This window comes from Pinus tabuliformis, chromosome 3_2 (assembly GCF_031772625.1).
Source record: "Pinus tabuliformis cultivar Carrire ecotype Pingquan chromosome 3_2, CPIR1, whole genome shotgun sequence".
Taxonomy (NCBI): Eukaryota; Viridiplantae; Streptophyta; class Pinopsida; order Pinales; family Pinaceae; genus Pinus; species Pinus tabuliformis.
The window spans coordinates 194,859,881-195,004,059 of NC_142302.1; positions in this window are offsets into that span (position 1 = coordinate 194,859,881).

A 144,179-nucleotide genomic window follows, 5' to 3' on the forward strand; every position below is an offset into this window, starting at 1 on the left:
AAAACGCAGTTCGAAAGCTACCTGGCTCGACTTCAGGCTCCGTCTGTAAGTTTATAAAATAAACAACAAGGAAGATAAACAGACAACCTAGTCGCTCCCCAGCGGAGTCGCCATTTTGTTACAGGGAAAAGTGTCTACACAGAACTGCTTATCCCACTAAGGTGTGGTAACTACCTTAGAAACAAACAAAGTAAAGCTATTTTCGTTTTTCCTTTATGAAATATAGATGAGAAAAGAACAAAGGAGACCAACCTCTGTCTTGCGCTTATCTCCTAGTTCGATTCCTCTCTCTCCTGATAGTCCTTCGCTACTTGCTTCCTTGTACGCCCAGCTTCACAGAGTACTTGTAGGATCAAAGTAGCATAACACTATACAAGAACATGGATCTATAATCATAAACAATTTAGGAACAGATGTAAATTGACCATACAAATGCATAAAACATAAATGACACAAGAGTATGGAGGAAAACTTGAATAGCTTTTATTGATAATCAAGAAAGAGCCAAGGGAGTTACAACCAGTTGTTCTGACCCAGCATCATCCTCTCAACAAGTAAGCCCTTCTTCACCTCATACAAAGCTTAGATCACCCAACACTATGATGTTGTCTCAAGAAACCAATAGCAATTCCTTACAAGATGCAAAATTCCAGCCTCTGGATCTCTGGGATGAGGGATCCATATATAGATATATGTAAGGAGATGAGTCAGCTTGTGATTTGATTAGTGTCTTCCCTCTGATAGTTCTTTCTTCCACTTGGAGATTGATGATATCTTACTCATCTTTGGTCGAATTCAGAGAGGCAAGTGTCACAGGAGAAGTTTCTGTAAGATTCCATGCCTCTCCACCTCGCGGAATGACACTGCCATTTGTCACTTCTCGCCCATCGCACCCCATAGAAGGGCTTTTTGAAATGCAACATACCCACAGAGTGTACTTAGGTGATATGCAATGCACTTTGCCTATGGAGCAGCTGAAATGATCCTGTTTTGACCAGTTCTGAGCAGTTTTTCATGGAGAACTTCTAGGAGAAGCTGTAATCAGTTGACCTTGTTCCTTTAGGGGTTAGAACAACACTTTTAGGGACTTAGGAGCCCTTGGTTTATGGACATTTTATGCTTGGGGTTGCAGTGCCCAAAAATGTCTATAACATACACCCTTTATGGGATAGGTGGAATTGTCTCCAAGAATAATCTCCAAGTTTGTCTCCTTCTCTATCAAATTAGAGAGAGCTTCCTTGTAACCAGTGAAGTGCCTTGAGGCACCACTATCAATAAGTCAATTTCCTAACTAGTTCTGAGGAGAGGTAGTGGAGAGGGTTAATATCATATAATACTCATCTTTCTTATTATTAACAACATTTGATTCATACTCATCTTCCTTTCCTTCTACCCTTCGATTTGGGATTTCCTTTGAAATGACCTTTAGACCCAGAATTATTTCTCCTTTTGGCATGATAGGAGAAAGCAGTGGGGTTGCCCTTGCTTGAAGGCATTTCTTTCTCCACCATCCTTGTCTCTTCTTGAATGCATCTCGACACCAATTCTTCAAATCCCAGAATTCGATCATTGTTGAGAAGAGTGGTTCTAAATATATACCATTTGGATGGGAGCCCTCTAAGGGAAGTGATAGTGAGTTCCCTGTCAGGAATGACTTCTCCAATCAATAGAAGATCATTCCTGATCTCAGTGATCCTTAAGAAGTAGGATTGAATATCCTCTTCCTTGCCCTTCTTAATATCCTTCAATTTATTTTTGAGGAACAAAACTTGATTTGCATCACTAAATTTAAACGAACTTAAAAATTTGTTGTAGATCTCCTTGGAGGTGTTCATCTCGGAAATGTAGGCCACCAAATGCTTGTCAATAAAGTTTCAAATAATCTTCTTCACTTTGAATTCAGCCTTAGTGTACTTGTTCTTTGTAGCAGCCAGTGCATTTGATGGAGGCTCTGGAATTTTACCCCTCATGTAGTCCAACACTTCTTGCTCTTTCAATTTCAGATGAAGAGACATCTTCCATCTGTGACAGTCAGACCTCTCATGGAGCTTGCCTTCAGCCAGGAAGTGGGACGAGGAACCCATGAAGCATTTTTATCTTTCCAACTGTCTTCAATGATTACTCTTTCACTCTTGCTTGGGCTTTGTCTTCACCTCAACTCCGATGCCATGTTAAATTATGGTATGTTCTATGCTTAAGAGCAATTTACTTCAAATTTTCTTATTAGCCCAATATCAATTTCCAGAATAGAAATCACATCAACATGATAGTAAAATGCAAATAGAACATAAATGTAAATAGTAGAAGACAAGCCAAGACAAGAGACACAAGATGTGGCACCAAACAGGGAAAAACCCTAATGCAGGGAAACCCTTGATCAATTCTTCTTATATTCTTCAATAATTCAGCAGAGAGAGATAGTATAATTACACAATTCTGTAATTTTATGACAGCAGCAACTAAACCCTAACCAACAAAGTCAAATCTAGTCAAACATGTCAGAATTGACCTCAAGTCAACCTCAGTCAACTCAGCCTCCAACAACAATGATAGATAGCCCAAAATAGTCTAAAAATGGTGGTCAAACTATAGTCAACGAAAGTGCAAGTCTGTGGTCAACTTTTGACAGTCAACCTTGGTCAATGGGTGGTCAAATAGAGGTCAATGTTTACTGTCCAGAACTATGGCTTTCTTAAAAGAGGCTCCCCACACTAATTCGTAGTCAAATATACCCTCACGCTGGTCAATGCTATTGAAACAATCCTCCTGCACCTCGATCAACCCAAGTCAACACTGCCAAATAATAACTGTGTCCTCCTTCTTCCCACTTGTGAGAGACTTTCTCCTCCTACGCATACCTAATTAGACTAGGAGAGAAAAGAATGAGATGATGAGATGAGGGGAATAATGCCACAAGGTCTCCTCCTTTTATATGCCATGTTGAGGATAAAATGGGTGTGTAAAACACTATTTTTCTTGCTGGACGACCTTGACAAATTGTCAAGAATACAAATAAATTCATATCTCCATGAATACATGTCAGAATCGGATGATCATTAGATAAATCCTACACCTCTCGATGAGAGGAATCCAAGAAAAATATCAGATGCCATAAATAAGGTGACCCACATGGAGTTTGGCCCTAGTTTCCAATTTTAACAAGCCTCAAGTGCATACTCGAGTCTCAGTCCATAGAAATTGATCCTGCTAGCTCTGAAGAATTGATCCTGCAAATTTGATCCATCTGCAATACAACTTCGAATTATCTTCTCTACTGTGATTCCTATTTTAATACCATGTAGAATTTTAAAGTGTATATTCAAAACTGCTCATGAAAGTTACTAGATCACAAGACTTGAAGTTACTCTACTCATTTGTGAAAAGAAAATCACGATTGAGAACATAAATAATTAACTTGCATCAATATTCAACAAACATACACAAAGATTATCTAGGGGAAAGCAACTTATCAAAACCCCTTGCTATTTGTATGGCATTAATTAAATAATAGAGAAGAAATGCAATGCTTTCTCATTCCTAAGCAACCCCTGCACTAATATAATATATCACACTGCGTCACAGACTGACTCAAGCCAATACTTAGCCAAATCTCAGCCTACCAAGATCCTATTTCCTTGCATTTTTTTATTAGGAATTAGCCCCTATTAATTATGGAAATTACACATTGAGAATTTCTCAATTCCTTTAGGTCCTTATTTGACTACATGCACCACCTGTACACCTTGGAAGATTTTTCAACTTATAGTACACTTCCCTTGAAATCCAATGTCAACTATGTAACTTGAATTATCTGCATGCATGATTTAATTTACATTGATTGATCAATTTAACTTAATGATCAATCGGTGTGAAAAAAATTACACACCCTTGAATAAACCTCTGCTAGTTCTACTAAAAGTGAGAACTAGTTACACTGACAATAACTCAAATTAACTAAAATATATTGCTACAAATTACCAATCAATCATGTAGAAATTAACTCAAGTGTCTCCAACTCTAATTTACTGAGTTACTTGAGTGACAAGACCCACATCACCTCGGTTAACTACCTCCAAGTATTTTACTGAAATTGAAATTCGAATTTCACCTAATTTAATCAAGGAAAAATTAAATTAGGATTTTATTGCTACATTTTCAACAAGTTATTTCATGAGTGTGTGTCATTTGTGGTTTTGATATTTTGAAATTGGGAATGGAATCTTGTGAATTCTCTCCTGTGATTCTTTATGATCTTTGAATGTATGAAATCATTTTAGAATTCTCTAAATATCTGGACCATTTCTCTACTTTCTGTCCATTGATTTGCTTCAAATGTGTTTTCCTTGTAATGTATGAATGGATGTGTATCATCAAATGAATTATCAAATTATATTTATTTATGATATTGTTATTTTATTTTCCTTTCGAAACATCTATCCCACTGATAGGTAAATGTATTGAATGATCATATTTATATGTTTTGAGTTATTATAAATGTCTTATTGAATGAAAAGAGGAGTATCACCCTTTTAAAAACATAGAGGGAACTAGAATAAGGCCCTAATAAAAAATGCTAGTGCATGTGTATTGTTAGCACTCAGAATGAACCTCAAGGGTGAGAAGAGGCAATTCTGAGGTAACCACAGACCAAAATTTTGATCTGGCATCTAACCCTACCAGACCAGAGAGGGCTCTCTCTTTGCCAACTGAGGGTGGCTGAAATAAATGAATCTTAGACTAGCTATGAAGAATGAGGATTTGGTTGAAAATTGTGGGTTGAAAACAACAAGAGAAGGGAACATTGGGCTATGGATTTTGGGGCTAGTTTCTTCCGGCAAACTTGGGGCAAAGTAAGTGCAATGTTTAGCCAGATAAAAGATGTAAATGAGAGAAGGAAAGAGGAGAAAGCCCGCTGCCCTACAGGCATCAATTAGGGCATGGACCTACAGTGGCAACTTTATAAGAAAGAGAAGCACAAGGTTACTCAATAGAGCATCTAATAGAGGATGAATTCTGAGAAGATAACCACTACATTAAACAACATAATAATTATGAAAGGAGAATCGTGGCATTGATGGATTCCTAACACTTCCCTCAGAGAATGTCGTAACACAATTAGCAGAAAAACAAAGCATGGAAATGAATTTAAAAGAAAAACATGTTTCACATTAAACACCATGATGGATCCCAAATCTAAAAGGAAAAATCTGTTGCATTAGAATAATATTCAAGAAAAATGTTACATAGTCCAAAGCAATCTCCTATGCTACAAAAATCGAACCATTACATCTTCAAAAATCACCCTATATATACCTTATTACATATTAATTATGATTTCCTAAACATAGGAATCAAAATAATTAAAACTAAAAAGAAAACCAAATATATGTTGTGGTCAAATTACATAAATTAAATTATAGCTAAATAACCTAATTAAATCTCATAAAAAAAAGAACAATTGATTTGCTGCCACAAGTCGAATTTCCTGCCAAATTTTGTTTTGGAACCATTGTTGGAAATATGGGATAATTTGGGATGTTTATCAAATCATCCTCCACCTGTGCCCTGTAGATGACTTGGATGCCCAAAATATTTGCCATCTTTTTGTTGAATGATTTGAATACTGCCACATGTTGAAGTTTTCTGCCGGGGATTATCCCTAAAAATTAGTGATCGATCCTTACTGTTGATATTATGCATTAGAAACTGAGTTTCCCCTTAGTTGTTGCCTCAAAACTTGGAGATGTGTTTTGATTATTGATTTTGTTTCTTCAGGCATTCTCTGTCGAAAAACCTCAACATCAAGTTTCATACTATGCCCTTTCATCTAATTAGCAATTATGTCTACCTGATCCTCTTTTGTCACTTCATCGATTTTTTATAAAGGACTAAGCTCCTATGATTAAACAAAACCGTTTATTTCCATGATCCCCAAATGGCAAAAGTTTAGCATAAAAACATAGTCAATATCATGATCACTGTACAAATCCACTTTGAATTGGAAGTTGGAAGTTCTCACAATTGATCACATTTGACATTCTGATGGCGTTCCCAGGTATTTTTCACCATTTAGAGTACCAATTTCGGCCTCTACGATGTGTAATTTTCAATTACATTATACACGGTTTCCTAAAATTGTTCATTTTGGTCATCCATATGCGATATGAGATTGTTGAGATGCTACACTTAGGAAGTTTAAAATCGTTGGTAATATCTCAAGACGAACAACATCACTGTTGTCATCTAACCACTTTTATTTTCCTGGAGGCAGCACTTGAAGGAGTCATGAAATGAACAACCTTGGTTACAAAGCCAAATTTTAATGTCTTTCGTTGATCCTGCACTGCAAGCGATGTTGCAGTTCTTAGCATGCTAGAGGCTGAGACAGAACGAGAATCCTCTTATTACTGTTGTGACACTTTGGCATCCACAATCTGAACAATTTTAACCATTTCCCTTTCCATTCGTTGACATTTTTCCCGAGAACTCATTCAATTTTGACTATTAGACCACCAGTTCTCCTTTTTGGACAAATTGACTTCGCTACATGACTTTTCTCATCAAGATCTCCATATTTTCTTTTGGTTATCCTTCACATGCAGCTATTAAAAGATCAATCTAAACATAAAGGAAGCATTTCTCTTGTTGACTAGGTGTAAGCACTGCACATAGGGCCATACTCCAGAAGCGCAATGCCACAGTTCAGAAGCATAGCGCCACAACTGGAAGCACAACACCACAGCCAGAAGCATAGCGCCACCTCCTTAGATTGGCTTGGCTGTAATGTTTGACTTGTGTTTCTGGATGCAGGGGCGCATGGGATTTGGAGCTGAACTTGGCCTTCAATGATACTTCCATGGGACCAATACTCTCATAGTGTTGTTGCAAGTTGTAGCAATACCACTGCCTACATTATGGTAAATGTGTGCTTCTCATCTCTCCACAGGAGTATCTCAGCAATTCTTCTAGCTCCGGGAAATTTGTAAACCTTGGATGTTTCATCACTGTCTTCACACATTACACCAAAACCTTGAACACTTGCTCTGCCTGCTTTTCATCGTGTGCTTCCATTTTGGTTTAAGGATGGAAGTTACTACACAATTCTTTGGCAACGCCAAGATATGACAAATATCCTAAATTTGGGAAAATTGTGAATGAATTATAAAAAATATATCTCAGTTTGAAATTTGAACACATGCCTCCATGACATTTATGGGGACAGAATCTGTCCATTTCATATCTTTTAGATGCTCAAACAGTGGTTGTAAAAAAAAATAAAAAATAAAGGGTCAAGAAAAGTCAAAATGTTTTGACAAGGCATGGCCAACATGCTCTTATGAAAATTATGGGGCCACGAGTCCTTCAATTGTATAAGAAAGAAATTTGGCCCAATCAGATCTATTTAGAATATTATGCAAGGTGTTCATGACATTAAAATCAGGGTACAAACTGCGTTGCCAGCCCTCAAGAACTAATGTTGTCACCATTACAGTGTAGACATTCCCATCAATTTTCACTTTGTGGTGCCTCACATGTTCAAGCAACTCTTGCATACACTTTGATGGATGTACTACATCACCTTTGGCTGAACCCCAAAATTTGAATGAAGACTCAACTTCATGTATGAATGCATTTGGATCTAGACAGCTCTGGAATCTTGAAAATTTCAGAGTACACTCTGCAGCTGTCCGGCCATCCCTCTGTGTAACAACTTGAAAGAAAATGTCACATTCCATCATGGCATGAAGGTATGGTTTCCAGAGTCCATATCCCATGTAATCACAACCCATAACAATTGCCTCGCCCAAGATTGTTGGGCAAAACCGTGTATTTTGCATCTTCGGTAGCATAGTGCTGATTTAATAGTTTTTTAATATGATCATGCATAGTTGCATCAGTAATCTTGTTGGAACAAACTGTTGTCGAGTCATAAACATTGGAATAGTTGAACCTCCACAAGATTCATATCTATAAATCTCCAAGTAATTCTTCTCTAGAACCATGAGACTAGAAACTGTATACCTTTCACCAGAAGCATCACTGTCAGCAATGTACAGTGCCCTCTGCACAGATTCATGGATATTTTTTCAATCAAAGCAAAGAAATGAGCTCGCCATATGTTGAGATGAGGATTAGCAGCACGACAATAGACCTTAAATGCTATGTTCTCTTCTTCTCTATCACAATCTAGCCACAAAACCAGCCATTGGCATCTCCTAGCTTCCTCTGGATCATTAAATCCATGAATTGCTGCAAAGGGAGATCTTTGAGTCAACCATTCATTCGATCATATCTTCTAATCCGGGAGCCAGTTTTAGGAGTGTGATATACCATTGGAAATATTTTTCCGAGCTGCTCCTGATGAACATGCTTATGACATGTTTTGCATTGAAGATCATGTGCAAAACATCTATGAAAACTAGACATAGTAAGAGCCCACTTTGATCTCTAGTGAAAGGTTGCGAAGACTAGAACTAACATTGGCCTTATTGGGGATGGTAGCTCCTTGGATGTGTCAAGAACACCGTAGACCAAGTGCCTCATCCTTTAGGAAATACGGTCACAAAAAGCTGCAAACCTGAACAACCGATACCAACCCAAAAACATACACATACTGCAACTTGTACATAAACAAATACTGAAAACTGAAATGCTACCTTAGGCAGCTTATTTATACACAAATCTAACCTACTTTGCTGAAAAATTGATAGATAAAGTGATGTTGTAATTCCAAATTAACCAATCAAGCAACTGTAGCAATGATGATGCTTGACAATGCTTGAAACAGAACATAAATGTAAATGCTGACAGCCATACATGCACAAAATGAGTGTGGCCATGTAAAAGGAAATTTGGCTTGTTATTCAAACTTATTTCTTTTTCCATATATGTTGCAGCAGGATCAAAGAAACCAGACTTTGTTTGTTGTCCCAACTCCTTAATACATGCTTCTAGCTGCAAATTATTAATGCAAACATCCAAGGGCAGCCTTTCCTTTCCTTCCTTCTACTGGAAAAGGTCCCCAAAGAATGGGACTTAACAGTCCAGATCCTGGGACTGTATGTGGGTCTCCAATTTAGTTAGGTCTTCTTCAATTTAATGGCAAACTCTTGCAAAAAATTGAGCTTAACTGCATGGCCACATTGACAAGCTTTCAGATAATACGAAATATATGAAGCAAAGTTCTCATCTACCTCATCATTTGTGCACATATCTTCCCATTCTCTAAAGCCTTGAATAGAGGGCACCTCTATTTTGAATTATTCCTCTTTCTCCATTCATGTTTCAAGAAAGATACACCAAAAATCTACAAATGACTTAATAGATCTAATAGGAAAACCTTTAATCAGTCTTCTACATTTGCCTTGAAACGAATCAAAGAACAATTTGATGAAGACATATTCCTTTTTTACTCTAAGAATTTTCACAAATGTTTTAAAATTTTCTATATTTTCAAAAGCCAAGGTCAGATCTTCCCCACCGAATTTAAGGCCATTGCTTAAAATATATGCATCCTTCGGTAATTGATTAGAAAAACCAGGAAGATTAGAAAAATCAATACATGACTACCTTGAACAAATAGAAACAACATCTGAGTCCTTCATTTAGCCAGTGGAGCCACCATCAATACTTTGAAACTCAGGATTTTGAGTAGTGGAGTCGCCAGGCAGATGCTTCAGCCTTCATATGTGTTTGATCGCTAACCACCATCAACAACTAGATCTAAAACTTGAATGATCTTTCCCGGAGAGATCTGTCACCTTGTTTCCCAGTAGTGGCGCCAATATGTTAGCACTCAGAATGAACCTCAAGGCTGAGAAGAGGCAATTCTAAGGTAACCACAGACCAAACTTTTGATCTGGCATTTAGCCCTGCCAGACCAGAGAGGGCTCTCTCTTTGCCAACTGAGGGTGGCTGAAATAAATGACTCTTAGGCTACCTATGAAGAATGAGGATTTGGTTGAAAATTGTGGGTTGAAAACAACAAGAGAAGGGACCATTGGGCTATGGATTTTGGGGCTAGTTTTTGTCAGCAAACTTGGGGCAAAGTAAGTGCACTGTTAAGCTAGATAAAAGATGTAAATGAGAGAAGGAAAGAGGAGAAACCTCGCTACCCTTATAGGCATCAATCAAGGGATGGATCTACAGTGGCAACTTTAGAAGAAAGAGAAGTAGAGGGTTACTCAATAGAGCATCTAACAGAGGATGAATTCTGAGAAGATAACCACTACATTAAACAACATAATCATTATGAAAGGAGCATCGTGGCATTGCTGGATTCCTAACACTTCCCTCAGAGAATGCTGTAATGAAATTAGTAGAAAAACAAAGCACGGAAATGAATTTAAAAGAAAAACAAATTGCACATTAAACACCATGATGGATCCCAAATCTAAAAAGTAGAAGCTGCTACATTAAAATAATATTCAAGAAAAATGTTACACAGTCCAAAGCAGCCTCCTCTGCTACAAAAATTGAACCCTTACATCTTCAAAAATCACCCTATATATACCCTATTACATATTAATTATGATTTCCTAAACATAGGAATCAAAATAATTAAAACTAAAAAAAACCAAATATGCGTTGTGGTCAAATTACATAAATTAAATTATAACTAAATAACCTAATTAAATGTCACAAAAAAAAGAACAATTGATTTGTTGCCACAAGTAGAATTTCCTGCCAAAGTTTGTTTTGGAACCATCGCTGGAAATCTGGGATAATCTAGGATGCTGATCAAATCATCCTCCACCTGCGCCCTGTAGATGCCTTGGATGCCCAAAATCTTTGCCATATTTTTGTTGAATGATTTGAATACTACCACATGTTGAAGTTTTCTGTTGGGGATTATCCTTCAAAATCAGTGATCGATCCTTACTACTGATATTATGCATTAGAAACTGAGTTTCCCCTTAGTTGTTGCCTCAAAATTCGGAGATGTGTTTTGACTATTGATTTTTTTTGTTCAGGCATTCTTTGTCAAAAAACCTCAACATCAAGTTTCATACTATGACCTTTCATCTGATTAGAAATTATGTCTACTTGATCCTCTTTTGTCCCTTCATCAATTTTTTATTAAGGACTAAGCACCTATGATTAAACAAAACTGTTTATTTCCATAAAAACATAGTAAATATCATGATCACTGTACGAATCCGCTTTGAATTGGAAGTTACAATTGATCACATCTGACATTCTGATGGTGTTCTCAGGATTTCTTCACCATTTCGAGTAACAATTTCGGCCTCTACGATGTGTAATTTTCAATTACATTATACACAGTCTCCTGAATTTGTGCATTTCGGTCATCCATATGCGATATGAGATTGTTGAGATCCTACACTTAGGAAGTTTAAAATCGCTGGTAATATCTCAAGATGAACAACATCACTGTTGTCATCTAACCACTTTTTTTTTCCTGGAGGAAGCACCTGAAGGAGTCGCAAAAGGAACAACCTTGGTTACAAAGCCAAATTTTAATGTCTTTCATCGATCCTGCACTGCAAGCAATGTTACAGTTCTTAGCGTGCCAAAGGCTGGGACAGAATGAGAATCCTCTTATTACTGTTGTGACATTTGGGCATCCACAATCTGAACAATTTTAACCATTTCCCTTTCCATTCACTGACATTTTTCCCAAGCACTCATTCCATTTTGACTATTAGACCACCGGTTCTCCTTTTTGACAAATCGACTTTGCTACACGACTTTTCTCATCAATATCTCCATATTTTCTTTTGGTTATCCTTCACATGCAGCTGTTAAATAATCAATATGACCATAAAGGAAGCATTTGTCTTATTGCCCAAGTGTAAGCGCTGCGTGTAGGGCCATACTCCAGAAGCGCAATGCCACAATTCAGAAGTGTAGCGCCACAGCTGGAAGCACATCACCACAACCAGAAGCGCAGCACCACCTCCTTAGATTGGCTTGGCTTTGATGTTTGACTTGTGTTTCTAGATGTAGGGGCGCATGGGATTTGGAGCTGAACTTGGCCTTCAATGATACTTCCATGGGACCAATACTCTCATAGTGTTGTTGCAAGTTGTAGCAATACCATTGCCTACATTATGGTAAATGTGTGCTTCTCATTTCTCTACAGGAGTATCTCAGCAATTTTTCCAGCTCCGAGAAATTTGTAAACCTTGGATGTTTCATCACTATCTTCACACATTACACCAAAACCTTGAACACTTGCTCTGCCTACTTTCCATTGTGTGCTTCCATTTTGGTTTAAGGACAAAAGTTACTACACAATTCTTTTGCAATGCCAAGATATGAAAAATATCCTAAATTTGGGAAAATTGTGAATGAATTATAAAAAATATATCCCGGTTTGAAATTTGAACACACTCCTCCATGAAATTTATGGTGACAGAATCTGTCCATTTCATATATTTTATATGCTCAAACAGTAGTTGTAAAAAAAAATAAAAAATAAAGGGTCAAGAAAAGTCAAAATGTTTTGACAGGGCATGGCCAACATGCTCTTATGAAAATTATGGGGCCGTGAGTCCTTCAATTGTATAAGAAAGAGATTTGGCCCAATCAAATCTATTTAGAATAGTATGCAAGGTGTTCATGACATTAAAATCAGGGTCCAACTTGCGCTGCCAGCCCTCAAGAACCAATGTTGTCACCATTACAGTGCAGACATTCCCATCAATGTTCACTTTGTGGCGTCTCACATGTTCAAGCAACTCTTGCATACACTCTGATGGATTTACTACATCACCTTCGACTGAACCCCAAAATTTGAATGAAGACTCAACTTCCTGTATGAATGCATTTGGATCTGGACAACTTTCGTATCTTGAAAATTTCATAGTACACTCTTCAGCTGTCTGGCCATCCCTCCGTGCAACAACTTTAAAGAACATGTCACATTCCATCATGGCATGAAGGCATGGTTTCTAGAGTCCATATCCCATGGAATCACAACCCATAACAATTGCCTCGCCCAAGTTTGTTAGGCAAAACCGTGTATTTTTCATCTTTGGTAGCATAGTGCCGATTTAATAGCTTTTTAATATGATCATGCATAGTTGCATCAGTAATCTTGTTGGAACAAACTGTTGTCGAGTCATAAATGTTGGAATAGTTGAACCCCCCCAAGATTCATACCTATAAATTTCCAAGTAATTCTTCTCTAGAACCATGGGACCAGAAAATGTATACCTTTCACTGGCAATATCATTGTCAGCAATGTATAGTGCCCTCTGCACAGATTCATGGATATTTTTTCAATCAAAGCAGAGAAACGAACTTGCCATATGTTGAGATGAGGATTAGTAGCATGACAATAGACCTCAAAAGCTATGTTCTCTTCTTCTCTATCACAATCTAGCCACAAAACCATCAACTGGAATCTCCTATCTTCCTCTGGATCACTAAATACATGAATTGCTGCACAGGGAGATCTTTGAGTCAATCATTAATTCGGTCATATCTTCTGATCTGGGAGCCAGTTTTAGGAGTGTGATATACCGTTGGAAATATTTTTCTGAGCTACTCCTAATGAACATGCTTATGACATGTTTTTCACTAAATATCATGTGCAAAACATCTCTAAAAACCAGACATAGTAAGAGCCCACTTTGATCCCTAGTGACAGGCCACTTTGATCCCTAGTGACAGGCTGTGAAGACTGGAACTAACATGTACATCTCCAAATGCTACCTCCTCCACCATGACATCATCCAAGAGAGGACCTACGTCACCCTTTGAATGCATGTGGGAGTGATGTAGTACCTTTTAGGGAAAGAATTGGCATCAAAAAGGGATGTGATAACCCTCATCTCAATGCAGTCGTCCTCATTTGGGCTCTAAAACAATGTACCATCCATCAAATAGGGTTAAGAATAGCCTAGGGTCATCCTGGGTCCATTTGGAAACATCACCAAATAGTCCAATGTTCAAGCATTCAAGTTCAACATTTCAACATCAGGAGGCTCATCAAGAGTTTTTGTGTCATGTATAACTTTCTCAAAGCCCAATTCTCATATTTGGAGGGGAAACATTGGGGCCACAATGTCAACAATGTTCTCAAAATGGAGCAAAGTACCCCATGGAAGGTGCCCAAGAATAGTCAAATTGTTCCTCTAGGGATCTCTACTACAATTTGAGACCAACTAAACAAAAACCTCTCAATATCAAGTGATATCAACTTCAATAGGGACACTAAACTATTAAAACATCATAGTGAACCATATCTAATGTTAAGGGAACCAAAATAGCTCACAGATAACCCACCTTCAAATGTCTAACTAGATCAGAATTTGTAAAAATATTACCTCATTCATGTTAGGGATGATTAATTAAAAAACCCTATTAGGTGATTCCATCCCCCAAGGAGAGTGACATGTCCTAGGTTATCCCATCAATTCATTAGTGTGTTTGATAATGGTGGTATTGGAGCGGGAGAGACTTCAAGGAAGGCACCACAAACATGAGACTAGCTAATGGGGGTCTAATTTATTGAGTGTAATGATGTAAGGAGGTAACAACCATGTGTCATGATTTACCCCTTTCCTTGGCCTAATTTTTCCACCCCTCTTGTATGCCTTTCACTTTAATGATTTACCTATATTTGTTACATAGCTCATATCCCCAATCTTGCTTTGTTCTTTACCAATGCTCCTTTAATATGTAGTTGTTTCTTGGTAATTAGGGTTGGGACATTAAAGGCTTCCTTTATTTGATATGAATAACTAAATGTTTGAATAATTGAGTGATGACTAATGAGGGGGGTACAACTCATGCTAGGATTTTTACCATGTGTTAATTATTATCTCAACCGTGTTTTGCATTTTACATTTAATTTCACGGTGGCTTTATATGCTTTTAAATTTATTTCAGCTACTGTGTCAACCTTTGAAGAATTTTTTCTAAGCCTTGACTCAAGGATGTGGATATATGGTGCCAACACAATTACCCATGATTACCAATTGAAAGAATGGATATGGATAAATAGGAGAGATGTAAAGTGGTAAGTATGAGTTACCTTGGACAAACAATATAAATCAAAGTGGATTCCCTGAGATATACTATATCAATTAGAGCCTCCCTATAAGTGTCTTAAATAAACCTGAAGGCCTTAGAGGAGGTCCCATGTCACCCACTGAGTTCCCTCAATGAGTGACAAAGGTTATGAGGTAGCCAAAATTTTCTTTTTGTTTTTACTAGCTTAACAATATGCTCGGATACCACTATGTCACACACCCAACCCCCTATTCCTTCATTAGGGTTGTGAGGCATCATATTTTTCTCCCTTAAATCCTAATTAAGGATATTGGGATACCACTCTGTCACATGCCTTGCTAAAATATACTGCTCATTCATGCAATTTTTTATTAATTTCCTTGAGGTATTTTATCAAACACTTTGCATACAATCAATTATGAAACCTTTTAGGGATTTATTTAAATAGTTTTCATGAAAATTCAATAGCATTCAGGAGACCCAACTTCTTTAGGGAATATCTCCTAAATTATAATAACCAAATATCTAAAACTTGTGCCACGAGTTCCCTTACGATATATTCTCTATCTCCTCCAAGTTTCATGGTTTGGAACACTTCATAACGAAAGTTATAGAAATAATTCGAAGATGACCAAAACCAAGGTATAAAAATTAAACCATGTGTTCAACAAGATTTCCCCTCAATATGTTCCAAGTTTTAGCCTATGAAACCTTCCATAAAAAAGTTATAGTGAAAATTCCAAGATGACCTTTTTAAAGTATCATTTAGGAAGCCTAACTCATATCATAAATCCAAACATATAGTGAACTGAGATTTGAAAATTAAACCATATGTTCAAAGAGATTTCCCTTCAACATGGTCCAATTTTCACCTCTAGAACCTCCCAGAAAAAAGGTTATGGTGAAAATTACAAGATAACCTTAATACCCGATAAATCACATTTTGAATTCTACCTTTAAACTCCAAGAATGAGCCCAAAACTCTTCCTCGGCTTATTTAAATCAAAGGAAATTTTTGGAACTTATATCATGTAGAGAAAATTAAAGAAAATGCAACATGGAATTAACAATTAAGGCATGCAATTACCAAAATTATCATGTATTTCCCATGCATCCCAATTCATTTAAACTCCATAGCCAAGTGAATTCAAACCCACTGAACTTATCTAATTTGAAACTTTATTGTCATAACCAATACCAGGATAAATAAATTAAATGATATAACAACAACAAATAATCATACATGTCACTAAACCATCTATGCCAAAAATATCATTAACATGGAAATAAATATTTATCTATTGCGGCTAGAAAATTATTGGAAACTAGAAGTGAGCCACGTTGAAACATGTGTCAAATGCTAAAAGGTTGAAGATTTTCCTTACCACACTCAAGAATGTTATACGAAATTGGTTCATAGGCCTTGGAAAGGACAAATTCCACACTTTGAATCAGATGAAATTGAAATTATTCGAGAAATACCAAGATTATTATAAGGACAAATAAATAAATAAATCTTCAAAATGACACAAAATGAAGATGAGAGTATTGATGATTATGTTGAAAGATTAAAATATATTATACGTAGAGCAAGGAAGGAAAATTTATCTCCTAAGACAATACGTATGTTGTTATTTATAGGAAAATGAGATGATTCCATTGAACTACTCAACCTGATGGGTGGAGGAGATGCCTCTCAATAATCCTGTGTTTTCATCATTAAGTTGTGTCGAAGATATTCCAAGGTTACTTCGAAAATCGGAAGAGGATCCAGAGATGTATTGATAAGAGATGAAAAGACTACTAGAAATGGGGTTACAAGAGAAAAAAATTACGAAAATGTTATAAGATTTTAAAATTGATATATTTAGTTCACTAAGCTCCCAATTAGGTACATTTCACATGAAGAAAAAGAAAGGGGAAGTGAAGTTAGAATTGGATTTTTTTTTTTCAAAGTGAATAAGGGAGAACCCATTGAAGGAATGTATGTTGGACCAAATTGAGATATGCACAATATGTAGTGAGGACCATGCTCCCAACAAATGTCCATCCCTTCCAAGATTGAAAGTTGTCTTCCAATAAGATGAGGAATTGGAGTTATGCTTTGTCTCTCATAAATGATCATGGAAGCCCAAACCTCAAGGTATGGTTCAATACCAATAAAAATATTTTAATACATATTGTAATAACCCTTCAATGTAATCTTCTTCTCCAACATGGTTCTTTCTTGCTCAACCATGGATGGATCCTCCTCCATTGAATAACATTTGGAAATTGTTGTGGAAGAATCACACTTTCGAATGCCCTCAACATACCATAAATCAATTGCCCATGCAACATTTTCCATATCCACAAATGAAATTACCATCCACATCGACAAAACCGATTCCTAACCCTAATAATCGTAAGGTATCTCAACCATCCAAAATTTGTTGGGCTTACTACTTACCTAACTCACTCCATCTCTTCCTTGGATTACTATGATATCCACTTAAGCTCATGGAAGAGCTTAACAAAAGAACACCCTCCTATGCATATTGAAGAATTCATTGTTCCCAGATCAACTCGAATTTGTGAAAATGGAGCATGGGAATGACTTCAAAAATCAATTCTCCCGGGGTTACTCTATAAGCGTAGCGCATGTTCCAGAACAGTGGCAGAACGTGTGTTTTCACCCCTTTTTTGGATTTTCCTCTTCACCAGTTTGCTGACCTGCTTCCAAAAGTATATTTATGACATAATTAGGGAAAAATATATCCAGGCATATATATTTTTCATCATTTGGAGCTTTGAGATTAAAGCGTAGCGCCACGACACTGCACTTATAGAATTTTTTGTGTTTTTTAAACAGTGAAAAATGACGAAAATTTTGAAAATGACAAAATTTTCCCCAAATTTCCTCAAAATTGCTGAGTAGGGGTAAAATAGGATATGTTTTTCCATGAGTGAGGCCTCAGTAAGTAAATCAAGCCTCTCCTTATCCATTTGACCAATTAGGTTTTCCTTGAGTTTTTCTATGAAAATAGGGTTCAAAGATGAAGCTATATCTCTCTAACCATAAGGCATTTTGGAAAACTAAGAGAGGATTTTGAAGATAAGATTATTTTGAAGACAAAACAATCTCATCTTCTAGAAATTCATTTTCATTTTCTTGAAATTGACTTGATTATTTTTTATTTTCTGACATAAGTATCCAAGAAAGTTTGATATCTCCCAATCCATGATACTTGTGTAAAAACGGAAGGAGGTTTTTCTTCTTTTGTGCATTATTAACAAAACCCTCCTTGATTTTTGTGAAATTAATATCCATTTGCTCAGAACCATCCTTTGAAGAAAAAATGGCCCTATGTGTGGCAAATGATTTGTCCCTTGGAGTGACTTCTTGAAACATTATGGAGAGATGATATTTATGAGCTGAAATGGCCTCATACTTGCTGATATGAACTCCATTATACCTCATATACTTATATTTCTATGATTCCATAGCAAACCCTAGCTCAATGGGAGAGAAAATTAGGGTTTAGACTGTGGGAAATAGGGGATTTTCAATAGCTGTGAGGGATTTTTGGGAAAATGAGGGGGATAGGGATATGAGAAAATTCCAAGAAAATTTTGGGTGATACTGGGGGAGTTTAGGAAACTAGGTAAATTAGAATCACTAAATTTGGGTGAGTGGAAGGTTTCCAAAACAAGAAAACACAATCCTATAGTAAAAAAGGGTGCAGTTTGTCAAGGGTTTGGGTAGAATTGATGGATTTTGGGAGTGGGTTTTATAGGAGGTGTTTGGGTGAGTTTATTTAGGATATATGGTGGTGTGGAAGCATATAGGTATGAGTTTTAGCAGCACTTTTGACAAGAGAAAGGTGAAAACTTTGCTAATTGCTTTCAAAATCCTAGGAAGTAGAGATGAGGTAAATGAGCATAGATAATGGAAATAAAAGGAGTTTGAAAGCTAGGATGAAACACCAACCTATTTCAACTGTAGAATAATGTCACCATGATGGAGCAAACATTTGTAGATGGCTCACACTCTCGGAGAAATGATGGAGCTTCAACCTGGTTATGCGTAGTAGAGGCAGGGTCATTTGCGTAGCACAGTTTCTAGAAATCAGTTTTGGATGCAAAAAACTTCTTGGAATGATAGAAACACCTTGGTGGGATGAAATGGCGTGTTGGAAAGTGCAATGGGAAAATGATAAATGAATGGGAGTGAATGATGAGCTTTTATAGGTGGAGAAAATCGATTTTCCCTTTGTACAATAATAGTGGACTTGACACCTTAGCTTCATGATGTTATGATGGTATTTCATTTAAGAGAATGAAATAAAAAACATGAAATTTAAACCTTAGTTACCAAACTGATCTCTAATATTCCTCATAACATGAAATTTAATTGTAAAAAGACCAATTTCCAGGAAATAAACCTAGTAACCTAGTGGTGACCTAATGATGACTTATTTGGTGGATTATGAACAAAAATGAGTATGGGACTCTACTATTGATGATATGTCTTGACCAAGATAGTGACTTTGACAATGAGTAGAGACTGACCTTCCTAACTTGTGATCAAGTTTTTATTAAAAACTTTTTGAAACTAAAAATTTGACTAGAAACCCTAAAAATAGCTATGTAAAAGCACATTTGATCGCCGGTGACAGGATGCAAAGACTAACACTAACACCCATCATTCTTATCACATCAATGGACATCTTCACCAAGTTGAAGATTGTGTACCAGCACAGATTTCTTGTCACATCAAACATCTTCACCAAGTTGAAGGTTATGTACCTACACAACTTGCTTGTCACGTCGAGCATCTTCACCAAGTTGAAGATTGTGTACTTGCATAGCTTATATAGCAAGTACAACCAAAACTATAGAAGCATGATGTTATCCATATAAGAATTGTTAGTGTCAGTCTTTGCAGCCTTCCACCAGTGATCAAATATGCTCTTATAAAGTGGTCTTGTGGTGTCAAAGTCAATTTTTTGTCATTTTAGTGAGTCTTCAAGTAAAATTTGGTCACTAGGTATTACGTCTAGGATTGTTTTCACTCCTTCCAAATTTTTCCAAGTATTGGTCCATGTCACCATTCGGCTGAGTGTACCATCATTCAAAGAGTTTTCATCATTATTCCAGGTTCCAAATGTGTCATTTTACACCTTGTGTGTGCTTCAGTTGTGCTTAGGTAAGGCTCATTTCCCTCTCCTAAGGTTTTGAAGGTAATTTTTCTTGGATGGTCAAATCATCAACAAAACTTGTATCCTGATGCTCATACACCTTCCCCTATCCTTAATATACGTTCTTAAACACTTCCCATTACTTATATCCCTCAAATTCATTATTTTCCCACAAACCCTAGCATATTGCTACAATTTGACACCTTTCTAGGCTAGGCCTTTTTTTTTCCCTTTTGGACCCCTTCTCCTCACTCAATCCTTCACATTCCACTTTCCTCTGCTTCCTAACATCCCTCCCTACTTCCAAAAATTTTCTCAAGAATTAAGAAGCCCCTCATCCCCTTCATTTCCCTTCATTTCTACAAATCCCCTGTTCCACATATCGGGATAGTTTTTATTCAAATGATGTTTCTGACCAATAAAATATGAATTTGACAAACATGAGAGAGGTTGTTGTCTATCATAGACCAAATAAGAAAAACCTCCTTCCATTTCTACACAAGTCTCATGGTTTGGGAGAAATGTCCAAAACATCATTTGCCTCAGGAGAGTTGATGCACTTTTGAAATGACCTTGGGAAAAGCAATTTTTCTCCTAGATGGAATGTCCAAAAGACTTTCTTGATGAGTCAAATGATACCTAGACATAGAGAGATTTCCAATGAGCTATCATGAGCTCAATTTGGAGTTGAGGAAGACCTCCAAAAGTTGACTAAAACAACACTCTGCATTTTGGCAGCCTCATTCTGCACATTTTGACTAGTCGTGGGCGATTGAACTTGTGATAGTTCAAATGAGCTCCAAATTGAAAAATTCTAGATGTTCTAGAAAGTAGACAGGAAGAGTGTAGCAACGAGCTATCATGGGCTCAATTTGGACATTGGGAAGATAGTCAAAAGTCAGCCTCAAGAGGCGCTGTGCATAGAGGCCGGAGCGTTGCGTGTAGGGATAGAGCATTGCACGTAGGCCAGTTTTCCCAGTCCAAAAAAACAACAGCGCTGCGCGTAGAGAAAGGCATTGCGTGCCTATAGGAGGCACTGCATGTAGGGCCAGCAAGGGCCAAAACGACCTCCTTCCACCTAAAAAACACCAAATTTGTCTTCTTTCCCCTCAAACAAGTAAGTGTTGTCCCTGAACTTCATCATTGGCTTTCAATTAATGCATTTGAAGATAATTTGCTAGGATAAATGTGAAACCCTAGAATCTCCTCTATTTATGCCTTAAAACCCTAACCCTTACTATTCCTCCCATCACTTATCACTAAAACCCTAACCCCTCTCCCTCATTTTCATGGTTCATACCCTCCCACTCATTTTCATGTTTACCTAGTCCACCAATTACCCCACAAGATCACTTCCCCTTCCCTTATTCCTAATCACCCTTACTCACCCCCTCCATCCCTTTTCTAGGAGTACACAGCCTTAAAGCTTGGCAAACATGGATAGAGAAGACAAATATTATGAGGAGGAGAGAGATTTTGAATTGATGGAGCATGATGAGCCAGAACAACATCATATTCATCATGGCATAGAGACAATTGACTTGGAGACTCAGGATGAAGCAACAAAAGAAAACATCATCATACAGGAGAAAGAGGCTCGAACCCAAGCGTTGATGGACAAGTTGGAGAGAGCCAAGTATGTCATCACATATCTGGAACAATAGAACAAGTAGCTGAGTGATAAGTAGGTCCTCATGGAGCTGGAACTTTTCAAGAGAAAAAGACAAAGTGACAAGGGTAAATCAGCAATTCAAGAGGAAGAAGCACTGGTCACTTTGACTTCAATTGAGAAGGAAATTGAGAGTGATAGAGAAATTTTTCTTGAAAGAGTCAATTTTCACTTAGAAAATCTACTGCAAATGGCCAATAGGGACAACCAGATCATCAAGCACATGGCCTACCACTACAAGACTTGGAACAAAATTTGCAATATAAGGGTCAAGCAGATGAAAGCAAGGCTAAGACGAGCTCTCAAAGGCAAAAAGGAGGAGGATAGGCTTAGGTTGATTGTTGAAGCTTCTGTGTCTAATCAAGATGCTTGATGATGGCTTTTCTCACCAATTTTAATCAAATTTGGAGGAATTTTTGCCTTCGGCAAATTTTGGAAATTTTAACATAGGAAACTCGGCTCTATGCGCAATGCCACTGGTGCTGCGCTTTTCCTAGGGACACCCAATGGATGAAGGCTTGAAATTTTGGATTCGGAGCAATGAGTACATGCACCCTATGCATTTTCTAAGATTTTGGAGCAGAATTGGTCTACCAAAAGGTCAAAAAACACCCCAAAAATGACCTTTCTGCCACTTTTTGGACACACAAAAGAAGTCTTTGGAGAATCAACTTTTGAGGGGTCAAATGAGCTTCAAAGGAAGAAATTCCATATGTTTTGGAAAGTATACTTGAAGAGCCTTCCAATGAGCTATCATGAGCTCAATGTGGAAGCTGGAAGGCCTCCAAAAGGGACCTGAAAGTGGCGTTGCGCGTAGGGCTAGTGGCACTATGCCTAGGAAAATTTTTACACATAATTGCCATTTCACTGTGTTTTGACTGTGATCTTGGATTTTCTCTCATAGAGGATGTTTTACTAATGTAAATGATGACGTGGATTGTAAATATGATGGATAATTAGTAGCAGAGGGTAAATTCATTAGATTAAAAGTCATTTTGAGCACAAATGAATCAGTTTCCTCACTTTTAGAGGCAAGTTGTTAGGATGCCTAGATCCTAGTTTCTTGTTTAGTGTTGGTTAGATTAGCTCCTCATCTTAGGGATTAGACCCCTGAGGATGGAAGGAGGTTGAAACAATGTCTATATCTTCTTCTTCTTTCTCATTGTAAAGGGCTGGACTTAGCTGGATGCTTAGGTTTTGAAAAGACATCATTTTGTATCAGTTTAGCAGGAGATTAATCAGAAATCACAACTATTTCTTTGGGATCCATGTGGTATGGTGTTTGGTTCAGTTTCCTCTCTTCTGATCATATGTTTAAATGTTTTGTGTACTTCATTATTCATTTCATTGCTTCTAAGTGGATGTTTTCAAGTTGATAGGCAGAATCCATAACATTAATGCTCTGCTTTGGGAAAATATTCACAGTTTATGTTTTCTACAGTTTAGGAAGGATCCATGATGATCACATGCTCCTCCTAGCTTCTCACCCATCTTGAATCACCTCACCCATCAAACCCTAGAGTACTAAGCTTCATACCTACCTTGCCCCATTGAACACCCTGCAATTCTGACCTAGTTTCCTTTGCCCAAACTGTCCATCTCCTCCTGATCTAGCAGAACCATTCAAATCAAACCTTGTGCTACTATACCTAGCCTAATATCATTTTCCTGATCTAGTCATCTTGGTTGAGATCCTCATGGAGAGATCCCTTTCCTAGCCTAGTAGGGCTAGCTACTTGGCTAAGCGTGGTTTGTGGTTACCCTGGCATTACCTTCCTTCAGCCTGAGGTTCAATCCAAGTGATAACATAGTGGCCACCATACTGGGGAACGTAGTTTTATGTTCATCAGCAAAATGTATCAAGTTTAGATCTGATTGTTGATGGTGGACAATGATCAGACATTGGAAGGCCGAAATCATTCACCAAGCGACTCTAAATAAATTTTGAGATTAGATCCAAGGACTCTATTAGAGGATGAACTCGACCAGTAGAAACATGAAAGGACAATATGGAAAGATCAGGTATTCAAGTTGGAATTTCATCCAAGACATTATGTTCTTTCTTATAAATTATTTCTTCTCTTTTCCCGAGAATGTCAAGAAGAATTTACAAAGTATATTTTATTTGAGAAAAGATCCTATACCTGCATTTGATTCTTTCCCTTTGAAGATTGTGAATAAAAAATATTCACATGCCTTTGATCTTGATCAAGACCCTTCTTTTGAATCTTATGATGACCATCTCCAAACTGATGAGACTCAAGAGATCAAGAATAATTATATAGCTTTTGTACATATTCCTATACCTTGTAAAATTCTAGATAGATACAAGCCTCTGATTTTACCTCCTATATCGCATATTTTTCCTAAAAATCATTACCTATATCTACCAAGATTTGACGGTGAATGTGACAACATCACTGTTGCTAGAAATGTACTGAATTTTGAGTCTTTTCTTGACCTTTTTGAAGTTGATGAAGAGGATGTTAGTATTAGGATTTATTCTCTTTCTTTGCAAGGAAAAGTCAAGAGTTGGTTCAAAACCCTGCCTGATGCGAGCATCTCAGATTTCCAGTAGTTTCTCAAAGTTTTTCTTGACAAGTGGGTGGTCAGACATAACCCTTTCTTGATTCTAGAAGAGTATAACCAGCTGAAAAGACTGCCAGGGGAGACAGTACAACATTTTTCTTCCAGGTTTAACCAACTCTATTTTTTGATGCCTGCAAATATAAGGCCTCCTCCTGGATCCACTCTCTTACACTACCCGGAAGCCTTTGATATGGAAATGGAGCTTCAGCTGAAAGAAATGAACCTTACAACATTTGAAGAGATGAAAAACAGTGCAGTAGATGTAGAGGCTAATTTGCTGACGAGAAGGGCAAAGTTGAAGGAAGAAGAGATGAAGAACATAGATCGAGAGGAATCAACATCTTTAGAGGTAAATCTCGACATTTTGGTAAGTGCAATGGAAGAGATGATGCAAACTATCACCACAAGGAATGAGTATGATGTTCAAGACTATGGTTTGTTGATTGCAGAAAAACAAGTGGTTGATCCAAAACATTTTCTTTCTTATCCAGTTGTCATAGATATGATAATGATTGTTTAATAGATCATCTTGGAGAAGAGAGATCTGTTGATCTGACATGTATGCTTGATGATGTGTTTTATACTGATGATTTGCCTAAGTTTGATTAGTATGATGATGATTATGTTCTCCAAACAGAAGCTAGTCTTGCAAAAAAATCAGCAGCTGGTTTGTGGAAGGAGGAAGTTCACTTTCAGCAGCTCGAACACAGTGATCATCTGATACATATCAGCTATGGAAGTGAGGAGGAAAGTGAAGAAAATTTTGAAGTAGGTGAATGATCTTTTCCTTTTTGTTTTACTTTTTTTCGGTTCATCAAAGACAACTTTCGTGCAATCAGAAATCAATCGTCGATAAGTTTTGATCTTGACCATCTAAAGGGCAATGAAATCCTTGTTCAATACTTCTCATATTTAGATTTTTAACCCCTGAATGCCATTAAATTTCAGGTTGTAGATGAAGACTTGGAAGCTAGAACATATGATCACATGATGCAAGATGATTCCGTACCATTATGTTTTGAATCATTTCAGTTTTTGAAGGGAAATTTGCATAATATATCTTCAATAAAGGATGAGCAGCCTATAGAAAACCATGTAATCTCATTGGAACCAATAGAAAATGGGTTGCAACAGTCTTTTCAAGTTTTTCATGATCCAATAACTGATGTGTTGGATGATATCTATAGTCAAAGTCCTTCTCCATTAGCTAACTATGAGCTTGAAAAAAATATTGATACAAACGTGATCCGACAGTCGGTTTCTTTGTCATTTTCAGTAGGAGTCTTGTCACAAAGCTCAGATGAAAGTTTGCCTTCATGGTATGAGGAGAAGCAAAGTAATCCATTGGAAGAGCTAAGTCCCAGTGGTCATGAATTTCAAAATCCTTATGCAGTATTTTTCGAGTCAGATAGAGAATTCATATTATTCAATTTGGGAAAATTTGGATCTCTTTTCAAGTTTTCATGGGAGTTTCCTTTCAGTAGTTCTCTCTTGTTGTTCATAAGCAAGCACCTGTGGAGAATTCAACTAGCAGACAAAATGCTTACATGGTTGCATTGGTTGTTTCATTTCACTTGATTAGGTGAGGAATGGATCACTTAGAGTAGGGTGTGATTAACAAGATCACAGAAGTGAGCATGGCTCAATCAATTTTAGAGTCAGCTTATGTCGTCAAGTCGTCAACTGCGAGTCATGCATTTCAGTTTGAGTTTTTGAACCTATTGGCCCACATGGTTAGGCACTTGGTCTACGGTGCTTTTGAAAGCTCCAAGGAGATGCCATCCCCAATAAGGCCAATGTTAGTCTCAGTCTTTGCAGCCTTCCATCAGTGATCAAATATGCTCTTATAAAGTGGTCTTGGGGTGTCAAAGTCAAATTTTTGTCAATTCGGTGAGTCTTCAAGTAAAATTTGGTCACTAGGTATTAGGTCTAGGATTGTTTTCACTCCTTCCAAAGTTTTCCAAGTATTGGTCCATGTCACCATTCAGCTGAGTGTACCATCATTTAAAGAGCTTTCATCATTATTTCAATTTCCAAATTGGTCATTTAACACCTTGTTTTTGCTTCAATTGTGCTTAGGTAAGGCTCATTTTCCTCTCCTAGGGTTTTGAAGGTAATTTTTCTTGGATGGTCAACTAATCAACAAAACGTGTATCTTGATGCTCATACACCTTCCCCTATCCTTAATATACCTTCTTAAACACTTCCCATCACTTATATCCCTCAAATTCATCACTTTCCCACAAACCCTAACATATTGCTACAATTTGAGACCTTTCTAGGCTAGGCGAGTGTTTTGCCCTTTTGGACCCCTTCCCCTCACTCAATCCTTGAAATTCCACTTTCCCATTCTTCCTAACATCCATCCCTACTTCCCAAAATTTTCTCAAGAATTTAGAAGCCCCTCATCCCCTTCATTTCCCTTCATTTCTACAAAACCCATGTTCCACATATCGGGATAGGTTTTATTCAAATGATATTTCTGACCAAGACAATATGAATTTGACAAAAGTGAGAGAGGTTGTTGTCTATCATAGACCACAAAAGAAAACCCTCCTTCAGTTTTTACACAGGTCTTATGGTTTGGGAGAAATGTCTAAAACATCATTTGCCTCAGGAGAGTTGATGCACTTCTTAAATGACCTTCAGAAAAGCAATTTTTCTCCTAGATGGAATGTCCAAAAGACTTTCTTGATGATTCAAATAATAACTAGACATAGATATATTTCCAATGAGCTATCATGAGCTCAATTTGGAGTTGAGGAAGACCTCCAAACGTTGACTGCAACAACACTCTGCATTTTGGCAGCCTCATTCTACACATTTTGACCAGTCTTGGGAGAATGAGCTTTTGACAAGGAAAAAGAGCTCAAAATTGAAAAATTCAAGATGTTATGGAAACTAGACAGGAAGGGATTGCCAATGAGTTATCATGGGATCAATTTGGACATTGGGAAGGAAGTCAAAAGTTGGCTTGAAGAGGCGTTGTGCGTAGAGGCCGGAGTGCTGCGCGTAGGGACAGAGCGCTGTGTGTAGGCCAGTTTTCCCAGTGCAAAAAAACAATGGCACTGCGCGTAGAGAAAGGCACTGCATGTAGGGCCATCAAGGGCCAAAATGACCTCCTGCCACCCAAAAAACACCAAATTTGTCTTATTTTCCCTCAAACAAGTAAGTGTTTCCCCTAAACTTCATCATTAGCTTTCAATTAATGCATTTGAAGATAATTTGCTAGTCTAAATGTGAAACCCTAGAATATCCTCTATTTATGCCTTAAAATCCTAACCCTTACCATTCCTCCCATTAGTTATCACTAAAACCCTAGCCCCTCTCCCTCATTTTCAAGGTTCATACTCTCCCACTCATTTTCATGTTTACCTAGTCCACCAAATACCCCACAAGATCACTTCCCCTTCCCTTATCCCTAATCACCCTTACTCACCCCCTCCATCCCTTTTCTAGGAGTACACAACTTCAAAGCTTGGCAAACATGGATAGAGAAGACATAGATTATGAGGAGGAGAGATATTTTGATTTGATGGAGCATGATGAACTAGAGCAACATCATATTCATCATGGCATATAGACAATTGACTTGGAGGCTCAGGATGAAGCAACAAAAGAAAACATCATCATACAAGAGAAAGAGGCTCAAATCCAAGCACTGATGGACAACTTGGAGAAAGCCAAGTATGTCATCACATATTTGAAACAAGAGAATAAGTAGTTGAGTGATAAGCAGGTCCTCATGGAGCTAGAACTTCTCAAGACAAAAGGACAAAGTGACAAGGGTAAATCAGCAATACAAGAGGAAGAAGCACCGGTCACTTTGACTTCAATTGAGAAGGAAATTGAGAGTGATAGAAAAATTTGGCTTGAAAGAGTTAATTTTCACATAGAAAATCTATTGCAAAGGGCCAATAGGGACAACCAGATCATCAAGCACATGGCCTACCACTACAACACCTGGAACAAAATTTGCAATATAAGGGTCAAGCAGATCAAAGCAAGGCTGAGACAGGATCTCAAAGGCAAAAAGGAGGCGGATAGGCTTAGGTTTCTTGCTGAATCTTCCTTGGAACATCAAGATTCTTGATGATGGTTTTGTTCACCAATTTTGATCAAATTTGGAGGAATTTTCGCCTTCCGCAAATTTTGGAAATTTTAACACAAGAAACTTGGCTCTACACGCAGTGCCACTGGCGCTGCGCTTTTCCTAGGGATAGCTAATGGACAAATGGCTTGAATTTTTGGATTCATAGCGATGAGTACATGCACCCTATGCATTTTCTAAGCTTTTGGAGTAGAACTGGTCTACCAAAAGGTCAAAAAACACCCAAAAATGTCCTTTTTGCCTCTTTTTGGACACACAGAAGTAGTCTTGGGAGAATCAACTTTTGAGGGGTCAAATGAGCTTCAAATGAATAAATTTCTGATGTTTTGGAAGGTAGACTTGAAGAGCTTTCCAATTATCTATCATGAGTTTAGTTTGGATGCCGGGTAGGCCTCCAAAAGGGACCTGAAATGGGCATTGCGCGTAGGACAAATTTTACACAAGATTGCCATTTCACTGTGTTTTGACAGTGATCTTGGATTTTCTCTCATGGAGGATGTTTTACTGATGTAAATGATGACTTGAATTGTAAATATGATGGATAATTAGTATTAGAGGGTAGATTCATTAGATTAAAACTGATTTTGAGCACAAATGAATCAGTTTCCTCACTTTTAGAGGCAAGTTGTTAGGATGCCTAGATTCCAGTTTCTTGTTCAGTGTTGGTTATATTAGCTCCTAATCTTAGGGACTCGACCCCTGAGGATGGGAGGAGGTTGAAATAATGTCTATATATTCTTCTTCATTCTCATTGTAAAGGTTTTGACTCAGATGGATGCTTAGGTTTTAAAAAGACATCCTTTTGTATTAGTTTAGCAGGAGATTAATCAGAAATTGTAGCTATTTCTTTGGGATCCATGTGGTATGGTGTTTAGTTCAGTTTCCTCTCTTGTGATCATATTTTTAAATTTTTTGTGTACTCCATTAATCATTTCATTGCTTCTAAGTGGATTTTTTCAAGTTGATAGGCAGAATCCATAACATTAATGCTCTGCTTTGGGAAAATATTCACAGTTTATGTTTTCTACTGTTTAGGAAGGATCCATGATGATCACATGCTCTTCCTAGCTTCTCACCAGTCTTGAATCACCTCACCTATCAAACCCTAGAGTGCTAAGATTCATACCTACCTTGCCCCATCGAACACCCTACAATTCTGACCTAGTTTCCTTGCCTAAACTGTCTGGCTCCTCCTGATCCAGCAGAACCCCTTTAAATCAAACCTTGTGCTACTATACCTAGCCTAATATCATTTTCCTGATCCAGTCATCTTGGCTGAGATCCTCATGGAGAGAGCCCTCTCTTGGCCTAGTAAGGCTATCTATTTGGCTAAGCATGGTTTGTGGTTACCCTAGCATTGCCTTCCTTCAGCTTGAGGTTCAATCCAGGTGATAACAAGAATCACAGAAGCATTTCATATATATATATCAGATACGCAGACTTAAAAACAAGAGACATATACTCTTCAACATCCTGCTAGGGACTTTGTCATACACCCTAGACTACTTCATAACAACACTCATTCCATCTAAGGTTTCAATATGTCTTCTAAAGGTATGACATACCTTACTACAACATATAGAAAACCCTAGAAACCATTCACACGAATATGGATCTACAAATCATCTAACAACCTTCCAAAATATATGTGTTAGACTTCTCACAAGGGATTCATATAAATCCTAGATTTCATACAAAAAAATCAATCAAAGTCAATCACGGCTTCGTCATCAACCTAACCAACTTCCACTAGGGTTAGTTCCAACCCCCTAGAATTTCAATAAACCATCAATCAGTCATTAACATGACCAACTACTACTAAGGTTACTTGCAAACCCTAGATTTCCATTTTCACAAATTCAACAATCTCTTTCACAAATCTCAAATATTCATCAGAGATTTCTAATTCGACTAAGGTTCAATTCCAAAACCTTAGATTTCCAATCTCAACAATCATTTCATGCATAAATCTCATATTGTTATATACTAAACAACTTTTAACTTCACTAGGGTTTAGCTATAACACCCTAGATTTCCAAACATCAGTATCCTAGAATCTCAGACAAGGATTTCATTAAATACTAAGACTCATGACCATCAATGACTAGGTCATCACACATATCTAGGAATTCATAACCATGCATAAGCATATAATCTTTCCAATAACATGAATACAACTAACCCAGACCAAGCTAGGGATTCAACCAAAAAGGACATATCTATATATGCCTATATATTTCATATCATGTGTTAGTCAAACCCAACTTATTATCAATATCAAATAAGAGTTAGACACACAATAATGTAGGGTTTGATAAAAGAACACACACATACCAGGTAAATCAATTCTAAGACAATACAAGAGTCTTGATCACACATTCCAGCAAACCCTAATGAGCTAGGGTTCCAATGTAGAACACACGTTCCACCAAACCGCAATGAGCTAGGGTTCCAATGTAGAACACAGATTCCACCAAACTCTAATGAGCTAGGGTTCCAATGTTGAAACATAAGAAACCCTATATTACCAAAACTTCAAAGGTTTTGGGATTTTAGATCTTATCATTCCATCCTAACAAGTTAGGATTTCCTGATCATACTAGAATCCCAAGATAATACTGATCAGCGTTAGTCATCCAAGAAAAACCCTACACTACTGGCCCTTTCGGCATCAGTCCGCAGAGCGCAGGTTGAAGTCTCACCTCAAGCAGTATGGGGGGATGCAAGAACCACGTTTTCTGCACCTTGAGATGGTCATGATGTCAAGTTTATACCTTAAACCCTTCCTTTGCACATATCGATAAGCCTTTAGGGCTTATCGATGTACTTTCTCTTTCATCTCTTAGAACCTTCGCGAAGTATACAATCATCCTTCGCGCAACCCTACACGCTAATTTAGGCACTTACACGCCTCTATAAGTATGTTATTATATAGGTTCCTGAATTATCTTAAGTTTTTTCCAAATTTACCATGTAGTTAAGATTATCTTCGCGTAAACATATATCATTAATTGCATTCATATAACAGATAGAAACATATACATTTGCGCATCAATTTGGCATTATAACATAAACCCAAAACTTAACATAACATAATCACATGCGACCCACAGAGGAAAATACACAGTAATTTTAGAATACTCTCTTTATTAATGATTCAAATTTTAAATACAGACTCGATCTTCCCTACGCACACAGTTGTAGGGGCCCGCTCATTCAGCTGTGGAATTCTACCCTAGGCCTCTGCGCACTCAGTTGCAGAGCCACTTCCTACGCTAAGACTTTCACTCTTAGCTCTTTACAGACTCATCAAAAACTTCTACTTCCTTCCTTCTTTTCTAGAATCCTCTAAATCCTCCTTTTTTATACAATCCCATGGTCCGCAGACCAAGGGCGGATCTCTAAAACCGACATGACCTATCTATACTAAGGGTGGAAAACCCTTTTTTACTTTAGATATATTTGTGCTCCGTGATGACAAAATGTGGAGACTATATATTTCTTTATAGAAACTTCAAGCCTTCTGCCCCAAAACTTGGGTTTTTAACCCCAAAATTGACCCCCAGGGGACTCGTTCCTAACAGGCCCCCAACACAAACATGGTGACTCACCCTCGAGTCACTTGTCTAGTACAGGGATCCTATTGTGGAGACCCCCCAGCTCGACTTGGACAACTACTACCTCAACGATGCACTGTGTTGCTACCTGCTTCATCTCCTCGACCAACTGTTTTGTTGCTGGCCCTACACTATCTGACTTAATCTTTTGCTATGTCTCTTGTAGACTATCCATCTTGCCTTCAATAGTGGCCATGATTAAGCAGGCCTCATCCAACCAAGGCTTCAAGAGAGCCTTCAGTATAAATTCTTTGTGTTGAGTTTCATCTACCTGCTCTTTCAATGCCTTGACCTCCTGCAGCTTAGATAACCTCTGCGTGATGGTGATAGTGCACGTTGTCGCTTTGACTTCATAGTAGAGCTGCTGCAGCTCCTGTGCTTCTGTTTCCAGTTGTTGTATAGTAGGATCTTCTTACAGGCAGGTGACTACCTCGAGCGACTACTCAAAGAGCATGGTACAGTCCTTCGCTATGCTCTCTACTGCTGTGACTGTTGCAACCGCGCCTTTCACAGTGGTCTCACACTGCTCTATGATCTCTGGCAGAGTCGAAGGATGGGCCTTCAACTGCAATTCTACAAATTTGAGGTTCATATCTAGCTGAACCTTTGCCAATTCAGTTCATGCGTCACACACTCCAACAGTGATCTTCCAAACTCTCACATCTATCGGCTCAGCCTCGGGAATGCCCAGTTCTGGGATAGTCCTGCACACCTCGGCCACGATTATGGAAATGCACTGGTTCTTGCCTGTAACATCTTTGAAAAGGTTAAGGATAGAGTCTCTCTGCATGGTTAGCTGGGTGTTGTTGACCTTATTTTCCCTGATTACCTGTAACGCACACTGTTCATGGGCCTGAAGTTCCACGATCACGCCGTCCTATAAAAGGTGAAGCGCCTCATTGGGAAGCATGGCCAGGTTGAGTCCAACTCTTTTGAGGGTGCTGATAGTGGGTCTATTAGCTTCAGTCTTTGTTGTTAGTGCTCCATCCGACAACACTATTGCTCGGGGATCCCTTCCACATAGCATCCTTGCGACTTCTAAGGTGCCAAGCACCAAGCTGGTTAATGCCGCATTCGTCTGTATCTGTGATGCGTGGATCTACATCTCATGCAGACCCGTCTGTATAGCAGCCAATGCCTTTTGTTGTTGCTGCTCAAACTGCTGCAACATTTCCGTGGTGGAATCCCACACCGTATCACCTATGTCATTTAAGTCCCCCTCTATTAGGGTGATCGGGTCCAAGGACATCTTGCTAGCCTTGGAATTCTTCCACGGCCCTAGTTTCTCTAGATCTCTAGTGCGCTTGGTGCAAAATGGAGTCATCTCCAGATCCGCTCCTCCCTGCTTCGTCTGATCATCTTCTTCCTTAGTCTCTGGGGAAGGCGACTTCTGACTCTGGTTAGAGTCGTGCTCCTCTTCGCCTGCCTGTCCACATGACTGCTGCATGGCAGTGCACTCTGCTTTGGCCTTATTTTCAGCCTCCCTTCTCCTCTTCGCGGCCAATTGTTCCATCTTCAACATGGCTTCTTCCTTTTTCTGTTGCGCGACGGTCTTGCTAGATCCCGCTGTCGAGTTCATGGCATTGCGCCAATATTCCAGCTAGCAATCGAGGACTCCTGCAATTGCATCATATGTGGCCAAGTATGGTAGGTCATGCTGTTTCTGCTGAGGATCCTTCCACACCCGTATGGAGACATGGTGGAAGTCAGGCTTGAATTCCACGTATTCCTGCAACTTCTCAAAATTTTTAGGTGTCAGTCATGGCTTGCGGTTGATGGCCATATGGATGCTCATTTCCATCAAGATTCAGAAGATCTTGTTGTCCTTTATCCATTGAGGATCCTTCATCACCCACAGTGAAGTGAACTTCGCTGCCTCTGGTAGGTCAGGCGCGACTGGAGGAAACTAGCTATATTCAGGTAGCTCCCAGGCAACTAGCACTATGGACAGTAATAGCCATGCATAGTGGAAAGTCTTACTGTGATATTGTGCCTCATGGCAGTTCATGAGGAACTCACCACAGAGGTAGCGCACCCAATTAAATTGAACTCCCTCTGTGCATTGGGCCGCCAAAGCTATTACTAGTGCCAACACTTCATCTGCGCAACACTTCCACATGACCTTCCCTGCCAAGATTTGTGTCGCCACTTTGACTGCGAGGTCACAGATACTAGAAATGGCATAGCCGCGTGACTTCTTTACGAGCTTGAATTTTTCCTTCATCGCCTTGGTAAGCACATGCATGCCGGCCTTTCCGCCAAATGCCATGGTCGGATTTTCTCCTGTGTATGGCAGTTGTGTGATCCTATGGATCAGCATGTCCGTGATGGGTATCAGCTCCTCCAGCCACAGACACCCATCATGCACCAAGAAAATCAGCTACTTGATCACTACCATCGTGATAGGTGCATGGTTGTAATGTGGCACCCATAGCAGGTTTAGTAGGCCTACCATGTCCATGCCTTTCAGCCACTTCCTTAGCTACAACGCGGTCACTCCAGTATTTTTATGGAAGACAAATTGCATAAGTTGGTATGTCGCTAAATGAGAGAAGCACTCCATGTCATCTAAGTCCCAATCCTCCAACTTCAAAAGGGGGACACGCCCCAAGAACAGTCCCTTAAAGACAATTTGGTCTGGTAAGAGGGGTGTGTGCAGGGTGACCTTACTCTCATCAATATCTTTGGGCACATTTGTCTTGCCGCTACGAAGAGGGATGTATTCAGGCAACTTAGAAATGGGGTGCGACACTTCAATTTCAACGTCCTTTGCTTCCACTGCAATATCCTCATCATCCAGGGGATTTCTTCAGCCTCTTCTTCTGGCTCTAGGTCAATCATTTTGGCCTTTTCTTGTGCGGTGGGTTTTCCCGACTGTGGGTGCCTCCTAGGTGATGCACGCACTGGCGGATGCATTTTCTACTTGTCCTTCTTTTGTTTTGGACCCTCCTTAGTTAGTATAGGCTTTGGTCAGGGTTCCCTAGGGCATTTATGCACTTTTGCCGGTACTTCCGTAGGCACAACTTCTGAGGCAGCTCCCTCTGCTGCCATAGCTACCTCTGGAACAACTCCCTCGGCTACCACTACTTCAACGCTCATAGCTTCTGCGGGCATTGACATGATGCTATGCAACAACTCCTGTGTATCCTTCGGCAACATCTCAAATACTGAACTTGCTAGAAAAACATCAAAGTTTTCACGGTTCGTGTGCTCTTGAGAGCTCAACAACTTAATTCTCAAAATGCCAAGTGTTTTTCGCTGGGCAGCCACCTGTAATTTATAGGCCCTTTCAAGTTCAAATCCGACTGTTCCCCCCAAAATTGGTTCACTAATGCTAGATTGGCAATAGATTTTGAAAGACCTGGTCCATAAATTCCGACTTAAATGCTGCACCCCCGCTCCCTTTGGCCATTTTTTCATCTTCAAATCATGAACAATGACTTTAACGGTCACTTTCCAGCTATCTTGTGTGTTTTCCCTTTGGTAGCACAGCTCCCTGCATGCTTCTACGGGCTCTGTGACATTTCTTCATTCCCCACAGTTCCCCAATCGCGCAACCCTATGACCCGGGCAGTGTAGTTTATAGTCCCACGCTTCCTTTTAGCTACATGGAGTGCTAAGACTGGGCTTCCCTCATTTAGTCACCTAGCTAGATCACCAGTGTATAGCTTCAATCGGCTGCCATTCACCTTCCCTGCGAAGGGTTCTCCATTCAATTTGACCAGCTGAACTGCTCCACCATCAGTAATCTCCTTGATGACATATGGTCCTAGCCAGTGCATCCTAAATTTCCCTAGAAATTTATCAATTTTACTGTCATATAACAAGACCAGATCATTTACCTTGAAGGTGTGCAGTTTGATGTGTCGATCGTGCCATGCCTTTTTGTACTACTTTTGAACTTGTTGATGAAATCCAGCTAGAGACTGGTCCTCCTCAAGCTCTGCTAGCTGTTTGAGCCTCTCTTCCAGGGCTTCGCAATCCTCCATTCTGTGAGTTTTTCTATGCGCAGACTAGGTACAATGTATTCCATTAGCATCAGAGCTTCTACGCCATACATGAGTCTGAAAGGAGTTTGCCCAGTCAAATTCTTGCAAGTCGTTTTGTAGGACCATAGCACTGCAAGTACGCTCACATCCCAGTCATTTATCTAAGCATTGTAGACCTTCGTCAGCACGCTCTCTAGTATCTTATTGAATGATTCTACCGTCCCATTATCCAGCAGATGATAAGGTGTACTTTTCTGATGATACACGTGAAATTCTTCTGTCAACGTGCTGATTGTTTCATTAAGAAAGTGCATACCACAATCTCTCATCAAGAAATTTGGAAAACCAAATCCTGTCAACACATATTCAAAAATAAACTTTGTTGTTGTCGCACCTGTACATTCCTTCATTGGCTACACCTCTGCCCACCTGGTTAGGTACTCAGTCACGGTGATGATGTACTGTGCACCCTTCTTCTTTCCTTGGGGCTGAATTGGACCCACAAAATCATTCGCCCATTTATCGAATGGTTGTAATGTCACCTATGACATCAGAGGTAGTTCATCCCTCCACGATGGCCTGTCAGTCCTTTAACATGCGTCACATGCCCTACAATATGTTTTTGAATCCTTATGCATGGTTGGCCACCACAACCCAATGCGTAGAATATTTTGTGTTGTTTCCTTCCCTGCATAATGTCCTCTTGTAGTTCCTCCATGAGCCTCAGTGAGGATGCTTCTTCATTCAAATTCAGGCACATAACATCGCAATATTTCTTCTAACCCCATTTTGTACAAGTGCCCTACAATGAGAGAAAAGTCTGTCATGCGCACTACTAGTTCTTTCTTCTGTTGGCTTGTCTAACCTTCCGGAGCCGATCCTGTCGTCAAGAAGTGGATAATGTCTTCAAAGTGACTGTCTACGACATGCACCGCAAAGAGCTATTCATCAAGTAGTCCTTCCTCCAAATTAGTAGGTTCCTCTCTAGTCTCAATGCGTGACAGATGATCAAGTCCCGTGTTCAGTCGTCCTGGCTTCACAATAACTTTAAAGTCATACTCCTGCAACAACAGCAACCACCTACATATTTTTCCCCCTAACATAGGCTTGTTGACCAAGTACTTCTTCCCAACAAATAGTGCCTAAACTTTTGGAGCACGTACACATCTTAAAGTGTCTTCCCAACAAATAGTGCCTAAACTTTTGGAGCACGTACACCATAGCTAATCCTTCGCACTCTGTCGTGGAATAATTTTTCTCTGCTTTAGACAACTTCCTACCTATGAATGCTATAGGATGATCCAATTCTCCCTCACTGGCCTATGTCAGTACGACCCCTAGCACAATACATGATGCATCCATGTGCACATGAAATTCCTTCTTCCAATCCAGGAAGACTAGGATCGACGCAGTGACCATTTTCTCTTTCAGCACATCCAAGCTCTTTTGACATTCATCATTCCAACAGAATGTAGCATCCTTTTTCAACAATTTCTCCATAGGCACGGTGATTTGGGCATAGCTCTTGATGAACTTCCTATAGTATTCGGTAATCCCTAGAGTTGTGGGTAGTTGTTTCACATTCCTCGGCACATCCAAGTTGATTATCCCCACGATCTTTGCGGGGTCTACCATTAATCCTTGTCTGCATACCACATGACCCAGCAGATCCAAAAAGGGACACAAAATAGACACTTCTTCAGATTGAGTGCAATATGGTATCTCCTACATGTATCTAGCATCAAGCGCAGGCTCACCACATGGCGCTTGACTAATCCAAACATTGTCCAATTGTCAAAGTATACCTCCAGAAATTTATGAATGAATTCTTTGAATGCCGCAATGACAACACGTGAAAAGATAGTTGGCACATTCTTTAGCCCAAAAGGCATTACAATGTACTAAAAACATCCCCATTTAGTCACAAAGGTCATGTTGCTTCTATCCTCAAGTGTGATTTTGATATGATGGTACCCAGAGAACCCATCAGTGAAAGAGTATGCTTCTTGGCTGCCTACATTATCCAAGACCTCATTAGTGAATGGGGTCGGGAAACGATCATGCACACAAGTGTCATTGAATTTCTAGAGATCTACACATATCCTTGTTTCTTCCTTCTGTTTCTTTTTCCTGAACCACTATTGGTATTACCCAATCAGATTCTTCCATTGGTTCAATAATACTTGCTGCGAGAATCTTATCTAACTCAGCGCGAACCCTTTCCTTATACTTCAGATTAAGGTGGTAAGTTCTTTCTTTTACAAGCTTTGTGTATGGTTTCAGGGTGATCTTCATGACACCCGGGTCTCCTATTATTCCCTTCAGATCAGAAAACTTTGTGGGGAACAAATCCTAATATTCACGGAGGAGCTCATCAACCTTATCTACTGTCGTGTCATCCCAATAGTCCCCAATCTTCACAAATTTTGGCTCCGCCTCTGTGCCAATGTTGACCCGTCTAGTTTTGAGTGGCACAATTGTGTTTGGATCCTCTATCTGCAGTCCTTCAACCTCACTGTGACCTTCAGTTTCCGAAATATTAATCTTTCTTGGATCCTTGTCTTCTTCTTCAGCAGTCACGTTACAGCATTCTAGTGCATGGCTCAGCTGGGTAGTCCAATCAAGTTGAATTAGGTCCAAAGGATCTTGCGGTATCCTAAATATCGTTGTTTTAACCTCTTGTAGCATTGCGTCAATATAGTCAAATCCATCCTCAAAGCTCAACGTCATTATAAACCCATGGCGCAAGATGTCCCATTCTTCAGTTCCATGGCGGAGCTCTGTTTCCAAGTACCAATTCATTGGTATGACATCCAAGGTATGACAAAACAGATGCACCCATTTAGGCTGGGGCTCCACTCCATAAGCCTTAGTCCATTTGGCTAGGTGGTTGCGCAGATCATCCCTTCCATCATACTTGTCTGCCATCCATACTTTTGGCTTTCCAAAATGTATTCTCATCATCCTCCTATATTCGTGCCAATCACCAAAATTATCATTGTGTGTACCCCACCATCTTGCGGGCATAGCGCGCAATGCCTAATCCAAGGACTAGAAGTGATGCTTCTCTCATACTTCTCTTTCAAATGCATCAAAAAAGTGATCAACATCAGTTAGCCCATCATAATGAGGCAGATTCCTTACCTCTGATGATAAACAGTGCAATGACTTGGTCATCATATGACAATGCAACGTAGATACTTCATATGAATCTGATGTGCAGGAGCTCTCGTGGTCCCATGTAATACGTCCATCTGCTATTGGATTTACTCAATCCTAGTCTCATGCCATTACCTTGTAAATCTGGTCCAAATCATCATCACTTTCATAATCATGGACCAGTTCTGTATAGCACGGTCCTTCTGTAGGATCCAATGGCACCACTACATGGAGTGATTTCTTTTCAAATATCATATTTTTCTTCTTCAGTTTGATTACCCCATTCATGCCAGTGGCCCAATTGATCCCAAGGAGTGCAAGGTAGGGATTGTTATCATCCACAATCTCTATTACTTCAAAATCCGCTAGTGCGCTCGCACCTTTGATGTCAACTGTTACCCCCTCCAACCTCCCCATTGGGACAATTTTCTATTGATTCACCATCCTGAACTAGATTGGAGACCACTGGAGCATAGGTCTCCCCATTATTTCCCATGTTTGTTTTGGAAAAACATTCGTGTCGGACCCCAGATCTAAGGTAACTTGGTCCATTTTGTATTCCCCTATCTTGCACCGTGAATTCATGGATATTTCTATCCAAACAGTCTTCGATCTCTTTCTTAGTTGGTTTCCAATGATGCGACATCACACATCTCGTTATGCAGATCCCGGTCCCGGCAACAGAACCATTTGTTGGCTTGATGGGCCCTAACCCAGGTTCAGTGTTAGTTAGCCAAGAAAATCCCTACACTATTGGCCCTTTCGGCCTCAGTCCATGGAGCACGGGCCAAAGTCTCACCTAAAGCAGAATGAGGGGATGCAGGAACCAAGTTTTTGCACCCTGAGATGGTCGTGATGTTGACATTATACCTTAAACCCTTCCTTCACGCAGATCGATAAGCCTTTAGGGATTCTCAATGTACTTTCTCTTTCATCTCTTAGAACCTCCGCGAAGGTATACGATCATCCTTCACGCAACCCTACATGATGATTCAGGAACTTACACACCTCTGTAAGTATGTTATTGTATAGGTTCCCGAATTATCTTAAGTGTTCACCAAATTTACCATGCAGTTAAGATTATCTTCGCGTAAACATATATCATTAATAACTTTCATATAACAGATAGAAACATATACATTCACGCATCAATCTAGCATTATAACATAAACCCATAACTTAACATAACATAATAACATGCAACCCACAGAGGAAAAATACACAGTAATTTCAGAATACTTTCTTTATTGATGATTCAGATTTTCAATACAGACTCAATCTGCCCTGCGCACACAGTTGCAAGGGCACGTGCACTCAGCTGTGGAATTCTTCCCTAGGCCTCTGTGCACTCAACTACAGAGCCTCTTCCCATGCTAAGACTCTCGCTCTTATCTCTTTACAGACTCATCAAAAACTTCTACTTCCTTCCTTATTTTCTAGACTCCTTTAAGACCTCCTCTTTTATACAATCCCTTGGTCCATGGACCAAGGGCGGATCTCTAAAACCAACACAACCTATCTAGACTAAGGGCAGAAAACCCTTTTTGAATTTAGATATATTTGCGCTCCGTGACAACAAAATGCGGAGTCTTTATATTTCTTTATACAAACTTCATGCCTTCTGCCCCAAAACTTGGGTTTTTAACCCCAAAATTGACCCCCAGGGGACCCGTTCCCAACAATCCATAATCAGCTTAGGGTTTCAAACATCTAGGGTTCTATCAAATTAGATAAGAGTGGGGTGGGTAGATTTATCAAGAGAAGAATCACCCAAACAAGAATCACTAAGATTCAATACTACTAGTCATAACAAGGTTAGTAATATATAACCAAATGAATAATCAATTAATGAATTCAAATCATACCTTTTTTTCTTGACTAAACTTGTCTTGAGAGATCCTCCTTCTTATGGATGTTTTCCCTAATTAATACAATAGAGGGATAATGGTGATAAGTATTTGATATAATCAAAACTGAATGAGTACTTGGACCAAAAATGGAAAAGACATGAGATACTTATCTTTTAGAGTTGGTTGGTTCTCCCTCCAAAACTTGAGGGAAACATATAAAGAATACAAAAATGTCTTTCCCAAAAATATGTCAAAAACCTAAAAATTCTAAGAATATAAAAAATAAGTTATGTAAAGAAAATGACTTAATAGTGTATGTCCCTAATGTTGGATTCTTCAAGCTTGACTTTCTTTGAGTCCCCTTCTACAATAAGGTTGCCTTGATCTCTTCTTCTCTTCTTATTCTTTAGATTCTCAGGACAATCACTTTTGTAGTGACCCTTATTATGACATCGATAGCACTCTATCTTAGACATGTCAACTTTTTTCCTTGGTCCTTTCGATCTCTTTCCTCAGCTCATTCTTCAAACTTACTACTTGACCAATGTTCTAAATAGTGAACAAATTCAACAAGGCTTCATACATCTCCTGAGCATGATTGATGTTAGCTATGAATGGGACAATATTGTATTTTATCCCTTCTACCATCAGAGTCATAACCACCAATTCTAGATCCTTGAATTCCGCTTTGTCGACATCACTGGCTTCTTCTGTAGGCTTGTTCTTCTCGAGGATTATGTCAATCCTATTCTTCTAGGATCTGAAATTAGATGCTCCTTCAAGTTTGTTCTCACCCTTTATTTAGTTAGACATTCTCCTTGAATATAATAGACTCCTTCCCCTAAGATAGTGCCTATGAATGGATCTGCCTTTTTCTTCTTTCTTCACCAATGCTTTGATACCATGTTTGAAAATCATAAAGACAATAAAGATTTTCTCAATCTTGATAATTACTTGTGATGTTACTTGTTATTACAATTCTTAATATCTTCTTTCTTTAGTTCATCAAGAAATTACACAAAGAAATCGTACATAAAACAATGAACATAAGGTGTAGGCACATGTGAGTGCAAAACCCCCCTCGAGGGGAAAACCCAGTCAAAGTAATTCTTCCTTTGAATAGTATTCTTTGAGACTCTTCACCCTAGACCTTGACCATACCTTTCCTCCACACCAAGTCAACCTCCAGAAGATTGATCTCTTTCCAGCAACATCAACTATACAACAAGTTGCAGTAGCTCACAACTTCTGGCAGTAGTCCAACCTGGGAGACTTCGTTCTCCCAATCTAGAGCATGAAACATAGGGAGACCACCACCACAATTTCAATTTTCCTTGACTCCTTAGACTCCCCCAAACTCATATTCACTTCGGCTTCCTAACAATAGACTTTCCCAACTTCCAACTTCGCACTTCCGCCTAGAAAACGGAGGTTCACACTTCTGCCCATAAGAGAGAGAATGAGAAGTGATTCTACAAATGAATTTATATTCCTTCCTTTTATAGGCTTCTTGTGGGGTCGAATGGGTCCTTAGGTTGACTTGATCTTCTCTTAGGCCGACATGGTTTGGAGGTGTTGTGCCCTACAACAACCCCCATTTTCATATCATTTATATTTACAAAATTATTATATGAGATGGGTCCCTTTAGAAGTTAATTGGTATCAATATTGCATTATTTGAAAAAGGTCCCCAAACTAAATGAAGACATTATACAAAACCTTTTGAAGAACCCATTTTTTATCAAATAAAATAATCTTTTATCATTGCGATAAAGCGATCGCAAGATCGCATATCGCAATGACATAGAAAACACAAATAAGTGACATATGGGTTCCCGCCGATGCGATATCGCTATCGGCTATCCGCAATACTCTATGCAAGTCTTAAAGCACCCCAAGCCTTTACCCCCGATGCGATGCGATACCGCAATCGGCAATCGGCAATATCCTATGCACAATAATAAGGCGCCCAGGTCATACCCCCGATGCGATGCGATATCGCAATCGGCAATCGGTGATACACTATCTATGCACATTGTTATGCCCATTCACCCCGTTGCGATGCGATTTTGCTATCGGCGGTCGGTGGTATGCTATCCATATGGTTATATAACACCAATTCTCCCGATGCGATGCGATATCGCTATCGGCGATCGGGGTTTCAAAATTGTCAACATAAGGATTTAGGTGTTCCCGACGCCTGATTATGATATAGCGCGGATTTCAAAAAAGCTGTTAAATGGAGGGATATTATGATCCATGCATATTTAAAGCTTGATCTCTTAAGTAATCAGTCACCTGCACTCAACCGCCAAAATATCCATAGCACGCTTAAGTAGGCCATTCAGCCGAATAATGGTATAATGAGCATTTAAGGGGTGGCAGGTCTTAAACGGCCATTTAATGTAATTGTAAGATCTTCCCATGGATTGTATCCGCAGCCATTTTTAAGAGTTAATCTCTCAGCACGCTTTGATCAGTATATCTTTCCCATATTGGATTTTCATTAGCATATCTTTGTGTTACGTTTATTTTCGCCGCTGTGCAGAATTCATCCATAGGAGAAAGCTCAAGCAAGATGGGGAAGAAATCCAAGAAGACCACAGGCACTTCCGCTACACCAGCTACAGGGCAAGCTGTCGTGGACAAAAAGAAGGGCTTGATATCTGATACTACATGTATGGGTCTCGTCAGAGTTACTTGGCAAGGCACCTACAACCTGATTGAAGCCGAAGAACCAGCAAGGACAATAGTAGAAGCTACTGTGGATTTAACTCGGAAGTCTGAGAGTACTCTCAAGGATTTAGCCGACTCTTTCCTTCACTGGATAGCGGCCAGGGAGCAAATTCTCCCATACACAGACGTAGTGCGGTGGGCGATTGAAGAAATCCCAATCTTGGATAGAACCTTCAGCACCAAAGACGGGAGAATTTTCGGGTCATTCAGGGCGGATGATCTAAGGCAAATGTACCATTTGCCTAAGCCAGAGAAGATATATAATAAGGCGTTCCTGGAGAAATTCGCAAATGAAAATGAAGTTGAATCCGAACCCATCCGGGATTGGAGACAAAATCCGGTCAAGCACAAACACAAATCTTCCGGTAAGTACTCGGTTGATTCTCTGGCTTCTCCTTATTGCTATGCTGGAATAATGATGTGTAGATTAGCTAATTTTACCATAGAAATGGTCCCTCTAATGGAAGCAGCATGCAACAGTATAATTATGGATTGGGCCACTATCCTTTCTGACAAATAAGCAACAACTGTCCTTGAGTTTAGAAGCAAGACCCATATTTCTGAAAGGGTAATTCCCCCATTCTACTACAGTGCCTATATTCTAGATACCCTGTGTTTTAACTTTGAATTCCCCGTACTCGGCTGGAGGTGGACTGCACAAGACCCCACGCCTATTCATATATATCATCAAAAATTGTGGAAATCTTCTTATAAACATCATCTATACCAAGTCTGTAATGGCTTTATGTTGCCTATTTATTATTCCATTTTCGATAAACCTGCTCCCAAGATTTCCTATCAAGCCAGAATTGATTTAACCGGAATAGGTAGATGGTTCGGAGAGGAGAGATTTACCTACATAAGAGTTTTCGGTAGCCAAGCCCGACCTCATGTCCTCCCTTTGTACATACCGGATAAACTGCTGGCAAGAGAAATCTCTTACCAGATTATTGCTGAGAGTGTTACACAAACTCTCAAAAAGAATAAAAAGCAGGGCTGGCCCTCTTTTCCCTTGAGATGTGGTGTCTATACTCTGCATGATCTCAAACATGCAGAAAAGGAAGCTACAAAGATCCAATCATTAACTCTGGCGACTCTCCCAAATAGGCACTTTGATCCAAACAAAGTTGCCTATAATGCACTAGAACAGGCCAAATTGACAAGATTTGACCATAAAGAAGATATGTTTGACGACCTTTTCTCTTCGGCTGAATCAATAAATCAGGTTAGAGCATTCACCAAAGCGAAATATAATGATGAGGGGTTGACAGAATTTAATAAACTTAGAGAACAGAGGTTGCAAACTCTGCCTCTAGATTTACTAGCAACAACCCCAGCGACATCATCAAGTGAGCCTGATCGGCAATAGTCAAAGGAACCTCCGGTTATAACAAGGGATCATAATAAGGAACAGGAGGAAAAGCAGAGGAGAGAACAAGAAGAAAGTCAGAGAAAAGAAAAAGAAGAAAAACAGAGAAGAGAAAAAGAGGAAAAGCAAAAGAAAGAGCATGAGGAAAGGCAAAAGAAAGAACAAGAGGAACAGCAGAAGAGAGAGCAGGAAAAAGTGCGGAAAGAGTCCCAAGCTGAAAAGGAAAAACAAACCACCATTGATGTCAATATAGATACTCATATTGACCCTAAATTGCTTCAGGAATGGAAACAGTTTGATTCCATTATCAGTGGTTTGGAATGTTCAAAAGATACGGACACTTCCAAGACAACGGACACACCGGAAATCACTTCATCACAGGTTTTGAGTGGAACCAGCGGCCCACCCATTTCTAAAGACGTTGAGATAATACCAAAGGACCCCTCCGACCAAATCATTCTCCAGGTAGAAGATATTCCTCCCCTGGATGTCTTCTACAGCCCAAGGCATAAAGCAGTGGTTAAACGACAAAGGAAAAGAAGAAGGACTGATCAACCTTCCCTTTTCCCAGAGCAAACCGTTACGGGAAATGTGGTTTGGAAGGAGGAATTTGACCCCTCCGATGACCTGACAAAACTATCACAGTATGCGGGAGCCTATTCGGCAGCGACAATTGATAAGGCATCGGAGGTAAGTCTTCTACTGAAAACCAAGGATCAAGAGATTTTCTCATTACAGGCAGAGTTGGCTGAGACGAAGCAGAAGGCAGAGCAGGCAGAGCAGCAATTGTTGATACAACAACAAGTGAACAGTCAACTAACTCAACAATTGCAGGCAGAAAAGCAAAGGATCGACCAAAGCGCGATCCAGAAACAGAAGGAATTATCAGAGGCATTGGCACAATTGAAGGTAGCGAATGAGCAAATGGTGAAGACAAAAGATGAGCAAATCGCTCAATTATCATCACAGCTCGAGAAAACAAAGGGCGTTCCACAAGTGGCTGAATTTAGAACAGAAGCATTACAAATAAATATTGCATTAATATCTCAAATTAAGCTTCTGTGTCAACAAATCACCCAGGCAGAGCCACTGTGTGAATTAACGGCATCCATAAATCAGCAAGTAGAGAAGGCCAGAAATGAATTGGATCAAGCCGAAGAAATCATAGCTGCATTTCTTGGCTGGCAAGATTCTGATCAAGGAAAAGCGGCGAATTTGCCCAGGATCCTAGAAACGCATAAAGATATACTCTTCACAGAATGGCAATCCCAGTTGATGAAAGCAGAGAGGGCGGCTTCAAGATGTAAATTAACTGCCAGCAATCTAGTTGAACTGGTTAATAACACCCTCTACTTATCAAACATGATCTCTCAATGCACACCAGGACAGTTGACAACAACGAACACATTGGAGCAATCATGTTATCCTGATTTAGAGGAAAAAGGGAGATTAATCGCTGGGATTAACAGTTTGACCTGGGACACATATTGGTTCTTCCTGGTAAAGCCGCATACACAAAGAGCCGCCCTTAAGTGCCTAACAGATGCGATCGGGTATATAATTCGCGATATTCAGGATGCCACCTATGCTGCCCAGCTCAGTTCGCGCCTCAACAAACCTCCTGAAGTAGAGCCAATGCTTGCGATAAGTCAGCTCAGATTTAAAGGCAAGCAACCTACTTGATGAATCATGCCGCCGATTGCCAGATCGCTGAGGAAAATAGGATCAAGATTTATTGATACCGATTTAGTAGGATTTCAGTTTAATAGATATTTAGATTAATTTAGTATTTATAGACCCTTTCATTGTTTTGGAAAGGGTCGTAAAGTTTTGTACCAGACTTAAAGACTGAAGTTTGCACTATTGTGCTTCAGTCAATATTCTTTTATGAAACTGGACCAGTTGTTCTTAATTCAACAAGGAGGCTTTTTATGCAATTGTGCACTATTGTCTTTGTTGAAAATTTTTCTGCGTTGAAGGAAGAATTACAAGTAGCGATTGATATTGGGAGTGTCAAGCAGCTCATATGGTATTTCTATCTATGTCTGAATTCATTCCTTTCATATGAATTGTTATGTGATTATTCTTGCTATTATTGATTATATGCATGCGCTGTAACAGCAGATCTATATTCATTCCACTATTGGATGTTTTCTGATGTGCCTTTCTTTTTAATCATGTATATGTCAATGATATAAATGATAAGTGTGGTAATATCGCTTAAATCGCTTTGCTTAACTATTTAAGCATAGTAATAATGAATGAAATAATGTCCCTGTCTGTTAAATAGAGTCATCTATATGCCTGTTTATAGACACGGATCATCAAGCGCTGCACTTTAAAGCTCAATAAGTTCCCGGGATAAATCATAGTTTATGTATTCTTGTTAGTAGTTTTAGTTATTCGCTCACCATTATCTTAGTTTATAAATCATCCATTCATCCCGTTTATCCACTTTTGGGAAACTGGTCCCATTATCCCCAGTCGGAGCCACTATTTCAAACGGAAAAGGAGCTGTACTAAGGTCCGGACCGGGTGGTTATCCCTGATGTTGTTTCAGAGATTTTCGAGGCATCAACATTTTTGGCGCTAGAAGGAGGGCCTGACTGTGAATGGCAAACAAACCCAAATCTGCAAGCCATTCTGGGAGTAAATCTCCCTCCGAATCCCCTCGAACTTCTCATTCGCATGCTGGCTCTCCAGTATCCAAACAAGAAGAAGAGGAAACGACTACCACTGCTCAAACCCATCATACTCCAGAACAATTAAGTCTTGAATCACCTGAAGTACAGTCTCTTATCCACAAACTTCAGAGCTTCTCGATTTCACCACAGAAATCTGAGGTATCACAAAGCAGTGCGACTTCGCAGTTCAATTTATCTCATCCTCTCACCAGACTTCAGAGTGAAAAGCTCGGTATTGAACCCACTGAGTTCCCTTTACCCAAAAGGAAAAAGGCAAAGAAATATACTGAAGAATCTGACAGTGGAGAGCTTTCATCCTCATCCTCCATTTCAACTTCTCATCTACAAAGTCAACCATCCACTCCCCCATTACATATTGTTGTTCACCAGGGATTAGAAGCTTCAACATCCCAGCCTGCTCACTCCTCAACATTATTTCCTTCCCAGACATCTGGAATTCCAGCGGTAGTATCAACCACTACTGCTATTGTAATGGCAGATCCATGGACCAGACCTGGTGCAGTCAATATGCCTGCACCATTGCATCCATTACCAGATTATCCTGAAAAATGGCTACCCAAGTTTAATCCAGATGATGGGACCTAGGCTGAGGAACACATTAATAATTTCATGTTAGCAGTCAACTTAAAAGGAGTAACAGAGCAAGATGTTGTTGTTAGACTTTTTCCTTACACCTTGCAGGGATCAGCAGGATCCTGGTATTTTTCTCTACCCTCTGGTTCCATTACCAGTTGGAACACTTGCCAAGAGCAGTTTCTTACCAAATATGGAGATGATAGGTCTTTGGCTACCCTAATAAATGATCTCTCCAATCTGAGAATAGAGCATAGGGAACCAATTAAGGAATTTAATGCCCGCTTCAATAAACTCCTGAATAAAATCCCTACAGCCTCCAAACCAAGTGAACAAATTCGAAGCGAATGGTATATCACCGCCCTACCTGCCAATATAGACATTTTTGTAGACAGGGCTGGGAAACCTACCTTAGCTGAAAACATGAGAGAAGCACTTGCTGTTGAAAAACGCATCAATGCTCTAGAGAAGAAAGCTGCTCTGGAAGACAGAATTCCAAGAAAGTCTCTTTTAAAGATGACTCAAGGAAGAAGACCCCAAAAGACCCATACGACATGGAGGGTTTACAAAAGTTCCTAAAAACTTTATCAAATGAAATGGTTGAAATAAAGAAACAGGTAGCCGAAACCTCAACCAAAAGACCCTTTAGGACTTACAAGAGAAATGAATCAAAGCCACCAAATGTCATATCTAATGCAGATTCAGAGCAAGAAGAAGAAGAGGAAGAGGAAACGATCTTACCAGCTGATGATGAGGAAGAAGTAGTGGAATGTCATGGAATATGGGATTTTATACTCCCCAACTCTGATACCGATAATGAAGAAGACGCATTCCCAGTCACTACTAGGAGCAAAAGTACTTCTGAAGCTGTTCAGGTAACATCAAAGAAAAGGAATGCTGGTGCTGCTACAACCAAGGAAAAGACACCTGCAAAGAAATCACCTGTAGCAGCTCCCCAAAACCAGCCTTCAACTTCTAGTACTCCTTCAACATCCAAAACATTAGTGGTATCCGATTCAATGGAGTACAACATTGTTGATGACATGAAGAAAACTAAAGCAAACATTACCATGTTTGAACTTAGTAAATTAAAGCATCAGCAGAAATTACTTCTTAAAGAATTGAATGTTGTTCCCTCTACACCTCTTCCCAGTGCTAAAGCTGCTAATGATTCAGGCCAACCTCCTCCAGGTATGGTTGAAGCTACCGATTCAGTTCTGATTGGGGATAGATCAAATTCTCATACTCCACCCTTCCTTCTAACCTATGAGATCTATAACAGAAACCTGCACAACTGTTTAATTGACTCAGGGCATCGTCTAACATAATGCCAACTCCAGTTTGTTCTAAACTAAACATTGAACCCCAGAAGTCTGTTATCCATATTGTACAGTTGGACAGGACCAAAGTGCAGGTTGTGGGAGAAATTAATTCCGTAACTATCAGGTTGTCTGCTGATCCCAGAGTAGTACAAAGGATTGACATCCTAATAGCCGATATACCTGAATTTTACGGTTTAATTTTGAGTAGGGATTGGTCCGAAAAATTGCATGGGTATATTTCCACTGATTGGTCACATATGTGGCTTCCCTATAAGGGTAAGCCAAATCAAATAAAGATCGATCGAGAGAAACATATGACCCACACAGTTACTGAATTTGAGCAAGAAAACCAACCCGTAGCGTTCAACAACAACATTTTGGGGAATTATTCATCAGAGTCATTCTTTGGCAACTTTGTTGCCCAACCATCCCCTTTCTCAGTCAATCATTTTACATCTCAGATTGAGAATTTTTCACAAACAGATAGGTCTAGATGTTTCAATGATGCTGAGAAAACTGTAAATACATTTGTTAATACTTCTTTATTTTGGTCATTATATTTCGATGGGTCCAAGTCTAGCGAGGGCTCAGGAGCAGGATGTATTTTGGTTAGCCCACAAGGAGAAAAGACAATGCTGTCCTGTAGGCTAGAATTTCAATGTACTAACAATACAGCCGAATATGAAGCCTTAGTCCAGGAATTATATAAAGCAATCGGCCTTAAAGTGCAATATCTAAAAGTATTTGGTGATTCTGAAATTATTGTTAAACAGGTGAGGAATGCAATTCATTGTCTTTCAAATCACCTCAAGCATTATCAATCGCTAGTACAAGAACTTACCTCGCACTTTACCGCATTCAACATTTCCTCCATTCCCAGGTCTCAAAACTCGGCAGCCGATCTCCTAGCTAATGTAGCTTCCAAGCTCTTACCTTCTGAAGACTACAACCCAGATAGATTTTCTGTAGAATTGCTTTTTAGGCCTTCAATTCCTGACAATGTCACTAATTGGAGAGTATTCAACCATGATGAGGATATTTTACAATTCTTAACTTCTGAAAAGTCCTATGATAATCAAATCATTGAGGAAGATGAGCATGACTCCCAAATGAGAGAAACACCTCAGGAAAATGCAATTCCTAAGCCTGTGGTAAAGTTGGAGGATCTTTATGATATTCAAGACAGGTTTAAACCTGTGACTAATGCAAAACTCCAAAGTTCTACCCTTAGGTTTCAATTGATAAATCTTGGCACTGAGCAAACTCCTCAAAACATTAACTTAGGACTAGGACTTTCCTTGGAAGAGAAGGAGGCATTCATTAGACTGTTAAGGAAAAACAAACAGGTCTTTGCTTGGAAATATGATGATTTGAAGACTTATGATACATCCATTATCCAGCATACCATTCCGATACTCCCCGATCAGAAACTGATTCAGCAGAAGTTAAGAAAAATACATCCAAATTTAGAGAGCCAAATAAAATCGGAACTTAACAAACTCTTGAAAGCCAAGATTATTTTTCCTGTCCGACATTCAAACTGGGTCTCTAATATGGTGCCAGTCAGAAAGAAAAATGGCGACATTCGGATTTGTATTGATTTCAGAAATTTGAACAAAGCAAGCTTGAAAGACAATTTCCCATTACCTACTATGGAGCAAATACTTCAATCAGTAGCAGGCTCTGAATTGATGTCCTTTCTAGATGGTTTCTCAGGATATAACCAAGTCTTGGTTCATCCTGATGACCAGCTTAAGACTACATTCAGAACAAAATGGGGAACATATGCATATCAGAAAATGCCTTTCGGACTTATAAATGCAGGGGCAACATTCCAAAGAGCGATGGATACATATTTTAGAGGGTTGATTAATAGAACAGTAGTCGTCTATCTAGACGATATTACTGTATTCTCTGAAGAGAGGTCTAATCATTTGCATGACCTAAGTCAAATCTTTCAACGCTGCAAAAGATATGGTATTTCTCTTAACCCTAAAAAGTCTTTCTTTGCTCTTGATCAAGGAAAGCTCTTGGGATTTATTGTGTCCAAAGATGGCATTTATATTGATCCTGATCGGATCAAAGAAATCTCTGAAATCCCTTTCCCACACAATAAAAAATCGATGCAGTCATTTTTAGGCCAGATCAATTTTGTTAAAAGATTTGTTCCAGATTTTTCTCAAATTATTTTGCCACTTCAAACAATGATTAAGAAAAATTCAGTCTTTAAGTGGGGATCAGCAGAAAAAGAAGCTTTTGATCTAATCAAGCAATCAATAATCAATGCCCCAGCCTTAAATACTCCAAATTTTTCTAATCATTTTACATTGTATACCATCGCATCCAACTTGTCTTATGCTGCAGTACTCACGCAACTAAATGATCACAATTTGGAGGCACCCATTTCATTTTTTAGCTCAAAGCTTCAGGGTGCTGAATTGAATTACTCCAATGTAGAAAAACAAGCCTTTGTTGTATTTAAAGCAGTCAAGCATTATAGACCCTTCCTTTTGAAAACCCACACCAAAGTTATAGTTCCTTTCCCTGCAGTTAGGCAACTTTTAATCCAAAAAGAACTGGGTGAAAAAAGGGCAAATTGGGTCACAGCGCTTCAAGAATATGACTTAGAAATTAAACCAGCAAAGATTGTTAGGGGTCAAGGTTTTTGCAGGATATTGGCAGGAGCATCCAACATTCCAGAATCAGGCGATACAAATCAAACTGAAGAAATCAACCAGATAAGTGTCACTGATTCTGAATCTCAATATGCAGATTTAATCTTTTATTTAAAGAATGGTTATGCCCCTCCAAACCTGTCTTATAAAAACAAAAGGGCCATTAGGTTAAAAGCAAAGAATTTCACAATTATTGATGATGTGCTTTTTAAGCAGAATTATGATTCTATTTTATTAAGATGCCTTGAGAAACCTGAAGCCCAAAAGGTTTTGCAGGAGTTACATGATGGACCAGCAGGAGGACATTTTGGAGCTGACACAACAGCTCACAAAATTATTCATGCTGGATACTATTGGCCTACTCTGTTTAGAGATGCCCACGAATATGTAAGGAAATGCCTCAATTGCCAAACTTCTAGTGGAAGACAACGTAAATCAGCTTTCCCTCTGCAACCAGTCAACATTGAACAACCATTTGAGCAATGGGGATTGGACATCATTGGGGAAATTACTCCACCATCTTCCAAACAACATAAGTATATCCTTACTGCTACCGATTATTTTACTAAGTGGGTGGAGGCCATTCCTTTGAAGACAGCAAATTCTGAAACAATCATTGAATTCATAGATCAATTCATTATTACCAGGTTTGGTGTCCCTAATGCTCTTGTTTTTTATAATGCATCTTATTTCTCAGGCAATGCTATGTTTGATTTCGCTATTAAAAGAGGATTTAAATTAAAGTATTCTGCTAATTACTATCCCCAGGGTAATGGTTTAGCAGAGTCCACTAATAAGAATCTGATCAAAATCATTAAGCGAACTATAGAACAAAATCATAAAAACTGGCACAAATCCTTAATGTTTGCATTATGGGCTGATAGGATAACACAGAAAGCTTCTATAGGATCTTCCCCATTCAATCTCGTGTATGGAAAAGAAGCAGTACTGCCCACAAATCTTGTTCTTCCTTCTCTAGCCCTAATTCAGTTCATTGAGGAAAGTCCTTCCTCTTCTATGCAGTTAAGACATGATCAAATTCTAAAATTAGAAGAGGAAAGAGAAAAAGCTAGGGTTACTCATGCCAAACATCAGCAAATCATCAAAGCAGCTTTTGATTCAGTCTCATCCGGTTCAAAACAATTTCAAGTCGGTGATTTAGTTCTGAAATGGGACAAAGCCCATGAGGACAAGGGAAAGCACACCAAGTTCCAGAAGATGTGGCTTGGACCATTTCAAATCTGTGAAAAGATAGGCCATTCGACCTTTATATTGCAAGACTTATCAGGGTTGAGATATTCTCTCCCTGTTAATGGCCTTATCTTGAAGAAATTCTTTAATTGAGGAGGTAACCCCTTCTCCTTTTAGTTTGATAGATTTTTGTAGTTTGTAGGATTTGCAGAAAATAATGTTGTAGGGTATCTACTATTGACCTTTGCTGTGTTTGAAAATTTGATCTACAGGAGTACAGTGATATTTGCTTTTAAAATAATAGAACTCTTAACCAAAAGGGATAATTTCTAGGAAATTAGGTATCATTGTATTCTGAAAGCACATTTCAAGTTTTGTGAACTCCTCTCAAAAGTTTAAAAGTATTGTAAATCATTTTCTGTTTTCAAATTGGTCTCAAAAGGTTATCAATATCAAGATAGAAGCTAATCCAATTTCAGCACCTTCAACTCTTACCCTGTCATCCATTTACTCTTAAGGAGAAGATTGTTCATCCCATTCACTAAAGTTTATGATTACTCAGAGTGTAATTCTAAAATATCTGATATTAAAGATAAGAGGTCTTATTACAAGCCTGCTTACCATGTTCATAGGGAAATAGTTTAACCGACATTACCAATACTGCATACCAAAACAGGGTAATGGCTTGAAATTATAAGACAAGGGGTCTCATCACGAGCCAGCTTGTTCGGTTAGATTACTACCAGTGAATGGCATTGTCAATAGCTGGCCACCAAACCAGGACAATGGCTTTTTATCTTATCAATAACAGAAAAAGGAAATGAAATACAAAATATGAAAACATGTTTTGAATTCATTCTGTTAATCACACTCTTAATTGGATGGAACAATGGACAATAGCATGGTTAAAAGGTATCCCTGTCGAAACTATAAACGTTTGCTGGCAGCAAAGGCTCTACCTATGACAGAGGAGTTCACTTTAAAAGCTGATTTGGAAAAATTTTCTGTTTTATCATTATAAACCCATAGAGGCCTATTTAAAACTTAGAATGTATCTATTTTCTTTAAAAAGAGAGGAAATTAGCAAAAAATAGATTCATTTTACTTGGAATGCATATATACCTAGTTATATTAGAATTTTCCCCTTTGATTAGAACTCTATTTTGCAAAAGTTTAAGTATTTCTGTGCTTTTCAGAGATAACTGGTTCTTCCAGCGAATCGCCAATTGTTGTGCCCTACAACAACCCCCCATTTTCATATCATTTATATTTACAAAATTATTATATGAGATGGGTCCCTTTAGAAGTTAATTGGTATCAATATTGCATTATTTGAAAAAGGTCCGCAAACTAAATGAAGACATTATATAAAACCTTTTGAAGAACCCATTTTTGATCAAATAAAATAATCTTTTATCATTGCGATAAAGCGATCGCAAGATCGCATATCGCAATGACATAGAAAACACAAATAAGTGACATATGGGTTCCCGCCGATGCGATATCGCTATCGGCTATCGGCAATACTCTATGCAAGTCTTAAAGCACCCCAAGCCTTTACCCCCGATGCGATGCGATATCGCAATCGGCAATCGGCAATCGGCAATATCCTATGCACAATAATAAGGCGCCCAGGTCATACCCACGATGCGATGCGATATCGCAATCGGCAATCGGCGATACACTATTTATGCACATTGTTATGCCCATTCACCCCGTTGCGATGCGATTTCACTATCAGCGGTCGGTGGTATGCTATCCATATGGTTATATAACACCAGTTCTCCCGATGCGATGCGATATCGCTATCGGTGATCGGGGTTTCAAAATTGTCAACATAAGGATTTAGGTGTTCCCGACGCCCGATTATGATATAGCGTGGATTTCAAAAAAGCCGTTAAATGGAGGGATATTACGATCCATGCATATTTAAAGCTTGATCTCTTAAGTAATCGGTCACCCGCACTCAACCGCCAAAATATCCATAGCACACTTAAGCAGGCCATTCAGCCGAATAATGGTATAATGAGCATTTAAGGGGTGGCAGGTCTTAAACGACCATTTAATGTAATTGTAAGATCTTCCCATGGATTGTATCCGCGGCCATTTTTAAGAGTTAATCTCTCAGCATGCTTTGATCAGTATATCTTTCCCATATTGGATTTTCATTAGCATATCTCTGTGTTACGTTTATTTTCGCCGCTGTTCAGAATTCATCCATAGGAGAAAGCTCAAGAAAGATGGGGAAGAAATCCAAGAAGACCACAGGCACTTCCACTACACCAGCTGCAGGACAAGCTGTCGTGGAAAAAAAGAAGGGCTTGATATCTGATACTACATGTACGGGTCTCGTCAGAGTTACTTGGCAAGGCACCTACAACCTGATTGAAGCCGAAGAACCAGCAAGGACAATAGTAGAAGCTATTGTGGATTTAACTCGGAAGTCTGAGAGTACTCTCAAGGATTTAGCCAACTCTTTCCTTCACCAGATAGCGGCCAGGGAGCAAATTCTCCCATACACAGACGTAGTGCGGTGGGCAATTGAAGAAATCCCAATCTTGGATAGAACCTTCAGCACCAGAGACGGGAGAATTTTCGGGTCATTCAGGGCGGATGATCTAAGGCAAATGTACCATTTTCCCGAGCCAGAGAAGATATATAATAAGGCGTTCCTGGAGAAATTCGCAAATGAAAATGAAGTTGAATCCGAACCCATCCGGGATTGGAGACAAAATCTGGCCAAGCACAAACACGAATCTTCCGGTAAGTACTCGGTTGATTCTCTGGCTTCTCCTTATTGCTATGCTGGAATAATGATGTGTAGATTATGGGGATTGCATGACTTTGCTAATTTTACCATAGAAATGGTCCCTCTAATGGAAGCAGCATGCAACAGTATAATTATGGATTGGGCCACTATCCTTTCTGACAAATTAGCAACAGCTGTCCTTGAGTTTAGAAGCAAGACCCGTATTTCTGAAAGGGTAATTCCCCCATTCTACTACAGTGCCTATATTCTAGATACCCTGTGTTTTAACTCTGAATTCCCCGTACTCGGCTGGAGGTGGACTGCACAAGACCCCACGCCTATTCATATATATCATCAGAAATTGTGGAAATCTTCTTATAAACATCATCTATACCAAGTCTGTAATGGCTTTATGTTGCCTATTTATTATTCCATTTTCGATAAACCTGCTCCCAAGATTTCCTATCAAGCCGGAATTGATTTAACCGGAATAGGTAGATGGTTCGGAGAGGAGAGATTTACCTACATAAGAGTTTTCGGTAGCCAAGCCCGACCTCATGTCCTCCCTTTGTACATACCGGATAAACTGCTGGCAAGAGAAATCTCTTACCAGATTATTGCTGAGAGTGTTACACAAACTCTCAAAAAGAATAAAAAGCAGGGTTGGCCCTCTTTTCCCTTGAGATGTGGTGTCTATACTCTGCATGATCTCAAACATGCAGAAAAGGAAGCTACAAAGATCCAATCATTAAGTCTGGCGACTCTCCCAAATAGGCACTTTGATCCAAACAAAGTTGCCTATAATGCACTAGAACAGGCCAAATTGACAAGATTTGACCATAAAGAAGATATGTTTGACGACCTGTTCTCTTCGGCTGAATCAATAAATCAGGTTAGAGCATTCGCCAAAGCGAAATATAATGATGAGGGGTTGACTGAATTTAATAAACTTAGAGAACAGAGGTTGCAAACTCTGCCTCTAGATTTACTAGCAACAACCCCAGCGACATCATCAAGCGAGCCTGAGCGGCAACAGTCAAAGGAACCTCCGGTTATAACAAGGGATCATAATAAGGAACAGGAGGAAAAGCAGAGGAGAGAACAAGAAGAAAGTTAGAGAAAAGAAAAAGAAGAAAAACAGAGAAGAGAAAAAGAGGAAAGGCAAAAGAAAGAGCATGAGGAAAGGCAAAAGAAAGAACAAGAGGAACAGCAAAAGAGAGAGCAGGAAAAAGTGCGGAAGGAGTCCCAAGCTGAAAAGGAAAAACAAACCACCATTGATGTCAATATAGATACTCATATTGACCCTAAATTGCTTCAGGAATGGAAACAGTTTGATTCCATTATCAGTGGTTTGGAATGTTCAAAAGATACAGACACTTCCAAGACAACGGACACATCGGAAATCACTTCATCACAGGTTCTGAGTGGAACCAGCGGCCCACCCATTTCTAAAGACGTTGAGATAATACCAATGGACCCCTCCGACCAAATTATTCTCCAGGTAGAAGATATTCCTCCCCTGGATGTCTTCTACAGCACAACGCATAAAGCAATGGTTAAACGACAAAGGAAAAGAAGAAGGACTGATCAACCTTCCCTTTTCTCAGAGCAAACCGTTACGGGCAATGTGGTTTGGAAGGAGGAATTTGACCCCTCCGATGACCTGACAAAACTATCACAGTATGCGGGAGCCTATTCGGCAGCGACAATTGATAAGGCATCGGAGGTAAGTCTTCTACTGAAAACCAAGGATTAAGAGATTTTCTCATTACAGGCAGAGTTGGCTGAGACGAAGTAGAAGGCAGAGCAGCAATTGTTGATACAACAGCAAGTGAACAATCAACTAACTGAACAATTGCAGGCAGAAAAGCAAAGGATCGACCAAAGCGCGATCCAGAAACAGAAGGAATTATCAGAGGCATTGGCACAATTGAAGGTAGCGAAAGAGCAAATGGTGAAGAGAAAAGATGAGCAAATCGCTCAATTATCATCACAGCTCGAGAAAACAAAGGGCGTTCCACAAGTGGCTGAATTTAGAATAGAAGCATTACAAATAAACATTGCATTAATATCTCAAATTAAGCTTCTGTGTCAACAAATCGCCCAGGCAGAGCCACTGTGTGAATTAACGGCATCCATAAATCAGCAGGTAGAGAAGGCCATAAATGAATTGGATCAAGCCAAAGAAATCATAGCTGCATTTCTTGACTGGCAAGATTCTGATCAAGGAAAAGCGGCGAATTTGCCCAGGATCCTAGAAACGCATAAAGATATACTCTTCACAGAATGGCAATCCCAGTTGACGAAAGCAGAGAGGGTGGCTTCAAGATGTAAATTAACTGCCAGCAATCTAGTTGAACTGGTTAATAACACCCTCTACTTATCAAACATGATCTCTCAATGCACACCAGGACAATTGACAACAACGAACACATTGGAGCAATCATGTTATCCTGATTTAGAGGAAAAAGGGAGATTAATCGCTGGGATTAACAGTTTGACCTGGGACACATATTGGTTCTTCCTGGTAAAGCCGCATACACAAAGAGCCGCCCTTAAGTGCCTAACAGATGCGATCGGGTATATAATTCCCGATATTCAGGATGCCACCTATGCCGCCCAGCTCAGTTCGCGCCTCAACAAACCTCCTGAAGTAGAGCCAATGCTTGCGATAAGTCAGCTCAGATTTAAAGGCAAGTAGCCTACTTGATGAATCATGTCGCCGATTGCCAGATCGCTGTGGAAAATAGGATCAAGATTTATTGATACCGATTTAGTAGGATTTCAGTTTAATAGATATTTAGATTAATTTAGTATTTATAGACCCTTTCATTGTTTTGGAAAGGGTTGTAAAGTTTTGTACCAGACTTAAAGACTGAAGTTTGCACTATTGTGCTTCAGTCAATATTCTTTTATGAAACTGGACCAGTTGTTCTTAATTCAACAAGGAGGCTTTTTATGCAATTGTGCACTATTGTCTTTGTTGAAAATGTTTCTGCATTGAAGGAAGAATTACAAGTAGCGATTGATATTGGGAGTGTCAAGCAGCTCATATGGTATTTCTATCTATGTCTGAATTCATTCCTTTCATATAAATTTTTATGTGATTATTCTTGCTATTATTGATTATATGCATGCGCTGTAATAGCAGATCTATATTCATTCCACTATTGGATGTTTTCTGAGGTGCGTTTCTTTTTAATCATGTATATGTCAATGATATAAATGATAAGTGTGGTAATATCGCTTAAATCGCTTTGCTTAACTATTTAAGCATAGTAATCATGAATGAAATAATGTCCCTGTCTGTTAAATAGAGTCATCTATATGCCTGTTTATAGACACGGATCATCAAGCGCTGCACTTTAAAGCTCAATAAGTTCCCAGGATAAATCATAGTTTATGTATTCTTGTTAGTAGTTTTAGTTATTCGCTCACCGTTAGCTTAGTTTATAAATCATCCATTCATCTCGTTTATCCACTTTTGGGAAACTGGTCCCATTATCCCCAGTCGGAGCCACTATTCCAAATGGAAAAGGAGCTGTACTAAGGTCCGGACCGGGTGGTTATCCCCGATGTTGTTGCAGCAATTTTCGAGGCATCAACAGGAGGTTACATAATTCATATTTGACTCAATACTTAACCGATTTACATGATTCAAAATCCCAAGAAGGGTCTCTTTAAATGTACAATAATTCTATAAACTCAAAATAAAACCTAGAAGTCGTAAATGAGGACTTTGAACTAAAACATGGTGACCCAAGCATGAAACCCATGCTTTAATAAGTCACAATAATAATAACAATAACTCTTTTCTTTATTCTTTTGACAAGTACATGACATAATGACTCAAGTACATTATTGAAGACTGAACATAGTTACTTTTTCCAACAACCCCCACAGTGCTACAACTTATTGAAACATCAACTACCAAATGATAAGAAACCTTGGAAGATGTGGTGATCTCTATTTATCATGGGATTATCCCACTAAATTCATCGTCCTACAAGCCAAGTCTTCTTTAGGAGGTTGTCCTTTAATCTTGGGAAGGTCGTGGCTATTTATTTTAGATATGTACATCAGTTGTAGATCTGGTAACATTATCATTTCCCATGGGACATTGACAAAACAACTCACCCTATATTCTCCTGCCAAGCTCACTATAGATCTCGAGAAAATTTTCAGTTGATGTAGAAGAAAGTGATGAGGAAGAAGTATCCCATAAATTCCTCATTGTAAACCAATATATTTCCATTAGATATAAAGTTAAGGACAAATAAATTGATGATTTCATAGCTTCCTCATCCTCTTCATCTAGCTCACATAATCTCACCCACATCATGAATCCTGAAGCCCAAGCTTCTATTGTCACAAAAAATAAACCACTAGAAGAACATGAATCCTCTTCCTTTAAATAGATAGTACCAACTTTACAACTATAGAGATTAGCTTGAGCCCTTGAAAATCAATCAAGGGATGACCAAACAAAAAAAGGAACAATTGATTCAAGTTGTACAAAAGCATAGTGATGCTTTGTGTCGAGAATACAATGACATGGAGGGAATCCATCATGACTTTTTTACTCACCATATTTATAGTAGGATGGATCCATACCCATTTTTCAAACACAACGATGAATGATCTAGCACTAACGAATATATTTAAAGAGGATTTTTAGAAATTTCTTTTAGACAACTTCATCTATCCCATTTCTGAAAGCCAATGGGTCTCCCCTCTTTTCATTGTACCTAAAAAGAATGTTGAATTGAAAATTTGTTTCGATTAAAGAGAACTTAATAAAGCTACATACAAATATCACTTCCTATTTCCATTTATTTACCAAGTCCTAGATATTTTGGTAGGGAATAGATGCTTTTCTTTCCTCAACAAGTTCGGTGGATACAACCAAATCTAGATTGCTTCAGAAGATTAGTACAAAAACACATTCACATATCCTTGGGGAACATTTTTCTATTTTGTCCTACTTATTGGACTCTATAATGCTCTAGTAACCCTCCAACAAGTTGTGATTGAAATCTACTTAGATATTTCATGATAGTGTAGAACTTTACATGGTTGATTTCACAACATATGGTGATATATTTGAGTTTCCCCTTGCCACTCTAGAAATATTTTTAATAAGATGTAAGGAGAGTCATGTATCCCTCAATAAAAAAATGTTTCATAATGTTAACTTAAGGTACAGTACTATGGCATCATATATCATCAAAATGCATCCAAGTAGACCCATCAAAAATAAAGGTAATAGTAAACTTTCATAGCCTTTGGACACAAAAATAGGTACAAAGTTTCTCGGACATGTTGGTTATTGTTGTTGTTTTATTGAAGAATTTTCACAAATATCTCATCCTTTATTTTGTTTGCTTAATAAAAATGTTGAATACATGTGGACAAAGAGTTGTCAACATGCCCTTGAAGAATTGCAATCTAGAGTATCCAAGACTCCTATTATGAGGGCCCAATTGATCCCTCCCATTTCACATATGTATGAAGGAATTAGAAATTTCCATTGGAGATTTCTTAGGGAAGCATGAAGAAATAGTCCATAAGAAATATAATTCATCAACAAAATATATCTCTTTCAAAAATAAACTATACAGTAACAAAGAAATACTTTCTTGTGGTTGTACATTCTATTAATAATTAATTTCAACATTACATAACAAGGTATCATGTGATTTTACACAAGAACTATGATACCATAAAATAATTAATGAATAAATCAATTAAAAATGGTAGGATAACTAGATGATTTTTATTACTGTAGGAATTTGATATAACCATCTTAAACAAATTGGGGTAATGTAATGGCATACTTTATTTATAGACATAATATATGCAAATGAGGCACCTATAGAAGATTTTCTTCCTAATAAACATCTCTTTGTAGTATCTACTCACTTACCTTGGTTTCTAAATATTGCTAAGTACTTGGTTGCAAGCATACTTCCACATCACTTATATCCAAAAGAGAAGTAGAATATCATCAGGTAAAGCTAGAGATTCTATTGGATTGACATGTGCCTCTTCTACATAGGGATACATCTTATCATTTGGTGGTGTGTTCTAGAGGATGAGATCTATGACATTGAAAACTTGTCATGATGGCCCTTGTGGTGGCCACTTTATAGATATAAGGAACATATATAAAGTAATCTATAAAGGTATTACTGGTACACCATCTTTCATAATTCTAAGCATTATGAAAAGAGGCCTGGCAGTTGTCAATGCATGGGAAAACTGGTACAATCATATGAAATTCCATTGCAACCACAACTAGTATTATAACCCTCAACAAATGGGTTCTTGACATTATTCTACCAATCAATCATCCTTCTCATCGTAACTTTTACATCCTAGTATGTACAAACTATGTCACAAAATGGATGGAATCCAAAGAACTCTTGACTGCAGTTGAGCAAGCGGTGGCATATTTCCTTCATCAAGATATCTTCACCAGGTTCAAGATATTGTGGGAGATCATCACTAATAGAGGAAAATAATTTATTTCAAAGATCATCAAGGACCTTATGTACACATACAAGATCAATAATATGATTACAACAGTATATCATGTGTAAGCCAATTGATAGGTAGAAGGGATGAATAATATCCTTGAGGCCATTATAATAAATATTGTTAGAATACACCTCAAGGACTGGGTAGATTGATTTACTAAATCCCCTTGGCTTGTAAGAAAACATAGAGAAAATTTATTGGCTATACTTCGTATGAATTTGTATACAAAAAGAGAGTATTTTCGCTGATAGAGAGGAAGATGCAAACCTTAACAACAATAGTATAACTTGGGATGGATTTATCTAAAGCATTGAAATAGAGACTCCTCTAGTTTAATGAGCTAGATGAACTTCCTTAAGATTCACTGCACTAGACAACAATAATACAACATCAAAGAGCTCGATGGCATGACAATTTTATAAAAGAGAAGAAATTCAAAGTTAGAGATTAGGCCTTGTTGTTTGATTCAAAGTTCAAATATTCAGAGGAAAGCTTGCACCTAATGGCTTGGACCTTACAAGATTGATATTGTGTATGACAATGGGGTTATCAAGCTTTAACCTATCAATGAAAAGAACTCAGCTAATGGAAAATGGACATGGGCTTTAATTCTACCATATGCATTTATTGAAGGAAGCATTCATGAAGAAGGTCAGTGATGCATGACCCAATAGTGATATGGAGATTGTTTTTCAAGTATAAATCCCTACTAAATCAATCATCCTTACATCCCATTTCCATTAGAAAAAAGGAAAAATAAAAAATAAAATTGACTTGTGAAAACCCCTAAAAAGGCACACTTGGGTGCATGACATGTGAAACCAACTTGTCTCGAACATGACATGTTAATTTATAAAAAAAAATAGATAATTCATAAGTAGAAGGGAACTTCCTGGTTTCATGACGGTTATGCAAGGACCCTCATACTCATGAAACTAATAGATTCTTTATATCTCTTGAGTTACTAAAAAAATTGTTTTGCATTGAAGAGTACAACACCATTTATGTAAGACTAATTATTGCAACTCCAACTATTGGTGGCTGCAACTTGGATGTTGTAAGACCCATGCAATGATGTGTTGCAACACTTTTCACTAGAGAGAATGTAACCACCCCTTCCAACATTTACCCAATTTCATCGACCTACCTAAGTAAACATGAGTCTTGGTCTAGACTCAAAATGTCGACAAATTAAAAATGAAAACTATGGAATATCCAAATTCATTGTCTCAAAAACCACACCATAGAAATTTGCAAACCATAGATGAGATGAAGAGTTACTATGACATGATCTAAACTCCAAGATCTAGTTAAGGAAGTGGGGCCTACAAACTGACAACTCACAACATCCCTCAGGGGTACATGACACTCAGGGGCCAAAGGACCACCCCAGATGACCAAACCCTGAGTTGGGGCTCTTTTTCACTGAACTAGACTCCCAACCACATGCATGACAAGGCCTAGGTGCAATTATAGGCCTCCAACTGGATGCATAACACTACCTCCATGTTGTTGTGACCAAACTTGCCCAGTTCAGAGGGTGTGGTCCTAGGATCTGAGCCACAATTCCATACCATTGCCCAGAAATGCCTAAGTCTTTCCAGAATCATTATTGAGATGAGGACAAATCTAAACATTCAAACTCTAATCAACAACTTTATCTAGACTACCTAATACACACTAGACATTTCATCAAACACATGGAAAACATGTAAGATACAGGTCATGAATGCATATTTGAACATAATAGTTTGAGATTCATTTGAGAATCACCACAAAGGCCCTATGCCCTCTCCAAAATAATTGCAACAACACTATTATTCCATACATTCATCAACCAATAAATAACTAAACGATTTATGACAAAATCCATAGATAATACACATCATATAACTAGCATATAACTAGAAAATAACTTGCATAGAAACCATGGAAACTTAGCCATAATATCACCAACATAATCGATACAAATGTTCATAGATCACAATAAGGAAATGTATCATATTAACATATGAAATTACCAACCAAGTCAGGGACCTCCACATCCCACCCAACCATATATTAGGTTGAACCAAATCTCTCTTTCAACCAATCACCCCTGTGCCATATTCCAAGCATGAATGTGGGATCTTATGGAATAGCCAAAACAAAACCAAACCAAGGCTTCTAGAGGTCAAACCACATTAGCCCTCAACCATAGTGATTCCACCTTCATGTTCATACATCACTAACAGCAACCATATTAGTCTCTACCCAAGTCGTCCAGGGCTCTAGGAACTAGTAACTCAACCCACAACCTTCCAGGGATCCAGAGTGTTTCTCCAACCCGACTCCAAGGACTAGTAGCTCAACCAACCAAGTGCTCAAGAGTGTTTGTCCCAATCTAGTATTTAAGACTAGTAAATCAACCCAAGTTGTTCCAGAGCTTCCAAAGTGTTTGTTCCAACCCACGACCATAAGGAATTATGAGCACAAATTAGAAAAAATAAAAAATAAATAAAACAAAATTAAATTAAATTAAATTAAAAATAAAATAAAAATAAAAATAAAAAATAATATATATATATATATATCAATAAAAATAAAAATAAATAAATAAGTAAATTAATTAATTAATTAAAAGAAAAGAAAAAAAAAATCAAGTGCAAAAACCCAAAACACCATGTCTATCCACGAAATGGAAAGGCAAGAATACAACCACTGTCAATCCAGGAAAATATCCATGCTAATGAAATCACATAACCACAAAATCACATGCATATACCATGCATCCAAAGATCAGCAAGGAACTCATACATGTAACCTATTGCCTACAAAGTAATGTAGTTGTAGTTGTTGATCCACTTGTTCCCTTGTGATTTCCTACTTTCCTTTTCCTTCTTTCTCCAAATCCAATGTATGCCAAAGTGCTCCAAGCATGCTCTAAGTGTGCAAGAGTATGATAGAATGAGAGAATGAATGAGAGAACCAAAGACTAAAATGATAAATGCCGTGAATTAATCCTTAGAAGAATTTTTATCATTGAGGCTTCTATTTACTTAATTTTCCTTCAATCTCCTTCTCATGCAAATTTGTGTCTCTCCACCTTCCTTTTCTCCTATTTTCCTTTATTTCGTAAATAAAATGCCAATTAATTCCACTTTTCCTTTTCCAATACCTTTGCCAATTTCCATAGCCATTAATTAATCACAAGTGATAGCCATCACTATGGTTCTTCAAATTTTTATCTTGGAGTACGTGTCACATGACCTTGGTATTATTTTATTTACATAGAAAATAAACAAGGGGCTATTACAAACCCCTCCCCCTTAGGGAATGTCGTCCTCGGTATTCTATGACACCTATAACTAGCAAACCACTAAAAACAAAACATATTTCCCATGGAGCTTTATAACATAGCTCAATGCAATATTTACGATGAAAAACCAATGCAAACCATGACCAACACAACAAACATGACAACTGTACTTCTTATTGGAACTTTATGACACAACTCATTGTGGTATTTAAAACAAAATCCATATATACATATACATATACCAAAAATGCATTTTCTTGAACCAACAAATAATGAAGGATACATATCCCACATCTTATCAACCATCTCCCATGTAGCTTCATCCGGACCAAAGTTCTTCCACTGCACCTTAAACTACTTGATTGTTCTATTATGAAGCATGAGTTATTTCCACAACAATATTCCTTGTGGTTCTGGCTAGAATTATACCTATGGTTCCACCTGCAATACAGACCAGTCAATCACATGATTATCATCCTGGACATACTTCTTAAGCAATGAAATGTGGAAAACATCATGGACTTTCATTGTCAGAGGCAGTGCAAGTTGGTAGGCCATTGTTCCAATCCTCTCAAGGATCTTGAAAGGCCCACAATATCAAGGTGCCAACTTGGCACATGATCCAATCCTTAAGGATATCCTCTTGGGATTGATGTGCAAGTACATATACTCCCCAACCTAAAACTTCTTAAATACCATGTGTTGATCTGCATAAATCTTATGTTTGTCCTATGCTTCCTTTAGATTCCTTTTAATAACAAGAATTTCTTGTTCCATCTTCACCAAGATGTTCGGTCCAATCAGTACCTTGTTCACTGGATGACTCCAGTTGATAGGAGTATTAAAAGTCCACCCATAAAGTGCCTCAAACAGACTCATCTTCAAGGATTCTTGATACCTATTATTATACTCAAACTTTACCAGTGGAAGATACTCTTCTCACTTCCTTTGTTGATGCATGACATACATCCTCAACATGTCCTCAAGAACCATGTTGACCCTCTCTATTTGTCCATATTTATCTAATGATAAGTTGTACTGAAAGCTAAATCTATCCCCAAACTTGCAAATGACTCTTTCCAAAACCTAGAAGTGAACTTGGCAACTTTGTCGGATACAATCTTCTTAGGAACACTATGCAACCTCACTAACTCCTTAATGAAAATATAAGCTACCTCAATAGTTAAATTCATAGACTTAACTGCAATGAAGTGTGCTACCGTACTTAACCTGTCAACCATAACCATGATGGAAGTGTATTGTCTCGATGTCCTCGAAAAACATATAATGAAATCCATGGAAATGACCTCCCATTTCCACTCTGGAATTGGAATCGGTTGTAATAAACCACCTGGATTCTTACACTCTGCTTTTACCTGTTGAAAATATAAACATCTCGTAACAAATTTAGCCACCTATTTCTTCAATTTCGTCCAATAATAAAAATTCTTAATTGACGTCAATGTCTTCAGATATCCTGGGTGACCTGTATACGACTTAACATGAAACTCCCTCAAGATAATCTTCTTGAGTTCACTATCATCTTGTACATAAATATTTTTCCTGAATCTGACGAAGCCATCTATTGTGAGATGATACTCCTCATCCCCATCACCTGCACCCTGATGTTATAACATGTTATTATGTGAAACAATCACTCTTGCGGACAAGAGAAATCTCGTTAGATTGAATGGTTGAATCTAGTAACAAACAAACAAACAAACTAGTAAATCTTTCCTTGAGTTCATTCCTATTGAATCATAAGCAAAAATGTTGGAATATGAAATCCATACCTTTCAAACGAAATGCCTGATGAAGATCTTAGCTATGGTTTGATGTAGCTCCTCAATGCTCAGAATCCAGACCCACAAACATAATAACAAGAAAGGATCAAATGCATATGATAGATAAATAACTCAATAAAACCCATACTAGTGATCAAGGAAACCAGTACATAATATCATTGTTAATGGAAAAATGGAAGTAAATACACAATACATCATCTTCATTGAACAATACAGTGGGAAACAAACATTATTTTGTATTAATCTTGAATATGGAGAAATATAACAATAGCCTTGATGATCTAAGCCTCCTTCCATTGATCTCCAATCCTCCCCTTATATAACAATATTTCTAGCCCTATTCCAACAACATAAGTTTACATTCAGAAGCCCCCACTATCCCTCTGGTCATTGTTGAATTTATAGGCCAAGAGGAGGAGGTTTGAGATCCTCTTCTCAAGGGATGAGATCCTCAAAATGAGGGATTAGGGTTCCACAAAGGGAGGAAGTTTGCTTCATGAACAGAGGGATGCGAGCCAAGTATGTAGAAGCTTGAGGACTTTAGTTGGGAAATATTCCTCTAACAAGGCTTCTAGAAATCACTTTTTTATTTTTACTCTTGTTAAGAGATTTGTGTAGTTCACAGTGGAATATAGAGTGCAGATTTTAACAGGCCACAATGGTAAAAACTGTGGTTGCCTAGATTCTGGCTAGGAAATCGTGCAAGTTCTTGAAAGTAGGTTTTTGAGTAATTTAATCTAGGATCCTTGTTGTCTTTGGGAATTTGTTTCTACTAAAATTGTAGGGGAATGCTTGGAACACTTGTGGATAGCAAGAGATCTAGATTGGTGGTCATTTTACTAATGGTGACAAAATGACATGTAACACATGTGCCTCAACTACTAATACTTGTCATCATGTTGCCCTTCCTCCAATATTTTCTCCTACAAGTCTATCCCATAAGAACTCACTGTTACAATGTGATTCATCTGCACTCTTATAGTAAGAGCATCTACAACCCTATTCTCCTTTCCCTTGATGTACCTAATCTCAAAGTCAAACTCACTGAGGTAGCCAACCATCTAGCTTGTCTAGCATTCAGATTAGGTTGGTCAAATGAGTGCCTCATCCTGTTGTGATCACTCATCAAGACGAATCTCCTACCAAGAAGATAATGTCTCCACATCTTCAAGGCATGAATGATATCTTCCAACTCAATATCATGAGTCACGTAGTTCTGCCTATGCTCATTCAACTTCCTTAACTCATAACATACCACATGTCTTTCCTGCATTAGGACTCCACCAAGTTCTCTCTTGCAAGCATCTGTACATACCAGGAACTCCTTGTTTGGATTTGAAATCTTCAATACTGGAGCATTTGTAAGCAAATGCTTCAACTACTCAAAACTAGTTGCACACTCTCCAATCCATTCAAACGTCTTCCCTTTTCACTACAAATATGTAATATGATATGCAATCTATGATACGTTATTTATGAACCACTTGTAATAATTGTTCTAGTCCGATGAATGATCTGACCTCATCCACATTCCTAGTATTTTCCCACTCCATGATAGCTCTAATATTTTTAGGGTCCACTAATATACCTTCCTTGGAAACAACATGTCCCAAGTAATGAAATTTTGTCTAAAAGAAACTGCACTTAATATCTTGGCATATATTTGATGCTCTCTCAACAATCTTAACATTGTTGCTACATGTTCTGCATGTTCTTCCTCATTCTTAGAATATATCAATGAATATCATCAAAAACTTGTCTAGATAAGGACGCAACACATTATTCATCAAACACATGAATGTAGCTAGAGCATTAGTAAGACCAAAAGGAACTACCACAAACTCATAATGTCCATACCAGGTATGGAATGTGGTTTTGTAAATGTCCTCTTATTTGATGCATACATGATGATATCCTGATATTAATTCAATCTTCTAGAACATTGTTTCTCCCTTCAACTAGTCAAATAAATCATCAATCCATGATAAAGGGTACCCATTTTTGATCATTACCTTGTTAAACTTCTTGTAATCAATATACAACCTAAGAGTACCATCCTTCTTCTTCACAAACAACACTAGTGCACCCCAATACAACAAAGTTGGCCTAAGATATCCCTTATTGAGCATTTCCTTAAGTTGCAACTTCAATTCCACCAACTCTAGAGTGCTCATCCTGTAAGGTGCCTTTGATGTTGGTGTTTCTCCGACATCAACTCAATAGAAAATTACACTTCCCTATGAGGTGGTAACTCTGAAATCTCTGCCAGAAAAACATCCTAAAACTACTGTAAAATTGGATACCTCTTCAAGACTTCAACATGCTCAACATCTTTCCCTTTGTCACTGGAAATAGGAACTACAAACAATACACACCTTTTCTTACGAGTGTGCTTTGCCTGTATAGTTGTAACCATTCTCACTGATGTAGGCTTCTTCTTACCCTACAAGAATCTCTTCTCTTCATCATCATCCAAGCACTCACTCAATAGCCTTATCATAGAAATATACCTTAGTCCTGTGAATGTACAACCAATCCATATCAAACAACATACTATATGATCCCAAGAAAATCCCATTTAGATGCGTTGATGCAGACATGTTGTTCAACTCAAATGCACAAAATCTTACCCAATGATGAACTATTTTATTAGTACCTATGGCCATTTTCACTAAACAAGACTCTGCATACACTTATTTATTCAATAAAAATTTATCCACCATTTTAGGACTAATATAACTATAGTTAGATCCGGGTCAATAGAAATAGAAACATATTGATCACAAAGCTTACCCTCCATCTCAATAATGGATGAATGATGATTAGCCTATCTATTATCCAGTGTTGCATAAATCCAAGGAATACTTTGTCCAACATCCCCAACTATATGTGCCTCCTAAGCACTGTAAATTTGAGGTCTACCACCTTAATGTAATGGTCAATCTCTCCTATGATGATCCTTGCCACAAGTCCAACACTACAAAGGCTTCCTAACATCACCCTTGTTATGCTCCTCAGACCGAAATCCTTACCCTATGTCAGCTACATTGAATTTCTTGTATTGTGTTGAATTCTCCTTGTTACCTACATCTTAAGGTCTTCTCTCTTCTTATCCCATTTTCCTTTACTCTTGTCATTACCTTTCCAACCCTGCTTAGGCTCTGACTTATGCTTAAACTCCTCATAACATTGCTTCAACTACCCTATTACTTATTCCAATGTCCAAGGCTCATCATACTTAATATGATCCTTAAATTCTAATGGAAATCCACTAACGAAACTTTGAACCTTCATCTTCTCATCCTTAAGATATGGTACATACCTCAATAGCTCCAAGAACTTAGTCATATACTCTTCAGCTTTCATAGATCCCGTCTTAAATTCATAGAACTCCTTTGCCTTACTGTCATAGTATCTCCCTGACAAGTACTTCTTTCTGAAAAGCCTTTTGAATTCATGCCAACTCAACTCATCTATCTTGATGCCTCCGACACATTTCACATCTTCCCACAAAATGTCTGCTTTTCCTTTGAGACTAAAAATGTCTATCTTGGCTTTCATATTCTTTGTATAATCATGCATCTTGAAGAACTTTTGTTAGGTACCTATACTACTAGTATAACCCTTTATTATATTATATTGTTGTTCCCATGTATTCCCCATATTGTTATTATTGTGCCCCATAGAAGCCCACTATTGTTATTATTGTGCCCTTACATTATTATTGTTATGTCGGCTCTGATTATATTGTCACCCCTTAGACTCCTATATATAGAAATGAGGTTTTGTCATTTGTATCATCCAAGAATTGTTCATTTGTGTAATGTAAAGGAGGTTTCCCCATCGAAGAGGCTTATTTCTTAGGCGTTGATCTATATTTTCTATCTTTTTGTGAGATGGTTTCGTAACATTTGGTATTAGAGCTTTGGATTCTAGGGTTTTGCTACTCCAAACAGGTCATCGTGGAATTTTCGCAATAGTTGTTTCACTACAAAGTTTTAGAACTGAAAAAAAAAACCCATTTGAGAAGAAATCAGTCTGAACCTTGGGTCCAAATTTCAGATCTTGTCTCGCTATATATTCGGAGATATGATCTGTGGAAGTTAGGTTTTTTGCAAGCTCCATAATTTCATCTCAAATAGGTCATTGTGGAATTTTCGCTATAAATGTGTTTCTACAATGGCTTAGACTCCAAAATTAAAACCCATTTGATCTTAAATATTGGTGAAGCTTGGGCCCGAATTGTAGATCTTGTTTTGCTATATTTTCGAAGATACAGTCCAAGGAATTTAGAGTTTCTGCAAGCTCCCGAATTATATCCCAAATAGGTGACCTTGGGAAAATCGTCATAACTTTCTCTTTGAGAATCAGATTATAATTTTGCTAGAATTTACAGAAATAGGATGGACTGTAGTTTTCTATGTATAGGTTTTAGGTCCTAAGGTTGAAACAGTGACACGTGGCACTTCATACAAGTTCGCTCTATTGAACTAGTCTATAATCAGGTCATTGTGGATATTTGACATAAATCTACCTTATAGAATCCAATCTTGATCAGACTTGCGGGGCTAGAAAGAAGACCTATAGGGCTACTACAGATGCAATTTCAGAACTTGGAGATCTGAAATTACAGAGTTACAGTCGTTTCAAGATCGAGCTCCTAAAATCAAGAAAAGGCGATATGAGGAAGTTTGATGGCAAGGATCCAGTAAATTGGATACTACAGATGGAGCAATATTTTGATCTACATGAGGTGAAACTGTTACAAAAGGTACATATTGCATCTTCATATTTAGAACTGGATCAATTTTTATGGTATAAAAGGCTTTGTTCTAGTAAACCACTTGTTACGTGGTCAGTTTTCACAGAGGAAATGATAGCACATTATGAGGATACAAAGAGAAACACCTTCTTCAGCCAATTGATAAATCTCAAACAAAAGTGTTCAATGGAAGAGCACCTTGAGGACTTTAAAAATTGAATATAAGGGAAAATGATATTCTAGAGAAGCAGAGGATTGATGTCTCCATAGGGACTTTAAAGGATATCATTCAACATGAGGTTCGTCTTTGGGAACCTGATTCATTGGAGAAGGCATTCATGTTGGAAAGAAAAGTGGAAAGCAAAATTATGGCAACAAGGAAGTCTACCCCTCACAACTATAAATATGGAAGTATTGTTTCTCCTAGCCTTCCACAACCTACAAGGTTTACACCACAACAATTGGAAGAAAAAATAGCAAAAGGGCTTTGTTACAATTGTGATAACAATACATTAAAGGTCATAAGTGTGCTGAGAAAAAATTATTTTACATTGATTGTGAAGAGGAGGAAGAAAAGGATCAAGAAACATCAAAAGAAGATGATATACACCAGGAACCAACCCCAGATAAAGAAGAAATGAATCCGTCCATATCTTGTAAGGCATTGGAAATAATTATCACTCCTCAAGCTCTCAAGATAGAAGGACATATCAAGAAGAAAAAGGTTCAAGAAGTGGAAAATCACATTGAGAAAGAAGAAATGATTCTAGGCATATCTTGTAATGCATTGGCCAGAATTACCACTCCTCAAACTAGCAATATAGAAGGACATATCAAGAAGAAAAATGTTGAAGAAGTGAAAGATCACATCAAGCATCAAGAAAATAATCCGACCATATCTTGTAATGCACTAGAAGAAATTAACACTCCTCAAACTCTAAAGATAGAAGGACATATCAAGAAGAAAAGGATTTAAGCATTGAAAGATCACATTGAGCATCAACAAAAAGTTCTCCAAATTTTAAAGGATAACGCCACTTTGGTGCAGAATAGAATGAAACAACAAGCAGATCAACATCGCAATGAAAGAAGTTTTGATGTAGACGATTGGGTATTTTTACAGCTACCTCTCAAGCAAGCTATTTATGAGAAGGAAATGTTGGCAATACTATATGGACTTAAGAAATGGCGACCTTACCTAATGGGAAGAGACTTCAAGGTAAAAATGGATCATGATAGTCTTAAATACTTTTTAGAACAAAGATTATCTTTAGAAGAACAAAAAAAATGGGTCAAAAATATGTTGGGTTATGAGTTTGAAATCATCTACAAAAAAGGGAAGCAAAATGTTGTTGCAGATGCACTCTCAAGAAAGGATGAGGATGTGAAAGCATTGTTTTGTGCTATTTCTATTATCCAGCCAGATTGGATAAACCGAGCAAGGGATGAATGGAAGAAGGATGAAGAAGCATGGCCACTCATTCAAAAATTGTAGATGATCCCAGTTCAAACAATATTGCCAGAACTTGACAAGGAAGGAAAAATCATATTGGAACCTAGAGTAGTCACAGAAACAAGAACCCAACAGCTATGAAATCGATCAATTTTAGAGTATCTCATCAAGTGGAAGAACTTACCCGCTAAAGATTCCACATGGGAGGACAAGAATTTTATACAGAAGCATCAAGAACTACTCAAACATTGAGGACAACACTTTTTGAAGGAGAGGGGCATGTTAGGTCCCTATACTACTAGTGTAACCCCTTATTGTTATTAGTACAACTCCCTTATTATATTATTGCGCCCATGTATTCCCCATATTGTTATTATTGTTCCCCATAGAAGTCCACTATTGTTATTATTGTTCCCTTACATTATTATTGTTATGTCGGCTCTGATTATATTATGACCTCTTAGACTCCTATATATAGAAAGGAGGTCTTGTCATTTGTATCTTCCAAGAATTGTTCATTTGTGTAATGTAAAAGAGGTTACCCCCTCGAAGAGGATTATTTCTTAGGCGTTGATCTATCTTTTATATCTTTTTGTGAGCTGGTTTCATAACAACTTCTTCGTCCGGAGAAACCATGTTTCTACTTCTTCCAATTTCTATAGCTCTCCATAGAATGTAGGAGGCTTGGCTTTATTGAACTCATCAGGGAAGTATTGCTTCTCACTCTTCCTGTAAGGATGATAATGATGATGACCATGTTCTCCCTCTGATCCATAACTAGAATAGAACCCATAACCACTACCTCTCCTATCAAGTGTATCCATCCATCTACCACCTCTGACCATTTCATCCTTGTCTGATCTATCCTCCATGAGACCTAATACAATATGCTCCATTAGTCTTGTCCTCTTGTCCATAACTTATATGTGGTTGTCCCTGTCTCTACAAATATGATAAAATCTGAAGAATCACTACATTGACCTCTTCTTTCTTTTCATGTGCTCTGGTAAGCCTTTCATGTGACTAAATTATTGTGTCATTATCCACCTTACAACTTTTGATTTCTGCCTTTAAACTTCTCAAAGTGTCTGTTATGTCAGAAGAGTACTCATCTCTGTGTTTCTCATATGATCTATAAGGAGATTCACGTGAATTTAATCCACCATTTTGCTTGTCATATTTGATCTTCTACTTCATGCAAACATACCATATCAAATAAACCAAATATAAACATAATCCAAAATACCTCAAGGAAGTTCAGGGGAGGTTATCTCATCTACATAGTCAATCTGGATTAGGACAACATATGTATATATATATATATATATATATATATATATATATATATATATATATAATGAAATCAACATATCAATCATCTCAACATCAACATCATGAACCTCTACATGATGATACCAACTGCAACAATGACCATCACTATAAATAACCAACATGCATGCATGATAGACATATAAACAATATGGCATGCCTACATAACAATCACATCTACCTTGAGGCATAGTGCTGCAAACTCGCTCTAATACCACCCTGTGGTATCATATATCACCTAAAGAGAATGGAAACTCGCTCTAATACTACCCTGTAACCACCCCTTCTCGCATTTACCCAATTTCACCACCCTTCTAGGGTAAACATGAGACGAAGAGTTACTATGACATGACCAGGCCTCCAAGCTCCAGTTAAGGAAGTGGGGCCTATAAATTGACCACAAATTGACAACTCACAACATCTCTTAGGGCTACAGGACACTCTAGGGCCAAAGGACCACCCCAGGTGACCAAACCCTGAACCAGAGCTATTTTCCACTGACCTAGACTCCCAACTACTTGCATGACAAGGCCTAGGTGCGGTTATCCTCCAACTGCATGCACAACACTAACTCCATGAGATTGTGACCCAACTTTCCTAGTTCAGAGGGTGCGGTCCCAGGATCTAAGCCACAATTCCCGACCAACCTCTAGGCCACTACCAAGAACTTCCCATGACTTTCCAAAATCATTATTATCAGGACGAAAAAGATAAACATTCAGAATAAAATCAAGAACTTGACCTAGACTTCCTAGAACACACTAAACATTTTATCAAACACATGATGAACAAGTAAGCTACAAGTCATGAATGCATATATGATCATAATAGCATGAGATTCATTTGAGAATCACCAATAAGGTCATATTATGTCTCCACATAGCTACAACAACACTATCATTCCATACATTCATCAACCAATCAGTAGCTAAACGATTCATGATAAGTGCCATAGATAATAGACATCATATAACCAACATACAACTAGAAAATAATGAGCATAGAAATAATGGAGAATCAACCATAATATCACCAACATAATCAATATAAATGTTCATAGATCACAATAAGGAAATGTCTCATATTAACATATGAAATTACCAACCACGTCAGGGACTTCCACGTACCACCCAATAATAGATTGGTCTAAACCAAATCTCTCTTCCATCCAATTACCCCCATGCCATATTCCAAGCATGGATGTGGGATCTTATGGAGTAACCAAAACAAAACCAAACTAGGTCTTCCATAGGCCAAACCACCTCAACCCTCAACCACAGTGATTCCACCTCCATGATTGGACATCATTAACACCAACTATATCGGTATCTAGCCCAAGTTGTACATGACTCCAGGAACTAGTAACCAACCCACAACCTTCTAGGGATCCATAATGTTTGTCCAACCCGAATCTAGGGATTAGTAACTCAACTCACCAAGGGCTCCAAAGTGTTTATCCCAACCTAGGCTATAAAAGTCGTAACTCAACCCAATTTTTTCCATGGATTCTAGAGTGTTTGTTCTAATCCACTACCATAAGGAATTATGAGCACCAATTAGAGAAAAATCAAGTGGAAAACCCCACAAAACCATGGCTATCCATGAAATGGTAAGGCAAGGCTAAAACCACTGTCAATATAGGCATATTACATGCCAATGACAACACATAACTAGAAAATTGCATGCATATACCATGAATCCAAAGATCAGCAAGGAAATCACACATGTAAGCTATTACCTAGAAAGTAATCCAACTGTAGTTGTTGATACACCTGTTCCCTTACATTTTCCTCCTTTCCTTTTCCTTCTTTCTCTAAATCTAATGTATGCCAAAGTGCTCCAAGAATGATCCAAGAATACTCTAAGTGTGAAAGAGTATGAGAGAATGAGAGAATTAATGAGAGAGCCAAAGACTAAACTGATAGAAGTTTTGAATTGATCCTTAGATGCCTTTTTATCATTGAGGCCTTTATTTTCTTCATTTTCCTTCATTTTTCCTTCCTTTTACCTCTCATGCAAATGTGTGTCTCTTCACCTTCATTTTATCTTATTTTCCTTTATTTCATAAATAAAATGTCACTTTTTCTTTGCTAGTGCCTTTTCCAATTTCCATAGCCATTAATTAATCCCAAGTGATACACATCACTATGTTTTTCCCAACATTCAGCTTGGAATGTATGTCCCATGACCTTGGTCTTATTTTATTTACATAGAAAATCAACCAAGGGTTGTTACAAAGAACTAATAAGGTTGTTGTGATGTAGTTGCTACAATACATTTATTGCAACATGATTCTTGCAACACCATTTCAATGAGTAGATTTCATGTAGATCACACAACCATTCTGACTAGATCAATGTAGTGAACATTGTTGCAAAACTAGCCTGACACAGGTGCTGCAACTCCAAGTTTAATGAGTGCTACAACATACAATGCTACAACATCATTGTTACAACACACATTATAGTAAAGATGACAGTTGTTTCCATGTATGAAGAAACATCAGCATAAGGCATTAGATGTGACAACATATCATTTATAGATTAGAAGACAACTCATAGTAAGCATAGAGGTATGTCTTTGATTTTACGAAATGGATAACATTAATTGGCCTGATGTATTGTTGAAAATATTTTGTTCATTCCATTCTGCCACCACCATAACAAATGAAACAACCTATGCCAATACCCCATCTTCACCTTTCCATTATTGAAAATTGTCACCCAACAAATTATCATTTGAACTGTGAAACCAATATTCTATTTGAGTACTGAGAAGAGGAAAAATGGGAGGTTCTCTGAACCATAAGGAGTTTGTAGAGACTCTTATGTTGTAGGGTTATTATAACATATGGGAAAATTTTCAAGTTGAAGGTCGGATAGGCTATGTCAATTAACTACATGGTTATGATGATGATTTTTCCTTGGAGTTTGTGCTAAACCTTTAAAATGATCAGATTATGGTACAAGGGATAATGGTCCAAGTGGATCAGGACACAGTTTTTATAATGTATAACCTACCAAAAATTGGGGAAAGATGGAACTTCATAATGAAACCCAAGCTCGAATTAATGGTATAGTTCCTTGAACCATAGGAAGCTTGATAAGAAAAGGAAGCAATTTTGACAGAAAATATTTACCACCACTGTAGGCAGACATATTTCTCTTTGTCCAATCATACTTTACCTATGAGGGGTGCCATGTATAAGTATGATTTCCTCATATAAGGCTACTAGATAAACTAAGGCATAAGAGACTGATTAATATGACATGCTTTCTATGGAGAACCCTTCAACAAATGGTGATCAACATGCAAAATTCCAGTAGACCTAGGGATTCCCTATCACACCAAAATTTGATTAAACTATTAGTGAAGCATGCCCTCCAGCAAGATGAATGTACTTGGGATGAAGTAGTAAGAGAACCAAAGGAATTGACTACTGCTACTACCACTACAAGATTAGGACAACGAGTTGTTGCAACTCCATCAACTACTGCTGCAATTGCAACATCGAAAAAGTCCTCTGCCTCGAAATGATGACTACAAATGGATATTGTGGATCAAGTTATGGATTCAATTTATTAAAAAACCCTTCACTGCAACTTTTAAAGGGCCTAAAGAAAAGGCATAGGTTTACATGTGACCACAAGAAATAGATGAAGCAAAATTAATGAGAGCAACATAGAAATCACAAGCATAAAACCTCCAATGAAATGATTAAGGAGGATGACTAAGAGGCTTGCATATGTATTTGTTCTAAAAAATAAAAAGACCAAGTATTTCGTAGGATAAGGGAAATTTTTTCATGCTAAAATTACATATGAAAAACCAACAATGGTGGAAGTCAAATAGAAAATTACAACCCCATGCAACATAAGGACTAGTGGGGGTAGAAGTTGAAGACAAAATCACAATTTGTGTTGCAAGACAAGAACCAATAGGGGTCATTAGGGGAATTTTAGGTCTAAAATGAGCCTCCTAAGGAAAATAATAATTGAAATAATAAAATAAGAGTTATGAATTATTGATGAAATATATAGGAAACTACTTTTTTTATTGTATTTTTGGCTTATCTCCTTATAGGTTTACTCAAATTTCAAGCATAAACACCCGTTTGATGTGGAATTAAATTCCAAATCCACAAGTACCCACTCTTTATAGTTCTAAGTAGACCCACATTGAAAAAAATTGAAAATACATGGAAAAAATGTGATAAAACATGTTTGTTTTCATGAATTTCTATTTTTTTTTTATGTGGGTCTGCTCAAAACTATCCATAGTAGGTACTCGTTGGATGTGTATTTTAATTCTACATCCAAGTTTACACTTGTGTTGATAGGTGGAAGAATTCCTCTTGCAACGAGTGAGTATTGGCCCGATCAGGGTCCCAATTAGACCCCTTCTCGTTTGGTGTAGATATATACTCTTTGCTACAAATATATGGTTTCCTATATTAATCTAACTTTAAAAATATATAAATAAAATCCAATAAAAAGAAAACTTGTCTCATCTAATTACCCCATATACTTACTAGTAAATGTAAACAACCATATAATCTGTTGTGTATAAATGGATCTTCTTGAATAATCTTAATAGTATGGGATGGGGAAATCACCCAAATGTAACTGATCCAGGTGGATGTTGGTGGCCACCCACCAACCCATTTGGACCCCCACAACTGTCTCTTTCTGTCTTTTCAGTTTCCTAAATTGTAGCACAGTTTACTATTTTTAGCAGTTTTTCGGGTCCTGAACTTCCGGAGCTGTTTTGAGGCCCTAAACGACGTTTTTTTGGGAATCTGGGGCAACATGGGTCCATGGACCCATGTTGCCTCCCAAAGTGGTAGTACTCGGATAGATCTTTCTAACGAGCTATCGTACGCGTCAAACGGAGATCGTATGCCAAAGTTACGACCCCGGGAAATTGATGTACCAATTTACCCAAACGGGGCCCACAATTTGGCGTTTCATCTTCTAGGGTTAGGTTTCGGGATGTGAAGGGTTTTCCATTGTTTCTCAACAATAAATAGGCCTTCGAGCCTCATTGTAACACAGTTCGGAACAGTTCAGAGGCATGTAGCCGCCACATCTCTTCTCAGAGATATGCTACCATCGCCCTAGCTGGTTTATTTCCATTTCTATTTGTGATCATATTTCAGTATTTTACAGTAATGAAATGAAGTATTATTTCCGCTGCATCTTTGTGTATATGGTTCTCTCTGTATTTTATTGCGTTCCTGTCTAAATCCGGATCAGTGGTATCAGAGCGGTCTGCTTTTTCTCTGTTTTTCTTTGCATGTCCCCAACAAGGTCGGGATATAAGGAGTTAGGGCTTGAATTGGTCGAACCTTTGCAAGACCAGCCTTGCAAATCCCGACGACCTCCCATGGCGGATGAGAAGAAAGACGAGGGGGCTGGAGATCCTATCAAAATCTTGCTCGAAGAAGCGCTCGAGCGGCAAAGGAACGTGATGATGGATAGCTTTGTGCAGATCCTTCAGCGACTACCCAGAGGCGACGCATCGACTTCCAACAGCGACTCTGGAAATGCCACGCCCTTCAAGGTACAAGTTAATTTTGAAATCCCCATTTTCGAGGGTCAAATAGACGCAGATGCCGTAGATAAATGGTTAAATCTGCTAGATGGGTATTTCTCTGTTCACGAATTTTCAAGTCGGGAAAAGATTGTTTTCACTCTTCTCAAAGCAGCCCCCCACGTCAAGGACTGGTGGGAAACCTACTGCGAGCAGAAGGATGAAAGTACAGGCTCACTATTTTCAGGCGCACCCACTTGGAATGACTTTCGGGATGCCATCAAGGAGCAGTACTACCCTGTCGGAAGCTATGAGGACAAATACATCAAATGGACCACACTGCGGCAGGGACGAGACCAAGATGTGCCGGAGTTCACAAACATTTTTCTTACCCTTCGCACACAGTTGGGTATCAAAGATTCTGAGCTGCATCTGGTACTCAAGTACCGTGGCTGCCTGCACAAGTACATCCAGGAAGAGATGGTGTTCTTGAACATTTCCTCACTTGGCACAGCATACCGATACGCTGTCAAAATCGAGCAAAAGTTCAAACAGAAGAAGCGAGACTTTGGATCTGCAAATCCGAAGCCCAAAGGACAAAGCCAAGGCGGGGTGACCCAAGACAACCCGTCGAAGCCGAAGAAGGACACAGGAAAGTGGTGTGAGTTCCACAAGAGTCCCACTCATAACACAAGTGAGTGTCGGACCAAGCAGTCACTGGTGGCTGAGTTGAAGGCTTCCGAATCAGATGCATGTTCTGACCCCGAGCCAGAACCCGACAAGGGTAATGGAAATTGGAAGCAGATCATTGATGCGGATCCCAGCGCCACTGTTGCCACTGCCAAGATCCAGAAAGATGAGCCCGAAAATCCAGAAGAAGGGGAGCGTCTTTTCCACTCACAAATGTGGGTGAAGGGTTCGCCGCTACAATTCATTGTCGACAGTGGCAGCCAAAAGAACCTCGTTTCAGCAGAGGTCGTGAAGCGGTTGAGCCTACCGACTACACCACACCCACAGCCGTACAGTATCGGGTGGCTTCATGAAGGACGAGATCTCAAAGTTCGCTAGCAGTGCCGCCTTCCCTATAGCATCAAGCCCTTCACAGACGAGGTATTGTGTGATGTTACACCTCTAGATGTTTGTGATGTATTACTAGGCCAACCATACTTGTGGAGGCGACATGCTGTGTATGAGTCAAGGCCTCGTGCTGTCATTATTTCTTTGAATAATTCATTATACAGGATACCAGAGGTAGCCCCACCTACTACCACATCCTTGATCACTACCAAGAAAGGCAGCAAGCTCATATCACAGACCAGGAAATTCATCTGTCTGGTTCACTCCCAAAATAAGGGGAAGATCGTTGCTACATCCATGACCCCTGCAAAGGGTTCCTCCACGCAGCATCAACAACAAAGGGATACGGTCATGACAGAACACAGGAACAACTTCTCCTCAACCACAGGGGTACCACACAAGTTTCAGGTGGGCAACAAAGTTTGGTTGCATCGACAGAAAGAACGCCTTACCAGAACCCATCAGAAGCTCAGACCACTCCGACACGGTCCTTGCAACAGTACCAAGGCTATGGGGAACAATGCTTTGGAGCACATCATTCCTCCATTCCTTCGCCTTCACCAAATGTTCAATGTGGACCATCGTCGACCATGCTTCCCACCATCACTGGACACATCAGAGATTGCAGGACAAGTTCAGCAGATGGAGGAACTCAACGCAATGGGGACCATTGCTTCCTAAGGGGGGAGGAATGATCCAGGTGGATGTTGGTGGCCACCCACCAACCCATTTGGACCCCCACAACTGTCTCTTTCTGTCTTTTCAGTTTCCTAAATTGTAGCACAGTTTACTATTTTTAGCAGTTTTTCGGGTCCTGAACTTCCGGAGCCGTTTTGAGGCCCTAAATGACGTTTTTCCTCCCAAAGTGGTAGTACTCGGATAGATCTTTCTAACGAGCTATCGTACGCGTCAAACGGAGATCGTATGCCAAAGTTACGACCCCGGGAAATTGATGTACCAATTTACCCAAACGGGGCCCACAATTTGGCGTTTCATCTTCTAGGGTTAGGTTTCGGGATATGAAGGGTTTTCCATTGTTTCTCAACAATAAATAGGCCTTCGAGCCTCATTGTAACACAGTTCGGAACAGTTCAGAGGCATGTAGCCACCACATCTCTTCTCAGAGATATGCTACCATCGCCCTAGCTGGTTTATTTCCATTTCTATTTGTGATCATATTTCAGTATTTTACAGTAATGAAATGAAGTATTATTTCCGCTGCATCTTTGTGTATATGGTTATCTCTGTATTTTATTGCGTTCCTGTCTAAATCCGGATCAGTAACACTTAAAGAAGATAGTATAGATGTTTCAATTAGTGAAAACCCTCACTGGAGTATGGGTTTAGTCAACCACTTAAATATATTTTTGGGCTCTGCTTTAAAGAGCTTATGAAAAACTTATTATATTTTTTTTAGGTTTTTATGTTTTTTAATGTTTATTTGCATATAATGAAATTAATCTAAATGACAAAATAAATCTATCTTGATAATGAGAGAAAGATTGATAAACTATATTTTTGAATATCATAAATGAATGTCGATTCACTCATATTAAACAAATAACAAATTTGTATTAATAAAATAACTCAACACTGCATATACTTAACCATTTCAAAAGAAAGGATAGAAGAACATTCCAACATTCAGCAGATATCAATATAAAGAAAAACTATAGAGGAAAACACCATCAATGTCTTTAAAATAATTAAAAGATCATACAATACTCATATCACATCATTCAATAGCATTAATACTTAATGGGTCTTTAAAAACTGACAGTAAAATATTGATTATAAAACTAGAGCCTTAAAGTCCAACAATTTGCAACCCACTTGGGACTGTGATTTGAGATGAAATAAGTCACAATAATATAAGTTCCTTCTATTGGTTCAGCCTCTCCCTTCTCTTCCACAACCCCTCTATTTATAATCAGAGAGTTCAATTTAAAAACAAAACAAAATAAAATAAAAGTTTGTTTCTTGATAGCTTCAGGAATATTTGTTTTCAAATTTCATGGGATTTGAATAATCATCTTTCCCATCTACAACTCCAATCCATAAATCCTTGAGCTTCAAGTGGTAACAATCTTCTACAAATTCTATATAAAACATTTACAAAATCTATTATTAAAAATATATTAAAACTTAAAGCAAAAATCTCAATCCAAAACAATCAAAATTAATTATTAAAAATAAATTTTGATTCTTGTAAATTAGCAAAAAATCCAAAAATATAAGCCAAATCATTTTGTGTTGCTGTAATTTTGATAGCTAGATAACTAATTGATGAGATCATAGTAGTAGAAAGTTTCAACATCCAATTTTGTTCACAACAAAAAACCCAGAAATTTAGATTTAATTAAAAAAAACGTAGCCTTTTTTTTGATGAATTTTTGGTAAGTTTAGAATGCATATTTGTTGAAATAAATGATTCTAGATTGTTTTACTTGATTTCCTCTTTCCAACAAGCTATCATGGGCCTGATTTCGTGCCTTGTAGCTTGAGATATTCACTCTAGAAATTGGAGTTTTGTAATAGTATGCAGGTAAATTGTAGAATGATTTTGCAAATTGTTGAATGATTAGTAAAAATCCTTCATGCACGGGAGAAATCAAATTCATGGTGTTTATATATTGCAATGGGCTCAACATTATTTGAGTTAAAATGGGAAGCTATGGAGGTATGTTGTGGTGGATGGTATGAGCATGAGGTATGTCTAGTGTAGGGAAGGCACGACGATTAATTTTTTTTTTCTCTAAATGTACAAAATTAAAAACCAACCTATGTGAAGTGAGAGTAGGGGGTCAAGTCATAATTTATATGGTAAATTAAAATTAATTAAATTAAAATCAAATAACTTTTTTTTATCCAGGAGTCGAAATTCGAAAAAATATATATCGTTGAAAATGTCTCGACGAGACGAAGGTGATGGAAATTTAAAAAATGAAAAAATAAGAAAAAATCATGAAAAATAGGAATCCAAATGCAAATCAATGCAATATATCCAAAATTTTATATGAGGGACCCTTTAATTTTCTCAAAAATAAAAGGGAGTTTTTGGGTAACAACAACTTGACATTTGAGTAAACCTATAAGGAGATAAGCCAAAAATACAATTAAAAAAAGTGGTTTTCTTCTTTTCCCCCTAAAATATTTTTTCCAAGGGATGACGTCATCATCTTGAATCCTATTGGTTCTTTTAAAGTTAATTTTTTTAGTATATTTGTTATTTTGAGGCCCATTTTTTACCTCAAAATTCCCCTAATGGAAGATTGAAGAAGAGACGCCCACTACAACTCTAATGGTAGAGGAGGTGTTTGTTGGAGCATAAAGTGAAGAAAATGTGAGATCTCCCTTTGCCACACAAGGACAAGAAAGGGTAACTAAGAAAGAACAAGAAACTACTAAACCAAAAGAACCAATAGGAGAAGACCCGAGATTGACTTTTCTGCAACTCAAGAGGGATGAATAGATGAAGAACAAGTTGAAATAGAACTGCAAGAGAATGTCACATCCCAATAAATCAGGGCTTCCACTTGGATCTTGAAGAATATTTACAAGCCCAATCATAATTTGATAGGTGCACTCTCTCTTCCACCCTTATATTCATATATCAACAAAAAAAATACAATTTTAAAGAGAAAGAAAAGAAAGTTGCAAAACAAAATTAAGATTTTAGAATAAAAATTGAGAGAAAATCGATGCCTTGGGGGACTAGATTTCCTTACTGATGCATTCATATTCCTTGATATAAAATATGTGGAGGAACGTATTCCTAAAATATGGGAGACAACCCAAACAAAAATACACAAAAAAGAAACCCAAAAGAGAGTTGTTCAAGTAGAGAATGAAGAACTTGAATGATTAGAAATTTCCACTTAGAAAGATCCTAGTTTAATGAAGGATCATTTCTTCAAGCAAAAATTCAAGACTAATGGGAGAAAGCTAAGGAATATGGGTGGAAAGGAGTGATGGCCACCTATAAAGAGGGAATAATGTATGTTAAGGATCACCAACAAGTTGTTAGAAACCTCAGAAAAATATTGAAAAATACTTAGAATCCCATAGACCCAAATAAGATCGGAAGAAGAAATTGAATGAGGAGGCTAAGAAAACCATTGAACTCTAGAAGAAGGTGGAAAATCTAGAAATCAAGAAGATTAGACTTGGTTTGTTGGCAAAATATGCACTTAGCTATAGGGGTCCTTCTCATGTGTACAACATGTACATACAAGAGAAAACTTTATGTCTAAGAGAAACTCCATCATAACCTTCAAACCATATGAGATCGCCTCCCCAAGCACATTATTGGAAGCCTATTATGCATGCACTAATGAATAAAATAACCTAATGTGTGAACTATACTAGCACAATATTTTATTGCACCATGACCCAATTTGGAACCCTAACCATTTTGTGGGAAATGTTTAGCAAAGAGATTTTTCATATTACTTGAACAACCACACTAATTGGTCAATTGATTGTCATAAATTCAAATGCAATATATGGAGCATATGGGAGTATTAAAAACCTAAGGATTTATCCTTGCAAATTATAGATGGGTAACTCCCCATAAAATGAAGAATTTATCATCCCAAAATAGACAAGAGATCATTAATCATTGTAGAGCACATATTGAGATATTATCAAGGATATTTATAGAAGGGTGCACTCAATGTTAGAGGTAGGTCGTAGAGGACAAACACATAATCAATCCATTCAATCCTAGTAACCTTACATTGGCTCTGAAGAGAGTGCACCAATATATTAAATGCATGGAGGATTGTGGAAACCATTAGGTGGGCATCAACATCCACTACTTAATGATCTAGATACCTTCGACAAATTATTAGAAAGACTACAACATGTCTTGTAAGGAAGAACTAGCATGTTGGAGGGAGGTTGAAGATATATAAGGTTATTATCATGCTCGTGAAGCAGGAAAGGTTGACTATAATGTCAAAAACCTCCATGGGAGCCACACCCTCTGAAATTAAGGTTGATTACTTGGTTGCATAGGGGCATGCAACAATTTTTTCTAGGGGGAGATGACATATACCCAAATTAGCATTTTTTAGCACCCATCCAATACTTTTTCTCACACCTTTTTTCCATTTATATGCCATTTCATCACCTTTTCTATGCGAAGAATGCATTTCTCACCAAGGTATAATTATCTTTTAACTATGCCATTTTAATGCTTATTCTTGTGTATTTAGGGAAAAAATTATTGCTTTGTGCTGACTTGTGGAAATCGTGAGAAATTACTCGAAGTAGGTTGTGCAGGTGTGGTTGCAATACTCCAAGTGTTGTTGCAATGCCTCCATGTTGCAACAACACCCACATCTCACTATAGTGCAAATGTTGCAACACCCTACTACTACAACTCCCATAAATTAAAGCGACATCACTAGACCCACTGTTGCAACACCCTTATGCTACTACAACTCCCTTGAGAACACTTTTGCAACATTATTGTAATGATCATGCTACAACACACCGTAAAACCAACACTACAACATGCTTTTATTGGTGCTACAACACACTCATCTTGAGTTGCAATTCACCTGAAGTTTGATGCTACAATTCACATGAGGTCTTACGTTGCAACTCACTTGAGACAGATGTTACAACTCGCTTGGGGGTTAATGTTGCAAATCACCTAGAAACCATTCATGCAACACATTAACATTTAGTTGTTTGACATAATTGTTACAAGCCACGAGTAGCTGGCACAACTTAGTAGTTGGTTAACTTGTAATTATAGACAATCGATTTCCCACGAAATTGTGTACCCAATGAAGGAAAATAATATAGGTCGAGGATCATCTAGCAGATTCAAACTAACCACATCAAGAAAGTGACCCATCTACCACTTTTCACATAGCTGAGAAAGTCAACATTGTCTTGTCTTTTGAATATTTTTGAGGAATCATTGTAACATAGGGAAATAACCTGAGAACCCTCAATTTTCTAGATAATTTAAGATAGCATAAAATATGTATAAATTCACCTCTACTCAAGCCATGGAATAAATAGGGATGGAGGAAGATAGATAGAAACTCTAATTTTAATATGCATTTCAATTTCTTAATATAAGCTTGTGTTTCATTTCCATTTCATCTATTCAAATGGTGTGGTGATTACTTAACATTCAACTACTTTTATAACCAGTGCCTTACCTAAGGAAGTAAGTCCCCCTCCTTACCTACGTACTTCCTGTAACTATATAATTTAGTTTCTAGTATTCCTTTTCATTTCAATTAGCTTAATAACTATATTGTATTCTTATATTTCTACAACTCATTAATCAAAAAATTATAGTGCTCTATTTTTAGGTTTACTATGTTTCCAAATACTTTATCTAGTTACCTTGTTTTATAGGATTCCAATTATCATTTATGTTTGTACTCAGTTATTTTACATCATAATTGTAGTTTGAGTCTTCTATAGTATAACTTGTGGTTTAATCCTTTTATATTGCAGCTCACTAGCATTACATCTCATGTGGATCTTTCTTAGTTAATCAAGGATCATCTGATCCCTGAGAAAGTCACCTCCTTGATGCCTATGTGATTTATTTCCTACCTGTGTGGTGTGTCCTAACTTTGTTAGAGGTTACAAAAACAGGCTTCCTAAGCCCACTAGGTAGAGGATTGATATTTTCTTTCCTACAACTTAGATTAGTAATTCTACCTACGTTCAAGGTTACAACAACAAGCTTCCTAAGCCCACTAGGTATAGGAGTGATATTTCCTTTCCTACAACTTAAATTGGTAATTTTACTTGCATTTGGGGTTACAACAATAATTTTCCTAAGGCCACTAGGTAGAAGTGTGTCATTTCAATTTTGCAAGTGTGATTTTGATTTCAAGTGTGGTTCGTGTTTCTCAATGACTTGTGAAAGAAATTTAAAATATTGCTTGATGACATTCATTCAGAGTACTACAACCTCATTAGCAAATTAACAGTACTATATTAACATATATGGTGCATGATAGTTTGTAAGTTCATATGAACACTAGATTTATAATTAAATGAACAATTCATAGTCATATGATAAGTAATTAAAAGGTAATTGAAGATCCCGTTAGAATTTCCTTTTATAAATAAGGCACATATACTTTCCATGTTTTTCCACCTCATCTCCTTTGACAACAAGGATGAGACTACATCATCATAAATAAAGTAGTTGCATTACTACCTATGGATACAACTAAATTATCCCATGAATTTGGTAAAGAGCACAGTAAACTAATACACTTCTTTATCAGAAATATCAATATCAACAAAAATAACTAACTTACCATAGCATTGAAGGCCTTTAGATGCTTTGTCACCAAGTCTCCATCATTCATACTTAACATGTATAACTTCTTCCACATGAAAAATTTATTTACTAGGGAAATAGACTAATATAAATCCCCTAACTTATTCCATAATTCCTTTATTGTAGCTTCTCTTAAAACATTCAGTATTACTAAATTTGAGTGAAAACGAGATTGTTCTCCTTTCCTTTCGATCCAACTTTGACCAATCTTCTATTGACATTCCCACACTTACATTTTTTGTATCCACGACAACTCATTGATATTTTTGTACCCAAAGATCTTCTATCTTGAGCTTCCATGGCTCAAAACTTTGCCCATAAAATTTATCAATATCTATTTTTGGACTACTCATCATTTTTTTCCAGCACAACAATCATTATCATAGAGTTCCTACTGCAATAAGGTTTATAACAAACTGAAGACAACCAAATATTCAACCACAAAGGTGTCCCCTTGAATCTAATAACCACTCTAAAGCCAAAATTAAGCTTTAAACTTTATACAATAATACAATGAATATATAGATTCCAAATAACATATAAAAGTAAAACAATAAGAATCACATATTACATAGAGATTTATCCTAGAAACCTAAACTAGGAAAACGAACCAACTATTTAGAGACACACTTCTAAATTTGATCATAAATCAACTTCATTGTTTACAATACAATATATAAGATCACATGGCATAATAAATCCCTAATTTATTAACTTGGATTAGATTACAACCTTATATTAACCAAAATTTAAAAAAACACCAACTAAAGCTCCACGTGCCACAAAACCACAAAAAAAAACATGTTTCAAAAACCACCAAAAACAAACATGTGCAAAGAATATAGTAAATTCCCAATAGATATCATAGATATGTGTCTCATAGCACAATAACTTAGCTTAATAAATTGAATAAAAAGTATTTCTAGAACAAAGGAAGCAATTTTTTTAAATATATAAATATTATAGAAAAACATATTTAGAAATCTTTAAATGATTATTTTCGGTTATTGTATGTTTTTTCTCTTGCAAATGTCATAAATTTTCATTAACCAGACAACTCAAAAGCCTTTTTTTAAATATCATAGTGATATTTTTGGGACCTAGTGTAATAGGCAGTTCTAGTGTAATAAGCAGTTCCAATGCAGTAAGTGACCAAAGACCAAATACAAATACCAACCAATTAGTACCCAAAGCTCCAATTGTTCATTTTTTAACTTGATATTTTGGCCCATTGATGATAAACATGTGGTCTATTTTTCTAAGACATATTTTCATCCTTTTTTGCATCTATAAGAATTAAGATCACATGTGTTATATATTGACCTAAACATGTTTCCACCTAGTGGTGATTTGTCATTGAATATTTCCACTAAGTAAGTTCATTATAATTCCAGTTGTAGCTTGTGAAATTGTTTACTTTCAAAAGAATTCATGTATGCCCATACTTGATGAAGAACCTACAATTGGAAGCAATATGATTACATTATTATTTATTTAGAATTTATAACTGCATGATTTTTTCATTAACATTTGTTTGAGTGAGCTCTTCACTTATTGATTTAGAATGCACCACAATATATTTTTTCATCTATCTTGGTACTTTATGGGTTGGAAAACTGGAGGATTTTGCTTGCAGAGCCCATTTTAGGGGAAAGTCTTGGTTTTGGTGATTTGGGTTCTAAAACCTTCCAAAGCCAATTTGTGGCATCAAATGACACTTTTTTGGGTCAAAACTTTATGAGCATAGCTCCCAACACCTTAATGATTTTCTAAAAAACTGAAAGCTTTTAGATTGCTTGAAAATCATGTCAATCAAATTTCATATGCATAACTTACGCTCCCTACAAGTTTACCTACCCTATTGACCACCATGGTACTCAATGGATTCCATGTCACTCCCATTACTCACACATGTGTGGTCTTTCATAAAGATTGTGGAGGATAAAAAACCCTAACACTAATTTAGGGTTGAGGAATGCAAAATACATAACCCTAATCATATATGGCTATTAGGCTAATGATTAAATATTGGGTCTCTATGAAGAGAAGTGGTTCAACTCTTTTGAATTATTATTGTTCCATAGTTAATTAAAGCATCTAGGAGTGCAATATTGAGAGTAACAGAGGTATTGGGTCCTCCGTTTTTGTGAGAATTTTTTATCAATTTTGACATAAAAAGAGTTGCGGAGACAAGCAATGCAAGCAAAGAAGTAAATGGTTAAACAAACCATAAATCAACAAACAAAAAGAAGAAATCAGAAAGTGATGAAAAAACATAGTTACATTGGGACTTACCAAGGCTACAAAAGAAGGATTGAGAAGTTGAATTTGAAAGAATCAAGTGAAAAGTGGACCAAGTAGTTATATCTCATCAAGGTAGTTACGTTGGACCAAATTAAGCGAGAATGGATAAAATCAAAAGGGAAAATTTATATAAAGCAGCATGGATCAAGCTATAAGGAGAGAGCAAAAAGACAAAGTTGTCATGTTGTTGAAATATGAACTTAAGCCCCTTTCATGTATTTTGTTGTAATCTTGTATTGTTAGATAATCTTGGAGTTCTAAAAGGATTTTGCGTAGTCTCCACAGATCTATATTGTAATGAATTTGCTCTCTAAAATATAATATAAGGAGGTTGTTGTGGGAATATATAAATTTGTGTCTCACAAATGAATTTGATTGAGTTTTCATCCCTTTAAAATTTTCTTTGCAAGTATTGTGTTACTCTATTGTTATGTTTTATATATTTATGTATTAATATTCTTCTGAATACTCATGAATGGATGTAACTCAATGTGACTGAGTTTGCATCCCTTTTAAATTTTCTTTACAAGTATTGTGTTACTCTATTGTTATATTTTATCTATTTATGTATTAAGGTTCTTCTTAATACTCATGAATGGATGTAAGTCAATGTGATTGAGTTTGTATCCCTTTTAAATTTTCTTTACAAGTATTGTGTTAATCTATTGTTATGATTTATCTATTTATGTATTAATGTTCTTTTGAATACTCATGAATGGATGTAAGTCTATTAAATAACTTACTTGGTGGAATGAATCTTGTTACCATCTAAACCTCGACACATCATTTAATAGTCTTGGCATGCCTTAGGTGAGAATTTTCTCCCTTGCGGAGGAATGAAAAATTCGATGTTGTGCAAGACTATGATGGACACCTTTGTTGGCACCCTATGACCGAACCCCAGGTCCATACGGTAAAACGTTTCACGAACAAATGGTTTTGTTGTCGAGACCTGAAGATCAATTGGGGTTCTAGATAATGGGGACAAGGATTCTCAAGAGCAACATTCGAGAACGATGGGAAGAGAAACTTGATTCATTTTTCTTTAATAGGCTTATTTAAGAAAAAAAAACTTAGATTAGGTTAGGGACAATATCCTATTTGCAAAACCTACATGTGATCAATATGAAATTATGTGGTGTAAATTCCCTGATGAACCATATCATTGGTTGAGAATATTGCAACAAAAATTGGGAACTGAAAGACCCAACCAAATATTTAGAACCTATACCATAGCTAAATTGGCTACCTTACATCAACTAGATAATGAAAAAACTAGGGTCATTGATTTCTTGGTGCAAACCACTTTGGAAGTCTACATTACTGAGTTTGTTGCGGAGAACCACCAGTCATTCTCTAAAGTTGAGGCAATGTTTAATTATGGGTTGCAACGTAGATTTCTAAAAGAGTTTCTTTTGTTAATTAAGGCCCTTATGGTGGAATAGAGGTTATGTTTTTTCTAGTTAACTAACATGGGAGCATAAGGCCCTTGTACTAAGGGTAGGGTTATGGGAGAGATGTTGGCTAGTTGCAGAAGGTGAGGGGAAGTTGCAATGGGTGTAGAAGAGTTGTGGAAGGAACTAGATTTTAGGGAACCTATAAGAGCACGGGTAGCTGATGAGTGGCAGGAGAAGAAAGTATAAGAGATCAAGAGATGACGAAGAAAATTATAGTTAATAGGAGAAGCATTGAGCAATCAGAGGTTATAGATAGGAAGAATGGGCAGCCCAGAGTTGCGAAATATTGAAGTATGTGAGGGATAAAACTCTATCAAAATAGGAGGAGCTAGAAGAGATGGGATAGGAGAGCATAATAGTGATAATGGAGCCCACTAGGATTCAGGAGGAATTCAAACACCAAAGACACCAAGATAGTCAGTCGAGATGATTTATCAAATTACTCCAATGGATGAAGAGGTTCATTTCAATATGAGGAAGTTATTTCTTGAGGATGATTCTTCTTCCCTAAGTAGTAGTCTGCAAGACAATGGAATTTATATATCTCTACCTAACCTATGTAGCAATGTGGTGATAGTATTGCAACTACTCAAGAAATTTTAATCTAAATCAAGAGACACAATTATACTCTACTCATCTACAGAATTCAATTCACATTTTAGAACAACAATATCAGACATGCAATAAAAAATAACACACATGCACAATATTTTTCTAGGGGAAACTGACTGGTAAAAACCCCTCATGCCTCTTTGCATTAATTAGATGAATAGAGATGTATTACAGTTACTAGTTCAACTTAATCTCAACCTACAAGTGAATAACCTATATGTCTGCTCAATGAGAATCTTTGACCCAGACTTAGTCAATTTAAGCCTCTGCTTGAGCCCATATTTCCTTGCAAGACTTCTAGAGAATTAACCCCTATTTTTTAGGAATTTTCCTCCAATTGATTGTGTGATTCCAAAGGTTTGATCATTTGCCTACATGCAACACATGTACACTCAAACTAGTTTACAACTACTTGTTACACTACCTTGGAATCTCCACCACAATCGATGCTTTCTTGCTCCATATTTCAATACTTCCTCTCAGCAATAAAGGGATTATCAACCACCCCTATCCTGCACATGTGGAACTTGAACTTTCCCAAGGCCTTTTTCAAAATGCCAGCATCTTGTTCCTCTCTCGGAATGTATTGTAGCAAAATTATATACCTCTGCACACAGTCCGTAAAGGATGATACCATATATTTATATGCTTGGATTGATTGTGAAATATTAGATTCTCAGAGAGCTTAATGCAACTGTGATTATCACAATATATTATATTTGGATCCATCATCTGACCAAACAATCCCACAAGTATATTTCTCACCCATATCATCTCACATGTTACTTGACTTGCAGCCATGTATTCTGCTTCTACCAAGATGAGCACCACATATCTCTTCTTTGTGTTGTACCAGGAAACTGCTATGGACCCAACACTGAAAATTCCACTTGATGTACTCTTGCAATTGGATGGACTCCTTACCCAATCTGCATCTATGAAGGCATACATCTTCACTACCTCTGTCTATATGTACCATAATCCATACTAGGTAGTGCCTCAAATGTATCATAAAGAATACTTAGATGCATTCCAATATAATTTGGTTTGCTTAAAAATATCTTAGCTCATTTGATTGACTGCATAGCACATATCTAGTCATGTGTTCACAAGATACATCAGTGAACCAACTAACTTCTAGTAAATGGTAGCCTCCACCTCTTCACCTAAAGTGGTAGTCTCCTTCCTCTAGTTGGTCGCTAGAGGTGTCGCCATGGGTTTACAACTATCCATGCAAAATCTTGTAGTATCTCATTGGTATAATTTCCTTGAGACACAGAAAATTCCCCATCTCCTTCCCATACTTCCATCCCGAGGAAGTAGTGCATGAGACCCATGTCCTACATTTCAAATTCCCTTGCAAGGTCCTCTTTGCAAGAGTTGACTAGCTGCTCATCACCTGCTAATATTAAATCATATATTTATGTGCTTGGATTGATTGTGAAATATCAGATTCTCATAGAGCTTAATGCAACTGTGATTATCACAATATATTATAGTTGGATCCATCATCTGACCAAATAGTCCCACAAGTGTATTTCTCACCCATATCGTCTCATATGTTACTTGACTTGCAGCCATGTATTCTGCTTCTAGCAAGATGAGCACCACATATCTTTTCTTTGTGTTGTACCAGGAAACTGCTATGGACCCAACACTGAAAATTCCACTTGATGTACTCTTTCAATTGGATGGACTCCTTACCCAATCTGCATCTATGAAGGCATACATCTTCACTCCCTCTATCTATATGTACCATAATCCATACTAGGTATTGCCTGAGAGGTATCATAAAGAATACTTAGATGCATTCCAATATAATTTGGTTTGCTTAAAAATATCTTGGCTCATTTGATTGACTGCATAGCACATATCTAGTCATGTGTTCATCAGATACATCAGTGAACCAACTAACTTCTAGTAAATGGTAGCCTCCACCTCTTCACCTAAAGTGGTAGTCTCCTTCCTCTAGTTGGTCGCTAGAGGTGTCTTCCTTGAGACACAAACAATTCCCTATCTCCTTTCCATACTTCCAGCCTAAGGAAGTAGTGCATGAGACCCATGTCCTACATTTCAAATTCCCTTGCAAGGTCCTCTTTGCAAGAGTTGATTAGCTTCTCATCACCTGCTAATATTAAATCATCAACATATAAACAATGATAAGCAATTTACCTTCTACAAAAATATTATAGAGGTTTGCATCTGCTTTAGTTTTGGTGAAGCCCAAACCAGTGAGATAATTATCATTCTTGGTGTATCAAGCACATGGTCATTGTTTGAGATTGTACAACACTCGCTTGAGTCTGCACACATGAGACTCCTGATAAAATGTCTCAAAACCTTCTGGTTGCTTTATGTACACCTCCTCATCAATAACCCCTTTGAAAAATCTTGTTTTTAGATCCATCTGGTGGATCTTCCACCCCATTTGTGTAGCCAATGCAAGAATTGCTCTAATGGATGAATACTTTGCTATAGGAGCGAAGGTTTACTCATAGTCAATTACCTCAACTTGAAATAATCCTTTGGCCAAAAATCTAGCCTTATACTTCTCTATTCTTTTTTTTTTGCATTCTTAACCTTGAAGAAACATCTCGAACCCACAATTGATTTATTTGTAGGTCTTTTGACCACTTCCCAAACACTATTTTTCATGATGGATTTGTGTTCTTCCACCATTGCATCAACCCAAACAGGTTTCTCTACTACTTCCTAAAAATAGGATGGCTTAGTCTCTACAAGCTCAGTCATTAGATCCATGTAGATAATGTACCTCTCAAGTAACCTCCTTTTCCTGTGCAAATTTGAAGGAGCTCCCACATTCTCCCTCACATCCTGCACAAGTCTATTAGCTTCTATGGTTCCTTTTATCCCTTCTCCGGATGGTTTTGCTTGAGTGGATGTCTCCACTCTCTGCTCCACTATTTTTGGCTACGCCACAACCTCTCAAGGCACCTCATTTGGAGCTACAAGCTCCTCTTCTAGTGTGATCTGAACCTTCCTCTCAAGAGAGCACCGCATCACTTTCTCCTCATCAAACTTTACATCCCTTCACACAAATTTCATTATGAGGGAAGGTAAGTACACATGGTAATTGTTTGGAGTTTTTGTGTAACCCAAAAAAAACTCCCAACTCTATTGTTGGCTCTAGCTTCTTCCTCGAATATTTGGAGACATGGAAGTAAACAGAGGCTCCAAAAATCTTGAAGTGAGACACACATGTATTTCTCCCTAAGAAATCCTCCTCCGGTGTAATCATACCAAGAATTTGATGAGGACTCTGGTTTTGAAAGTATACTATTATGTTACATGCCTCTACCCACAAATGCAATGGTAGGCCTTGGTCATGTAGCATAGCTCTCGCAACTCCAACAATTCTCTTGTTCTTTCTCTCAACTACCCCATTCTATTGTGGGTTTTAGGGTGTTGTCAACTATCCTTGAATGTCGTATTTTGCACAGAACTCTTTGAACTCATTTAAAACAACTCACCTCCATTGTCACTCTTGAGAGCCTTCACCTTATTGTCAACCTCTTTCTCAACTAGTGCCTTGAATTCTACAAACTTTGAGAATGTCTCATCCTTCTTCCACATGGAGAACATCCAACACTTCCTTGAGAAAACATCAACAAAAATAAAATAAAAAAATATTTTTATCAGCAATGGAGGTTGTTGAGAAAGTTCCACAGACATCATAGTGTAATCTTTCCAAGAGTGCATGTGCTTTGTTGTCTTGATCATGGAATTTGGATTTCACATACTTCACCAAAGTACAACCTTTGCAGACATCCTACTGCTCAAGTGCTCCTCTAGGGTGGCTAGTGTTTATTTACTGCATAATTTTCAGGGATCCATGATGCAGATGGCCCAATCTCCTATGCCAAATTTCACTAACATCATGGCTATGCACTTTATCTACCTTACTTCTTAATGCAACACAATATTCCACATCCAATTTGTATAGGTTCTTCACCCAATCTACTTCACCTGTCTAGTGGCTATGTGTCTCAAGAATGCTTTCCTTTTGTTGAAGATCACATCATAACCACGTTCTTCCATAACTGCGACTGAGATGAGATTCTTGTTCAGGCCTGGAAAAAACATGACATATTTGAGCTGAAGAGGAAATCTTGACTCCCTCTGAAAGGTAACTGTACCAATCTCAGTAGCATTGTACCTTTTTTCATCCCCAAGCTCAATATGCATCTGGGAATATTTCTCCTCCAGGTCAATGAAAAACTCTCTACGCCATGTCATATGGAAGGAGGCACTAGAGTCCAAATACCACAAACTCCCCATCATAGTGTTGGCCATGCATGTGATAAGGGTGAATTCTAGCTCAAACTATGAATCCAATTCCTCACCTGTTGCTCCTCTGGAGTTCTTCTTGCCAAACTTTTTGTGTGGACACTTTGTAGCATAGTTCCTAAATTCATGACATTTGAAGAATTTTATTTTGGACAAGTCTTTCTTCTTTCCCCTTTGGCTAGATTCTAGTTTGGTTTGAGATTTCTTCCCTTTTCCCTTCTTTCCCTTTCCAACCAATGAAAAATTTTCTTCATCCTCGCCCTTGGATGAAGTTCCATCTCCGGTATTTTGCCTTATCTCTTCTTATACCAAATCAAACCATAAGTGTTCCCATTCAGTAATTTCTCCCTCAAATTTATCGAGTCCTAGTGGCTATGCCAACTTTGGGGAAGGCCTAGAAGAGTTAGGCTCACTATGTCATCTTCTATAACATTCACACCAACCCCTCCAAGCTCATCACGAACTTGGGTAAATCTACAGAAATATTGTGCAATAGTATCATGCTTCTGCATCTTAAGTTTGTCTTTGAGGGCCAATTTTCTATGGTCATTTCTATTCTGAAATAGGTATGTTAGTTCCTACCACAGTGCGAAAATAGTTTCTTTCCCATGAATTTTTGAGACAATGTGGTCTTGGCACCCTCCAATATTATTCTCCTCACCTTTGCTACATCTTTCTTCCATTGAGCTAGGTTCCGGGCATTAGCTGATACTAGTTTTCCAATGTATGTCTTGATATATTCTAGCAGTCCATTTTCATCAAGCACTTCCTCCATGTGATCCTTCCATGCAATGAAATTTGAGCTGCCTTCTAAGGCATACTAATATCATCCCATTTAAGGTCATTTTCCTAACTCTAAAGAGATCTTTCTACATTGAAGTTGTAAATTTGAACCTCCTCAGAAACAACTTCGAAATTCCTACTCTAATATGAATCCTTCTTTGATAACATGTAGAAATTTAGTGAGAGAATTACAACTGCTCAAGTAATTTTAATCTAAATCAAGAGACACAATTCTACTCTATTGATTAATGGAATTCAATTCACAATTTAGAACATCAATCTCAGACATGCAAGAAGAAATAACACACATGCACAATATTTTTTCTAGGGGAACCCAACTGGGAAAACACCCTCAAGCCTCTTTGCATTAATCAAATGAATAGAGATGTATTACAATTGCTAGCTCAATCTGAACTCAACTTGCAAGTTAATAACCTATCTCTCTACTCAATGAGAAGCTCTATCCCATACTTATTCAATTTTTGCCTATACTTGATCCCTTATTTCCTTGCACAATTCCTAGATAATTAAATCCTATTTTTTAGGAATTTTCCTCCAATTGATTGCGCAATTCCCAAGGTTCGATCATTTGCCTGCATGAAACACTTGTACACTCAAACTAGTTTACAATTGCTTGTTACACTACCTTGGAATCTCAGTTGGGAACTCTAATTCTCTGCATACACTAGCTATTTTAGGTTGATTGATCAATTAATTACATGATCACTAAGTTAGACTATTGTCCCACTGCACGACTGACATTCCACTAGTTCCTCCAACTGTTAGAACTAGTTTAATTGAACTCAACTAGATATAACTAAACCCAATTACTAAAAATTTAGCAATCACACATGCTTAACTGAACTCCAAGCCCTCTAACTTGAATTTTTTGAGCTAAGTGACAATAGCCATGTCACACAAGTTAACTGCATCCAAGTTGTCTGTTGATGTGGAAATTCGAATTTTCTCAATTTAACTAAGGAAAAATCAAATTGAGACTTTCTTGCTACATTTCTTAACACTATCCCCCTAGTGCTTTATAAAAATCTTGTTAGTTTTATTTCAAAGCTATTTAAAACACTGAAATTTCATAAAGTTCATAAAGTATACGTAACTAGTAATTTTGGTAGTTCTAGTAGTTCTGGTGGTAGTTTTCATATGCATTCTATAGCTTTTCTCAACTTGGTCCCCGAGGATTTATATTAGTTTCACCTGGTCAATCATCAATGGCTGGGAATGTAGCAAGATATTTTACTCAGTATATTAAGTTGTCAGTTCAAGGAGACAAAAATTCAAAACAACATTGGTACCTATGTGAAGCCATCTGGAGGGCCAGATAGACCCTGAGTTCCAAACAACTTTGTGGGATATGGAACTTTGATGGTTCATCATGTGGTCAACACTAAATCATAATCCAACTCTGGATTTATTTAAACAAGAATTAATTAAGGAGAATAATCTTCCTCAAATAGAGCAACAAGGTTTAGTCGAGCTATGGGATATCAAACAACGAGAGGGAGAGACTGCATGGGAGTGCATGTAACTGTTTAAAGATACAATTTGGAAATTGGATTATCCTATTCACCTACATCAATAAAAGTATTGGTTCATTAAAGCATTGTTACCTTTTACTCGAGTTCCCTTGACACGATACAATACCCACTAGAGAAGGCCATGAAGATCAAGGTGATTGCAGGATATCCTCATGACTATAGAGTGGGTTCTACTTCTAGTGATCCTTCTATCATTGATTTACAACATCAATGGTTTGACTGAAAGATTGAAGGATATGAACATTGCAAGACCTTCTCGTCCACAAGTTTGGTGCACTATTTATCATGTTGAAGGGCATCATGCTACTAAGTTCCTAAGGTCGCGGAGTGCAGGACCTTCTAATGTGCCTATGGGACCACCTCACCACCACCAAGACCTACTATAGGGTTTTCACATGTTTCTACAAGTTTTCATTACCAAGGGCACACCCAATACCACGCCTTAATTAACCAACAAGGTATGCCTACTAATGAATATTGTGAAATATCTCGCACTTATGGTCATGCTTCTCAACTTTGTCATGTGTTGCAGAAGTATTCCAATGTTATGAATAACATTTTTTGTGAGCTTTTTGGTATTTCAATTAGTGCATACCTTTGGATGCATTGTCTCATCATACTATATTTTGAGTCAATGAAGCTCCTCGAAGACGAGGAGGAGGTGGCTTAAGGGGAGGAAGAATTGGAGGGAGAGGTATAATTCGGTGTTACAATTGCGATCAGGAAGGCCCTGTTTCTCATGATTGTCCATTTCCTAGGAGTTTGGTGTTCTCATTACCGAGTAAATATCCATGTTACTAAAGCTTTTCCAGAATTAATTTCTCTATGGGAAGAACACAAGAGACAAAGGGGTGATAATTTGATTAATGCAAAACCAAGAGAGCCTGAATTAGTTCCACAACTTGATATTAACATTATTAATAGAGGAGGTAAGCATACCAAAGGTGAAAGGGAGGTTCCTAAACAACTTGTTGTAATAAATATTGCATCCCCAAAGAAATCATATGACCCTATTGTGACCACCCCTCCCACATTTACCCACTTCTACAAACTCACTATGGTAAACATGACTTGAGTGTCACTATGATATAACCCAACCTCCAAGTTCCATTTATGGAAGTGGGGTCGAATAACCGAAAACTTAAAACCATCCTTCAGGGACTACAGACCACTCAAGAGCTTTCAAACCACCCTAAGTGATCAGTCCTTGAGATGGAACTCTTTTTCACAAGAGAAACTCCCCAATTGCACCCATAACACTACATGTATGTGGTTGGAAGGCTATAACCACATGCAAAGGTCTGACTTCCAGTAGTTATGACCCAAAATCCTCAGTTCAGTGCATGTAGTCGTAATATCTATGCCACTTTTTTAGGCTAGCCTTCGAACCACTGCCCAGAACTACCTGTAACTTTCCATAATCATGACAATAAGGATAATAATGCTAAACAAACAAAGCTTGAATAAGATATTGACCAATACATTCCTAGTGCAAGATAGATATTTCGTCAAAAAAATAGTAAACATATAAGCTATGGGTAATGAATGCATATTTAGTCATAAACTTCTAAACTTCATCTGATATTCACCAAGAAGTCTCAATGCCCTCTCAAGCTAGCTATAAAAACACTTGTTATCCCATGCTTTCATCAACCATACAGTAACTTATCAAACCATGAACAAGAGCCATAGTTAGAGAACATCATAAAAGTAGGCATAGAACCAACATTATAAACAGAATAGAATCTATGAAAAATTGACCATAAGGTCACCATAATAACTAGTACAAGTGCTCATAGATCAACAATAGAAAGATAGCTCATATTAACATATGAAAATGCCAATGGAGTTAGGGACTTCCACATACCACCCAACCATAGATTAGGCTAAACCAAATCTCTCCTTCAGCCAATCACCCCCGCACCACATTCCAAGAATGAATGTGGGTCATAAGGGTTAAAGGAAAACAGAAACAACCAAAGCTTCCAGAGGAAAAACCACCTCAACCCTCAAGCACAGTGATCTCACCTATACAGTCCAGAAATCACTAACATCAACCAACTTGGTCTCTAACCAAACTGTCTAGGGCTCTAGAAACTAGTAATTCAACCCACAGCCACTAGGGAACCCAAGTTATTTCATGGCTCCAAAGCGTTTTTCCCAACCCATATGCTATAGCGACTAGTAAATCAACCCAAAACCTCTAAGGAACCTAATCTATTTTTGGTCTCTAGAGAATTTATTCCAACCCACATCCATGGGAAACTGAGAACCAAATAGAAAAACCAAATGGGGAACCCACTACACCATAGCTATCTAGGAAATGGAAAAGCAAGGTTGAAACCACTATCAATCCAGGAAAATCTCCATGCCAATGAAAGCACATAACCAAGGAACCACGTGAATATACCATGCATCCAAAAATAAGCAAGGAGATCACACATGCAACCTATTACATGCAAAGTAAGCCTATTGTAGTTATTGATCCAACTGCCTCCTTGCACTTACTTGATTTCCTTTCTTTTCTTTATCCAAATCTAAGTGAATGATATAGTGCTCCAAGAATTCTCTAAGTGTGCAAGAGTAAGAGAGAATGAACAAGAGATCAACTCAAAACTGTCAAAAGTTGTCAAAATCTAGCAATTGATTCTCTGATGCCTTTTTATCATTGATGTCTCCTTTTTTATTCATTTTCCTTCATTTTTCCTCTAATTTCCTTTGCATGCAAATTTGTGTCTCTCCATCTTCCTTTTCTCCTATTTTCCTTTATTTTCATAATTAAATGCCAATTATTGCCTCTTCCCTTTGCCAATTTCCATAACCATTAACAAACCACAAATGATGCCCAATATAATGTTTTTCCCACCATTCAACTTGGAATATGTGTCCCATGACCTTGGTCTTATTTTATTTACGTGGAAAATGAACCAAGGATTATTAAACCTATTTAGTAGGACTATTAAAAGGATGTCATTAATATTTTCAAGAAGCTAATTTCTTCTTATATTCTTGAGAAAAAAAACAATGGAAGGGACAAGGGAAGAGTCCTCAAATTCTGCAAGAGACATCTCAGCCTATTATAGAGTGGTTTGAGCTATTTCTACATATTATGGGTGACGATCAGTTATTAGGGCAGTTACACAAGAAATTGAGAAGTGTTGTGAAGGATGAAGAATTCTCATAGTGGCCCATTTATGCTAATATTACCAAGCAACATTCCAGACGTGTCCGCCGCAACAAGAGAAGAATAGGAAGGGAAATTCATATTGATTCCCAAATCATCGAATACTAGATCAAAGGTACTCTATTGGATCTAGGATCTGATGCAAATATCTGCAGTGGAAAAGTTGGAAAGCATTGGGAAGGCCCAAGTTGGATTTCTCTCCTATTCAGGTACCCATGGCCAACCAATATTTCATTCTCCCCATTAGCCATTTGGAGGAAGTAGAAGTTGATATTTTTGGAGTAAATACATACGATGATTTTGAAGTCATTAATATTATTGGATAGAAGAATCCCTATCCAACTTTATTAGGAGTAGACTGCGCATTTGAAAATTAAGCCATCATTGACCTTAAGTGAGAAACCATGACCTTCAAAGTGGATGGAGTCAGAGTCATCCAACCATTAGATTCCTATCAAGGTCTAAGATTTATAAAGCCCATTGATGATGTAGAGGAGCCCTATGTTATAGATCAACTATATCAGTTAACTACAGGGAAGAGGGAGGATTACATTAATCCTACAGTAGATGGTTCTCTCGGTTGGAGGATTTTTCAACATAATAAATTTGGTTCAGAAGTTGCATTGGATGGCCAACAATAGGGAGATCATGAGTTGCACTCTAGACGTTGTGTAACTACTTTTTGTTCTTGATGGATCAGTACGGAGGTAAGGAATTATCCTAATTTTAATGGCATTGGATATATTGCTAATTTTATTAAAGAGGTTGAGTCACATATTGAAGAAATGCAAATAATTCCTTTGATGGATATTTCTTTACAAGAAACTCATGTGTGATTCTGGGGATCTCATCACAACCAGTTCCATAATTGGGACTCGATCAAGTCTATTATGTTGTTTCAGTTCAGTATTCCTAAAAATATCTCAAATGAAAACCTTGTATACAAGGTTTATACTAGCCCTCATAAGCATGTTGATATTTGTAGCGTCGTTTGGCAAAAGTTGGGTTTCCTGTTGAGTTGTGGGTGCATTGATTTACTCATACATTGGGAACATTTCAACGAGAAAATGGAACAATTGAAGCTTTCAATAAAATATGGGAGAGGGGACTTACCAAAGTCTGCTATGCTAATAGGAATGATTGAGACAAGTGATTTCCTCCTACACTATGGGCTTATCGCACTACTATCAAATGTTGCACAAATATAGTCATTTCATCTTGTATATGGAAGAGAGGTTGTAGTACCCACTAAGTTTATTATTCTGAATATGTTCATTACACAAGCCACCAAAATGTCAAATGATGAGTCCATTGCAGAATGGTTACAAGAATTATGGGAATTGGATGAGCAACGTTTTCTAGCATATTTTCACTAGAACATGGAGAATGAGAGACAAACACCCCAACATGATTGACATATCAAGTCCAAGGTTTTATTTCTATGGGAGGTTAAGTTATGCTATATGATAGTAAGTATTTCATGCATCTTGGAAAATAATTACATATGCACTGGTTGGGTCCTTTCACTGTCACATAAATAAAAGAATCTAGAGTTGTAAATCTTTCACAACTTGATGGAATCCTCTTACCTGGTTGGGTGAATAGTGTATGCTTGAAGCCCTATTATGGTGACTAAATTCATTATGTTTCATTGCTCTTTATTCAGAAGCGCAAATTAGGTTTAGGATTGAGTTAGTTGTATTAGTTTGTTTAGTTAGTCTACTTACATCAGTGATATGTATTGTTTCTTAGTTGTAGCCCACGCAACCCATTGTGGTTGGGAGGTAAATGTCATCATTCTTGTAATTTATTGAGTTATTTAATGAAGGTATTTTCAGTCATCAAGTCTTGTCATTGTAACAATTTTCTTTTATTGATTTGATTTCCATTTTAATTCATTGAGGTACCTTTAGTTATGTTTTGTTGTCGTCTCACATCCTTCTTGGCATTTATGTCATGTCTTGGGGATTTTTGTTATGACTCTCATGATCTTCCCAATCAACCCTGATTTTGTCTAGTTGTATCATTTAATGTTTAACATTTTAGTTCATTACTACAATGTTCTAACCTTTTCTATAAGTGTTTAGCATCGAAGCATTATCACTCAGAAGTGTTTGTATTTTCCTTCATCCTTCGCCCTGACTTTTGCATCTCAAACCTCTATGTCCAAAGTCTTTTAGTGTCCAGCTATTCATTTTGTTTACAATCGTCAACCTTCTACCATGATTTTCCCTACTAAGACAGTAATTCATTTCAATTCTTTGATAACCACATTGAGCCAATAGATGATATATTGGGGAAGTACAAGAAGGAAACCCTAGTAGATGATGATTTATTAGACTCAGCCTTTGTTTCCAACTCTTCATCCATAGGTATATGAATTCTACCTTATATTTTTCTAGTGAAATTGTTTCGGAAATCAAGCCTAAGTTTCAACCCTTGCACAGGTATACTATCATGAAATTGTGGGATTTGCTCGTCTTTGGAACTATAGGCGAAATTATGTGGTGCACACAATTTTCTATCAACAGGATCCAAAATGGCTCTTTGTGGCTAGACAGTGAGTACCCAATTCACATCGATGACATCCAATAACTCCATTGACTATCCATTCATGGAAATGATGTTTCAACAACATTCTAGAGCACCTCAAAGCACAACAGGAAAAATGGGCAACACCAACCTCTATGAAAAATATGGCACTAAAAGAAAAGGTCACAACACTGACATTAACCTCATTAACAATGACAGGGTTAAGTTTTCATGCTATATCATTGTTGGGAAAGTTACGCAGAATTATACAAAATGATAATGCACATTGGACACCATTTCTGTGGCCAAATTTTATGTACAAGGTGTGTCAATGAATTGGTGTAAGTTTCTATTGGATGAGCTTTTTGTTGGATGTGAGGATGTATACAAGAGGGACACCTAATTTATTTATGGATATTTAGTCATGGATATTGTGATTATGAAGTGGTGTGCTCGCGAGGGACAAAACTTGGCTAAGATACCTGATGATGAAGCTCTTTCTCTTGCATATGCTCCATGGCAAGCTTGATTAGATTCTACAAATCGAGCCCACAATGAGAAAGCATTTGAATATTGGTATAACAAGATGATCAATGCCACCATGATGATCATCAAGGTACCTAGGTCCATTCTGGATAAGCATTCCTATCAAATGTTGTTCAACATTAACCACAACAATACATACGTTCGACCTAGGGTTATTAAAAAATACACCTTCAAGATGTGCTCGTTTCCCTATTACATGTTAGAGGAAGCATTCCATTGTGAAGTCATGTCTTGGCTAGGAAGTCAGTGAATGGAGAAAGTTGAGGGAACTACCTATTCTCTTGATGGTTTGACACCACAAATCTTGTCTTCTAATGTTACATTGTAATCACAGAAGCATTCAGTTGCAACTACCTCTAATTTTCAGCCTACCATTAAGCAACTCCAAGAATGTATGTCCTTTGTCAACATCATCGTCTTTATTGTGGAATCCCTAGTAAGTCCACTTATCGCAACCACTTTTATACCTGATGTTGTTCCATGCCAGGGTAGAACTTTTAAACCTCTAGCTCGGCCTTCGACTTCCATAATCTCTTTATCTTCAGCGCCTGCTACCATTTCTGATATTGATCCTACCATTTCCATACATTTTGATGCCTTTTCTTTTCACAAGAAACTTTTGTTGTTGTTGCGTCCACACCTCCCACTCCTCTTGTTAGTTCTTCAACTAGCATAGATATCTCTGATAGCGATATTGAAGAGCCCATTTTGCCTACAACCATTATTGAAGAACCCATTGTCCCTTCACCCATCACATCTCCTCCACATAGCCCCATTTAATCTCCCAAAATTGGCACACCCTCTAAAACCATCTTTGATTCCCCTTCTCAACATTTTGATCCTGAAGATACCATTGAGCATGCCAAAGATATGGAAATACTCTCAGAGCATGAGAATAATGGGGATCAAGAACACATTCCAAATACAGCTGATGTGCCACCTATGCAGCCTTTGTCTGCATCGCACCAGAACCAAACACAGTCATTTTCCCAACACATCTCTCTACACTTATTCAGGACTCGAGTTACTGTAAGGAAGTTTTTCATCTATTTGCAAAGTCCCTCAATATTGTTCCCCTTCCTTCTCATGTAATTGCTAAAGTCTAGGAAAATCACCAAGAAGAAAGGATCATGCGATAGAGACTTCACTATAAGGACAGTCTAAGAAGTCTGTTGCAAGTGGCCAACCATTGTAGCCTAAATTTTTCCCTGACAAGAGTCTTTCTATTTCAGATCTTCAACATTGGTCCTTACAAAAACTCTTCTAACTTATGAGGGCTTCATCATTACAGTTGGAGGATTGATTGGTTATTACTGATTCCAAGTATAATGAACATTTCATTGTGAATGAACAACAACAATGAGAACTTATTATTGTTATTAAGGAACATCATCAGTTGTGCCTGGAGAAAGAGTAACTGCAAAAACAATTTGAATACATCATTGCCAAAATTTAGCAAATGTGGTCAACAATTGTGGAGCATGCCTCTTCTGCACTGGAGGATATTTCTTTGTATGAACCTATGCAGTGTCTTAAATATATTGAGACCACCTGTAGAAATCTAGTTGCCACAAACTAAGATTTGTGTAAGACCATTATTGACCTACGAGCTTCTACTTTTGATGCTACAACATATCAATGACACCATTGAACAAGGATCTGGCTTCTACGATATTCTTCAACAATGCACACGAGTTTCCCAGGATATTTTCTGTCAATTTTAGGATTGGCCATGATTACCTTCCAAGCATAACCAACCTTTGTATCAATTGTGTGAACAGAGAAAACATTTGATGGGGCAAGCTCTTGCAACTTTCAACCTAGCACAAAAACAACAATTCTTTGCTCAAGTTGAAGAACTTGATAAATAAATTAATGGATTAGAGAAGGAGTCACACACATGGGGGATTCAATCAATGAACCTTTGAGTTAGCATGTGTGTTCATGGCATACTAAACAATACCCTTAATTTGACTACATATTGGAAAATACCTCTAAAAAACACTTTATTTAACCCCTTATCAATACGAACCCAATACACCTTCCCAATTTAATAAACCCCTAATTTCACTACATATTGTAGGTATCCATTTTTTCATTAATATTTTTTATACCCCTTTATATTTTTTCATTGACTTTGAGCTCCATTTTTTATACGCAACATATAAAAACCATTTATCCCCTATTATATGCTCAATATATTATGTAAAATTTTCCTCAATATATATACCCAATATGAATGCACGTGGTATGGTATTTCTCGCCCAATGAAGTCCCCATGGTCACACAATGCTAAGACTACCCTTTGAGACCTTCAACCTATTGTCAAAGCCAAATACCTACAACTCTATAAACTCAATTTTGATGCAGATATGCAATGGAAAACCTTTCTTTCTTCACGCCCCGAGAAACCAACCACAAAGACTACAACCAAATTCATTGATCAGGCTACTACCTTACTTACTACATGGAAGACTGTGATGGATGATTATAGCAGTTTCAAGCCTCAAGCTTTGCATACCATTAAAGAGTTGGATCGTTTGTTTGAAGGAGAAGCATCTACACATGGACATAATACATTAGTAGTAATTGTGAAACCACAAGAAGGATCAAGCGCACAAGAAAATGATTAAATTGCGATCGAGTCAATAGATTATGGTTGGGACCTGTTGGGTCCTTTATTTTTGTGAGAAATTTTGATCAATTTTGACAGTAAAAGAGTCACGGAGACAAGCAACGCAAGCAGAGAAGCAAATGCTTAAATAAACTGGAAAGTGACAAACAAAAAGAAGAAAGAGGCAAGTGATTGAAAAGAGAAGTTAAATCGGGACTCACCAACGCTATGAAACAAGGATCGAGAAGCTGAATTTGAATGAATCAAGTGAAAATTGGTCCAAGCAGTTAGATCCCATCAAGGTGGTTACGTTGTACCAAATCAAGCGAGCGCAGATAAAATCAAATAGGAAAATATATATAAAGTTGCATGGATCAAGTTAAAAGGAGAGAGCAGAAGGATAGATACATCATGTTATCGAAATAACAACTAAATCCTGTTTCATTCATTTTGTTATAATCTTGTCTTGTTAGATAATCTTGAAGGAGTTTTGAAAAGATATTGCGTCATCTTTGCGGATCTATATTATAACGAATTAGCTCTGTGAAATATAATATAAGGAGGTTGTTGTGGGGATATATAAATATGTGTCTCATGAATGAATGTGATTGAGTTTGTAGCCCTTTTAAATTTTCTTTACAAGTGTTGTGTTACTATGTTGTTATGTTTTATCTATTTTTGTATTAATGTTCCTCTGAATACTCATGAATGGATGTAAGTCTATTGAATAACTTAATTGGTGGAATGAATCTTGTTACCATCTAAACCCCGACACAACATTTAATAGTGTCAGCATACCTCAAGTGAGACTTTTCTCCCTTGTGGAGGAATGAAAATTTTGGCGTTGTGATAGACTACAACAGACACCTTTGTTGGCACCCTACGACCAAACACTAGGTCCATACAGTAAAAAAATTGGCCAACAAGAGGAGGTCGAAGATTCTATAACAATCATATAGGTAATAGTCTCCATGGAAACTCCATAGTGAGTTCCCATTAATTTTTGTACTTTCATTTAATAATTGAGAAAAATAGAGCATAGCATACGCTCCACCTTCTAGTTGGGTTTTATCCTGTTTCCTAGATCACATCTTGTGTTAATTTGTGTGGATATCATGCGTTGATTTTCTTTCCATTTAATTTAAGTTTCATTTATTTCCACAATTTTAGCACAAATATAGCAATAATATATATAATATTTAAGGTAATAAAATACATAATAAAAGTTTTCATAATATTGTAAGATATATCGTATTAAACTATTCAGGAGGAATATCCATTATAGTTTATAGATCACTTTTCATCATGGCCAAATGAACAATAATAATAATAATGTAAAGAGTGAAGAGTTCACTCAATACTTTAGTGAAAACACATTCACATGATGATAAAAAAAATGGCAATAACATCTCTCTCCAAAATCCTCTATTATAAGGCAGGATTTGTATTACTAAGAAATTGCTTTATATGTAAAAAATAATTGTTACTATTGGTTTTCCACAAGTAAAAACAAACCATCCATATAGCAAAAGAATTTTCGCCATATTATACTTTCTAAAATTGAAAATAAAATTGTCCTAATAATATAACATATATCTATCTACTTTCCTGATAACATAAACAATACCCTGCATATCTAGGTTAACAACCATGTTGTTGATAAACAACATCAAAAAATATAGTGAGAACTCATCTATTTGGATGGAGAGTCCAATTGAATGGTATTTGGATGGTCCTCCTCATCTAATGAAGTGAAGAATTCTATATCAACAATATTCCTTGCCAGGGAGGAGAGACTTCTCGTAAGGTTGTTGGCATGTCTTTGAAGCTCACCATTGCATAATATAATCCCTTAATGAGTCTCTGAGCACTCCACCAAGGCCTTTCCCATTATCATCTTAAGTTGCCAATAAATATTTATGGTATGCATGTATTTGGTATTATGGGTTGTGGTGATTCTTTTGTGTGGAATCCATCCCCCTACCTCAAGCTCCACATCAACAACAATGATAAATCTACACTCCAACCTTGCTTCACATTCAACTTCCTGAATCTCAAGTCTAAGTATTAAAGAAACAAACTAGACATAAATGGCAGTCAACCACTTTGTTGCATGTTGTGACCTGGAGATGGAGGGGATATAATTTTATTACCCTCCCTTATCGGTGGCAAGGCACCTTGGTTGAGACATGATAAGAGGGTGACAAAGGGACTATGAGAGAGTTGTCTAGGAGAATCACAATAAACAAAAGGTTGTGGCTAACTCAAATATGGTAGAGACCAGGATATCTAAGGCACAAAAAAGGAGAACCAGCATTATTAAACTAAGGAGGATTGAAATCCGGGTGGCTAACCAATGGGTGGGAGGAGTGTCCTAACAGTAAGAAACTTGAATATTGTGTGGATATGTCTAACAAACCAAGCCAAAACCAATTGATTAAATATTTGCAAAAGGAAATGCTAAGAATATCTAAACCCCAAAGGGAAATTCTAAGCCTAACCATAAAAACAGAAATAATAACATGATTAAATCTCCATGAACTAATAAACAAAGTTGATATCTCTAAGTGTACATAGGAAAACAAAGAAGTAAACTGCATGAACGAGAGAAAAGGATGGATGATGGACTTGCTTGCCAACACGATAGCTTGAAGTTACTGTCTCTCATATTTCGAGTTGTCTTGATAGTTTGCATTCTATAAGGAGAGATAGACTCATAGAGATTAAAACCACTTAGCAAAGTTTCTCCTAGAGAGTTCAATCAAAATTATATTCTTCAGTGGAAACTCAAACACAAAGAGCCCAACCTCAAAATTTTCTTCCAAAGGGAGCACAAGCACAGAGAGGAGCGTTATGAAGTGGAACTAGAGGCATAGAATTATGCTCTTCAAACCAACCCCTTCACTAAAATAAGCTCTCACACAACCATCCATCCAAAATCCACTTGAGATGCTCTCATATCTTTGTCCTCGGGTGTAGCCATAGCCCATAGCATTCCCACACATGGCCATAAAGGAGACACACCATTAACTCAATCTTCTCTTCATTACTACCTGCAACCACCACCTTACATTAAACTTAGCTCAACGATCAACTACACTACGTCCCTTCATAATTTCAAACTGCCACGTGGAAGTTGCCTCATGGGGCATGCCCCTACACATATCCTTTATCACATTGTGTCTATTTATTGCCCTCGTGAGCACGTACGCAGGGCTCTGCAAAATCCCCTATATCAATATATTCATATTCCAATAATTTTATTGGCTCTGTCTAACTATTCTATATGTTTTAACATTTTTAATTTGAATCCAGCAATACAATTTTGTGTCAAATTGAGTTTTTTATTATTTAAAAGCATTTCTAAATGTATAAATTGATTCAACAACATGAAAAACCTTGAAAGACTTAATTTCTTCAAATTTCACAACTCAAATTTGTAATTCCAACAATCCAAAATTAACTTGAAAAAATACTTAAAAAAAAAACAAAAAATTCAAACTAAACATAAAATATTTAAATTACAAGAATTTTGTTATTTTATCCAACAAAAATTCTCTTTTATATGTAATTATCAAAACTTTTACTCAAATCAATATAAATAATTATCTTTAAAGTTCATAAACCTAAAAAAACATAATCCACAATTTAATCAACCCAATCAAACCCACCCAACCAACCAACCTACTACCTTTTATTCAAAATTCAAAACTAATTCCATTATTTTTTGAAGTTCATAAACCTAGTCGACCCACTATGCCAAAAGACTTATAAATTAATGTTTATGAAGGCTCAAAAAATTATTAGCCACTTTGAACATAAAATGCAAATTAAGCAATAAACAGCGGCTTAGTATATTTAAAACAAAATAGACGTGTCACTGCTTTTATTGTTTTATTTGTTTTGCCAAATTGAAAATCAATCAGTGATAAAAGAGTGTGGAGTCAGAGCCGTGGACCACAATCCCTCCCATCCAATGCTCATGCATAGCATGCCACCCACCAGTACGTACCAACCTCTCCGAATTTGAATGAGTGCCCACATGCACGGGCAAAGAGTACGTTTGAATTTACCATACCATCCATTACGTATTGGTTTAACGAGGAGACTTTTCGGTATTGTTTGGGATGATGGTTCGAAACTTGTATTTTAAAAAATTAATTTTTAATTTAAGGCATTGAATTTATTTTTTAATTAAAAGTACAATTTTACAACATTACAATTTTACCCAGAAATATCAGAACCTCAAAAAGCCAAAAAAAAAAAAAAAAAAAAAAATCGCCTCGTTTGCATAATAAAATCCAATATATCATAATCTCAAAAAGCCTAAGAAATCGCGTCGTTTCCACACCTACTGGTGACAATAAAGAAATCCATTAATACTATCAATGTGAACATTATAGTTTGGGGTCACGTTTTCGGGTTATTGTTAATTAATGCATAGCAAAACTGATTACAGTAAATGTTTGGTCGCTTTCATATACCATCATATTCCCACTAAATACTTTCACCTACTTGACATGTTTGCCCATTCTAGTAGTATGTACCTCTCTCAAGTTGAATTATGATCTCAAGCCTCGAGTTTTGGAGATCTAACTCGGCAGGGCTGTGGAGGTCATTCTTATAAAACACAAAACTCAAACCCTAGCATGGCAGGGATGTAGATGTCATTCCTTTAAAATACAAAACTTAACTTATATGGACTACTCTAAAGCCTTGATTTTTTTTTTTAAATATACTGGTCATTGAAAAATAGTGAAAAGTTTTAGCAAAATTTTCAGTACTATGCACAGTAATAACAGTGACCTAACCCCTGTTTTTATGTTTTAATCAAATAAATAATAATATTTAATGAAGTATGGGTAGAATATTAACTAATGTGTTTGTGATTAATGTTTAACAAGGATTACACAATGGCTAGTACCTGCCACTTAACTTAAACATAGTTTTATGAAACTAACAAATAATAAAGATAAAGATTTCATCACAAAAATAAAACAACTAATAAAATATTATATTGTTGAATGCCATCACCAAAAATTAAAAAATATAATTAATTAATATTGTTTATATTGAAATACATATATCTATATGTGTGTGTTTTATTTTTATTAATATATATAATGGTCTATAATTAAATTTATTAAAATATGTTTTAATATAATAACAAGTCACTTTAAATTGAAAAGTGAAAAAATTATAATTCATGAAAATAGAAATAATAGAAAAAATAAAAATAAAAAAGTTAAATAAAACTAAAAACAAAAAACTAGTAACTAATAGAAATGGAAGTTACTAAACAACCCATAATAAGACCTCAACCAATCACATTACAAATAAATAAATTTCAATCATAGTAAAAAATAATAAAAATTGAATTCTTAATGCTAAACTATGGATAAGCATAATAAATTTTTGGTCAAAGACAAACTAATACCCAAAACTAAACATGCTTGTGGCATGTATAATAATATATGCTAGAACTAAATAAATGTCACATACATACTAATATAATAATTAAATTAGGTTGGAGTTATGGGTACAATATGAATATGAATTTTTTTATATAAAATTATAAATGAATTTTTAAATAGAAAGAAAATTGGAAGTTCTTTTTTTAATCACACATAAAATTGAAAATGTTTTTATTAATCTTTATCAATTATGATAGATTAGTTTTGTTTAACTTTTCAAAATTGATATATTATTTGAAAATTTATTTTATAGCTTTTTAATTAAGTAATAATTAATATTTTTTATTTTGATTTGCGTTGGTATAAACTATGAGGTTTTATTGCAAAGCTTTCATAGTGGAGCATTATTAACCATAAATAATTTGTCATAATTCTTCTAACATGCTTAGTGCATAAGAAATATTAAGGGACGGATGCTAGTTGTTGCGTGCCTTCCCTGCCAGGTTAGCAAACGACCACCTCAACATCTCATTCACCATATGACACATTGCCAATAGAGCGTCCCACCTATCGTGGTAGTCGGGGAATTAACTCCTGCCTCATTTCTCATGTTTTTCCTCGTCAGTTAGGACTTAGGGTATACTGCGTTTGGAAGGTTGTGTTATTTGCTTAGGGTTAGTATGTGGGTGTTCTGTTGCCCCAACTGTTGTTCAATCAATGCCCTGATGTTGTTCACCCAATGCTCGACGATTGCACTCTACTGGTTTCTTTGTTGAGATAAGTGGTTTGTGGGGGGTCTAGGGGTTTGGTTGTTGTGGTTTAGGGTTTTGTTTTTTTTGCCTCATTGCTCCAGGGTCGTGGCGCATCAGTGCTTGGTACATTTATATGATTTTGACCTAGCCCTAGATTTTAGTCGGCTCAACAGTGGACATGGGGTTTTTGTGCTCTAGTGGGTTTTTTTGAAGGTAAGTTCTCTTTCTTGTGAATTTTTCAAGAATTTTCACTGGTTTTCTTACAGTTATTTTTGACATCTTTGTGATTTTTGTTGCATGTAAGCTTGGTTGGGTTTCTAGGTGAGGTGTGGCGAGGGATCGAGGTCTTCAACACTAATGCAGTGGGATTTGTGCGACTCAGCGGCTTCATCGATGGTTATCTCGTAGGATTCCATTCCTACCAACTACGAACTATTTGTTTGTAAACATATTCAAACCATGGGAACTTGTGCTATTTAGTGCTTTTGCACTTAGGGTTCACTGTAAAAAAAAATTAGGGTTCACTTTTGTTTTTGCAGGGTTGTTTTTGCATAGGGTTCACTAGAAATTTTGCTAGGGGTTCACTGTAATTTTTTTGGGGCTTTTATGCTTGGGACTCACTATAATTTTTGTGAGGTTTTTCTGCTTGGGGTCACTATAAATTTTAGAGACCCTCATCTTTTTAGCCTTATGACTGAAGAGCGGGAGCCCTTTTGAGCCTAAAAACCTTCTCTATCGATATTCCATGGCCCTAGCTACGCCTTGTGCAAAAAATAAAGATATAAAAGCACTACTTTCGATCATTGAGGTAGTTTGGTAGGACTTGTTTATTAATGGAATTATGTCCTTGGTAGAGTGGTTTGGTTCTTCCCATCTTTTAGGTGCATGTTTTTGGCCCAAAATTTCTACATGCAAAGAACACGTCGAACCTGTAAATTCAATATAGTAAATTCTGCAAAAACCTGCAAACCTATAATGTATTGAATTTACAGGTAATTTACATTGTATTAAATTTTGTATGCATGTAAACGTGTCCTTGCTAGAGTGGTTTGGTTCTTCCCATCTTTCAGGTGCCCATCACTGAGCACAAAAACTAAAGAAACAATCCCACTCACTCAGTTAATGAATGAAACCAAACAAGCACATTAATAATCCCTAATCACAACCAGTGGCTCTATGTATCCACATCTTGGTCTTCTTGGCAAAGGATAATTTGTTTAGATATGTTCTAAAGTCAATCCTTTTGGGGGTTTATATATTCCTCAAGGTTGTTCATTTGATCTTTCAAAAGTTGTCAAATCCCCCACCCATATGTAGTAATTGGGCCCTAATCCAATGCATGTTTTATGATTACTTCCATCTCACTAGGAAGATTTTAGGGTTCACCTTCGTATGTCATATTGGGTTGCTTATAGTTCAACAAGGGTAGGGTAGATTATAGCCGCTTTGCTCAATTTTCATTTACATAAATCTTGTTTTGATTCGGTTTGAGGCACAATCATCAAATCCGCTAACAAAAAACATTGCAGTTGTTTGGAAGCTTCAGAGTTTCTATCTCCTTGTTGATGACCTGTTTTTGAAAAAGAAGGCTTAGGGAGTGGCCTTGATATTAAACCTCCTTACATTTAAATTATGCTTGAAGAGATAGAAAGTTATACAGACAAGGTGTAGCTCAACTTAGATTGTAGTCTTGCTCAAAAATTTAATCTACATTTGACATGCATATTTAATCCACTTGTTTGTCTCGATTTTGAATCATGATATACATTTCAGTTGACTATTAAGTATTGACATGAGTTGTGGAGTTAAAAACACCTTGGGATAAACAAATTTTCTTAATTTGTAATACTAAGGAAGTTGAGGATGAGTTCCATTTTGAGTTTGTGACTTTTCAACATGCCCAGATGCTTCTAGGATTATTTCTTGTCATCCACTATGTTTTGCCCACATTTTCTTCTCTTGTCATAACAAGACAGTTGTGAATCTGTTTGATTAAAAAGTTTTGAATCTGTTTGCTTCAATGGAGTCATGGAAAATCAATTTTGTTAGTATACTGTGTGGTATTCTTTCTTTTCATCTATTGTGCTTTGATCACATTTTCTTCTCTATTCATAACAAGATAGTTGTGAATTTGTTTGATTAGAAAATGTTGAATTTTTTTTATTCAATGTAGTCATGGAAGATAAAAAAAAAATGAATTGAATTGTGTGGTATTCTTTCTTGTCATCCGCTACATTTTCCTCACAATTTCTTCTCTGGTCATAACGGACAATTGCGAATTTGTTGAATTTTGAATTTATTGATTCAATGGACTCACAATGTTTATAATTAACCCAATTGCAATGGAAGCAGAGTTATCCCTGTAAGATTTGTCAAATGGAATTGAATGCATTTTCAATTTGTAATAGTGAGGGAGAAATTAGGAGGTTGAAAATTACCACCAAGATAAATGGATTCATGATGTTTGCAATGACCAAAATTGTTTACTATTGTTCACTGTTTTATGGAGTTTTCAAATTATAAAAATTAAGTTTTTCAAGATTCCATTATTTGCTCATTTTTCATTTATTTAACAACTCACGAAAAAATGTGATGTTGTGGATCATTCAGTATGTAAAAGCAGAACAAAAATTCCATTTGCATTCTTAGCTAGGATTTCTCCATTCAAATAGACTATGAATGTTGCTTCTAAAATGGCTTTTGATTACAATGTTGCAAACAATATGGAATAAAATGACCTAGATTATAAGCCAAAATCCTCAAGTGACAAGAAAAATGGGAAAACCATCCAAAATCCACATCATAATGTGGTTACAACAAAAAACATGTCATGGTCCCTATTCTTGATGGCCTCTAGAATCTTCAGTGCCCAAACTTTTTGAGTTCCCTGCTTGATCCAAGTAGGTTGGCCTACCTAATAGTGGTTGATTAGGATGTGTTGCATTGTTTCCATATGATTGAGTCCAATTTTCCCCTTGTATCCATGGAGGAATTGAGTACCCATAACTCACACTTGCGCTACTAACCCCTGCATTAAGTGGAGGTGTCTGATAAGCATACATAGGATTGACACTTGCACTAGTAGGAATATAGCAAGTGGGTAAACCCCCATTCTGATAGTGAGGCACTTGAATGATTATGAGGTCTTGGAATAATGGTGTATTATTTGCAATTTGGTCCAATGTGGTTGACATCATCTTGGTTTCATTAATTGTGCTTGCATCATTGTCAATTGTCATCCCTTATTCTCTTTGAAGCATTTGTTGAGCCTTTCTTGCTTCTTTTTCCTTCCTTGCCAATTGTTTTTTATGGTCCTTATCTTGCCTTACTTTCTCTTTGTCAAGCCTTTCCTCTACTTGAAGTTGTGCTGCAGGAATCCTTGTTGCCTTCTTTTCCTTGGCTAAGTCCTTTTTTTGTTTTAGTTCTTGAATTTCAAGTTTCTTATTTTCAAACTCAACTAACAGGGTTATCTAGTCTTCTGATGTAAGTAACTATGAACTTCGGCCCAAACGAACACTACCTAGCGTTCCATGTTTTTTCTTCATTGACATTATCTCTATTGGTAGCTTTAGGAACCGTCCAAGTAACTTCTCATTCCCTACCACTTGCATGTCATTGGTTGAAACCTACCTTTCAATATTTGGGAAAATTGATTGAACAATATTGTTATCTTCATATGCTTCCTCATTATGTGTACTATCTTCTTCCATTTATCTATTGTCCACAAAAAAATGAACAATTTCATTGTTCAGTTTTGTTGGTTGTGAAGGCATGTTGATGTTTTCTTCATTGGTTCTTGAGACACCATGTTTGTTTATATTCATCATGGCTTCCGCCAGCCATGATGGTGGGGTTACTTGGCTTGGAAATTCCAATTGGTCATTGTTTCTCCCTTGTGTAATATCATCGATGTATTTTTGAACCACATTATCATTTTCAATTGCATGATCAACATAGTCATTAAGAATATCAACAACTAAATTTCCATGTGCTTCAGTTGGTAGAACAACCTCCATGTTATTGTTAACTGGTTCGTGATTGTATTTTGTTTCACTTACATGTTCATCATCATCACCATATAAGTGTCCTTGAGAGAGAGATTATATTATCAGCTGCAACTGCATCTTCCTGTTCATCCACTTTTCTTGCATTTCAACATCTTCTTGGACATGCCTTTCTTCTTGACCATTTACATGAAATGTTTGGCTACAAAAAGTATCATGCATAAGAGCATCATAGTTCAGTGGTCATATTCCAATACTCCTAAATCCAGCCTTGATATTTGATGGTGTGAGAGCTCTTTTAAAGGCTTTACTTCCAAGCTCTGCTAGCTCAAATATTTTCACCACAACCATCGGATTCTTTGCCATCCATGCATCTCGCTCTAACCTGAAATATTTATTGAAAGGACCAAACACACTGACATCTGGGTTGCAATCTATGAGTGGTATAAGCAGGAAATATTAACAGGTTGATGCCCAAATTGTTTTCCTCCTCAATTGTTTGGACAACAATGTGCCTTCCATGACCATCTAAAATCAATAGGTGTTTTTTCTCAAGTGATACACCACCTGGTATAGATGCAATAAGGTTACAAAGTTGATTTAAAAAAATTTCCTTAGTCATCGATGTTGAAAATAGCAACAAGAAAATCATAATTTAATTTTGTCCTTGAATTAAATTGTAATTGTAATTCTCATAAAAACTTGTAATAGTTAACTAAGTTAATTTGACTTAGTTGGCTCAGTTAATTCGAGTTGGGAGCCTATCTAGAGTCATGTAGGGTGGTTCCTAAATTTTAAGGGCCCGGGTTGAGTTATTTTGACATGTAATTATTTAATTCAGTTTAACTGAGTTAAATTTAGTTAAAATAGTTCCAACTGATGAAGGATTTAGTGGAAGATCTAGTAGTGGGGTGTAACCAGAACTTCTCAACTAGTAAACTGAAGATTCACTCACAATTAACTCATGCATGTCAAATCAGAGAAAGACCCATTTGAGATTAGAGTTCAGGGACAATGTACTATTAGTTGTATAATCAATTGAATTGTACAGGTGGTGCATGCCATCAAATGAAGACCTATGATGGATTGCACAATTATGGATGAATAATTTCCCAATTAAATATGGGTTAATTCCCTAGGAAACTACCAATGAAATAGGAGTTTGGCAGGCAACAAATTTGGCTAAGTATTGGTTGGAATTTGTTTGCGAAGCAGTGAGATAGATTATGATAGTGCAAAGTTTTCTCGGACTTGAGAAAATCATTATAATCTTCTCAAATTGTCTAATTAATGCAATATATAGATAGAAGGGGTTTTTAGTTGTGGATTTCCCCATAAAATTATTGTGTAGTGTGATTGAATTCTTCATTTTTTGCTTCGTGATTTCATCAATCAATTATTATTTCCGCTGATGACTAGAGTAGATTCAAGTAAATTGTTTTAGCATATTACAATCTGTAGTTTGAATCTACAATGAATTTTGTATATATTTGTTCAGTTAATTTTTAGCTTTGAATAGATAAAAGCCTGGGATTAAAGTGCTAATTTCATTGACACTACATATAATAGTTATCCACTCCCTGCTCTAACGAAAAATCTTTGGCACATTTCAACTCCCTCTCTTTGAAATTACCCACATGCCACAATTCCTTCTTTCCTGTAAACCTGTTTCGTCACATTTCCATATATGGTCTGCAGCATAAGAATACTTATTGTATGCACTAGAGAGAGTTTCGTAGAACTTCAACACAACTGCAAGGTGTAGATTTAAATCTTTGTCTCTTCCAAGGCCCTTAGTTGTATGTAATACAAGGTTTGGATTCCTTTTTTTAAACGAAAACCACCATGATTTACCAGGAAACCCATCTTTGAATGGATTTGGCCTCCCCTGACAGAGTTGAGCAACTGTGGATTTGAGTTGTATCAACTCTATCCCATGTCCCAATTGGGCCATCTCCTTACACCACTCAACCACTTGGGCCTCCTCCTCTTCAGTCATAACTGTAAGAGGCCCTCTACGTTTTGCATGGGTGAGCCCATTTATCCAATAATGTATTGATGAGGGGGGAATACCATGTTTTTTTGTAGATTCCCAAACTGAATATCCATTAAACTCTATGTCGTCAATTGCAACTAACATATCTTCTTTTTTCCAACCTCTTATAGCGTTGATATTCTTAGTTGAACTTGCCCCTTATATTGTGGTTGATGGTGGGACAACATCGGCTTCTGCTGCATGGTCATCCTCAACAACATTGTTGGGAGCATTGTTGAGATTCACATCACATGTCTCATCCTCATCTGATGAAGGGTATCACAGTTGGGCACCCCTACTTACTTGCTTGCCACTTCTCCTAGTACGAGCAACATAACTAACTCTTGCCACAGATGCAACTACCTGTAGATTTATTTCATGCATTTAGTTAACAATAATTGAAATTTTGCTATCCTACAGGCTATTAGTATTTTTGCTTTCCTACAAGAAATTAGCAAGAAGTTAGTTTATTCAAAATTTCCAACAAATTTCAATAAATATTTTGCAATAACATGAATTATAATAGAGACAATTCACAATAAAAAAATATTAGCATCTTAACAATTTTTTATACATATGACTTTTTGACAGTATCCTTGAAAAATCAATTCTATAGAAGGAATTTGTTGTACGTATTCAACTATATCAGTAAAATATTTTTCGATAACTTGTTTTTCCACTTGAAATACTATGTTTGTATGTTCACTTGGAAATTATTGCCATTGTGTTGAAATTGACCTAGGATTGGTTGTATGTCTTCAATTATATTAATAAATGTTTTGGATAAAATGTTTTGTGTTATAATAAAATGATGTAGACATTGGAGGAATTTCAAATGAAACAAGTGACACCTGGTTCATTTTCTGGTTAAGATGTTGATTTGGTCTAGTTATTTTATGACTTAAATTGTTCAGCCTCATGTCCATGAACACTGACTTTACCAACATAAAACTCAATCAATCAATTTCTTTTTAATGGTTAGTGATTCTCGTATTGTGGGAATGGTTCTTAGTTTGCCAATATTGTTATTCCTATAGATAACAATCTCCATGCATGAAGGAAGTTGTAGGTTTTCCTTGCTAAAGGAATTTAGTAGCTCAATAGAAGCTTTAGGCTTTCCTTAATAATGGTTAGTGATTCTCCTATTATGGTAATAGTTTTGAGTTTTCCAATATTGTTATTCCTATAGATATCACTCTCTAGGCATGAAGGAAGCTCTAGGCTTGCCTTAGTAAAGGTTTTATTGAGCTGCTAATTTCCTTTAAAAATGTTGAGCCTCATGTCAATGAACACTTACCTTACAAATACAAAAATCTATCAATTTCTTTCAAATGGTTAGTGATTCTCTTATTGTGGGAATGGTTGTGTTTCATGCTATAGAAAATATTCATGTTTGAAACAACAACATAAATCTATGTTGGGTTGGGCATTAAACTGATATGATTCCTAAAAATGAAACCAAGTTGGGCCTACAATTTTTGACATGCCTCTCAGCCTAGAATCATCAACTCAAAACCTAGATAGTGGTAGAATTGGAAAATTCATCTAGAGGGGGAAGAGGAGGTGTTCCAGGGTTAGCAACTCTCTCATAGAAAAATTTGTATGTTTTTAGATGGGGCCTCGAAATGCAATACTAGGATGGTAGGTGTAGGAGGATCATTTTCAACAAGTTTGTTTTGAATGTGGACCAGATAAGGTAACCAATAATCAGGTAGAGGAATTTTTTTTATATCAAGGGCTAAAGGTTCTTGACCCAAGGCAGATAAGAGAGTTAATTGCCATTGGAGATTTAGCAATAATCATTAGACTCATCCACTAATCTTCTTTGTCTAATGGAAATATAGAAAGGCTCACTTGGTGAATCTAGGAAGCAACCAACCACTTTGAATCCATACACTTTTCCAAGTCTTAGAGAAAGGAATCAATCAAGCTAAGTGTTTGGCAAATAAAGCCTCATGCCTGGGTTGTGGAACATTGAGGATAAAAGGGGGGTATCCTTCTCCCTGGTCGCTTAATATTTTTTTTTAATTCATAATCCAAAGTTACATATGCCATCATATGACCAAGACAAGTGGCCGATTGAATTTAAGATGTAAGGCTGGAATTCGAAAGACACTACAACCTCTATACCATTGCACAATTCAACCTTTATGTAGAGCAACTCTATCAATTCAGTTTTATTGTAACCCCAAGCTATAGACACCCTCAATTCATTTCTAGTTTTATATCCTCAGAAGTGGTAATATTGACAGTATCTCTCCCCAATATGTGTTCAATGAATTATTTGAATGTTTCACAATGTTGCTAACTAAAAAGGTGAGTAGATCTGTCAATTTTTTAATTGTTCCTCTGTGTTCTCTAGTTTCAAATTGGTAGTGGAAGTGTGGTTCACTAAGGATAGAGGATGACTTGAATTAAGGTATTCTTGGTAGTTTTATTTAGAGATTGGAATGTATGGAAAACCGTAACCATCCAGGGGGATGTGCCCTTTATGAGATCAGTGACATTAGTCATGGTGTTCATTCAAAGACAAGGCGTTCTTTGCAAATAACATGATCTCTATTTTCACTACAACATGAGAAAGTCATGCTCAGGAGGAAAATAATAGGAGTGGACTTGCAATTATAATGGAAACTCTGATGCAGTAGAAGAGACAAATTGAAAAATCAAGAGGCATAGTTTTATATTCTGCATCAATAGGTTTCAAATTCATCTAGGAACCCTCAGTTAATGACCTCCAAAATCAGAATGTCTATTAGTTCAAGTGTTGAAGAAAACAATGAGTAAGAATGCCCTTTATTAACTTCATGTCTTCTCATGTTTTATAAAGATGGTATTTTTTGAGGTGTCTTTTTCAAGCTTTATACGAGCATAAAATTTTAGACACCTTTTGTATATTTATTTGGCAAGATTTAGAAAAAATCTTAAACTAATTTTGGAAGAGTCCTCTTTAGTATTTTTTTTAAACAAGGCAAAAAAATATTTCCAATGTACAGTAAAAGAAAATGGGCGGCTAGAAAATATTTCTAAGGAATTTTCCAAAAAAAAATGTTCTTGCAAAAGTATCGTAGTAGAAAACATGGTATTTTGAGAGTAGTTTCCACTAACACAACCTAACAGGTATTAATGTAAAAAAACAGGTATTAATGTAAAAAACTTTAGAGCTAGGAACAAAAAACAAAAAAACTAAATGAGATAAATCTCATAATGCAACCGCTTTATCTACTCTAATCAGAATAAGTTTAAAATATTTGATGATTTTATAATCTTGAAATATTTTGCAAGATATAACCAATGGGTAACCCTATTAAAATATTATACACTACATCCAAGTAAATATTTCAGACTGCAGTTGTGTAGTATGGTTCCTTGTTGCAAGTCGATAGTTGGTTGTGGTGAGAATATTTTCAATTACGTGATTCACAAAGTAACATCCACCACTCCATCAAATATATCATATTTATGTTCTTCGGGAAGGATCATTTGCAAATGGTATTGATCAATATGAACTGCAATGGTATTGGCAAGAAAGATATCAATAATAGTGTGACACAATGTTAACAATATGTTGAGGTATGAAATTTGAAGTGAAATTTCTGATTCAGTTGTTGATAGTAGTCATTTGTTTGTTTATAGTAGTCATAAGAGAACGATGTTCACTGTTTTCTTTGGATACTTTAGAATACTTGTTAATCTTTGTACTCTTTTTTAATTCAATGAACAGTAAGAACAATAAGAGAAGTAAGAGGAAATAACTTAGAACAAAGATTAATCAGTATGTAAATTTGAAATAAACACTAGTAAGAAGATCCACCATTATGAAATACTGAAAATAAAATTGTGATAATTAAACTGTGCAAAAACTGAAATAAATAACTTGAATATACTGTGAAATGTTTTGTGATGGTATGTCTCTAGGGTTGGTGAATAGTTTGAATGTTACAAATGCAAGTTCAACAAGGGTTGAACTTCTTTCATATTTTTTTTACTTGAATTTGAAGGTAGCAAGGATTGACATGGATTCCCATCTCTCAATTTTGAATGTGCCATCTGGATTGATTTGGATGTGATCCAATAACTGAGAATTTGTTATGGTTGATATACATGCTTTAATTTGACATGTTTTAATAGGAAATTTAATGGGTTGGGTGTCATTTATTGAATTTAATGGGTTGAGTGTCATTTATTGAACATAATAGGTTGAATTGTTGAATAACTCAACAATTATGGCACACACAAATCAACTATTTATATGTGCAGGTATGAATGTGCATTTGTGATACAAAGTTTTAGTGTAGTTCATTGGGAGTTGAAGTGATGGGTGCTTTGTACTTTGGAGTAGACAATTTTCGAAGGATTTATAGTTTTATTTGTTTTATAGTTGGGACAAGATATTTTGTAGTCTTTGTATTTAAAAGACTATTTATGGATAGTTGTGAGCCTCTTTGTATTTAAAAGACTATTTATGGAAAGTTGTGGGCCAAGTCTATATTTTGGGAAATTTTGGATATAAATTAAAAGATATTTGCACTTAATTTATATATTTTTGTTTAAATATTGATTGCACATCTCTCATTTTTTTGTGACTTAGAGACTAGTATTATAACAACTACTAATAGTACACAACATTAGACATGTCTCCCTTATAATTATGCCTAATCAAAAAATTTTCATATTCACAAATCCAATTCTAATCCAATTCTAAGTTCAGTCAATAGTCCTCCATAGATTCCGCAACAACACTCGTTATCAACACTAGACATATCTCCCTTATATTTGTGCCTAATCAAAGATTTTTCAGATTCACAAATCCAATTCTAAGTTCGGCCAATAGTCCTCCATAGATTCGGCAACAACACTCATTATTACAGCCATATAGTATATTTAACCCATCCTGCTGTCCATATTTATCACTTCAACCATACGGTGGTTTTAGGAACAAGTTTTAACTTTTGCATTGTTTTATCGTTGTTTGAAGCTGACCTCACTCACTGTGCGTAGATGGCAACACCAATGGAGCACATTGAAGACATTCGGAAAGCCAAGTTCAAAAATAAGCCCCGCACAGAAGAATTGCACTAAGCAGTCAAACTTTTGTTTGCAGAATTACATAGAAATTATTTTCATTTTGTTATGGAGCTCATACAGGTAACACTTACGTGCCAATCATGCCCATGTTTAGTAGTTTTGATGTCATGATAATTTTGGTGACTATATTGGAAAATGTAGAGGAAAACAACCATGCACTTGATGTGGAACAATAGCTGGATTTTGTGTTTACTACAAAGGATATCGCTGGTGTGGGCATTCCTGCCACACTACAGGTTTTTAACAACGAGTTTAGTTTTCAGAATCGGAATATCCATTCTATATGCAGCGTAGGATGCTAAAGGGAAGAAGTTTATATAACTGATAAAAAGTTATGAATCTCTTATCTAAATCATTGTTTGTTAATTATGAATTTCTACTGCATATAAGGTATGAATTGGTTATCAGAATCACAACCTTTGTATGATCTATAATGATTATAGTAACAATTTTAACAGTATCCAATTCATGCTCCCTGTTTATCTATGACTATTATATTACCAATTTTATATGTAGCAGACTCTCTTCTTCATTACAAACATTAGATTTAAGAGCTTTTTTTTTAGGGAAAAGCCTTACTTATTTTCCAAAATACTTGACATTGGATATATATTCCTCCAAAATACTTAACATTGGATATATATTCCTAGAATGAGTCCTAAAATGGGTTTAAAGCAGGCCCATCATTGTCTACCTTGAATTTTTTATTTATGATTGCAACCATCCCAATACAATTATAGTTATTCCTTTGCATGCATATAAGGTTGAAGCTGTGCAAAAAGAGCTCTCCAATATTCAACATGAAGTTATTTTATTATGTCCAAGATCAATAAGCTTTCCATTTGTGAGGCCCATGTGAATGCTAGTTTAAAAAAAATCACATGGACCAATTTCAAAGTTCCAAGAGCGAAGAAAGTTTCCTCATGAGAGAGCGTTATTTTTTACAACAAATGGAACCATGAAATACTCGACTATATTTCATTAGCTTTGTGTTCAACGTTTAGTTGTTTAATCTGTGCTAACTTCTTCCCTTCATCAAAATGTGATGATTATAAATCTCTTCCTGCTAATAGTCCTCGTTCTTAGTAGCTAGCAGAGGTTACAGATGATATTCAAGTCCAGTTACAAATGGAGGAAACAGTTTTGTGTGATTCCATCTTTGTTGAGGGAGATTTCTGTGGGATATTTCCGCCTATAGAAGCATTTTGGAGAGAGCGAGACAAGAAGTTCAGCAAAGAGGCGTGGATTCTTTAGTCCAGGCTGGTGATGTCAAAATATTCCATCCTTGCCTTTGATAAGCACGAGTTTTTTAATGTCTTGAAATTCCTAAAAGTGGAATATGTGTCGGATTATTGGTATGTTGGTTGCATTAAATTACGTTGTTGTCTGAAAGTTCTGTCTGAAAATTTGTTCGTGGATCTTCTTTATTTTATCGCTAAGAAATGGGAGCCGAAACTATGTAGTCACCTGCAAAATACTCAGTTATTGAAGTTCTAAAAATTCTGCCATCAACACAACTTTCACAGATGTATCAACTCATGAAATAGGAAAAATATTATATTTTTCTTCGTAGTGGTTGCACATATCGTGATTGTTAGATTGGTCAGGGGAGAGCCTTCAAAATGCTTCCCCATACTATTTCATCCCTGCATCTATTCATAAATCCAAAATTGATTTCGATGGTACAAAGATGAGAAACTGTGTAGTGGGTGAAAGAGTACTTTAAAATTACATAACTTTTTATCTCAACCTTCCCCAGACAACTTCAGGAGGTTGTAACATACTGAGCTCTTATCATTGATTAGGGTTGTGGGGGCATCCGTTCCTGACCTTCAAGGTTACTTTATAGAGATGGGATATAAAAGATTATTTTTCTCTAACCTTGAATATTCTATTTTTCCAACCTTGTTAAAACTCATATAAATTTTGTTCCAAATCAAGGTCAAGACATGTCACGAGACCTTCATATTGCTTCCATGTCGCAGATGTGTGGCATATCATGGCATGTGTTGCCATGGTAACAGGGTCATGTTACTAGTATGTGGAAACTTTCACAACGTCACCTGGGTGCTCAATCATGCTACTTATAACGTTGGGCAGGCCCAAGTCGAAATCTGGATGGTTTTAGTGTATTTCCTCCACACCCAAAACTTTGACAATTGACCATACTAATGCCTAATTTTGTGTAATACCTTATCGGACGGATGATCGAGAGTGAAACGTGGGCTATGGAGAGCAAGGGCGGGCCGGGCACAGGTGACTCGACGATGTATAGATACATTGTCACAGCACAAGCGCTAGATGAGGATATCTATCTCTAGATCCAGATACAGATAACGATCCCTGCTTTTTGATCCTTATCTCTATCGCTATCTCTATCGATATCTCTACTATTTCTATCGCCCAACGTCTCTTCGTCCATAGCATTAATCAGAACTATTTAATTCGATAACAAATTCACTGACCGACTAACACAGGAAAATAGAGTGTATAGATACATCGTCGTTACAGCACAGGCATTGCGGATATCTATAGATACAGATAACGATCCTACCTCTGATCCTTATCGCCGCTATCGCTATCGCCCGCCAGACGTCTCTCTGTCTTCCCGAGTGCGTTATTCCTTCCTAACTATCCCCATATCCTTTCTCCTCTCAGGGATGGATAGGCCTTGGATGGCACCGTATTTCATCACATACACCGTTCATATAAAACTTACTTTGTTCTTCTTCTTATTCTGCCATGTCATGATCTATATCCGTTTATTCTGCCATGTCATGATCTATATCCGTTTAAGAAGAGGAGGACCCGGCGGTCTCTATTGAGGTTTTGAATGTCATTTTCTCAGGGGAGAGGGAGGTATGGAAACTCCCATTTCTTCTTCTCCTTACGCATGTCGACCAATATGTGGGAAGGTTTGGTATTCGCATAGCTAAAGTCGGTGAAGTTCGCGCTAGCTCGCTTCCCACGGAGGGTCGGAGGACGTTCCCTTACCTGAAGATATTACCTAACCTGACCCACTTCATGGCTAGTATGGAAATAAAGTATATTTATTTCGTACCGACCTCTACTATTTTCATTTTGAGAGTAACAGGCTCCGACGTAAAGAACAATTTTGTCTCGTGGGCTGAGTGCAGACGAAGACACATTTTCGTGCCAAGGCTTGCTTTGAAAGGTTATCCCTTGCTTTGATAGGAGCTAGCTAGAAGGTATACATATAGATATAGCGGTCCTACCTCGGATCCTAATCACTGCTATCGCTATCACGCGCAGTCTCTCTGTCTTCCCGAGTGCGTTATTCCTTCCTAACTATCCCCATATCCTTTCTCCTCTCAGGGATGGATAGGCCTTGGATGGCACCGTATTTCACTTACATCCTTTCATATCCTTAGTATTTGAGGAAAGATGACCAATACATCGTCGGTTGCTTCCCTCAGAACGAACACCGCCTAGTGCTTGCCTTACCTTATGAGCTTGCTTGAAAACGACGCTACATCGTGGTGGATCTTGCCGGAGAGCGAACCATGTGACGTGTACGGCGGGGGGTACCTTTACCCACCTGACTTACCCTCCTTCCTAGCGTCATCTCTACCTTCAAGCAACTCTAGCATCATCAAGATAGAAATACATCTAAATATTGGCATTCTCACAACGCTAGCTACATCAATACGAAGGCCATCCATACCGCCGTATAGAGATTGAAATTATCACAACAGATACGGCATTGATTCGAACAAACCAAGCTACTGGAAGCATGGATTCAAGAAACGAGTATCCCCACCCCGGTGGCATAGGGGAGGGGGTGCCCCATCTCTATCTATCTTTACCTTCTTTCAACCTTCTCTTTCCCAACGAGCTTGCTCTTGGATTTCCCTCAATCGCTCGCTATTTTCAGGGTGACCGAATCCATTTATTGAACCATCGATTGAAACCTGTTTCTCTTTGTAAACGTCTGTATGCAACATCAGATATTAACACTAGTAGAGATCTAGAGATTGGACAAGGTCAACTCCTCCATGCAATTTATACCTGTTTCTATGGTTAAGAGACTTGCAGATTCTTCATCGGAAAGTGAAAACGTAGATATGCGATTATAGCGTCTACATGGCGATATCGTATGTGAAAATGTAGATATATATGCGCGAGTCACGATTGAACACTTCCAACTCAACTTCAGATTTTACCAGGTTCTCTTTTTCAAAGAATGGAGAGACAACAGGCTAATAGTACTACTTACCGTATAGCTCCATATAGCAGAGCTAAGGCATAGCTAGATATAGGTATAGGTTATAGGGCCTAGGGCGGATAGGTAGACCCAATAGCAACAGCAGATAGTTTACATAGGCCTTATTCATAGAGAGATAGTTGTATAGGAGATAGTTTGCTTACCTATCTTTTCTATTTTCACCTAATAATAAGAAGGTACCACTCTAACTAGCCATATGGACTTCTGGTAATATACTTTAGACACTTATTGCTTAGTCCCATCTTGGATCGACTAGCAGTAAATAGGAATGGCATAAGGCATAAAGTGCATTGAAACCTGCTGCTGGCATCAACTCTCTCCTACTGGCAGTGTTGGTAGGTATTCCCAGGATTTATTGCTGATCTAAGTGTGAAAATGGGATACTACACCTACCTCTATTATATAGATTCCAAGATTCTATGGCAAGGACGTAGGGCTCGCCTGACATAAGGAGGGCGAGGACGTATCGATGCGAAAAGTGACACGTAGAAATGCAATATCATATATCTATGCTATAAGCTCTAGCCAGAGCAGCTAGTAATGGCTAGTAGTTCACTCATCTGACAATGTCTTATGGTAACTTACGAGTTAACCAACCATTGAATATACAATTGGTCCTTCTCTTACACTTATCAAGAAAGCAAAGTAAGCCCAATGATCCTTACTTTATGCTTTTGAATAATGGAAGTAAGGAGGGTTAATGAAATAGGTCCTTATTACCTCCTTAGGATAATACAATGACGACGATGAATGAGTGTGAATTAGGGTGACCAAACAATAGAGCCCTTTAGGTAGGTTCAATTAAATCAATCATACATACATAGGCGCACGTCATTTTGTTCCTTAACCTAGCTTATGAAAGAGGGTAGGTGTGACGGGTCGCTAATGAAGGTAGGTGAAGTTGAACCTTATCTTATGCCTCTTATGAAGGAGGGAACGCGTCCTCATTGAGGTATAAATATTACACTTACTACCTACTCTTGAATGAAAGCAGTTAAGTCAGTACTAGCAAATAATATTATATGTTCATTCCCAAGCCTACCTTATATGAGTCCAACTTAGAGTCCAACTTAGGGTCCTGCTTGTTTCAAGACCTGTTTGAAGATCTTGCCTTACAGTCCTTCCAAGCTTATCTACTTGGTATATATAGTCACGAAGCAAGTCAATTATTTAGTAAAGAACGGGTTTTCCTCCCCTTGGCGCTAAAGGATGTTAGCAAAAATATATGTCATTCACTCACTCAAATAAGGATTGGTGACTAAGGGTTGGTTAAAATACACGATCGCTTGAATATTCAATCTATATTATATATGATTCAATTGTGATTCCTTTTGATCAATCATCCCTTCCTCCTTTCATCACAATTGTATTAGTAGAAAATCTCAAATCCACTCATAAAGAGGATCACAGTTGACCGTAGTTGACCGTCGCAGTTGTCTTAGTCGAAATGCTCAAATTGCTAATAAAAAGGATCACATTTCACCGTCGCAGTTCGCTTAGCAGATGTGATTGGATTGACATGTCTATTGACCGTACGATTACACTTTGGGAAATGTGATGAGTACTAAGTCCAATGGGTTCTCTTTCCCCACACGAATGGAAAAATTTATAGCATTTTCCATATTATCACTACGACGAAACTACAACTATGAAAAACTTACATGTGGATTTCCTTTAGGAAGTTTACTAAAACCCATGTATAAGGGTGACTATGTGTATAGAGTGTATAAATGGGTCTCATTGTTTGTCATTGGCAAAGGGTTAATTTAGACTAATTCTAGATGGAGTGATTGGCAATGTGATTGTTTTAATTGTGGCAAGTTTCTCGAAGTCACCTTTATTTAAGTTGTATATGTACGTGCTTCATGAGAAAGTCTCCTTGTTCGATGGTGACTTACACCCTGGGATAGACTGATCTCAAAAGGAATGACTGGTAGTCCTTACTCGTATTAGAGATGATTGTGCTAGGAAAAATTGATTGTGTATACTTCAATTTTATTGCACTTACCCACATTATGATTGTTGTATCCATGGCATAATCTATGTTTTAGACTTTGGAGCCATTTTGACATCCTTGTCTATATGTACAATAAAAGTGACTTGTGATTCAGATTTTGGGTCCTATTTTGGATCCGGCGTGTAACTCCTTCTATCCAAGGTAATGATCTTTCCTTCATGGGAGAACATCATAGTGTGGAAGAATAAGGAAACCACTACCTTGATGGTGTACATATAGCTATTTCCAAGGATAATATTGTAATGAAGTGGAGCTATGTCCCCTTTATGATATAATGCTCTTTTCTCATATTAACAAATGCTCAGTGGAACATGTTGCAGTTATCTTAGCAACCTTCCCAAAGAATATTTGTTACCTACTGCCCCTAGTTGGTTCTTTCATAACCCTGTTTAGAATCATGTGGATTTTCTCCTTACGACCAACGTTACACCTCCGATTATTTTCATGCCCAGTACCATAAGACCTCAGTTCTATAATCACCCAACCCAAATGAACTTTGGTATGACCACGGGTCTCTATTCTACTTGTTCTTTATTCACCCAGTTGAACTTTTTGCCTTACTCCATCGTTCTACAATTTCACACCTTGGTTAGGGCTGAGTGGACAAATGCGGGAGATCAAAATTGATAATGCTCCATATTTTAGTTTGGTTTGGTTTGGTTTGGTTGGGGTGGGATTGAAAAAGGATAGATAATTGACTGGATGAAAGGAGAAAAAATATTAGGGAGACGTCCAACAAGTGTTTGGTTGCCCAACATTAGAGGAAACTAAGAGTCCTACCCAGTTCAAGTCCTACCCTGTTTGAGTCCTACTTGCTCTTAAATGAAATTATAGCTTTACCTGAGAGTCCTACTTTCCTCGTTCAAGTCCTACTAATTGAACCTTACCCTTCGATCGAAGACCTTGTTGCATGCATTCTGTCGAGCTTTCAACACCTACCTGAGATATTTTGATGCCTAAAATCTTTTGATTCCTGTGTTGGGATAATTCTTAATCTTGTCATGTAATTTCTGACAAATATACAACATATTTTGTGTTATGTGTACATACGTTATCAAAATTAAGGCAACAGATTACTAGGGTGGTCAATGCTCAGAATTAGGGTTCAAAAGATTGTTAGTGTCAGTAGATTTGTTTCAGATGATTAGTCAGTTGATTGATAACCATATTAGTAATAGGTTTATTATATAACAATGTACTTATTGGTTTGATTTGAGCTGAGACTTAGAGGAGGGTTGAGCTCACGTAGTGAGAACCAAATCTATGATTTATTTGTTCATTGGTTTTTATATGTTTTTTCTATCATAAGTATCTTGGTTTATCAATTGGCTTAAAGAATAGGGGCCATTTCTGATTCTACAAGTGGTATCATAGCAGGTAAAAATTTTTTGGGTTAAAATTTTATTGTTGGAATTGCGCCAAAGTTAATCATGTCGAATTCTAACTAGATGTCCGTTTCAGAATTTGATGAGAATGATTATGATTATTGGTGCATTAAGATGCTGACCTTTTTTATTGGAAAAGATTTGTGGGAGATTGTTGAATCAAGTTATGAGGAGCCAACTGATTGGGATTCCCTTATAGCCAATGAAAGAACAACAAGAAAGGAAGCGAGGAAGAAGAATGCTCAAGCTTTGTTTCACATTCAGATAGCTCTTGATAAGAGCATATTTCCAAGAATATCAGGAGAAAGAATTGCCAAAGATGCTTGGAAGACTCTACAAGAATCTTACCAAGGTAGTGATCAAGATAAGGTGGTCAAGCTTCAAATATTGAAGCAAGAGTTTGAGAATTTGAAGATGCAAGAAGATGAAAGTATAAGAAACTATTGTGTGAGAGTCAAAGATGTGGTCAATAAAATGGCTACACTTGGGGAAACTGTAAGTAATGAAGTTTTAATAAAAAAGGTATTGAGATCTTTAACACCTAGATGGAATCATGTTTCCATAATCATAGAAGAAAGCAAGGATCAGTTGGATCCCTGATGTCTCATGAAGAAAGATTGAAAGACACTTTTGAAGGTGTATAGAAATAGTTTTCTTCTAAATTACAAATTACAAAGAATGAAGATGTAAGCAACAATAATGCCAAAAAGAAATCAAGGCCAAGGTAAAGGGCCAAGCCAAAATTATTCAAGAGGTATAGGAAGAGGTGGCTCAAGAGGAAGAGGTAGTTCCAAAGGAAGAGGTAGACGTAGATTTGATAAGATAAATGTTTAATGTTACTATTGTAACATGTCTGACCACTTTGAAAGAGAATGCAAATTGAAAGAAGGTAAAAATACTAACTATGCTCAAGAAAGTAGTGAGTATCCTCCAGATCACTTATTTTTATCTTATGCCAAAGGTGAAAATACTAGTAAAGATGTTTGGTACCTAGATTCTGGATGCTCTTACCATATGAAAAGGAATGAGAAGTTGTTTTCAACAAAGGATGGTAGTTTCAAAGCCAAGATTCGGCTTGGTGATGATAAACCATTGGATTTTGCTGCCAAAGGAACTATGGAGGTCCAAACAAAAGAAAGTATAAAGAGTATTCATGCTATCTATTGTACTCCACAATCGAAGCAAATGTGTTAAGTGTTGGGCAGCTATGTGAGAAAAATTATAAAGTAGTCTTTGAAAATAAGACATGTACTATCTATGATAAGAATAAGGGAAATGGGGTGATCACTGTTGTGCCTATGACAAGAAATATGATGTTTCCCTTGAGGTTCAATGAACATAACAAAAACCTTGCAAATATGGCTTATGAGGATTCAAGTTGGTTATGGCATCTCATGTACGAGCATTTAAATTTTCATAGTTTGAAGTTTCTAACCTCGCATGCATTAGTTTCTGGTTTGCCAAGGTAGAGGAGCATAAGGAGGTTTGTGAAGGGTGTGCTAAAGGAAATCATGCAAGGTAAAAATTCCCAAAGGACAATGCATGGAGGGTTCATCACCCACTTTAACTTCTTCATTCATACATAGGTGGTCCTATGCAGACTAAGAGTTTAGATAAGTCATCGTATTTCATCACTTTTATTGATGATTACTCACGAAATTGTTGGGTATATTTTTTTAAGGCAAAAAATGAATCCCTGGATGCATTCAAGAAGTTCAAATCCCTCGTAGAAAATGAGAAAGGGTGTAAGATCAAATGCTTGCGAACTAACCCTGGAGGAGAATTTGGCTCAAAATATTTCTAGAGTTATTGTGATATGAATGGCATCAGGAGGATATATACTACCCCATACACACCCCAACAAAATGTCGTAGCTGAAAGGAAGAATCGTACTATGGTTGAAATGGCAAGGTACATGTTACAAACTAAGGGATTGAGCAATTCTTATTGGGGAGATGTAGTTTCTACAATAGTGTACATCCTTAACCATAGCCCCAACATTGCACTCGAAAATATTACTCCTTATGATATTTGGTATGGAAAAAGGCCTAATGTTAATCATTTCAAATTTTTTGGTTGTTTGGCTTATGTGCATGTACGTGATCATAATAGACAAAAGTTAGATGCAAGGAGTGATCTATTTATTTTTATTGGGTGTAGTGAGACAAGCAAGGTTTATATATTGTATAATCCCCTCACTAACAAGCTTATTGTCTCAAGAGATGTAATTTTTTATGAAGGGGGAGTTTATGGTCATAAAAAAGGCCATGTTGAGAAGACAAAATCTGTTTTGAATGATGATATAATTGTTGATATTGATCATGAGCAGCCAACTAATGCTTTTGTATCTAGTGGTTTAACTCCACCAAGCAGCCCTTCATCAATTTATTCAGTATCAAGTTCAAGTCCAACTTCTTCTCCAAGTTCTACAAGGAAGGTAAGGAGATTGAGTGATATCTATTAGAGGAGTGCAAATCAAGCACATGAAGAAAACCTAATAGGTGAGACAGTGAATTTTTCTTTATTAGCCAAGGCTGATTTTGAACCATCATGTTTTGAAGATGCATGTACTAATGAGGTTTGGGTGCAAGCCATGCAAGAAGAGATGGATTCCATTCACAGGAATGACACTTGGGAGTTGACAAAGCTTCCACATGACAAGAAAAAGATTGGAACCAAATGGGTCTTCAAGACCAAATTTAAAAATGATGGGAGTGTTGAAAGACACAAGGCAAGATTAGATGCTAAAGGATTCACACAGAAGTATAGAATTGATTATGAAGAGAGACATTTTCACCAATAGCAAGACAAGAGACCATTATAATGTTGATTTCGTTAGCAGCTTAGAAAAAGTGGAGCATACGCCATATGGATGTGAAAAGTTCCTTCTTGAATGGGTAATTAGAAGAGGAAGTATATGTGGAGCATCCACAAGGTTTTGAAGTGGAAGGAAAAGAGAATAATGTCTACAAGTTGAAGGAGGATTTGTATGCTCTCAAGCAACCATCAAGAGTGTGGTATGCTAGGATTGATGGATGCTTTCAGGAAAATGGCTTCTAGAGAAGTAAGAGTGATCCTACCCTTTACTAAAAACAAGAAGGTATTGATATTCTAATAATAAGTTTATATGTTGATGATCTATTGTATATGGGTAGTAGTTCTAAGATGAATGATAAATTCAATGTTGCTATGATGAGTGAATTCAAGATGAAAGATCTAGGTCTCATGAAATATTTTCTAGGAATGGAGTTTTATCAAAGTAAGGATGAGATTTTAATTTTTCAAACAAAGTATGCACATGATATGCTGAAGAAATTTGATATGCTTGATTGTAATCCATCCCTTACTCCAAGTGCTCATGGAGTTGTGTTATGTAGAGATCATGGTGCTCATCTAGTTGATGAGACAAATTAGAGAAGTAGTACGGGGAGCTTGATATTTCTAACCCACGTGAGACTTGATATTACATATTTAGTTTCACTTGTTTCAAGGTATATGAAAAATCCATCTGAAATACATATGAAGGCTACCAAGAGGATTTTAATTTATGTGAAAGGCACTCTAAATTTTGGTGTTCATTACTACTCTTTTGAAAAGTTCAATCTTGTTGGATTTAGTGATTCAGATTGGGGAGGTAGTATGGATGTTCGTATGTCCACATCTTGAAATTGTTCCTCTTTTGGTTATGGTTTGATTGCCTGGAGCTAAAAAAAAGCATTGTTGCCCTCTCATCCATAGAAGGAAAGTATGTTGAAATTACCTTAGCAGGTACATAAGCTCTTTGGCTCAGAAAATTTTTGGAAGAAATTGGAGAAAAGAAAATTCAGCCTACAGTGATTTATTGTGATAATGCAAGTGTCATCAAATTAGCAAAGAATATGGTTCATCACAGTAGGATAAAGCATTTTGACATGGAATATCACTTCATTTGGGATTTGGTGCGTAAGGATATTGAATTGAAGCACATAAATACTCAGGATCAACTAGTGGATATCTTCACCAAAGTAGTTGCAAAAGCTCAGTTTTTGGAACTGCGAGATAATATAGTAAGCCCTCACTAAGTATTAAGGGGGAGTGTTGGGGATACTGCTTAGTCTTGTCATGTAATTGATGAAAAATTAGTCAACAAATTTTTTGTTTTGTTTGCGTATATTATCAAAATTAGGGCAACAGATTATTAGGGTGGTCAGTGCTCAGAATTAGGGTTCAAAAGATTGGTAGTGTTAGTATATTCATTTCAGATGATTATTTAGTTGATTGATAATAATATTAGTAATATGTTTACTATATAACAATGTACTTACTAGTTTGATTTGAGATGAGATTTACAAGAGGGTTGAGCTCATGCAGTGAGAACCAAATCTGTGTTTTATTTGTTCATTGGTTTTATATAGTTTTTTCTTTCATAATTATCTTGGTTTATCAACTAGATTAAAGAACAGGGGACATTTCATATTCTACATCATGATCGATCTCTTTTGCGACTTGACGGTAATGAAAAACTTGGCATAAATTTCTTTCTTTGACCCTAGAACCACTCGTAACGCTAGAACACGACGCTAGAATGACGTGTGGTGAGACAACATGTGAAGCTAGAACTCGTGCCGATAAAAAAATACCCAACAAGATAAATGACTCTTCTTCACGATACAAGACTATCGAACTTGAGACTTGTTGATTCATCGAACTTGCTGCTTGACGAAGGTATATTGCTTTCTATCTCTTGGTATCCTACTCTCCTCTCTCTAATGAAGTAAGAACTACTTTTAAGCTGGCTGCCTAGATTAGCATGTTTGGGAGAAGAAACAATGGTTGTTAATCACCCCTAGATTGACAAAAGAAACCACCCGACGAAGAAATAACTCTCCTGAAGCTAGTTGCTTGAAACCAAATAAGATGGTTAAACCCGTTGTGCTACTAAAACTTGAGAACTGCCAAATACAAATGTGGGTCAAATCATTTATCTACTATACTTTTGGCAAGGGGCTATAGCTATTCAAGGAAGAGGGTGTAATGTTCCAAAATAGGAAAAACAATTATATGCAAGAAAATAACAAATTTTCACCACATAAATTTCAAAACAATTAGAACACACCCATAACAATCAGAAATATGGAAGCAACTGAGCCATATTATTATAAAACTGGTGCAAGAGTACAAAATATGGAATGAAATCACTCGGGCTTTCCTCAAAGGCAAGAAAATCAAATCCCAGGTGAATCAATGAAAATCCAAAGCTAAATCAACTGACCAACTGTTGCACTATGCAGTCCCCAGTAATTATGCATTGTTTGCCGCAAAGATATGGTTGCCCCACCTCCGGTGCTCAAACAATTCTGCAAAATTATTTCTAGGCTACTTCGGAAAAACCCACAAAAATCCAAAATGATTTTTCTTGGTTTTCACCTTCCAAAATCGAGCCCCAAAAGGCCTTACGCCCTCCAAAACTGTTGGAGCACACTGATTGTAAATACACCAGAAAACGCCTCGTCAAACACTCCAGAAAAGTACAAATAACCTTCACTAACACTTCCTATAACTCTCCCGGCAAGGAACAACTCCAACGGATGAGTCTCCACTACCCACGTGTGCCCAATCTCTTCCTTCTCCACTGACCCCAGGAAGTGTGAAATCCCCATTGAAGAAAGCTCTTTCCTCCAGCCCAAAAATTCACCCAAATGGAAGAAAATCACCAGAGCTTCTCTCCTGGAAATTATCCTGACAATAGCTCCCCTGAAGAATGCATAAGATCTCAACTTGGTTTCTCCCACTCCATCCTCCAAAAATACGCACCACTTGGAGACACTTAATACAAATGTTGGAAACCACACTAAAAATCACCTCGAGAAGAATACGGATGAACCTCTCTAGGGTGGCACTCAAAGTCCCCAGAAGAAAGGGTGAGTTATTCGGTTGGAAAACCCGTGCTAAAAACAAGTGCCCCAGCTAAGAAACTCAAGCAACTAAGAATAAATTTGATATGGAAAAGATGAACAAATGAAGAGTGTTGCCTTCCTTTTATAGATTTCGTGAAGCCTTTTTCCCTCCTTTTTCCCTCCCTCATGGTTCCCTCACTAAACCTTTGATTTCCTCCCATGCATTTTGAACCATTGGCTTAGGGAGTGTGCATTTCCTTGTGTGGGTGACCCATTTCCTTGTGTGGGTGACCCCCACATGCTACTAAAAACACCAAAATAACTTACTTCTAACTCCTAAGTCTTCTAAATAAAATTGAATGGGCCCCATCTCCTCCAAAATTGGCCCCAAAATGTACAAATTAATCATGTTCCCAAATAATTTAGGAAGGGATATAGTCCTCCCCTCCCAAATGTTTCTTGTCCCCAAGAAACTTCAATGTTGGATGCTCAAGTATATGCTCTCCCTCCCAAGTAGATTCCTCATTTGGAAAGCTCTTCCAATGCAACAAGTATTATCTGATTATCCTGCTTCTAAGCTTCCTTTTCCTGGTCTCCAGATGGCTTCTGGTTCCAAAACCAGATGCCCCTCATCATCAAGTGGAGGCAACTCCACAAATTTTCTAACATGTTGTCCCAACACCCTCTTGAGGCATGAAACATGGAAAATATTATGGATCTTGCTCCATGGCGGTAGCTCCAACTCATAAGCTACTTCTCCAACCCTCTTGGTCACCTGTAGGGCCCATAAAATCGTGGTTGCATCTTTCCAACCCCCTTTTGTTTTAGAGTGGAGTGTCAGTATGGCTGCAATCAAAGGTACACGAAGTCCCCTTCCTTAAAATACCTCTCAACCCGATGCCTGTCAGTGTATATCTTTTGCTAATTTTGAGATGTCTGCAAATTATCCTGAAGAGCCTTGAGGATGTCTTGGCTCTCTAGGATCCAATATTTGGTCCTTGGGGCTTGTCTATATCCAAAAATTATGTCAGCAAAAGATAAGGCATCATAACCATACAGAGCACGGAAAGGAGTCATATTAATGGACATATGATGTGTAGTGTCATAGTAGTACTCTCCCAAGTGCAACCATTGAATCCATTCCCTTTGCTTCCCTGTCAAATAGTTCCTGAGATAACCCTCTAGCCATTTGCTTACCCTATCTGTATGGACATCAATATGTGGATGGTAATTGGTGCTTGGGTTGAGCTTGGTGCCCACTAGCCTGAAAATATCCTGCCAGAATCCCCCCCTAAATTGGTTGGCCCGATCACTGACTATAGTCTTAGGGAGTCTGTGCAGGTGGAAGACCTCCCTAAACAACAACTCTTCCACCTCAGAATTTGAATACCATGCCAAAATGGCAAAGAAATGTGTGAACTTGGTTAGTTGGTCAACAACCACAAAAATCCAATCCTTCCCCTGCATTGAGGGAAGTCATGTGATGAAGTCCATAGAGATGCTCTCCCATTTCCCCTCGGGAATGGTGAGAGGCTACAACAATCCTACTGGATGGGTCAACTCCCCCTTTTTCCTATGAAAAGCCTCACACTCCTGCACATATCTTAATACATCCCCCTTGAGGCCCTTCCAGGTGAAGCACTCTCTCACTGCCATGCAGGTCTTTCTGAATCCTTGGTGCATAGACAAAGATGAATCAAGAGTTGCACAAAGGATATGCTCCCTCAACTGTGACCTTGAAACCAAAAATATGTGCCTCTTGTAGTATATAACCTCTTCCATCACCCTGTAGTGCTCATCTGCATAACTTCCCTCCAAGATCTCACATGGCCGATGATCCTTAGAGTACTCCACTAATAGATGTGCCTTCTAGTCATGGCAGATGTTCATGAGTGAAATTCTAGCGGGCCTCCTAGATAGTGCATTGGTTACTACATTTTGCTTCCCCTGCACATACTTAATATCAAAATCAAAGGCCTGCACCTTGCTGATCCATCTCTGTTTTCTATCGTTGAGGCCTTGTTGCCCCATGAAGTGGCAAAGACTGTTGTGATCTATCTTCACCCGAAACTAGTAACCCACAAAGTATTGTTGACACTTGGCCAATGCATGCATTATGGCCAAAATATCCTTGTCTTATATGGAATACGACCTCTCAAAATAAAATGAGTGCCCACCTTGGGACAAGACTACCTCGATCCCCTCACCTGATGCATCGTTCTCCAATGTGAAGGGCTACATGAAGTCCGAGAGTGCTAATACTGGGCAACAACTCATCACCTCCTTGAGGCAATCGAATGTTGTCTTAGCTCCATTTTCACATTAAAAATCTCCCTTCTTAGTCAAATCAGTAAGGGGCACTGCCAACTGTGAGAAGCCATTAACGAACTTACGGTAATAAGTATAGATGCCCAAGAATCCGCTCTGCCCTGTCACATCTCTAGGAATTGACCAATCCCAAATGGCCCTGATCTTCTCCTCATGCACCTTGATCCCATCTACGCCTATGATGTGTTCCAAGTAGAGAATCTTCATCATCCCAAACTTTCACTTGGACATCTTGGCATAGAACTCCTGCTCCTCCAAGATACATAACATTGCCTCTAGATGCTACAAGTGCTCCTCCCACGTCCTAGTGTAGATCAAGATATCATCAAATAATACTACCACAAATCTCCTTAGTTGACCTCTGAACACATGGTTCATGCATGACTGAAATGTAGCAGGCGTGTTGGTTAACCCAAAGGGCATGACCAAGAACTTGAAATGCCCATAATGACATCTGAAAGTTATCTTTGGGATATCCAGCACCCTCACCCGAATTTGACGATACCCTGACCACAAATCTATCTTATAGAATTATTTAGCTCCTCTAAGCTCATCCATCAAATCATCAATACGCGGAATGGGATATGAGTTATTCAATGTCTTCTTGTTGAGTGCCTTGTAGTCAATGCACATGCATAGAGTCAAACCCTTCTTCACCTACACAACTGAAGAAGCGAATGGACTGGAACTCAGTTTGATGTGGCCCAACGTCAATAGCTCCCTGATGGCTCTATTAATCTCATCCTTATAGGATTTGGGATGTCTATAGGATGTAGTAATGACTTCTTGCACACTAGGATCCAACTCCATAGTGTGCTCAAACACCCTGTCAAGTGGCTGCCTTGGTGGTTTATCTCCAAAAACTATCAGATATCTATCGAGTATCGCCTATATGTCTGGAGATGGTGGCTTGGTCCATCCCCCAACCTCTGAAATCCTCATCTCTAATGCCCATGCTATTTCCTTATGCCTCAAACCGACCTCCATTCTATGGGCCAAAATTGTCTATGGAGGATATGAATGCATGCCTCGAAGAACCACTAGCTTACCATTCGAATAAAACTCCATCTCTAGTTTCCTCCAGTCGATGGTAACCCGACCAAGGGAATACAACCATTGGAAACACATCACCACATTGGTGTCCAGTATGTCCACCATGAAGAAATGGTCTGTCATCGAATAGTTCCCCATGGTCACTATCAAAGCGGGAACATATTGAGTGCACTACATAGTTCTATCTCCTGGTACCAAAACTGTAAACCCCTCAAACTCTCTAGTGGTGATACCTCTCCTCTGGACCATCTGAGCATCAATAAAATTTTGGGTGGCCCCACTATCTACTAAGACTAAGACACACTACCCCTACACTGTGCCTCTGATCCTCATGGTCAAAATTTTGGGAACCCTACACAAAGAGGCTAGGACTCCCTTGGATGGTGCAAAATATGCTCCCCCAAGTGGTGGTGGTGGTGTTGGCCCTCTCTTTGTCGGTCCCTCATTGTCCCCCCCACCAAACTCCACCTCCACCTCATCCTCCTAATCATTT